A 106,868-nucleotide genomic window follows, 5' to 3' on the forward strand; every position below is an offset into this window, starting at 1 on the left:
CTCAAAAATAGACTTAAAGATCTAGAAAAATGGTACAGGTGATCTTATTTGCAAAGCAGATATACAGACACAGACATGGAGAACAAACATTGATACCAAAGGGGAAAAGGGGCAGGGTGGGAAAAGGGGAAAAGGGGTGGGGTGGGATGAATTGGGACATTGGGACTGACATATATACACTATTGATATTACGTATTAAATAGACAAGGCTTCCCAGGTGGCCCAGTGGTAAAGAATCCACCTACTAAGGCAACAGATGCAGGCTTGATCCCTAGGTTGGGAGGATCCCCTGGAGTAGGAAATGGCAACCTGCCACAGTATTCTTGCCTGGAAAATTCCGTGGACAAGGAGCCTGGTGGGCTATAGTCCATAAAGTTGCCGAAGAGTCGGACACGACCTAACATACACACTCACATAAAATAGATAACTAGTGAGAACCTAATGTATTGCAAAAGAAACTACTCAATGTTCTATGGTGACCTAAATGGGAAGCAAATCTAAAAAAGAGGGGATATATAAACACATAGCTGATTCACTCTCCTGTATAGCAAAAACTAACACAACATTGTGAAGCAACTATACTCCAATAAAATTAATTTAAAATAGATTTAAAGAATTTTCAAGTCTCAAGTTTTGTTTAACACTGTAAGCAACTGCTTTAGACAAAAACTGCTGTTTTTCTTCCTTTCTCCCCCATTTTTGTTAAAATGCTTTAAAGGGGCCTCTGATTATATGAAATGAAAGCCTCAGCCCAGCAAAGATGACTGAGAGAGTATGGAGCTAAATTGCTCTGTGCAGTAATGTGAGGGTTTCATCTTTGTGCAGGTAAGATTTGGGGATAGGGGCTTGTTTGTTTCATTTTAAAGGACTTCTTTTTCCTCCTGGCAGCCATGGGATTGAACTTGTGGCGGAGGGAGTCAGAAAAGAAAGAGGAGATGGCGGCAGGGAGTGGGGGGAGGGGGCCGCGGGTGGGCGGGGGCGGGGTGGAACCCACTCTAATTGAAAAGGTTGGCCTCCAGGAATTTAGAAGCAGAATAGGACCTAAGGAAAGAAAGAGTCAGTAAGGAATTCCCTCTATTCCCTCTGACAGTGTTTGTCCAATGGTCTCTGGCCTCAGTGATGTGTAATATCTGATTTCAAGATATTTCCTGTGTTGTGAGTTTAATTCTCTTCTATTACCACCCTCCCTGCCAAGTCTTTAGAGAAGCTTCCCTAACTTCTACAAACCAGTGCCAACTTTAAGTGAGAAGTACCTCAGTGCTTGAGAGAAGTGATCTGGAGATTGGAGAGTAAACTAAAATGCCCAGGGATGACTGAATAAAGCCAATGCCCAATTAACACATGCAGTGTTTCTCCCAATGCATATAGTGCACTCAGTAAGGAGAACTCTATAAATGAAGTTTTCTAAATTGTATTACATATTTATACTTAATTTTAAGTTTTCTTCTGTTTCCTATATTAACTCTCTTCTGATTGAGTGTCATTGGAAAAGGGTGTTTGCTATAACCAGTGCGTTCGCTTGGCAAAACTGTTAGCCTTTGCCCTGCTTCATTTTGTACTGCAGGCCAGACTTACATGTTACTCTGGGTATCTCTTGACTTCCTACTTTTGCAAACCAGTCAATCCTAAAGGAATTCAACCCTGAATATTCACTGGAAGGACTGATGCTGAAGCTGAAACTCCAATACTTTGGCCACCTGATGAGAAGAGCTGACTCATTGGAAAAAGACCCTGCTGCTGGGAAAGATAGAAGGCAGGAGGAGAAGGGGATGACAGAGGATGAGATGCTTAGATGGCATCACCAACTCAATGAACATGAGTTTGAGCAAGCTCTGGGAGATAGTGAAGGACAGGCAAGCCTGGTGTGCTGCAGTCCATGGGGTCACAGAGTCAGACACAACTGAGCAACTGACAGGAACCCATTGTGTGTCAGTTCTGTCTATTGAATCCATACCTGTCAGGCTGTTGGCTTTCCTTAAGCGTTGGCTATATTCGTGTTGAGGGTATATTGATAGTTGTCACAGGGACAGAGTAAAGGGGAAAAGTAGGTGGTTAAATAGTTAATCCCACTAGGAGATTATAAGTAGAAAAAATATGGGAGACCCCTGTACGTTAATGATTACTCAAAAACGTAGGTTTGCTTAACCACAAAAGGATTGCAGGATTCCTTAGCAACAAAACCATACAACAGAAGCATGAGATGTGCCCCAAAACAATAAAACAAAGGTGGCATGAGACCCAAAAGCTGCCCAGTGAACACAGTAAGTTAATGATCCCCAGGACGTGCGCTCTTCACACATAGACAAAATAATCTGTGAACCTAGTTTGACTATGTAGGGACAAGAAAACTTCCCTGCCCAACTGGGAGGAGGAGCAGATGATAAAACACATCTACTCAAAAAAGACAAAGAAGTTCTTCCTGGCATCCCCACTTTTCCTTTGATTATAAAACTGTAGCCAAGTAAGTTCTCAGGGCTCAGCTTCTCTCGCCCACCCACTTGTAAGGCTCATAAGCGTCCTATTCTAATAAGTCACTTCTCATCTACCACTTTGCTGTCCATGAATTCTTCTCTACACTGATACTTAAAGGACTATGATATAGGAGCTCTTCAGAGCCCCCCAAAATTACACTAAATGGTTTCAGTTGCAATTTTTTTCACACCAGTGAGACTGTTTCCCTGTAGTAGAATTGTTTGGGACAGGGGAGAGTGTGGATTGAATAAGTGGCTATTCCTCAGGAGCAGCCTCCTCAACCCTCCTGGGACATTAATCCCTTTCCCTTGACCACATCTCCATTCTTGTAGCACCGCATTTGAGGAGACTCCCTCGAGGAGTTATATTCCCAGCTCCACCCTAAAGGCCAGCATAAAAGTAGAGGTGATGGTTTAGTTGCTCAGTTGTGACCAACTCTTTGTGACCCCATGGACTGTAGCCCACCAGGCTCCTCTGCTCATGGGATTTCCAGGCAAGAATACAGGAGCAGGTTGCTATTTCCTGCTCCAGAGGATCTTCCCAACCCAGAGATCAAACCCTGGTCTCCTGCACTGCAGGCAGATTCTTTACCAACTGAGCCACCAGGGAAGCCCTTATAAGTAGAAGTAAAAAAAAAAAAAAAAAGTAGAGGTAATGATTCACCTGGTAATTTAATCTCCCAAGGAGGGATCACCATACCAGGTGTCCCCCAAGACAGCTTCATGTTCAGTAATTTGCTAGAAGGATTCTCGGGACTGAGAAGTAGTTATACTCACAGGTACAGTTTATTGAAAGGACACAAAACAAAATCAGTAAAAGGAATAGGGTTCATGGGGCAAAGTCTGGAGGAAACCAGGAAGAAGCTTTCCAGAGTCCTCTCCCGTGGAGTCACATAGGATGTACGTAATTCTTCCAACAATAACACCTGGCAATACGTGCAGAGTGTCTATCAGGGAAGCTCACTGGTCTCACCATCCAAGGTTTTTAGTGGAGGCTGGTGATGTAGGAACTCTCTGCCATTCACATGTCAAAATCCCAGACTCCCAGAAGGTAAGCAGGTCTTCAGCATGAACATGGTATTTGCACAGTCTAGACACAGTGAACCATCCTTATCATTAGGGAATGGTGGGAAAACTCCTGAAAGTCAAGTTCCCAGATGCTAGACAAAAGCCAATATTGTAAGCAGACCTTTCTAACAACAGGTGTCTCAGGGCTGCTATGTCAACAACTTTCTGCACTGTCTCCCAGAGGTCCCTCTCCCTGGCCCTCACCACCTCTGATCTTCCAGACTCTGTTGGGTAAGTTCAAGTCTTGGAAACCCTGTAAGAGATTGCTGGATCTCTGGTTGTATACAGTCTTGCCATCAGCACATAAGAAGCTCTCAAAAACATGTGTTGAATAAATGAGTTATGTGAAAAAATAATCTGGTAATTTAAAACCAGAAAGAAAATATTCTGAAATGTATTAACAAAGGATACTGCTATTACATGAGAGTTTTGCTATATTTTTATATGCTTTCCAAGTTTTCTAGAATAAACACATCCTTTTTTTGTAATTAAAAACCAAGTAGAAATAAATGTTAGTTTCCAGAAAATCTGATAGGTTAGATATAGAATCTACAGAGATGGGCCAAGATCCACTGCATAACTTTGACCCTGGGGATATTTTTGGCCATAGGATTCTGGGTGAGGCCCACATCACAAAGCATTTTTCTCTTGGGATCTAAACTTCGTGTTATTCCCTTCCATTCAGTCTTCATAGATAAATTCAGGAAACACAATGGTCAACGCTTAAATCAAGATTTGTCAACTAATAAACTAAAAATAAAAAATCTGAAAATCCACTGATGTTTCTCAGCTTCCAGTAACAAATGCTACACGCTATAGCGCTGCAATTAACTTTTAGCCATCTCTACTGATGAAACAATTTTTGAAAATTACTTTCGAAGCATATCTTCCTAAGGTTAATATTAAAAAGTAGCTTCCAGGAGGAGGACTCTTAAACAATATTGTAAAGTAATTAGCCTCCAATTAAAGTAAATAAATTTTTTAAAAAACATATTCTAGGTAGCAGTGGAAAACTATCCTAAATGTTTTTCAATTTGACATGAGCAATACAACAGTGTACACTCTTACCACTTATCACAGCTTATGATAACTAATAAGGATTCAACATTAAGTACCCAATTTGTCAGTACCTGGCTGCTCTAAGTAACGCCAACTTTTTCTACTAATATTAATAGCTTCATAGTCAAATTCACTTTCTTCATCACTTCAATCCCTTTACAGCAAGAGAACTGAACATGTATAACTAAACCACATTTTCCACATTGGGAAGAATAAAAGTCATTAAATCTATAGATCAGATTTAGCAATTATATTCCCAACAGAAACAGTGAGGAGGACATGTGTGCAGTAAAACATGTACCGATATCTTTATGGCAGCTTTGTTCATAATAATCAAAACTGGATACAACTCAAATGTCCACCAACAGTGAATAAATTTTAAAATGAGTAAATTTTAAAATGGATAAAATTGTGCTACTTTCATATAATGGAACACGATACAACAAAGAAAACCTACACAGTTTGGTAAGAACATAAATAAGACTTACAGACATAATGTTGAGTAAAAAAAAAAAAAAGGTATGCAAAATAAATGTTTAATTAATTTCATTTATACAAAGTTTAAAACAGGCAAAAGTTATTTGCAATATTGGAAATCAGGGTAGCTTTTAGAAAAGGAGACAAGAAGGGGCACAAGATAGGCTTCAGAGCTGCTTCTCATATTCTGCATCTGTCTTAGCAGAATTTGTACAAGTTATTAAACTGTAAAAATTCACTGTGGTATATACTTAAGATTTATACACCTGTCTGAAAGTCTGTTAAACTGCTATAAAAATATAACCCAAATGGAGGGTTTTACAAAGAGCTTATGCATCAAAAAACAGACATAGTTATCATGGTTGTTTTATTAAATGTTCAGTAACTCTAAGAACCTGGCCAGCAGTATATATGTAATGTTTATTTCTCCAGATCTTATGAGCCTTTGAGTCAGAGGAATCTCATTAACTGCAATACAGATGTCACTGGTTCCTGCTCCCATTTTCAGGACCAAACCTCCACTTCCGCACACCAAGTCCTGTATTTCTGAGAGTCTCCAGAAGGTGTCTCCCTGCGCTGGCAGTCCTGCGGCCAATGCCTCTTCCCTCTGAACAAAGCACTTCCTCCAGACCCTCCTCTACTGGGTCCGGCAAGTTGGGCAAGCTGCTTTGCTCTGCTCAGTTGCTCAGTCCCATCCAACTCTTTGCGACTCCATGGAGTGTAGCTCGCCAGGCTCCTCTCTCCATGGGATTTTCCAGGCAAGAACACTGGAGTGGGCTGTCATTTCCTACTCCAGGGCATCTTCTCAACCCAGGGATCAAACCCACATATCCTGCATCTCCTGCATTGGCAGGCGGATTCTTTACTGCTGAGCAACCTGGGAAGGCAAGCTGTGCAGGAGTGAAGCACAAGAAATTGACTCATCTGTTCAGGTGAGAAGGTAAAATAGTATTTCTTAAATCTGAGAGTTTTTTTAAAAGCTGAGAAAATTATTTCCGTTTTTACCAACAGCCTTCTATGTACTCATGGGAATCATGCTTCTGAACACTCAGACCAGGTTATCAAGAAACTAGTACAATCCCCATTAGACTTACTGCTCCTCTCTGACAACTAGGGCTTTTCTTGCTGGCTCAAGCTAATCAGCAGATTTTTTCTACCCTTAGGGTGAACTCTTGCCCAGGAAGCTTCTCAGCCTCCACCAGACTCCCACAGCTTGCTGGACATGCCCTTGCCCCAGCAACAGGCAGGGCATGACTTCTTCCCCTGATGATTCCAACTCCCCTACGTGTATTGATTTTACTTAGGCCTGTCTCATCAGTTCGCTGATGTGCTCAGACAGGCCTGAAAACCTGCGATAGACCTCAGATAAACCAGTGCAGAGATCCCTCTACTTTGATACCTGCAAACTCAGATGCTTGACTCACGTGGGAGCCCAAGGCAACAGTACACCCAACTCTGAGTGTGCTCTACATCTAGCATAAGAATGTTAAGGTCGTATGTTTGTTTAAAAAGAGTTCTCCAATGTTCTCTATGAGAATAAACTATTTCTTTTTGTGTGTGTGCTGTCAATTCAATCGTGTCCAACTCTTTGCAACCCCATGGACTGTAGCCCACCAGGCTCCTCTGTCCATGGGATTCTCCAGGCAAGAATCCTGGACTGGGTTGCCATGCCCTCCTCCAGGGGATTTTTCTGACCCAAGGATTGAACCTGCATCTCCTGCATTGCAGGCAGATTCTTTACCCACTGAGCCACCTGGGAAGTCGAAATTATTTCTTTAGATGTCAATATATATTTACATCTAAGACTTTGAAAAGGAGAAAGTGCCATCTACTTTATGCTCTGGATAGAGTGATGAAAATAACCAATTTTGATTCATCTTCTTCAGAGTACAATTTGGGTTTGATGTTTTTCCTTTATTTTATTTAAGTATAGTTGATTTACAATGTTGTGTTAATTTCTGCTGTACAGTATAGTAATTTGTTATAAAAAATACATACATTCTCTTTCATTAGAATATAGGTAATTTGTTCAGAGTGTTTTGGTGCATAAATATCTGAAACAAAGAGAAATAAAGCAATAATTTAAATTGCAGTCACATCCTTTGTTGAACCACTTGATGTCCTGAGTTCAAATAGCAAATTCCTCCACCTGCTGGTATAAGCTCATCTCTGCAGTTCTCACATTTAAATCTCAAAAATATAAAAGATGATGTGTCATGAAAATTATGGGTGGAGTGAAGTTTAACGTTTTCATCTTAAACTGGAAATGTACTGTGATTCAATGACTAATATACTATCATTCAAGGGAGTAGAGGAGGAAACAGCACTTTCGAGAAGAAAGAAAAACAGCTGTTGTCATGTAGCTTCAAGACAAATCAAGATGCTCTTTCCTCCCTATAAACTTAGCACTTAAAGTTAGGCTTATTTTTTCCTTTAGCATACTCTGCCTTGTATTTTCATGAGAGTGTGGTGCCTTAACATAGTTTAAAAGTTCTTGGTAAGGCAGAGACCATGGCCTGTATTCTTTAGACCATTAACAGTGAACATAGTATACTGTGGATGTATACAGTAGGTGTTCATTAAATGTTTGATTTGTTGACTTTCCAAGTTGGTCCTTACTTCTGGTTCCTTCTTTCACCAAGAACATGACCAAAGGGGCGTCCTATAACCATGCCCACAATAAGTATATGGACTTCTGCTGCTGCTGCTGCTAAGTTGCTTCAGTCGTGTCCGACTCTGTGTGACCCCATAGATGGCAGCCCACGAGGTTCCCCCGTCCCTGGGATTCTCCAGGCAAGAACACTGGAGTGGGTCGCCATTTCCTTCTCCAATGCATGAAAGTGAAAAGTGAAAGTGAAGTCGCTCAGTCGTGTCCGACTCTTTGCGACCCCATGGACTGCAGCGCACCAGGCTCCTCCATCCATGGGATTTTCCAGGCAAGAGTACTGGAGTGGGGTGCCATTGCCTTCTACTTAAGTATAAATGGGAGAGGGGAGGCAGATGAAGAGGAGTCAGCTCCCAGGTAACCAGGGAATGGGGAAACAATGTGTCTAGCTACTTTGTCATCTGTTTAGTTCACTGATTTTACCAACTGCTCAGCACAAGGCTAGACACATAGTAAATGCTTAAATATTTTTAAAATAAATCAATAAATTAAAATATTGAATTTGAAAAACAGAGATAGGGTATGCTATGCAAAATTGCATCAAATGAACTCAGTACATCTAAGACAACAAGAAATCCAAAAAAGAAAAGCCCAGAACTTGTGCATGGGATCAACTTTTAATACATCATCCAGACTCCTGGGCTCCATCCTTGAAAAAATATGTGTTTTAAGCTGATAAACATCCAAGCATCCTATTGGTTAGAGTTTTAAAGGTGGCTAATTAATAGCTCAGAGAAGTTAAAGTGTTTGCATTTGAGAACTTGGTGTTTGTGATTCCTTCAGTTTACTCCTTAAGGAAACAAAAGTCTTTTAAAAAAAAAAACAGTAATATTTGTATAGCAGCTATACATTTTATAGGTAATCCCTGCAATAAATCTATTATGCATATATAAGTCAAAATGTGGACCCACTCAGGTCAGCATGATGAAGGCCCTGAGACAAGGCGGCAGAGAGGCTGTCTCTAGTGCATGTTGCGTGATTATCTACTGAAACCCTAGGCTTAGCACACTTCTTACTTCCCTTCCTCGGTCAGGATTGGTTCATACTTCTTTGCAAAATTTTCCCAGAACTCATCTTATCATTCATTCCTATAACAAGGTGAAAGCTTTTTCTGAAACACGAGTCTTGTTGCATTAGTAATAATACTAGATGGAAAAGCAAATACAAACAGTGAATAAACTCGGGTGTGTATGAAATGCAGCTTTATTTTTTACATATAATTTAAATGTCTAATTTGAACTATCATTCTCCAGGAAAGGGAAACTGTGACCTCACTTTAACTGGCCCATTCACTCCAAGCACCAGTGGCGGTGGGAGGTAGGAAGCCCAAGCCTTGACAAGTCTTCCCCTGGGTGTTTTCTGAGTCAGCCTTCTCATCCGGTCTTCACCCACAGGCTGCTCCATGCCTCCCTGTGGGTGGGGAGTCTTTGACCATGTCTAAGCCCTGACTACTGAAAGCCTTCAAGCAGCTGCTTCCTCCCCTGGATCTTCTAAAGAAGCAGAGAACATTGCAGGCCGCTCCCTGGCATTTCTGCTTCCCCAAGGAAGCAGGCTCCCTCTCAGCTCCTTGCTCCAAGACTGTGACATCTCTACTCCCCCCCAACCCACTGTGCTATCTTCTCCCTCCTGTGAGTCTTCTCAGACTCTTGGCTCTCATTCAATGTGTCTCGCACATGTTAACCTAAGTGAAAGTGTTAGTCTCTCAGTCATGTCCGATTTTTTGAGACCCCATGGACTGTATCCCGCCAGGGTCCCCTGTCCATGGAATTCTCCCGGCAAGAATACTGGAGTGGGTAGCCATTCCCTTCTCCAGGGGATCTTCCTGACCTGGGAATGGAACCCAGGTCTCCTGCATTGCAGGCAGATTCCTTACCGTCTGAGCCAATCCAAGCAGTAACAAACCAGAGAGGTTACATCCTTCATTGGCAATAATCGCAAGCTAGCGTGGCTCCTCAAGGGAGGTGGGGAAAAGTAAAGCACCAGGAGAAAAGGGAAGTGCTGGCTAAGATTTCAAAATATAATCCCAACCCCAAAGTTGTTATCTTTTGCTTTTAACATTTCCTAACAGTTCTCCACTCAGACCTTTTTTGAGTTTAGCTGCCTTGGGGAGTGAGAACAGAGAGCATTAACCTCACTTTGCAGAAGTTGAAATTGAAGCACTATGCAATTCTCCAGCATATTCCATAACAGGCATACTAAAACCATTCACTGAATGAGGCACAGGGAGAAATGAGTTGTTAAATATTTCCTGCTTTTCAGAAACTCCCACCGGACCACGCCTAACAAACCAAACTACTGTATTAATGAGCAAATCAGATATAACAGGATCTGAAAGTGCCAGGAACACTCACTTGCTTCCAAAACAAGCCAAATATATTCAAGTAACAAGTGAATGGTCTCAGTTACGGCCAATTACAGAGATGCAATGCGCTCAGTGTGCTGTCCCCAGATCCGAAGGGCACTCAGTAGCATAATAAACCCAGGCTCTCAATCGTCTTACTAAATATTTAAAACAGCAGAGCCTAGAAGTAATCTTGGTTGACAGATTTACACATTAAATATACTGAGTGAAATGTACTTAAATTCACTCACTGGGTACAAAACTCAGCTCATCATCTACGCTGAGCATCTCTGTTGTGCCAATGCCCCTTTGTGGGCCACTTGGACCTCTGGCATTTCCCTGGATTTCAGAACTGATTAGAAGTAGGTCAAAGGCCAGAGAACAGCACATAACAACCTAAAGGGACAGGATAACTAGGTCAACTAAGGTGCAGTGAGAATTCAGGTTTACTCAACTGATCCCAAACCCGTTTCGGAAGAAGGAAAACACAACACAAATATGTGAAAACCTCTTCAGCCTCTTACCTGTTAAGTGATCTTGAGCAAACTACCTAACTTCTCTGAGCCACGGTTTCTTCATCTATAAAATGAAAAGAAAAATAAAACTTGCCCACAGAGCTGGTAAGAGGTTTCAATGAAGGAATGCACATTAAGTGCCTAACCAGAGCTTTTGGAAAATGCTAGTTGTATATTTGATGAAAGTGGGATGCCAACACGGTAAGCCCTACTTTGGAATATAGTGTCTGCTAACCTATGTTTGTTATCTGATATCTTGCTGGTAGTCACAAGAATGGGCCTCCCAGACTTCCAACTGCAGAGAGCACAACTGATCAAGGGCTGCAGATGTCCTTGCTGGGCTTGTGCAGGTGCCACACCTCCCTGGGGAACTCGCCTGACAAGAGAGCATGGAGACTCCCGACAGTTGACTTTGGCTCCAGAATTGCCAGTCGCCTTGCTGGATCTTCCTGGAACTGAGGGCAGTTTGGGATACTCCCTCTCATGGATCTCTCCCTCTCTCCTTCACTCGGAGTCAGATTCGCATCACAGCCTGACACTCTTTCTCAGGCTGACTTGGTTCCCTCCCCATTTTCTTCCCCAGGAGCATTTGCCCTAACAAAATCCTTGCATGTTGAATCCTGTCTTCATCTGCTTCTCTGAAGATTCAGACGCACTTGCCCATGTTCTTTTCTGACAGTGGGTATAACTTATACTTGTCTTATGAGGTGTGCATGGATTGTTGAGCTATTCACAAGGGCCATTTCATCAGAGTAGCCGTGGGGAAGCTGCAGCTAAGAAACAGGAATAACAGGGGTCATCGTTGCCAAGAGAAGTATGAACAAACATGAGGACCTTAAGTCTCATACTTTCTCAGGGAACTACAGTTTTGGGTGTTTCTAGTCAGGAGACACTGAAGGAAATGTTTTCAAAGATAGTAATCTTCTTGGTCAAGTAACTTCACCTCTCTGGGCCTTGGTGTTCTAGACCAGTACAAAATGAGCAGATGTTAGATTTCAAAGGGACCCAGGAGACCATAAGCTCTGTGTTTCCCAAACTTCAGTTATATTTGTATACTTTTTGGCCAACCCATGTGCCACCCAACGAATAATTTTTCTTTAAGTAAATTCACTTTAACTTAAAATTTAAAAAGCAAAGTTTCTGTGAGAGTTAAATGATAAAGTATCACTTACCATAAGTGGAAGACAGTATTATTAAATGCCAGTTAGATGCTAAAACCTGAAGAAAGGAGCTGCTTTCTGTTAAAAGCGCAGATTAGCAAATGTTAAAGACACGCTAACACCAAATACTTTCTAGAAAGACTGGAAGAGAAGTGAAAAAGACTGACAATGTGACTCGTTGGTTTTGTTTGTTTGGCTGTGCCACAGGGCACGCAGGATCTTAATTCCCTGGACAGGAATCTAACCCACACCACCTGCAGTGGAAGCAAGGAGTCTCACCCACTAGACTGCCAGGGAAGTCCCAACAGCATGATCCATTGTCACTCAAAACTGGATGTACGGTTCCTCCTAAATCACTAAGTCACTCCTTTCACATAGGCTTGGAGGTTCCCTCCCTCCACACTATAGTTTGGACATCCCACTGGTAACAGTTTTTCCAGTTTGAGAGATGAGCAACTCAGGGGTGCAGGTTTACTGACCAGCTACAGAAGTAACAGTGTGTTTATCAGTTTATCATTATTCTGAGTTTTCAACAAGAATTTAGTCCGTCTAAGTGGATGGGGGCCTAGGATCCACCCATTAGAAATTGTCTTAAACAAAACTAAGAAATAGAAAGTTTGCCTTTAGTGTCTTCCATCTCTTCTTTTGTACACCCTAATTCCTCATTCCTTGCCTAAGTAACCAGACAATTCTTTTCCCTTTTGCTGCTCAGACCTCCCTGGGAGGAAGATCTACTCAGACCTAGCTTTCCCTCATCTCACTGCTCTACTCTACTTTCCATCTCCTGTTGAGCTGTTTCACACCAACCTGTGAATGACCCAAAACTGGCTTAACACTGTGACCATCCTAGAGGTATTCAAAACTAATTTTATTTTTTTTACTTTTTATTTAATTTGGAGAATAGCCAATGAACAAGGTAGTGATAGTTTCAGGTGGACAGCAAGGGGGCTCAGTCACACATATACATGAATGGATACATTCTCCATTCTCCCCCAAACTTTCCTCCCATCCAGGCTGCCACATAACATTGCGCAGAGTTCCCTGTGCTATTCAGTAGGTCCTTGTTGGTTATCCATTTTAAATATAGCAGTCTGAACATGTCAATCCCATACTTCCTAACTACTAACTATCCCTTGTCCCTATTCTTCCCCCTACCCTGCAACCATAAATTCATTCTCTCAGTCTGTGAGTCTGTTCCTGTTTTGTAAAGAAGTTCATTTGTATCATTTCATTTTATATTCAGCCCTAAGGGATGTCATATGATACTTCTCTTTCTCTGACTGACTTCACTCAGTATGACAATCTCTTTATCCATCCATGTTCCTGCAAATGTCAGTATTTCATTCTTATTAATGGCTGAGTAATATTTCACTGTATATATACATATATATATTTGTATATATATATACATATATATACAACATCTTCTTTATCCATTCCTCTGTTGATGGACATTAAGGTTGCTTCCATGTCTTGGCTATTGTAAACGGTGCTGCAATGAACATTGGGATACGTGTATCCTTTTGGATCATTTCAAAACTGATTTTAAAAACTTATTTTTTTATAATCTAATTTGTCAAGAGATCTGCCTTTTCAGCCTCCCCTCAAACTTTACCACAGAGGCCTGGTTATTTTAAGATCAACTCTTTTTTTTTTTTTTTTTTTGCGTTTATTTTATTTATTTTTAAAGTATGATTGACATACAATATTAGTTTCAAGTATACAACATGATTCAATATTTTTGTAGATTATACTCCATTTAAAGTGTGTGAAACTGAAAGCGCTGGTTGCTCAATCATGTCTGACTCTCTGTCACCCCACCGACTGGAGCCCTCCAGGCTCGCCTGTCCATGGGATTTCCCAGGCAAGAATATCAGAGTGAGGAGCCATTCCTTTCTCCAGAGGATCTTCCTGACCCAGGGATTGAACTTGGGTCTTCCACATTGCAGGTAGATTCTTTACCATCTGAGTCACCAGGGAAGCCCTATACTCCATTTAAAGTTATTACAAAATAATGGCTATATTCCCTCTGCTTTACAATATATCCTTGTTGCTTATTAATTTTATGCATAGCATTTGTATATCGTAAGCTCTCCCTCCTTCCTTCTCTCCTCTTGTAACCACTAGTTTATTCTCTCTGTAAGATCAGCTATTTTGATGTTGCTCTCACTTTTAATTTAGGGCATTTCTGGCCTCATCCAGATGGCCAAACCATCATCCTTGTGTATTCTAAAATGCTTTCCTATTCCAGGTCATCAGTATTACAGGTATTGTATACTGTAACTCAGTCTTGGCTCTGCCCCCAAAGGCCTAGCATCTAAAGGGATCCAGGCCTAGGGACCTGGATATTTTGTCAGAGCTGTGAAATCTAAAGTTTTATTTTTATGGTGAGAGCTGCATTTAGCCTCCCACCCCCACCACATCAACTCAAAATAATCAGCTCTGGCCTACTATTAACAGTGAAGTCTATTAATAAATTGTACTAAGATTTTGGGGGGGGGGCGGGGGGCAGGGATAGAACTCAATTCTAGAATGGACTGTCTCTAAAATAAATTAATACCATATCTTATTGAAAAAGATTCTGACATCCTAAAATATCATTTGTTTGCCTTTGCCAAGGTTTATACACACACACACAAATAAATACCTCCAAAGGTGGAAGGTGAATGGTGCAAAGATCAGGCTGTACTGCCAAATAACACAGACTGCTTTGTTTCATGTACACAAGGCAACCAGCCCAGTGAGTTATCCCTTCCTATTACAGGACACACCTTCTCATTTCCCTCCCTCCACCCTGCCTTCATTTGAAACATAGTTCAAACAAGGGGCCAAAGTAAAAACGCCTGCCACCTAATCAGTCTGAAGGTCCAGCTGAGGACTTTCTTTGATTCTCACTAACCTGTCTCTGTAGATGAACAGTTGAATGCTTCGACAAGGCAGTTCAGTTCAGTCGCTTAGTCGTGGGGTCTGACTCTTTGACACCCTGTGGACTGCAGCAAGCCAGGCCTCCCTGTCCATCATCAACTCCCACAGTTTACTCAAACTCATGCCCATTGAGTCAGTGATGCCGTCCAACCATCTCATCCTCTTGACAAGGCAAGCACGAGTCTAAGAGTCAGGAACTCTGAATTCCTGGGTCCTCAAAAACTAAATGACAGCAAAGGGGGTGCCCTAGGATTCTTTTTCTGACTCAAGATGGGAGGGACGCCAAGAACTAACAGGGATGTGTGACAACCGAGGTGAGAGTGCTGACTCTCCCGAAGCTTGTAGTAGAACCCATTCCAGATGAGAAATGATAGCAATAATAGTAACATAACAAATAAACCTCTGTAAAACAAAAGCCTGCCAGCAACATGCTGGTACCTGAAAACTGTGTTCTCTTCTTGGTGGGAGTTGAGCCAAAACACACAACCAAGACAAAAATTGCAGAGAAGGAAGGATTTATTATTTGCAGCAATTAAGGAGAACACAGGATCCTTCCCAAACCAGTGCCTCTCTGAATAGCAAAATTGGGGAAATTTTAAGCTAAAGGCACAGGTATATTCATAAAGGGGCTTGGGCTGAGAAATCAGCAAACGCCTGGCAAAGGTCTAGCTTTAGTTACTTGAAGTCACAAGGGTCCACTCCATCCTTCCATCCTCCACTTGAGTGGGGGCCTTAGCTCCTGCAGAACTCAAAGATGAGCATCAGATTGTTATGTGTGTCGCTTGAGGAGGAGCTAGGACTCTCTTTATCACCGAACTATTTTTTCTTGACTGCTTTCCCTTTGTTCCTCCTTTCCCTTACTTCCTTTAAGATCGTTAACTGCTGTGACCTGTTCAAGGACAAATATTATGGCCAAGCTTAGATCACAAAATGGCTTAGACCAAAAATACCTTCTCTTAGATCAAGAAAGCCCCCCCCCCCCCGCCCCCACCAAACACACAAACCCCTTCTCGATCTCTAGGGACCCACCCACTCCCACTCCATCTGCTTACAACGCTTTCACACCCAGACATTCTTCTTATACCCAACACTCCGGAGCGGGGAAGCAGGTCAGATTCCCTCCTCTCCCCACTCTCCCCCTTCCCCATTTCCACAGACCCTGAAGGGAGCGGCCATGAGTTACCACAGATCCCATTTCAACCGCCAAGAGGATTCACCCGAGGTCCCTCCAGCCGCCAGCGCCCACGGCGCCCTATCCGGGCACAGCGGGTGCGCAGACTCTCGCCCGCAGAGGTCCCCACCGGCCGGCACCGACCGTCGCTCCCGCCCCGCCGGCCCGGAGTCCCGAGGTAGGGAGAGGGGGAGCCGGGCCCTCCCTCCGCTACCCAGGCAGGCGGGCTGGGACCCGGGGCGGCGCCGCCGCGCCCAGGGGCGGACCCCACACTTTCTTCCGACTCAAAAGCGGCGAGCGGCGTAGAGCTGCTCCGCCCCTGTCCCGCCGCCGGTCCGGAGCCGCACGTCCCGCTCGCCGCGCTGCCCGCCGCCGCCATGGCCAAGCCCCTGACCGACCAGGAGAAGCGGCGGCAGATCAGCATCCGCGGCATCGTGGGCGTGGAGAACGTGGCCGAGCTGAAGAAGGGCTTCAATCGGCACCTGCACTTCACTCTGGTCAAGGACCGCAACGTGGCCACCCCCCGCGACTACTTCTTCGCGCTGGCGCACACGGTGCGCGACCACCTAGTAGGGCGCTGGATCCGCACGCAGCAGTATTACTACGAGAAGTGCCCCAAGGTACTGCCCGCGCGCGGCGGGGCCGGCGGGCGCTCCCCGGTGCCCTCCGCGGCGTTCTGCCCTTCTGGGAGGGCGGCAACCGAGCGTCGGGGCGATGGCCCCGGCTGGATGGGTGGAGCCTTGGGGGTGACCTCTCCTAACCCCGATCCTCCCCCTACACATACACACCCCGCGAAGTCCGGGGGAGAGTGTGTGGGCGGCGGGTGTGCAGCCGGGGTCAGATCTGGCATTCCGCCAACACCCCAGTTAAGTCTCGGTTATCCGAGCGCCAGCCCCACCCTAACCACTGCGCTTCCCGTCCCCGGGGATCTCCTGGAGCAGAAGCTCAAGCCTCCCTCGCCTGTCCACTGGTTTCATAAACTTTTGGGGGAGCATCTACTCTCAGCATCTAATCTAGAGATAGCTGGCGGCTCCAGTCTGAATGCCAGGCCCCAAACAGTCGATCCAGAACAAAGGGGGATAAAAACCCTGCCTGGGGGGTGCGGGGGGGGGGGCGGTGGGGAGTGGGGAACTGAAGGTTTAGGGAGCCGAGACCTGCCGAGGTCGGCAAATAGTGATAAGATTTAAGGGGGCAGGTGGGGCAGGAGTCGGAGGAAGGCGCATCACAGCCCACAGAACCTTTTTAGAGGAGGAGATGAGATGGGGGTTGCGTGCAAGACCCGGGCTGGTCGAAAGCACAGCCCGAGTGTGACGAAGGGATGGGGGGAGTAGGAGGGGGCGGGGGTAGAGGTCCTGACACCCACGCTCAGAGCTCTGTATCCGCCACCACCACCACCCCGCGCCCCAGTACCTGGAGTGGGGTGTGGAGCTCCTGGAATGACTTGGTTCCTGCTGGCTGGGGGCCGAGGGCCAGGCCACCCCCGGACTGCTGAGGAACCGCTGTTCACAAACCACTCCTACCCACCGCACGGGGGCTGGAGGAGGACTTGGCTGCGAGGATTGTGTTGTGCCCAGTAAGGGTGAGGGAGTGTATTGGAAAGGGTGAAAAATGGGTAAATCCTGGAGACAGTGGCCCAAACATTTATTACAAATTGTTTTAGCACAGAAAGCATGAAAAAGAATAGTCCATATTCCAAGTGCTCAAAGAGCCGCTCAACAAAAAATTCCTGAGTGAGAAATTGCAGCTCTAATGAAACTTTCAAATGGAAAGTAACTTCCTCAGCCCTGACGCCTAGGCCTCTACCGGAAGGTAGCAACTGGTAAAATATTTTCTTGCTGCTGCACTGCGGTCAGTGGTGTCAGACTCTTTTAGACCCGGCAGACTGCAGCCTTCCAGGCTCCTCTGTTTATGGGATTCTCCCTGCAAGAATACTGGAGTGGGTTGCCATTTCCTTCCTCACGAGATCTCCCTGACCCGGGGATTGAACCCCACGACTCCTGCGGTCTGGTGCACTGGCAGGCAGATTCTATACCGTTAGTGCCACCTTGGAAGCCCCAAAATATATCCTTAGAAAACACTTTATGTATGCGTATATTTAAATTCAATTCAGTCGCTCAGTCGTGTCTGACTCTTTGCAAAGGCATATGTTTACTGAATTGTCAATTTGCATAGAAAAGACTGCACCTTACATTAAAAATTATTCTTTAAGTTTTTAAGCTGGAGTGTGAGATGATGAGCCGTGTTTTAGAACTCCCGCCTCCCCTGACACACACATACATTTCCAAAGCATTTAGTGCCGTAGAACACACGCTCGCCTTGTATGTTTCTTCTCCAGTGACTTAACTGGTACTTCATAGTTTTCTCCTCTTGAAAGTTTCTGCACTGGACAAGCATTTAAGCCAGGTATTCTGATAGTATTACAAGTGAACAAGATCCGTTCCACACTTGTTAATCAAAGGTCCCAGCCCTTAGCACAGAGTGGAGCCAATAGGTGTGTCCAAGCTTCTCTCCCACCTCCCTTTCTGCCTGGCAACTGCAGATGAATCCCACATCTGGATCACGTCTGGATCTCTAGTCTCAATTCCTTTTCAGACTCCATTCCTACATTTATAAGTGCTTGGTGACCATAACTAGATCTCCCCTTATTCCCTCAAACTCAGCGTGTTAAAAACTCAGAATCATCATCCCTCCCAATCCCGCCCACTCTTGTGTTTCTAATGTTAATGGCATTGTCATCCTGACGGGTCATCCAGACACAAAACTCTACTTTCACCTTTGACTTCCTCATGTATTCCCCATTCAGCAATTCACCAAATTCTGTTGATTTCTGCAGTTTGCCTTGAAATCACCCACTCTCCTCCATTCTCTCTTCTCTGCCTAATTGAGGCCCTGATCTCTGCTCTCCCAAGAAGTAGATTTCCAAGTGATTGCTTCCCAGAAGTGGTTAAACTTGGCAGCATGCAGCTGAATAAATGGCTAGCAGACGTATTTTGTTTGGTCTGTTAGACATCTTTAAGCAATTTTATTTTCCATGCCTTTGGGCAGGACATGTCCAACCAGCTCTGCCCACTACTCCTCATTGTTTTTCAGGATAGCCTTTATGCATTTATCTTCTCAACCTGGCTCCTGAAGGCATTTGACTTTACAATCCCATCTCGTTCTATGCATTATAATCTGATTAAACCTCCTAAAGAGACACACCTTGCCCTCTGCTCAGATCTATAGCACTGGCTCTGGTCACCTGGCACAGTCCTCTTAATCTAGCACTGAAGGCCCATCACAGCCCAGGTGAGGTTATTTCCCATAACCCTCTGGGACTTACCATGTTCTCCCACCAACCCGATTTGCCATCCCCATCCATGCCCTGATCTCCCCACTTCCAGGTCTCTGCCAACACTGCGCCTCTCCCTCGGAATGGCATTCCCACCAGGTGTCTCTGCCCAGTTATCACCTACCCTGCAAGGCTCAATTGTGTTGTTGTCTTTTCTCTACACCTTCCCAGAACTACCAGGGCTTCTAATTAATGCTAGAAAATTTTTAAATTATTTTTAAAATATTACATACTGTTTTGTCCTCTTATTTTATCTTTATAAGCCTTTTGAAAATTTCTATTTTTTGTAAAATATACATAAGATATTAATAATAGTAGTGTGTGTATATAATCTATAGCATATATAGGCAATGCTCAAATATTTTACTACCAGAAGCATGTTTTAAGTGTTTAGAGATCACTAACTAAGAGGATGAGGGAGATCAATTTTTTTAAGGTCTTCTGTATCCCCAAAATAAGGTGCAATCCCACCCCCAAAAATTTATTTATAGGAAAATAGGAAATCACCTTTAATTCATGTCTTTGGAAAACCTGTCATGCAACAAGTTTCTCCAATTTATTTTATTTTAAAATACTTTATTTTAAGCAGCAACTTTTTTTTTTTTTTAGGAAGAGCTTGAAATATCTGAAAAACTCTTAAATTGATGCTAATTTAGAATTCTTAAGAGGGAGAGAAAGAAAATTAACACAGATGTAGTCATTATTCCTGGGGCTGCTGCTGCTAAGTCAAGTCAGTCGTGTCTGACTCTGTGCGACCCCATAGAAGGCAGCCCATGAGGCTCCTCTGTCCCTAGGATTCTCCAGGCAAGAACACTGGAGTGGGTTGCCATTTCCTTCTCCAATGCAGGAAAGTGAAAAGTGAAAGTGAAGTCACTCAGTCGTGCCCAACTCTTAGCGACCCCATGGACTGTAGCCCACCAGGCTCCTCCACCCATGGGATTCTCCAGGCAAGAGTACTGGAGTGGGGTGCCATTGCCTTCTCCGATTCCTGGGGCTATGACCTCACAATTGCAAGTGCTTGATATGTATATATACTGTGTTTATAAGCAAGCTTTTTCTAGATCACCAAAAAGTAAAAACGCCATACATAGTGGTTTTATTATAAAGATCATGAAAATGCACACAGAGAAGAATGAAAATAATTGCCCTGATTACATAAATGGGTGTCTGTGGCTTGAGAAACTCTTCCTTTTTCTAAGTGGTACCAGGACACCAGTCATGGGGGTGAGTGGCAACTTGCACCTCTTTGGCCTGCATCTGTCTGCTTTTCCTAACTCACAAAGGTATCTAATAAATGAATAAGAGCCCTAACGATAGCATTATAGATATTCAAGCAACTTGGATAAAAGTAATAATGATGTGCTCTGGAAAATAGTATTAAATGACATATTGACTCTCCATGGGCGACTTCGAATTCAATTGCTTCATAAAATGAAAACAGGAAAACTGAGATTTCTAAATTGACATTTTCTTATAACATTTTAAGTATATATGTGTAACTAATGAGTTTAATATTATAATAAGCATTCCTTATATTGAAATGTATGCATATTTTTTTAGTATTTTCTGCTTGACCAAATCCTTTTTAAGAGGGTGATAAAGTTAATGATCCTTTTTTAAATTAGTAAACTGTACTTATATTTTGGAGAAGGCAATGGCACCCCACTCCAGTACTCTTGCCTGGAAAATCCCATGGATGGAGGAGCCTGGTAGGCTGCAGTCCACGGGGTCGCTAAGAGTCGGACACGACTGAGTGACTTCACTTTCACTTTTCACTTTCATGCATTGGAGAAGGAAATGGCAACCCACTCCAGTGTTCTTGCCTGGAGAATCCCATGGACGGAGAAGCCTGGTGGGCTGCAGTCCATGGGGTCACACAGAGTCAGACACAACTGAAGCGACTTAGCAGCAGCAGCAGCACTTATATTTTAAAGGGTTTTAGTAATGTCTGAGCTTTGCACCTTTCACTTTCAACTCCGATGGTATTTACCTGGCTTTTACCATGTCAAAGGCAAATAGTTTCTAAGCTGATAGAGAAGTGTCCCATTTCACCAAGAATAAACACCAATAAACTTGTTATTCAGAAGAAACTATTGTCAATTCATAGACTTTCTAGAGTAATTTTAATCCTAAAATATTTAATTATAATATTACTTGCACTAACAGTTAAGGACTACTTTGTAGCCAGTGGGTGTGTCTGAAAGGAGTTAATCTTCGTGTTTCTTGGATGACTTGAGGTACTCACAGCCAAACCCACCTGACCATCATCCTAGAAACATTTTACAGATGAATGATGAGCTATGTCATTCTGACCGATGTTTACCCAAAACGTACACTTTTTCATGAGGCTTGTGAATCGGAAGAAAAAACTCACAAAACATTGAATCTGCTTAGTTGGATGAGTTTGCTTTTTTTTTCCACCCCCCTCCCTGGGAGTAAAAAGATATTTCAATTCAGTTCAGTCGCTCAGTTGTGTCTGACTCTTTGTGACCCCATGAATCGCAGCACGCCAGGCCTCCCTGTCTATCACCAATTTGAGTGAGTTCACTCAGACTCACGTCCATCGAGTCGGTGATGCCATCCAGCCATCTCATCCTCTGTCATCCCCTTCTCCTCCTGCCCCCAACCCCTCCCAGCATCAGAGTCTTTTCCAATGAGTCAACTCTTCGCATGAGGTGGCCAAAGTACTGGAGTTTCAGTTTTAGCATCATTCCTTCCAAAGAACACCCAGGGCTGATCTCCTTTAGAATGGACTGGTTGGATCTCCTTGCAGTCCAATGGTCTCTCAAGAGTCTTCTCCAACACCACAGTTCAGAAGCATTGATTCTTCGGCGCTCAGCTTAGGTGTTACCAAAACCAGGATATAAGATGGGTTTTCCATTTTATCAGTAGTGCTTTTCTTTAGCCCTTCATGCATCTATAGGCGTCTCGTTTGAACCTGAGTTAAAGTAGTCCTGCCTATTTGTTTTTCATTGCTTACCTTGTGTTTTTATGTTGACAAGTAAGGTTGGCCTCTTAGCTGTTCACATGACATCATTTTTCTTTGTTTCAGAGGGTTTATTACCTCTCTTTGGAATTTTACATGGGCCGAACATTACAGAACACCATGATCAACCTTGGCCTACAGAATGCCTGTGATGAGGCCATCTACCAGGTACGTTATCTCTGTATTTCTCTCATTCTCTCCCTTTAAATTTCAAGTGCAACTCAGGAACCTTGGGGAGAGAGCATCCCCCCTAAGAAAAAGAAAGAAAAAAGATGAAAAATTGTTTCTGTAGACATGGCTGTTTCAAACTATTAGAAATGTACACTATAGTACTACTGATCTATGGTTTAAGAGGAACACAGTTAGGGAACACAGTTAAAGAACTTGGTTTGCCCCATGAGAATTTTGTTCTGCAATCAGTTTTTGACAGCATTCCACAACAAATTGCATTTTAGAAATTTGCATCTGAACAGCCTTTAAAAAGTACTTGAGTCCCTGTTGTCAGAATCACAAGCTTTTCTTTGGACTCCTATCTACTTTTTAAAAATGATCAAAATTTGACTGTTACTTGTATATCAAGACATTATCTGAAATTAATAAGCTTTTAAAATTCTGTTGTCATACTTTCTCCGTTGCTTCATGAGATGTAAAAATACACTTCCTCTTTAAACAAGAAGCTTGAGGTCTTGAACCTGATGTGCTAATTTGTTTGCATGAACATATTTAACTGGTCCTCTCCTGACCTTCAAGTATATTCATACCAAAAATAGTCATTAACCTTTCTGATGTGGTTGATGGGAGGAATGTGTATTTGCAAAGATGCACTCTAGATGAGAGACTGTTTAAATTACTTTTGTCCTGGCATGGGGTCGTTGTCCCCTGTGTGGACAGTTGCTTGTCACTAGGGCTGGTTTCCTTCATGTGGGTTTAGCAGAGCATTCTGTGTCAAAGAACAATTGCAGCTCCTCTCTGCTTCCGTTTTCTTTGCTTCCCTTGATATCAGCTGAAAAAATATACTTCCTTTAGACCAGAATCGAACCAGGTGGGATGAAGTGACTCCTTGCTCAAGGAGTATAGCCTACTCTAGACTCGAATGTTTAAGAGTGTTACAAATCCTAAGCACTAGTATTAGCAGTTGGCGTCACAGGGACCCCAGTACTCTAGTGAACCGGGAGCAAATTTGAAAGCCCTTTTAACAATGAACAGAGGCAGATCCATTTTTGAACTCTTTAAAAGATGCAGTTATCAAGACTTGTACCAGAAAGCAACTTTTGATATAAAGATAGGAATTCAAATTGGTAACCAGCCCCATGGCAACTGGGACATCCACTTTAAGCATGCATTTTTAAATGTGTATGTTTCCATGTAAAACAATATCTAATTTCATGGATTGTATCACTTTCAGATAAGAATGCAATCATTTCACAAAGGACCATCATTAGCCAGGCATGGGCTAGATTATTATCTAGTCAGCAGAGGACAAGTATTTTAATTTATCTGACCATCAGTTTCCTCATGGTAAGATGAGCAGTCCAAAATGATCTCTAGGACTACACAATTTTGATATGAGTCCATACTGCTGCTAGTGGCCTCTGGCTTGTGTTGGTTCTAACACTTGAGGACAGAGAGCTGACTGTCAACCAGTTCCATCCATCCCGAAGTTTATAGATGCTCCTCTGCCTCTCACAGTCTCTCTCGTTCTTTCTTTTTTTAATTGCATATAGTTAATTTACAATATTGTGTTAGTTTCAAGTGTACAGCATAGTGACAGATATTCAGTTCAGTTGCTCAGTCATGTCCAACTCTTTGCGACCCCATGGACTGCAGCACACCTGGCTTACCTGGCCATCACCAACACCCGGAGCTTGCTCAAACTCACGTCCATTGAGTCAATGATGCCATCTAATCATCTCATCCTCTGTCTCCCCCTTTTTATATTCTTTTCCATTATAGGCTATTACAAGATATTGAGTAGAGTTCCCTGTGCTATACAGCAGGTCCTTGATGTTTACCTATTTTATATATAGTAGAGTGTGCATATGTTAATCCCAAACTCCTAATTTATCTCCCCTGTGACTGTTCCCTTACAGTCTGTTATCTACCCCCAGAGAGAAGTAGAGGATTTTAGGCCCATCCCAGCTGGACCACAGGACTGAGGTTTCCCTGACTGCTGTCTGGCCCCAGATCTTACAGGCAGTGACTCACTAACTGGTTTTGGGTTAACAACCTTTGACCTCAGTGAGTAAATACGTTGTGGTCATGAAAAGATGAACTTTAGTCCATCCCAGAGAATCTGACCTCATATCTTTCCGTAATTTTCAAATTTAGTCCAGTTAGTGTGGACTTGGTACTAGACTATCTCTGAGCTTTTACCCTGACAACAAAAAAATAACTTTAAGAAACAGTAATAGCCAATATTTATTGAGGAGTATCTACCCAGGAATCATTCTGAGTGCTTTGTTTGTATAATCTCATTTAATTCACAGTCCTAAATGAAATAGATGCTATTGTCATTGTTTTATTTTAGTTGCTAAGTCGTGTCCAACTCTTTGAGACCCCGGGGACTGCAGCCTGCCAGGCTCCGTCCATGGAATTTCCCAGGCCAAAATACTAGAGTGGGTTGCTATTTCCTTCTCCAATAGATACTATTATCCTCATTTTAACTTTTTTTTTAGTTTTATTATTTTTCTTTTGGTTGTATGGAACAGTTTGTAGGATCTTGGTTCCCCCACCAGAGACGGAACCGGGGCCCCCAGCAATAGAAGCATGGAGTCTTAACCACTGGACTGCTCCTATGTCCTCGTTTTTAAGCAGGAGATAAAAGTCATAGTGAGATTTAGTACCTTGCCCACGGTCATGTAACTAATAAATAACAGAGTCGTAATGGATATTTAGAGCCCATACTCTTCTGCAGCCTGCTGCTGTGCCCTCACAGACAGTCTGCATCTTCAGTCACCAGCATCTGCAGGGGTTATCTGATGTCAGTTCTAGCATGGAGGGACCTGGAAGGATTGAGTTCACAGATGAACCTGGATGCCCAACCCAGAGCTTTAGGACATGACTGCTCTCTCTGAAGTGGCTTGTTTGTATCCACGTTCAGTGTTGTTTTCCTTTCATCCCCAGCTTGGATTGGATATGGAGGAGTTAGAAGAAATTGAAGAAGATGCTGGGCTGGGCAATGGTGGTCTTGGGAGGCTTGCTGGTAAGCGACATCGTGAATGTGCTGTGTTGTCTGGCTATTGACACCTTCTCAGATGCCAAGCAAGACTATTCCTATAGAACCAGCAGACTGTATAGGAGAAGTGCAAGGTGTGACCTAGTAGTAGATGTATTTGTTTTTGGCTCTGCACTGTGGTTCGACCAGTTCTAGACAGACAGTCAGAGAAGGCGATGGCACCCCACTCCAGTACTCTTGCCTGGAAAATCCCATGGACGGAGGAGCCTGGTGGGCTGCAATCCATGAGGTCGCTAAGAGACACGACTGAGCAACTTCACTTTCACTTTTCACTTTCATGCATTGGAGAAGGAAATGGCAACCCACTCCAGTGTTCTTGCCTGGAGAATCCCAGGGACGGGGGAGCCTGGTGGGCTGCTATCTATGGGGTCGCACAAAGTCAGACACGACTGAAGCAACTTAGCAAGCAAGCAAGCAAGACAGACAGACAGTAGAGAAAGGAACTTGAACAAAAGAGACATTGCTTAAAAAGTTTAGAGACATTGCTTCAAACCCCAAAGCTAACCAGATGCTTCCTGTGCCCTGAAGGGTTTCCACAGTGGGCCCTTCACTTCACTGTTCCCAACTGCTCAATTCACATACTTGTGTGGTAGGACTGAAGTTGTTTAGCCATTGTGTTATCCTTTTGTGCATTGGACATTTTGCTTTTTGATTGACTAGTAGGCAGTGATACACTTGTTATAGTATTGGTTCGATTTAATTAATGAATATCCTTTTTTGTATGGATTCAGTTTGAGTTTTTAATCCAGAAATTATTTTTCAACAAATATAGAGGAAAATATTAAAAATAGAATACCAATACCATTAAATTAAAAATATGCATCCTGGACTTCCCTGGTGGTCCAGTGGTTAGGAATTTGCCTGCCAGTGCAAGGGACACAGGTTTGATTCCTGGTCCGGGAAGATCCTATGCAGCATGAGTCAGCCAAGCCTGTGCACATCCACTGAGCCTGCACTCTAGGACCCTTGTGCCACAAGAGAAGCCACTGCAACGAGAAGCCTTGTGCACTACAGCTAGAGAGTAGCCCCTGCTTACCACAGCTAGAGAAAGCCTGAGTGCAGCAACACAGAACCAAAACGAAAATAAATTAAAAAAAAATTCAGCCAACAAGGCCGTGTATTATCACAGAACAACTCTAAAGTTTGGCCATTCCAAGGTTTATTTATTCAGCAGCACAGTTCAGTCAGGACTCTGCAACTCTGTGGTTCTTTTGACTTTTTATGGAAAAAAGACAGCAGCAGTAAGGAGAATCTTTAATTGTACCCAGCAGACCTCCTAGCAGCTCTCATTGGATAGAATGATTCATCGTATGCTCAGGCCAAAACCAAAACTGGTGAAGGACATAAAATTACTATGATTAGCCTAGAAGTTTAGTCAAGCAATATTCACTTCCAGGTCCAGCCTCCCTGAAGCATAACCTGGTATGTGAACAACACTGGAATTCCATCAGCCAGAAAGAGAGTCTGCCACAGATGTCCCAGTCGGTCAGACAGGTCGCATGTAAATTATACATGTCTTTTCAAGCAAGGGGGCATGGAGACAGGTTTCCCTAGAAAGGGCAGTGCGAGGGACAGGCACAATAAAAGACATGCTAACACAGACCAGTTTCCTTCAGTTCAGTTGAGTTCAGTTGCTCAGTCGTGTCCAACTCTGCTTAGCTTAGCTTTCCTTAGCTATTCTCAAATGGAATGCCAACATGAACGCAGTAGTAGTTTCTAGGTAGTGAGATAATAAATGATGTTTGTTTTCTTCTGTATGCATTTTTGTATTTTCTAACTTTTCTATGGTATTTATTTTATTATAATTGGGGAAAATGTGACTTTAAAAAATTAATACTCACTGTGCAGCAGTCTCTGTGCTTTAAAATATAAATATGGTTTCTCATAGAAAAATGTTTTGTGGCTGCCTTGTTTTTTAGAGAAAGACAAATTTTTACTTACCTTGATAACTCTGTCTTTTGCTTGTGCTCGATTTAATTTAGCCTGCTTCCTGGATTCCATGGCAACTCTGGGGCTTGCAGCCTATGGCTATGGCATCCGATATGAATATGGAATCTTCAATCAGAAGATTCGAGATGGATGGCAGGTATGTGACTCATATTTTTAATTTTGTCAGTAAAATTTTGCCTTGATGTTCTGGCTGATTTATAATTTACAGAATTTAACAGAGGGCGTTACTAATGTCTGTAGCATTTGATTGACATCTGTGAATTCTGTCAGTCTTCCCACTTTGCGATATAAGCTCCATAAGAGCCGAGAGCCTGCCAGTGTCACCAGTATCATTCACCACCAGATCTATAGCATCTTTTACAGTGCCAGACTCATAAGGATGCTAGAGAGTCATGAAGATACTTGTCACCGAGTACCTGAATGCAGACCACCTGTAATGGGCAGTGTCCTATCTCTGCAGCATGCAAAATGGAGGAGCATGTCTTTTGACTCATGATCTTTGCCAGTAGCCCTTGCAGGTAGGAAGCATGTCACCATCTTTGTAGGTGAGAAAACTGAGGCTCTTAAGAGGTGAAGTCGCCTCAGATCACACTTTTGGTAAATCTGCATCCCCAGATTTCCCAGTCACAATAAGTCTTCTTTTCCACATTCAGAGTCTTGCCCGCCTTAGTATGCCTTTGTTGTTCAGTCGCTCAGTTGTGTCCAACTTTTTGTGACACCGTGGACTGCAGCATGCCAGGCTTTCCTGTCTTTCACTATCTCCCGGAGGTTGCTCAAACTCACATTTTAATATGCCTATCTTATAAGATATATAAACTCAGTTTTCTGCTTTTTTTAATATAAGATAACAGTAGGCAGCCTTGTTAACTATTATATCAAATAAATCTGGCACATATTTAATATGTGTAATTATAGTGCCCCATAGAAAATTGCACAAATAGTAATTAATCCATATAAATGACTTTCATTTTATTTTCATATAACCAAACCAGATTCTTAAGTATTTGTTTCTGTTTGTCTTTAGTAATCCTTTGAGCTACAGTCATATAGCTGTCCATGCACGGACAGTTTTCCTTGATGTTAAATGTGATTTAGGCTTTCTCTTTCTCCCTATCCTTGTCTCATACCCATACCCCAAAGATACTGGATTTTCAAAAAAGCCTGACCTCTCTAAGCCCTTGTCAGAGTTCTAAGAGTCAGTCCAAAGGCAGCGCACTCAGGCATTGGGTTGGGGGACCTAGGCTGCAGCTAATCCCCAGAGAGGGGAAGGATGAGAAGCTGAGTGTCGTCACCATCTGCTTTCTCCTCCCTCAGTATTTGGACACTTTCTGGGCCAAGGAAAGTAGGTACTAAAAGATTTGATTTGATGAGAGGTTGCATTGAGGAAAGTCCCAGAAGGAGAATATTGGGAAACTATTGAAAGACAAACTTCCAAATTTTGTTAAGGACCAGTGTATCTTCAGGGGCTTCCCTGGTGGCTCAGTTGGTAAAGAATCTGCTTGCAATTCAAGAGACTGCCTGCAATGCAGAAGACCTGAGTTCAATCCCTGGAGAAGGAAATGGCAAACCACTCCAATATTCCTTTCTTGGAAAATTCCATGGACAGAGGAGCCTGGTGGGCTACAGTCCGTGGGGTTGCAAGAGTCTGACACAACTTAGCAACTAAACCACCACCACCAATGCATCTTCAATTCAGTTCAGTTCAGTCACTTAGTCGTGTTAGACTCTTTGCGACCCCATGAACCGCAGCATGCCAGGCCTCCCTATCCATCACCAACTGCCAGAGTCTACCCAAACCCATGTCCATTGAGTCGGTGATGCCATCCAACCATCTTATCTTCTGTCGTCCCCTTCTCCTCCTGCCCTCAATCTTTCCCAGCATCAGAGTCTTTTCAAATGAGTCAGCTCTTCACATCAGGTGGCCACAGTATTGGAGTTTCAGCTTCAGTATCAGTCCTTCCAATGAACACGCAGGAGTGATCTCCTTTAGGATGGACTGGGTGGATCTCCTTGCAGTCCAAGGGACTCTCAAGAGTCTTCTCCAACACCACAGTTCAAAAGCATCAATTCTTTGGCATTCAGCTTTCTTTATGGTCCAACTCTCACATCCATACATGACTACTGGAAAAACCATAGCCTTGATTAAACAGACCTTTGTTGACAAAGTAATGTCTCTGCTTTTTAATATGCTGTCTAGGTTGGTCATAACTTTCTTTCCAAGGAGTAAGTATCTTTTAATTTCATGGCTGCAATCACCATCTGCAGTGATTTTGGAGCCAAAAAAAATAAAGTCAGCCACTGTTTCCACTGTTTCCCCATCTATTTGCCATGAAGTGATGGGACCGGTATCTTCAGCTACTCCTAAACCAATTAGGAGGCAGTATTGGGTAGGAAAAAACATTTGGGCTCTAACTTGAGATCTCATTTCTAATTTGAGGCCTAATTGCAACTCATTACCCTTATGAGTTATGTTGCCTTTATTAGGTTACTTAACTTCTCTGAACCTGGGTTTTCTTGTCTGCAAAATAGAGATGCCAGCTTCCCAAAATTATGATAAAAATATGTAAAATGTCTGGCACACAAGTAGGTACTCAAGAATGTTAATTTTCCCTAATAAAAGGAGGATACTTTCACAAATTGTGGCATTGTATAATATATTAATATAGCCATTGATACTATGTTTTTGATTAATTATAGTAAAATGGGAAATTGTTTATGTTAGTTGAAAAAAAAGGGATATAGGATCATGTGAATAGTATGACCTATCCAAAGGAAGCAAAAAAGACAAAATGCTAGGGAAAAAAAGTATATATGTATGTGTATATATACACACACACACACACACACACACACATATCTCAAAGGTTCAGTAGTAATTATCTCTGGGAGATAGGATTATGGGTGACTTTGACTATCCTTTTATTCTTCTACATGAGTCAGAGTCTATAAGAAATGTGTATTTTATAATCATAAAAAGTTAGAAAAAATAATTGGCTGCCTTCTACAATGAAGAAATCTAGGGTTACATGGTAAGAAGCCTAGCTTGGCAGGCATTTCCAGCAGGACCAAGATTTTAACACACCGTAACCAAGCAATACATGGTATTCATTCTCAGTCTTTGTATCCTGTGTGATACTCATTATACCCCACAATGTTTAAGGATTTTATTTTTTACTTTTCTGTGAAAGATGTCATTTTAAATTCAGCTGCTCAATCTCAAGAAAATTCTTTCAAGTGCATTTTCCCCAAAGTCTTATGAAAGACCACTCTGTTATTCACACCTTTGACCTTTGCTACCTTTAAATGGCCTTATTCCAGGAAGCCTTCCCTTCTCTCCTGTGAGACCCAAGAAGTATACATCCCCAGCGTTTTAAGGGAAAAAGAGAGACCAAATGGCTTTGGCTAGTCTTCAAAGCTAGCTTCACTATCCTTCATCACTTCTTTTGTTATAACTTGAAATTGAGTCAGAAAGACACCTCATTTTATCTACCATAGCCATTGCTCACTGGGATGGGATTTTAAAGAGCAAAGATAAAATACATCATACCATAAAAAAGAAACTGTTTCCATTTATATATATATATGTATCTCTTTCAGGAAAGCAACCTGCTTTTTCAGCCCATGATCACTCCCCGACTCATATCAGCTACAGGGTTGCTCTTACCATAGAAAAGGCTGATGAAAATTGCACAGGCTAGGAAGATTTTTAAAGGGTGCTAGACTTTCAGTTTTCGAAGGCTCTCTTCAAAGAAGATTTGGAGTAACAAAGTGTTCTTTGTGAACTCCACCCTGTCCTCAAAGAAAATAATTTTATTGCTAAAATGCTTGACCTACCTTGAACTCTACTGGGGATCATAGAAACCTTATCAAGAATAGTTCTCTGAAAATGACTGGACACTGGGAGGGAAAGGGGGAAGGCAATTGCGACAGCCTCACATTAAAGTTTAACAGTCACGTGCTAAAGTTCTGGGTGGAAAAATATGCTGGCAGTAGAAATCTCAGGGTTAAATCGAGCCATCTGCTGGAACCTTCTGTCTCTTAGAGCCCGTTCCCAGCCTGCTCTGACTAGCCATGCACAGTTCACATTACCCAGCAAGCTTCCTGTGACCACTGTTGGGTTCTCAGTATTCCCCAGAAACATTTATCAATGATTGATACCATCAGACAGCAAAGTTTGTTGACACCACCTGATTTTTACTCACTGATTCTTCATGTCCTGTGTAGCCCACAATTGAGAGGAAAAGCATTTCTTAGTATTCAATCACTGACTGAGACCCTGAGCTGACCTCTGCTTCCATGCTGGCAGGAACAGATTACATTGAGTAATTTCTCTAGGAAGATACCAGATCCAGCTGCCACACACTCCTCACCCCTACCCAGAGGGGCACTTTGCTCCTCACTCCAAGTCTTCTGCTTGCTTTATCTCAGCTCCTTTTCATCTGGGATGTTCAGATCCAAACAGCCCACTTGGATATAAATGAAAGCTCTCCTCGCATCTGGCCCCAGCTCTTCATGTGGCTTCGCAAGCTGGGGCATTCAGGGATCACTGGCTACATGGAAATCTAAATTTACAAACTAATTTGCTGGAAGGAAGCAGGATAGAGAGGAGGTTTATCACCACCCCACAGCCTTGGTGGATTGGGTGGGGGGTAGTTCTCTCTTTCTCTTCTGATCTGCTCAGACCAGCTTGTGTTTATGAAGCATTTATGCTTCAATTTACCTTAAAAACAAGCTTTGTATAATTGAGGGAATTATTGACAGATTCCTTGCCAAAATCAAGAAGAGACTCAATAAAGAATAGCAAGCTAGGAGTTCTATTCTCCTACAGAATGTGTTAAGTAACCCAGTGGAATTAAAATCAGCCATTATTTGGTGGGGAAAAATCAGACCAACACTGGATTGCGTTGAAAGTGACTGGCTGACTAGTCAGTCCCTTATCACTTGACAGTGTGTCCTCAAAAGAGCAAATACGAGCTCGGACTTGCACGGGAGGCTGGGAGGGGCTGGTGGTGGGAAGCCCGGAGTTCAGTTTCTCTTCTATGGGCATTTCATTCTGCTTGAGGGGAGAGCAGTCTGAATCTGCTGCATTTATCAGCAGAAAATATGTTGTCCCCTTAACCTGTGCACATTTTTTGAGAGGAAAGCTGTTTCTGGCTCACTGTCCTCCTGGTTCACATACAACCTGAAGATGCATATTAACAACAGTCCTGGGTGCTGAAATGAGGCATCTAGGCCCTAAGGTTCATTCCTGTTATAGAAAGCAGTGTTCACATTGATCAGTATTTGAAACCCAGAACCTGCCCCCTTGCCTAAGTGCAGCACGAAGTGTTTTGTAATTAAGGATGTTTGATGCTTTGTGGACATTCTCATTTATTTTTCATCAAATTTCTAGTTATTAATATGAGCTAGTGGGCTCTAACTTTACCAATCTCTTATCAATTGATAAAAATTCAGTCCTTTCCTTGTTAAATTTTCATTGTCTTTTTTGTTCTCTTTATGACGGGGATAGCGGAAGTCTCAGATCTGAATTATAGTTCCTGACTTTGTATTACCATGTAGCTCCAGGCTGCACCATGTACCCAGTGTCTTCATGTTAAAAGGCAGACTTTCAAATGCAGATTTTGAGACCCCCACCCCATACTGCCTGAGACTCTGCATTTGAACAGGATGCATTTTACTGATTAGCTCACATCTAGGTCCAGCCTTCCCTTCCTGCATCTGCTACATTCTCCTGTCTCCAGCAGCTCTCTAACTCCAGACTTTCTATCTAAAGATGTTGTTTCTGTGAGTCCCCTCTTCATTCATCATGTTGCTGGTAGTTCCTGTTAACAGGCAGCTTACTGGCATTCCCAATATAAAGTCATGATCAGTGTTTGAATAAATGGATATGTGTTAGCTTGTCTGGCTATTGACATTAATGTTTTATCTAATATCTCAAAAGTTAGCTGTGTTTGTTCACCTCTCTCCACACTGCCTGGGGCAGACACTGAACTCGTATATAGGTTATCATGAAGCATCCAGCATTGTGTGATAATTCATAATTAATATCTCTTTAAACTAAAGCTGAGTTTTCTATGAGGGAAGGGTGAGGCAGCAAATAGGTAAAATAACCATATTTGGGGTAATTTCATTGACAAGAGAACTTTGTATTAAAAAACCTTAACCCTCCCTCCTTTCCAGAACACAATTCCATCTTTTAATATATATACAATATTTTAAAGTTTTCACTAATAATATCTTTAAAAATGTAACCCCCTCCCACCATATGTTTTGTCATTGTTATGGTATTTTTATGTTTTTTTATAGAAAACAAAATTTATTTGATGTCCAGGATGCCCTAAATACAAATTCTGATTTTAAAAATTGTATAAGAAATATTTTGTTATAAACTGACATAACTGCGTGGGGATACATTGAAGTTATCAATAAAATAAATTTCTTACCTTGTTAGTATGTTATTTTCAAAATGAACTGTATTAGTTCATTATCAGATCAAAATTACATGAGGATTAAATTAAACAAAGACTACAAAATGTAATGGTATTCTGTTGGTGGGAATATAAATTGGTGCAGCCACTGTGGGACTCAATGGACAATCCTTAAAAAACTAAAAACAGAACTACCATATATTCTAGCAATTCCATTCATGGGCATATATCTGGAAAAAATGAAAACACTAATTCAAAAACATACATGCACCCCAATGTTCATAGCAGCACTATTTATAATTGTCAAGATATGGAAGCAACCCAAGTGCCCATCAACAGATGAACGGATAAAGATATGATATATATATGCCATGAAATATTACTCAGCCATAAACAAGAAATGCTGCCACTCGCAGTATCATGGATGGATGTGGAGAATATTACACTTATTATGCCTAGTGAAATAGGTCACACAGAGAAAGACAGATACAATATGTTATCACTTATATGTGGAATCTAAAAAATAATACAAATGAATGCATATGCAGAATAGATTCACAGATATAGAAAACGAACTTGTGGTTACCAAATGGGAGAAGGAAGAGGAGAGGGACAAATTAGGGGTATGGGATTAGCAAACTATGTGTAAAACAGATAAGCAACAAGGATACACTGTATAGCACAAGAAATTATACCTGTTATCTTATAATACCCTGTAATGGAATATAACCTGCAAAAGCACTGTCGCTATGCTAAACACCTGGAACTAACACAGTATTGTAGATCAACTATACTTCAATTTTTTTTTAATGGAAAAAAAAAGTTATAGTGTTCTGTACCTATGCTGAAATAAGGGAGCTTTCTATGAGTAGCTTTTCTCCACTGATTCTATGCTTTCTAGGCACAAAGCTCTTGACAGAAAATCATGATGTAGGACCCATCAGGTCCTACACCATGTAAATACCACTGGGAGGCCTCTCTTTCCCTCAAGCTAGACAGTTGGCTTCCCAGATGTTAAGGCACAGGCTTTGGAACCCACAGTTTAGTTCAGTTCTGTCACTCAGTTGGGTCCAACTCTGTGACTCCATGGACTGCAGCACAACAGGCTTCCCTGTCCATCACCAACTCCTGGAGCTTGTTCAGGCTCGTGTCCATCGAGTCAGTGATGTCATCCAACCATCTCATCTTCTGTCGTCCCCTTCTCCTCCTGCCTTCAATTATTCCCAGCATCAGGGTCTTTTCCAATGAGTCAGGCCAGCATCCGGTGGCCAAAGTATTGGAGCTTCAGCTTCAGCATCAGTCTTTCCAAGGAATATTCAGGATTAATTTCCTTTAGGACTGACTGGTTTGATCTCCTTGAATTCCAAGGGACTCTCAAGAGTCTTCTCCAACACCACAGTTCAAAGCATCAATTCTTCAATTGATGAACCGACAGACCTACCATCAAATCTTATCTGCATCATTCACTGTCCATGCAACTTTGAGCAATTATAGTTCCCTTTAAAAAGGGAGAAGCTGTTCTATACATCAGTGTCTCTTTTGCTGTCTTGTACACAGGGTTATTGTGGACTCTATGGGGGAGGGAGAGGGTGGGAAGATTTGGGAGAATGGCATTGAAACATGTAAAATATCATGTATGAAACGAGATGCCAGTCCAGGTTTGATGCACGATACTGGATGCTTGGGGCTAGTGCACTGGGACGACCCAGAGGGATGGTATGGGGAGGGAGGAGGGAGGAGGGTTCAGGATGGGGAACACATGTATACCTGTGGCGGATTCATTTTGATATTTGGCAAAACTAATACAATTATGTAAAGTTTAAAAATTAAATAAAATTGAAAAATAAAAAAAAAGGGAGAAGCTGTAAGTTCCCTCCTACAGGATTGCTACGAGAATTAAACACAATAATATATATATAAAACATTTAGAGCAATATTACCGAGTATTGTTGATTTAGGCTGTATGATAATAACAAAGATGAATTGAGGTTGACAGAACCAACATCTTTCTTGCCAAAGCAGTACTGAGTTGATCCAGTCAAAAATATTTTTGATTTGATATAATTGAAGGGTTAGGTCCATATCTCCTGAAAAACAAATTATAAGCCATGTCCTTTTTGCAGATAGAAGAAGCAGATGATTGGCTCAGGCATGGAAACCCCTGGGAGAAGGCCCGCCCTGAGTTCATGCTGCCTGTTCACTTCTATGGAAGAGTAGAGCACACAGAGGCTGGGACCAAATGGACCGACACCCAGGTATTTCAAGAGTCCTCACGCTGAGCGTTGTACAGAGGACAACACAGCATGATGTGTAGATGGTATTCAGTATAGTGTATTGTATGTTGAATAACAATGTATTTTTATAAATAAATGTGTTACTTCTCTTAGTGAAACCCATGCATTTTGGAGACCAGGGTGCTGAGGTCAAGAGAGAAGTGACTTCCCTAAGATCAAGTGACTTACCAGAGTCATTTCGTCATCTACTTTATCAGAGATTAATCAATTCTATAATCCCAGAATGCTTAGCTCTCTAGTTTTATGTACCGTTGTTGAAACCAAGAGTGAATAAAGTTAAATGTCTTTCCTCACACCACTGCCATATGTACATTGACTTGTAAATTCTAAGGGGTAAATATTTTAAAATTGAAGTATTTATTCAATGGATTACCAAAATTTTTCATTACAAAGTCAAGAAAAACAACACAAAATATTGCAAAATACATGCTGTTATTATGTGCCAGATCACTGCTAGAGAAATAATGCTGGTGTCCATCCAAGTGTACTTAATTCCTGGACATGTATTTATCCTGCCCCTAGCCCGAGGGCAGGCAGGGGCAGATTCTGCCCCAGCTCCGGCATTCCCTGCATGCCAATTGCAGGAGACATAAGAGGCTCAGGTTTCCGGTTTGATCCCTGGGTCAAGAAGATCCCCTGGAGGAGGAAATGGCAACCTACTCCAGTATTCTTGCCTGGAGAATCCCATGGACAGAGGAGCCTGGCAGGCTATAGTTCAGAATCACAAAAAGTCAGACACAACTGAAGCAATTTAGCATGCACACACGCAGAATAGAGTATTACCCTGTTGCTGCTGCTGCTGCTAAGTCACTTCAGTCGTATCCGACTCTATGCGACCCCAGAGACAGCAGCCCACCAGTTTACCTCGTCCCTGGGATTCTCCAGGCAAGAACACTGGAGTGGGTTGCCATTTCCTTCTCCAATGCATGAAAGTGAAAAGTGAAAGTGAAGTCACTCAGTCGTGTCCGACTCTTAGGGACCCCGTGGACTGCAGCCTACCAGGCTCCTCCATCCGTGGGATTTTCCAGGCAAGAGTACTGGAGTGGGGTGCCATTGCCTTCTTTACTGAACAATTTATTTTTCAGCCCCTCCAGTGGAGGAGCTGTGCTTTGCTGTCCTCATACTTCCTGATAAAAAACCCCTAAGCACTGTTGGACTGTATTGTCCAGTCAGGAGGCTCCACTTGAGATATTTGTTTAGTAAATACAGTCTTAGGCCAGAAAAGATGTTTCATTGGCCATTCTTTAAAAGCTTAAAGAAAATGGTAAAGACCAGAGAAATGTTCTTTGTTATATAGAAGAATCAGGGGCAAAATTCAGTCTTGTAATGCTACATTCAGTGGACTAATCTTCATAAATAAATGCTTCATTTTATCTTAGAAGAATCAAGACCCATGTTATAGCAGACTTTTAAACTAATGCTTTATTCTGCTAATCCATGCAAAGCTAGTCACAGTTCAGAAAAGTAAAACTTTTTTTAAAAAGTCTTTTTTTTTTTTGCAGCATATGAAGTAATGGATTAGAAGCTAAAATAGGTCATTATATGTAATGATATAAGGAATAAGTTAATATGGTGATTTCAAGACATTCCCTTATATCTCCTCCACTTCTATTTTGGTCAAACAATAGACCACAGTCTGAGTTATAGTTGCTTACAAATAGGATCAGGAAAACTGCAACAAATCAATTGTTAATATGCCCAAAGAATTCTCACATGTTTTGAGTGTTAAACTAGCAAGTATTTGATGTCTAAAACTTCCAGAGGCTTCTGATCTATTTAAATGTATGCACTTTACACATTCAATCCTGGAAGCATTCTGTTTACTCCATAGGTCCCACTGATAACCTTATGATGACCTGATGATGTATTTACAAAGTACCTCTAGACAGTTTCATAATATATCTAGAAATCCAATTGGGGAGAATGTATTTTTCTGTGCCCACAAAGGCAAGGTTATGGGGCAGATGTAATAAAGAGTGAGCTCACCCTCCTCGTGCAGAACTTTATGGATTGATGCTATTGCCTGATCAGCCCCCAGATTTGTAACTAGTGAGGTCAGAGAGCATGAAGTCAGACCTGGTGTGTGCCTGTTTGAGGGCTTCCAGCAAATTGAACTGTCTGTGTTATTATTGTGTCAGTTCAGGTCCTCAAGGAAGCAGATGGCAGGGAGAATTAGAAGTGCAAGTGACCTATTGCAGAAATGCTATGAAAAATTAGGGGGAAGGGGACAGGGGGAAGGGGGAATTCGTTCAGACTGCACAGGTGTGACACCTGTGAAGAGAGAGGGAAAGAAGGAGTTCTCAGGAAGAGCCTCACACTGCACCACAGCTCTGAGCAAGTGCGCAGGCTCCTGAGGGAGTCCCAGCTCTCATGCTCCCACCACCATGAGAGCATCCCAGAGAAGGCACAGCCTCGTGTCAGCACCGAGGTGGCGATTTCTCCCTGAAGTTCTCTAAAGGGACTTCCGAGCCATGCGCTTCCCCAGCTGCCTCAGTTATGCTGCCAGGGTCAGAAAGATGAGTCATGTTTGAATCCGGGCTCAGTCCCACTCTGTAAATGACTTCCTGATTGATCACAACTTGCTTTAAGAATCTCCAGAGACCTTAATTTCCTAGTAAAAGATATTCAAGTCAGTGTGATTTGTTACTTTATGATTATGATGTTCATGAAAGTATGACTGAATATATGTCATTGATATAGACTAGAGTCCTTCATTCGTTTATAATTCAGCAGACCAAATTAAAGAGATTTGTGGTTAGGTTTCAACACTACCACTGTCTGTGACCTTCGGTAGGTCACTTCTCAGCCTCATTCCCTTCATATCTGAAATGAGTAAGTTGCACTAAATGATCTCTAGCATCCACCAATTCAACCATTCTGTCATTCCCCTTCCTTGGAGATTGACTCTGATGAGGCAGGGAATAGAAGTGTCTTTCCTCACAAAAATTTTAAAGTCATGTAAAATGCAGTTCATCTTCCTGTTCTCTATTTCCATGACTATCACAAATATTGAGCTAAATTTTCCAAAGCTGGCCTCTTAGACCCATCTCAGCTAATTATCAGCTGATTTGTTAGATCACTAAAACAACTCTTCTTCATGTAACTGTGAAAAATCTAGCATAGCATTTTAAACATCGTATGTCATGTTTATCTTCGTACATTTCCTACTCCATTGATTTTTCACCATATTTGAAATCAGATCATCGAATAATCAACATGAAACTTATCCTGACTACTATTCTTAATGGGTACAGATTCACATTTGCTACTTTGTACATCATATTTTGTTATTCTTAGAGCAATGGCTTGATCTGAAATGCAAAAGATTTGCATCCAGATCAGGGCAAAAGACACAAAGGGAAGTCAACGTGAAACTGATATAGGGGTTCATCTGTCTGGGTCGTTCCAGCCATTCAGATTGTTCCAGTGGGAGGAGGACACTCCAGCCCTGGGAGCCTCGTCTTGGTTTAGGGATCATACGATCTGAGTTGGTGATGGAGCCAGGAAACAAATTCCCGTTGCTGTCTCCCAGCTCTGTGCACCCTCCACCCTCCTCCATGGGCACCAGTGAGCAGCTGCCTTGGTTTCGCCCCGCAGGTGGTCCTGGCCCTCCCGTATGACACCCCGGTGCCTGGGTACCTGAACAACACGGTCAACACGATGCGCCTCTGGTCCGCTCGGGCGCCCAATGACTTCAACCTCAGAGACTGTGAGTGCAGCGCGGGCTCGTGTGTCTTTAATCTTTTTCTTTACTAATTAGAACCAAAGTGAGCTGAGTTTCTGATATGAACTCTTTAGTGTCTAAGCATTTTATGGAGCAGGTATGGAGAACACGGTTAAAGCAGTCCTCCAGTCTGACCTTCATAGACTCTCCTGTGAATCAGAGCTTGAAGTTTTGCTGAAATCCTTTTGAATTTTTAGGAATTTTAGGAACCCCACATGGCAGAAGGTCCCCAGCCTTTGGGCCAGGGACCAGTACCTTCTGTCAGATTAGTAGTGGCATTAGATTAGAAATAAAATCCACACTAAATGTAGTGTGCTTAAATCATCCCAAACCATCCCCCTCACTCTAAGTCCATGGAGAAATTGTCTTCCACAAAATCAGTCCCTGGCCCCCCAAAAGGGGTATTCAACAAGCAGGGTATTCAGCAAGCATCAGGTGAGATCATGGGGGTTCTGAAGACAGCAGCTGGCCTGTCTGTTTATTGATTTTTCTAACATTTCCTTCAGTTAATGTTGGAGACTACATTCAGGCCGTGCTGGACCGGAATCTGGCCGAGAACATCTCCCGGGTCCTCTATCCCAATGATAATGTGAGTGGTCAAGCTGGCTTTCTCAGTGGAAACAGAAGTGGGTTATTTCACAAGTGCCTATTCAGTAGCCATAAAGCACATACTTAATAATGTTTTTTTTTCCTGTCAATGAGGAATAATCTCCATATCTCATCCTGCATTGTCTAGATTGCCCTTCCCCTCCATCAGATCAGATCAGATTAGATCAGTCGCTCAGTAGTGTCCGACTCTTTGCGACCCCATGAATCGCAGCACACCAGGCCTCCCTGTCCATCACCAACTCCCAGAGTTCACTCAGACTCACGTCCATCGAGTCAGTGATGCCATCCAGCCATCTCATCCTCTGTCGTCCCCTTCTCCTCCTGCCTCCAATCCCTCCCAGCATCAGAGTCTTTTCCAATGAGTCAACTCTTCGCATGAGGTGGCCAAAGTACTGGAGTTTCAGCTTTAGTATCATTCCTTCCAAAGAAATCCCAGGGCTGATCTCCTTCAGAATGGACTGGTTGGATCTCCTTGCAGTCCAAGGGACTCTCAAGAGTCTTCTCCAACACCACAGTTCAAAAGCATCAATTCTTCGGCGCTCAGCCTTCTTCACAGTCCAACTCTCACATCCATACATGACCACAGGAAAAACCATAGCCTTGACTAGACGAACCTTTGTTGGCCAAGTAATGTCTCTGCTTTTGAATATGCTATCTAGGTTGGTCATAACTTTCCTTCCAAGGAGTAAGTGTCTTTTAATTTCATGGCTGCAGTCACCATCTGTAGTGATTTTGGAGCCCCTCAAAATAAAGTCTGACACTGTTTCCACTGTTTCCCCATCTATTTTCCATGAAGTGGTGGGACCAGATGCCATGATCTTCGTTTTCTGAATGTTGAGCTTTAAGCCAACTTTTTTACTCTCCACTTTCTTTCATCAAGAGGCTTTTTAGTTCCTCTTCACTTTCTGCCATAAGGGTGGTGTCATCTGCATATCTGAGGTTATTGATATTTCTCCCGGCAATCTTGATTCTAACTTGTGTTTCTCGCAGTCCATCGTTTCTCATGATGTACTCTGCATATAAGTTAAATAAACAGGGTGACAATATACAGCCTTGACGAACTCCTTTTCCTATTTGGAACCAGTCTGTTGTTCCATGTCCAGTTCTAACTGTTGCTTCCTGACCTGCATACAAATTTCTCAAGAGGCAGATCAGGTGGTCTAGTATTCCCATCTGTTTCAGAATTTTCCACAGTTGATTGTGATCCACACAGTCAAAAGCTTTGGCATAGTCAATAAAGCAGAAGTAGATGTTTTTCTGGAACTCTCTTGCTTTTTCCATGATCCAGTGGATGTTGGCAATTTGATCTCTGGTTCCTCTGCCTTTTCTAAAACCAGCTTGAACATCAATCAGGAAGTTCACAGTTCACATATTGCTGAAGCCTGGCTTGGAGAATTTTGAGCATTACTTTACTAGCGTGTGAGATGAGTGCAATTGTATGATAGTTTAAGCATTCTTTGGCGTTGCCTTTCTTTGGGAGTGGAATGAAAACTGACCTTTTCCAGTCCTGTGGCCACTGCTGAGTTTTCCAAATTTGCTGGCATATTGAGTTCCCCTCCATACAAAACAAATTTGTACGGTTCATGAAATCAGAACTGGTGTTTCACCCATCCCTATTTGGGAGGCTCTGTCCATGTATTTCAAAGCAAAACCTGGATATAAAAGATGAGATGCAGCTGAGATAAAGCACTTCTTCCTTTCCAAACAGGAGTTTCATCCTCAGCATCAGAAGTCCCTGGAGGGGTCCTGCCTGTCCTCTTCCCCTCACTCATGGGTCTCCTCTGCCCCTTTGCCTCCAGGAGAGGTGGGGGTCATGGGCCTCAGAACAGACCCAGGAGCAGACACTTGTTTCTTATGCCACTGATTTATCTTGTTAAACTTTTTCTTAAAGGCGATCATTCCTGTTGCTGTTGTTCAGTCACCCTGTCATGTCTGACTCTGCAACCCCATGGACTGCAGCACACGGACTGCAGATCATTCCTAAATTTACACTAAAAACAACTTAGTTTAAAAAAAAAACACTTGGGACTGAATCTCAAATGACTACTATCAATTCTTAATGGATTTAAATGTATTTAGCTCTAACTTCTCTATGAGTAAAATAATTTTCTGGAAGCTATAATGATTTTTTTTTTAAGTAATAATCTCAGAAGCAACCAAATTAGTAGTCTGCTCCACAAAGATGCCACAAAATAAGGATCTTGGGGACTAGGACATAAATGGTCCTAAGACTAGATATCCACTTGCTGTTAAACCTGTCTCCAAGGAGGAGTAAGTGGATTTGCTGCAGCATTATCAGGAACTTAATGGTATAGGTTATTTTTTCTTTGGGAGAAACAATGTAACTTCAGTACATTTCAGAGGAATCTAAAGGAGGGCATGACAACCCACTCCAGTATTCTTGCCTGGAGAATTCTCATGAACAGAGGAGCCTGGTGGACTCTGGGGTCACAAAGAGTTGGACATGACTGAGCAACTAAGCACAGCACACAATCTCTCAACATAATTACATGGTAATTTTCACTAGCTCTTCAATTAGTCTTTATATTATTATGACCTGTCAACACTAAAGACAGCTGATCTATGCCCATCCATATCATCATGTCATTATTTTTCCTTTCTGTACAAAATTTTTGTTTTTCCTGGAGTTGATGCTTGTTTTGTTGGCTTGGTTTTCCGAGTACTTTGCCCTAATCTATCCTATACTCTACCCCAGTTGTAGAAATTTCCTCTCAGTATATTCAAACACCTTTGGTATTCTGTTGACTCGGTCTTTCTTAAGTCCCTTCTGGATCTCTCCTGGTTGGCTGCTCCACTGGCGTCTTTGGAGCGACTTTCCCACCGTTCTAAGGACCTCTGTGCTCTTACGCTCTCTGAGGTCATTTGTTTGGATCCCACATTTTCTTTTGGCTTGTTTGATCCCTTGTTTGGATAGTACACATGCTTAGGGCTTCCTGGGAAAGGGTGCATGTGAGGCCAATTTTTTTGAGACCTTTCATGTTGAAAGAGGTCTTTATTTTGCCCTCACATTGGTAGTTTGCCTGGATATCAAGGACGCAAAGATTTTTTTTTTTTATCTAGTTTTTGGTGTTGCTGAAAAACACAGTGCAATTTGAATCCTTGATCTGTTGTTTGTATTCTGCTTTTTTCCCCTTTGAAAGCTTCTAGTCTCCCTCTTCCTCTCCTTCTATCCCCCTCTAAACCCCCATCTCCAAGTGTACTAAAACGTACTGAAAGTTTTTTTAGAGGGGGAGGTGCTTGGTGTGAGTCTGTTTTCACTCCTCACGCCTGGGTCCCCTTTCAGTATGGGAACACAGGACTACAGCTCTCTGAGAAATGGTCTGGAATTATTAAACATCCTCAACTGGTTCTTTACCCCTTGTCTTTTATTTATCATCTCTGTCTTCTTACTCACCTTATGGGCGATCGCAACTCTCTCAATCTGTTTCACTTTGGCTATCATGTTTTAATTTTTGAGTAGTCTTTTTTTGCTTTAGATATTTTCTTAAAACATCTTATTCTTATTTCTTGAATACAATATCTAATCTATCTGAGGATATTATTGATAGTATTCTTATAATCGTTCTTTAATCTCTGTTTCTTCTAAGTTAACTTTTATATTTCAACATCTTTTAGAAGTTTTTCTTAGATGGCTAATGGCCCTTAAGTGCCCACTAAAAGAGAGAGGTACTGACAAGCTTTGGGGAGCTCTGTACTTCTGGGTGGGATTTATCTATTTGGCTTCACTATCCTGTGACCTGTTGGGGCCACTTCCTGGTGGAGCTCTGCATGTCCATGTCTTTAGTTTCTCTCTTCTGGGCAGGCCAGATTCCCTGGAGAAGATGCTTACAGCTGTTTTCCTCAGTGGAATTAACACTAACTGCCTGTGTTCTCAAATTTGGTTGGGAGAAGAAGGCTGAAAGTATCAGCGTTCAGTACACACTCTTTCACTGAACCCTCTTCCCCCGTTTTAGTGTGGGATGGTGCCCCTGCCTCCACCTGCACCTGCTTAGCCACCTCCAGGGACTAGATCTGCACCTTCTGCCTGAGTTGGCAAAGGAGACTGTTCATTTGAGGGAACTGGAGATGAGGTGTGAGGCCAACTGCTTCTTAGACTCTCAACTAACTTTTTACCCCCTCTTCATCCCTATGTCTAAAGGCACACAATGCGGACAGTTTCTGGGCCTTTGGGGAGCTTCGATGTATACACTGGGCTGTTCCTTTGGCTTTTCCCCACTAGGTCAAGAGTCAGCTTTCCTACATCTTCTGGGATGCAGGAAACCATTTATCCATCTGTTTTTCAACTTCTAAAAAGTTGTTGCTGTTGTGTTCTCTCCATTCCCTTCATCCTTTATCAGTATGCCTTTCTAAAATCCTTTACTGTTATTTTCATGGAGCTCCAGGAGGCTAATGCTTGGCCTTCGACCTGCCATCTTCCACCAGACATCCCACAGATGTTACAGGCCCCTGGGCAGGCGACGCCAGTCATGTTTTGGCCACTCCTAGTGTGAACCCTCTCACTCAATCTCTCTGGCTTGAAGTTTTTTGAAGGGAAGGAGCTAAGATTGAAGCAGGAGTATTTTGTGGTAGCTGCTACCTTGCAAGATGTCATCCGACGTTTCAAAGCCTCCAAGTTTGACTCCAGCAATAGCACCAAAACTGCGTTCGATGCCTTCCCAGATCAGGCAAGTACTTAGTCTGAATGTAGGTGGGAACCACTGAGAGGATCAGGACTTCCATCACACTTACTCATCAGCTGTCTCAGTGCTAAAAAATCTGAGTATCTGTATGCAAAACAGAACAGACTCACAGACGTAGAAAACAAACTTGTGGTTACCAAAGTGGGTTGGGGGAGACAAACCAGGACTGTGGGGTTAACAGATACACACTACTATACATAAAACAGATAAGCTGCAAGGATTTACTGTATAGCATGGGGAAATTACTTAATAGCTTGTAAGAACCTATAAAACAAATGCGTGTGTGTGTGTTTATATATATATAACTGAATCACTATGCTGTACACTTGAAATTGACACAGTATTTTAAATCGACTTCAATTTTTAAAAAAGTTGCATAGCTACAGTGTACTTAAAGCGTTCCATGAAAGGTAGGTGCTTGTTTGGTGCATGTGTGAGCTATGGACAAGGACAAGGAAGCCAGAGATGGGCCGCTGGCCACCTTCATGATGCTCTCCTTTCCCCATGTAGGTTGCCATCCAGCTGAATGACACCCACCCTTCACTTGCCATCCCTGAGCTGATGAGGATTTTTGTGGATATTGAAAAACTGCCCTGGTCCAAGGTCTGTAGAGTTTGGCTTCTTTTTCTTCTGAGTGACCAGAATATCTGTGATTGAGAGATTTTGCCAAAAGCTCCTTTTTACATTTTTTTAAAATAAGTCACTCTTGATAAATTACAACAAGGAAAGGTGAACTTTGCACTGGTGCTGACATTTCTCAGTTCTTGGAGTAAGACTAAGAAATAAATACCTTGCTAATGGGACACAGCTTGGTAGCTATATCAAGGCTTATATTGTGTTTCCCATTTCTGTGTCTAAAAGGATTCTAAATTAAACTCTCTAGCTTCAGATTAGAGCTAATTGAAAGTGTCCCCATTGAATCTAATCATACTTTGTACTGTCTCAGAACATTACGTAAGCTTTATTCCTCAAATTTTGTTTATTTAATAAACAAAAGACAAGTTAGGATAATAGAGAAGATTTATCAGCATGCTGTCTTAAGTTTCATTGGACAGTTTTGCTGCCTTTTTTTTTCCCACCCCCAAGAAAACATGTTCCCACTACCTATACCATTCAGGAACCTCCTAATAGTATATGTGCAGATAGAATCGTCCTGTGGCAGACAGGCCAGAGTCGAGGAAATGTTTGGCCTGAGGGTTGGGGTGCACCTACAGGCAGCCTCTCTGCAGAGGGAAGCAGCCGACACACACAACCCTACCCCCTTAACCCCAATCCCCTGTCCCCCAGGCATGGGAGATCACCCAGAAGACCTTCGCCTACACCAACCACACGGTGCTCCCAGAAGCCCTGGAGCGCTGGCCTGTAGAGCTGGTGGAGAAGTTGCTTCCTCGACATTTGCAAATCATTTACGAGATAAATCAGAAGCACTTAGATGTAAGTCACTTTGACAGATTCATAACCCTTTGGAGAAGGAGGTCTAGAGATGTTAAGGGTAGCTACAGTCTTCCCTCTTACTTGAGGCCCAAACATCTTTCGGTCATTGATACGTCAAAATCATTCAAGTCTGGGTGGGGCTCTGTTAACAACACCTTTTTGAAAATATTGTGAAGTGGAGGGATGGCATCTCCCCAGGGCTAACATCCCAGCGCCTCTCTGTGGGAGTGAAGTTTTATATTTACTCCATGGAAGGTTTTGGTTGGGAAGTGAATGATGTTATGCCAGGGTTGTCAGAATTCTGAGTGATCAGTAAAGCCTTTCTCTTCCTTTGCCTAGAAAATTGCTGCCTTGTTTCCTAAAGATGTCGACCGTCTGAGAAGGATGTCTCTGATAGAAGAGGAAGGAGGCAAAAGGATCAACATGGCCCATCTCTGCATTGTGGGCTCCCACGCTGTGAACGGCGTGGCTAAAATCCACTCGGACATCGTGAAGACCCAAGTGTGAGCCTCCGTCCCCATCGCAGTGGGTCTAACATTGCTCAGTAACAGAACAGCGCTAGTAAAGGCAGGGCTACCACTGGAGATGAGGAAAGGCTCCATGAAATATTTAAAAGTATTTTTTTTCCCTATACAAAGAACTGTTCTCTAAAAGGAAAAGACCTTCCTCTCTTAACCATCCTAATTCTAGATTTAGGAGCAAAAAAAAAACTATTCTGCTCAAAAGTCTGATATATATGTCAGTGCCAGGAAATCATATGGGGGTGATTTAGATTTTTTTCTTGTCATTATTTTGAATTGCAAATGGATTTCTTTTTAGAATGACAGCCATAGCTGTTGTCAGCCCCTCCCTACACTTTTGTTTAATCTTTCTAAGATTAAATGTAATTTATCTGCTTCTTAAATGTAACTCATCCTGCATGCAGGAACCTGCCATTCCAGCCAAGTTCAGTGATGTGTCTCTTCTGTCTCCAGATTCAAGGACTTTAGTGAGCTAGAACCAGACAAGTTTCAGAATAAAACCAATGGGATCACTCCAAGGCGCTGGCTCTTACTCTGCAACCCGGGGCTGGCAGAGTTAATAGCAGAGGTAAGGGGGAAGTGCTGAGGGGAAGCCGGGCATGACTGGAATGTGGGAGGCAGGGAGCACAGTTACAATTTGCTAATCCAGTCTGTAGCAGGGCTGGCGTCAGGCGCAAGCCAGCAACTTGTGCAGCCCCACGTGCCCTGTGCTTGGTTTCATTTTCCGCTGTAGCCATCTTAAAATTCTTAATTTCAGAAAAGGAAGCCCCACACATTATGTAGCTAGCCCTGGTTAACAGTACTCATATGACACACAGGTGGTACCCCTACTTAATAAGAGGATAACAAAGATCATATAAATGACTAGCAGAACCTGAGTTTTTGTCACCCTTTTTTGTAGATTTTCTGTTTTTAACACTTAGTACCACTGAAACTAATGGGTTTTCCCGGTAGCTCAGTGGCAAAGAATCCACCTGCTAATGCAGGAGACATGGTTTCCGTCCCTGGGTCAGGAAGATCCCCTGAAGGAGGAATAGCAACCCACTCCAGTTTTCTTGCCTGGGAAATCTCATGGACAGAGAAGCCTGGCAGACTACAATCCATGGGGTCCACAAAGAGGCAGACGCAACTGAGTGACTAAACAACAAAACCACTGAAACCACACGTGAGGGACTAGCCAGTGTTCTTCCCACACAGCATCTCTAGCATCTTCTGTGAGTGAAGCCTTTCTCCATGTGTGGGGTGTAGATGTGTTTTAGGAACGTGAGCACCCACCACAGATGGACAGAAACTGCTCGTGTGGGTTTGACAGCCCTCTCTGATTAAAGTCACCTTTTGCTTTAAACTGAAAGAAAATTGGGGAGGACTACGTGAAGGACTTGAGCCAGCTGACGAAGCTGAACAGCTTCCTGGGCGACGACATCTTCCTCCGCGAGATCTCCAACGTGAAGCAGGTGAGGCTTCCCCACACGGATTCTTTCCTGGGCACTGGCTTGGAGGGTTTATGCTCCAGTGTTTAAAAGCAGACCACCACCACCACCACCACCCCCTGCACCGGTTCCTTCTGAGTCTCAAGGGCTCTGACCCCATGCTCTGTCTCAACAGGAGAACAAGCTGAAGTTTTCTCAGTTCCTGGAGAAGGAGTACAAAGTGAAGATCAACCCGTCCTCCATGTTCGACGTGCAGGTGAAGCGGATCCACGAGTACAAGCGACAGCTCCTGAACTGCCTGCACGTGGTCACCATGTACAACCGTGAGTTGCCCTTGCGGCCCCCAGCCAGCCCCCCGGAGGTGCAGGTCTCAGCACCCCTGCTGTCCACCGTCATCGATTCCATCCCCTATCTCCATCTTTTTCAGGCATTAAGAAAGACCCAAAGAAGCTATTCGTGCCCAGAACAGTTATAATCGGTGGCAAAGTAAGTTTGATTCTCTTCCCTGGGGACATGGGGGCTCTCCTCTCTTGCTGTTTCTCCACTTTCTCATGCCTGCCTTCTCATATGTCCACACTCTTCCCCAAGGCTGCCCCTGGATACTACATGGCCAAACTTATCATAAAGCTGATCACATCAGTGGCAGAGGTGGTGAACAATGACCCTGTGGTTGGAAGCAAGTTGAAACTCATCTTCCTGGAAAACTACAGAGTGTCTCTTGCGGAAAAAGGTAGTGCGGTCCTCACAAACCATGGGGGCCGGGCCACGGTCTAGGGATGGATTACATACTACAGGAAAATGGAGCCGCTGGCCTCGGGAGCCAGCAACTTAGAATAGAAGGTGCCATTCTTAGGCAGAATAAGACCCTAGGCTAAGAATGTTTAAGGTGGCCCAGTTGACACTGAGGTGAGTGTTCCCAGAGTCCACATCAGAGGTTACATTTGCAAGCATATTTTATTCCCTGCTGGTCAAAGCTGGATGCTGGAGGAGGTGGACCTGAGGTTTTGATAAAGTAGACTGTGCTCTACAAAAGAAAAAAAGAGATCTTCAGTTCCCAACCCCCGTTTTGCAGTAGAACACCAATTCCCCAGTCCCCAGGTATTGTTCTGGTAACTTCTTGGGCTGTCATTTGTCCAGGTGGCAGCAGGCAATGCAGACACATGTCAGGCTGCCAAAGCCCTAAGTTTAGATGTGCCTCAGATAGGCACTCAGAGCAAGCATGGCATCCCCACCTGGGGACAGCCCGACTGGCAAGAAGCCAGCATCCCTTTCTCTTCCACTGGGACCTTTACTTGTTTGCATCATGAAGCATCATCCACATGCAGGTGCCAACTGTGTGTTTACCCTTTTCCCAAAGTCAAAAGGGACCTTTCTCTTTTTGAGGTGTTTTTGGGTCCTCTGATATTACAATTTAAGAACTGTCTGCATAAAGAACAAAGAGCCATTCTTATGGATGCAAATGAAGATATATCTAATCCACAACTAAGCTCGAAAAGCCCTATGCTTTGTTTTGGGTGGGTGGGGAGGATGCCGCAGGCAGTATTTCTGTGTGCATCAAGCCACAGGTATGCCTCACTTGCCTGTGGTTTATTTCCCTGCAGTCAAAGCGGAAGTAAGATGTAGAACATGACACAATCCAATTTCCTCAGATGCTAAAGGAGAGATTCTGAATTTTAAGGATCAAGAAAGAGAAGTTTCAATATTCATTTCATAAAGTTATCAAATAGAAGAAATAAAACCTTAACAGAAGCTGAATGGAAGAAGGGGGAGAAGTGTAGGGTTGATGAAAAATTAATCAATCAATCCAAGAAAGAAGTGGAAAATTTTATTCAAGCCAAATTGAGGATTATAACCCAGGAACTGCAGATCAGAAAGCTCTGAGAACTGTTCCACCCATTAGAAGTCAAAGCAGTTCTATAAATTTTTTTTGAGACAGAGCTCTACACTAAATGTGTAAACTGACAGTTTACACAATCCAGATCTGCCAAGTACAAAGTAGTAGGTCATCGGGTCCTAACAAGATCAAGAAGGAATGTTATCTTTTAAGGAGCTGTCTTGTTGGTGCTAGGAGCATGTTGCTCTTTATGGGGATATTTCTTTTTATTTTTTAATTTATTTATTTTTTAATTGAAGGGCGTTTGCCTTACAGAATTTTGTGGTTTTCTGCCGTATATCAACAAGAATCAGCCATAGGTACATCCATGTCCCCTCCCTCCCGAACCTCCCTCTCCTCTCCCTCCCCATCCCACCCTTCTAGATTGTCACAGAGCCCGTGTTTGAGTTCCTTGAGATGTACAGCAAATTCCCATTGGCTATCTATTTTACATATGGTAATGTAAGTTTCCATGTTACTCTCTCCATACATCTCACCCTCTCCTCCCCTCTCCCCATGTCCATAAGTCTATTCTCTATGTCTGTTTCTCCATTGCTGCCCTGCAAATAAATTCATCAGAACCATCTTTCTAGATACCATATATATACATTAGTATGTGATATTTATCTTTCTCTTTCTGACTTCACTCTGTATAATAGGTTCTAGGTTCATCCACCTCATTAGAACTGACTCAAATGTGTTCCTTTTTATGGCTGAGTTATACTCCATTGTGTATATGCACCACAACTTTATTATTCATCTTTCAATGGACATCTGGGTTGCTTCCATGTTCTAGCTATTGTAAATAGTGCTGCAATGAACATTGGGGTATGTGTATCTTTTTCAGTTTTGGTTTCCTCAGGGTATATGCCTTGGAGTGGGGTTGCTGGATCATATGGTGGTTTTAGTCCTAGTTTTTTTAAGGAATCTCCATACTGTCTTCCATAGTGGCTGTATCAATTTACATTCTATGGGGATATTTCTGCTGATGGAGAGGGTTGGTCCATGCATAATCCAAGATGCACAATGCACAGTAGAGGGGAGAGAGGAGACCAAAAGGCAGAAAAAATTTTTTCTTGTTTAAATTTTTCTTGTCTTGCCATAAAATAGAATTTTATTTCACAGTAGTGTCAACTTTTGTAGCAGAGAGACAATGTGAAAGTGTGTTAGTCACTCGTGTCTGACTCTGTGACCCCATGGACTGGAAGTACAATATAACCATACACCTTTTTAGCATTGTGGCCATAACCACCAAGATAACACATCAGAAGTGGGCAAGAGTGGCTGCTAGAGTTGACGGGAAGTATGAGATCCATCCTACACCATTTGAATATTTATCTTAATGTGCATGTTCTACTTTAATGATCAAAACAAACCAGCTAGATGAATGCTTAGATACTGTATAAGCAGATCCAGAGAGACAGAACCACTCATTCTATTACTAACGCCTTGCTTGCAGTCATTCCAGCCACAGATCTGTCGGAGCAGATTTCCACTGCAGGCACCGAAGCCTCAGGGACAGGCAACATGAAGTTCATGCTGAATGGGGCCCTGACCATTGGGACCATGGATGGGGCCAACGTGGAAATGGCTGAGGAAGCCGGGGAAGAGAACCTGTTCATCTTTGGCATGAGAATAGAGGACGTGGCTGCTTTGGACAAGAAAGGGTGAGAGAGCAGTCCTGCTTGTTGAGCATGTATCCCCCCAGGAGGCTGCCTCCCCCACCCAGGTGTCCCATCAAGTTGGGTCACATGGGACATGGCGGCAGAACATCTCCTATAAGTCAGGGGACCTTCCTGACTGCAGATTAAGTCTTTGCCCAGCATGTGAAAGCTAAAGGAGCTTGGGCACAGGTATACAGGCTCCTTGCTATTTGCTACCAGCTGTGGCAAGGCTGGCCTTGTGAGCTACTCACTTTGCCCTCATCTGTGATTTTTACTTTGATCAAAAAATTGAACCAGTGTGGAGTTGAAGTTTTGCCTATAATTTAACCATCTAGTGTTCCTTTAAGGTCTCTAAGAGATGGACTAAAAGGCAGTAGAGAATAGGCCTGGTTGTATAGAAGCACCCAGAATACTTGTTCCACTAAGTATCTGGATAAGTTTATTAACCTGGATTCAAATGAGAAGTAAAGAAAGAGTGCTGCACAAAGGAACCACGGGAATCACAAAATTTGGAGGAGGTCAAATGTACTTCCCAGCCCTTGGAAGTAAACTTTTGCCCAGTGGCAACATATCTGGGGATCTGTGGGTCCAAAAAGCACCTGCTTGTTTAGAGTCATAAAGTCTGTTTGAAATGAATCTTACTGTATTTACCAGATTAGACTATTGCTGTGTGATTAGGATTTTTATTATCTATTGTCCTTAGTGTCTTGGTTACAAGGAACTAATCAAATTTAGTGGGGGGAAAAATATCAGGATCTAGTTAAATATTATTTATACTTATACTCCTGTTGAACTCTATGACTTTAAATGCCAGTATTTTTGAATGCCTTTTTCACAACTAATGTACCATCTAGTGTGCTGTTAATCACAAACACTAACAGAATCTTTTCTTACTATTGCCCCACCCGCTACCCCACAGGTATGAGGCAAAAGAATATTATGAGGCACTTCCAGAGCTGAAGTTGGCCATTGATCAAATTGACAAGGGCTTTTTTTCTCCCAAGCAGCCTGACCTCTTCAAAGACTTAGTCAACATGCTGTTTTATCATGACAGGTGAGTTCCCATAAGAAGATGGTGCTACTTGGGCCATGGAAAAAGGTTGAGAACATCTTAAATCAACTATAACATAACCACGTAGATTAGCATAGATTTGCGATCTGATAAGCTAATTTAGGCTTAGAAAGAAAAAGTAGGTATTCTCCACTAACAATGCTAGGAAGACTTAAGAATAAGATCCACAAATCTGGTATTCCTTTTCTCCTTCCTCTGGTGTACCCAGCTTTCAAAGGCATCCATGTGATAACATTCTTACTTGTGGAAAGACCCATAGAAAGGTTGAGGGCTGGTTGAAACCCTTACGAATAGAAATATCAGACTGGTAAGCTAGCCATGCCTATCATTAAGCAAAAGAGAATTTTAAATGGAATCTGAACACACATCTGTTAATGAAGCTTTTTGATGCTTTGTTTTTTCCTTTTAATCACAAAAACAGGTTTAAAGTTTTTGCAGACTATGAAGCCTACGTCAAATGTCAAGAAAAAGTCAGCCAGCTGTACATGGTGAGTTCATGGCTGAGACTTACAAACGATGCCAGTTTCCTACCGTTCATTAAAATTTTAGTTTCTTTTTCTAAATAACAGGGCCCCACTAACCAATCAAAAAAGGGAAGTGAGGCAGCAATGTTGGTTTTTCAGATAAAAACTGGACTGTTCCCAAGTTCAGGCAAAGGTTGGGATTTGACATTTCAGTAGCAGTTGTTAAATTTTTTTAATATCCAAATAAGAAGTCACAAATTATTCAGTATTTATTGAGCACCCACCATGTAGCAAGCATGTCCTAGAAACTAAAGAGTATAAAGCCAAGTTAAATACTCACTTTACCCACTCATTTATTCAGCAGAGAGACACCAGTGCCTCCTCCAAGGCAGGCACCGTGCTGAGCACTGAGACCCAGCAGGGACAAAGCCATGGCCCCTCAAGGAGCCTTCTTGGTGCCAGGGCTCTTAAGCAGAAGCACATCAGAGTCACCAGGCAGTTTTTTCAAAGTACAGATGCCCACTGCCCTCTGAGGGATTCTGACCCAGTAGTGGGTAGAATCACCATCAGCATTTGAAAAATCTGCTAAAGGGATTCTTAGACTGAGCCTTAGAATACTAGAGGGTATCTGAAAGTTGCAAAATAAGTACCTCTCCTGGACTATCCATGGAGTGGTGCTATATGAACAGAATATAAATGGACAGAAAGCCGGGGGGGGTTCATATTTGAATTTTTTTTTTTAAAAAGGAATGAAACAAGAAAGACTATACTAAGGAAGAGAGAGATGGAGGGAGGGAGGGAAAGAAAAGAGAAAAAGGCTAGAACCATGTGAGGAACCCTCCATATGCAAAATCATGCATCTTTACCAAGTAGCCCAACCCTCTAGGTACATTTGGTAAATATATGGAACCAGGATCATCTCTGATAGGAAAGACTTTCAGTGAACTGCAGAAACCACAGAAGAATAGATACAGGAGCAAGCTGGCCCTGTGCCAAGACTCCAGCGCTGGCTTCTTGCCCACACAGTCCCCATTTCTGCTCCCCAGCTAGAAAGCCATTATATAGCAGAACCATGGAAATTCATACAATCTCCACCTCCTGCCCTTTGGACATATCAGTAACTACTTACAACAGAAACCTACTTCACTGACATTTCTATTTCTTTTCCAAAGCCAGGTGACAAGGAGGTTCCTACAGTCATCCCAGATATCCCACTGGGGTGTTAAAATAGGATCATTCAAGGCCCATACTGCTTTACAGCATATCCCAGTCCCCCTAAAGTGTATAGAAGCCAATTTTACACGCTGCCCAAGCAGAGGCAGTGCTGGAGTTAAGCGGAGGAGCTCACTTCTGGCTCCTGGAACACTGGCAAAAGCAGCCACACACGGCCTCTGGGAACGCAGACAGAGAAGGAGAATGGCCACCTCCAGCTTATTCCTCTTGCCCTCAACCCATGCTCATGTGTAGAAAGAATGTTGAGGGAAAGAAGTAGAAGTGAAACAGAGCAGGAGAGGAAACTATACATGAGCGCAAGCACAAATGTGAATGTGGGTTTTACACAGTAGTCCCTTCTGTTAAAATGATGGCCCTGATCCAAGGGATGCCCACCTAGAGGCCCAGCATTCCACTCCACCTTTCTTCTTCATTAGTGCAAATTGCAGCGTTTACTCTTAACAATAATTGCATTGTTGAGGTATAGAAAACATGGCCTATGTGGTTGGGAAGTCTAGTCATTATCCCCTTAGATAAAGAACATGAAAAAAGGAAGCATTTATTCTCTTCTTATTTTAGTAAGTTTCCAAAGTGTGAATAATTTCAGACTCACAGTTTTAGTTTTTGTTTTAAATGCTTTTAATGCATTGCTGTCTTTTTCAAATAATATTCTAGTCATTGCCATTGAACTCCTTCTTAGAGTCCTTTACAAAATCACGAGGCTATAAAATAAATAGCTTATATTTTTTTACATAAAATTATGAAAGATGTATTTTATTTAGATATATAGTCATATATTTTTTATTTAAGATAAAACCTTAATTGGTCCTGTTTTAAAACCCCAGTGGAGTATCTGGGATTCAATGTAAACCTATTAGAGAATCTACCTTCAGAAAAAAATGAGGAGAGAGAAGTCAGTGAATAAAGTCTCCTATGGGATTGTTTGTCTGTGTGACAGCTAACATTCCAAAGTAGTGTTTCTTGAGCTCTGACCATGAGCCACAGGGTAAATTTCTTATATGGCATCTAGCAGACAATGGAAGTTAGTCCCTTCCTTTCCCGTGTAGTTTAAAGGAAGCTGAGATATCTTCATTCAAAATGAAGATGGGAAATACAGCTTACATGCCAGAACATTGTAACTATGGCAGAAATTACCAATTAAGGCTTCTCTGAGAGTGAAAAATACTTTCTTTTTCATTTTAGAGAAATATGATCTTAAATACCCTAGAGGGCATGGCAACCCACTCCAGTATTCTTGCCCGGAGAGCCCCATGGACAAAGGAGCCTGGCAGGCTATGGTCCATAGGGTTGCAAAGAGTTGGACACGACTGAAGCAACTTAGCACAGCACAACACTCTTAAATAGGAGAATAGCACAGGCTGCCTATCCAGCTCCCAACTGAGAAACAAATGTACTTGTGATTCATTACAGTTTGCTCCTGTCATTTCCCCTGAATTATACTTGGATGTACTTGGCCTGGCATCTGTCACACAGCTTGGTGTGATGTGCTGGCCTGGCGTCTGTCACACAGCTTGGTGTGCACTCAGGCCCTGGGCCTTAGATGCATGTGTCATTTACAGAATCCAAAGGCCTGGAACATCATGGTCCTCAAAAATATAGCCGCCTCGGGGAAATTCTCCAGTGACCGAACGATTAAGGAGTATGCCCGGGACATCTGGAACATGGAGCCTTCTGACATAAAGATTTCCTTGTCCAGTGACCCCAGCGGTGGGGCAAACAAAGCCAATGGAAAGTAAGTCGTAAAATGTCCTGAGGAAAAAATAGCTTTTTACTGGACTTGAACATTTTTATAACATTCTTTAATTTTGTTTCATTTTGTTAAATAATAATCTAGTAAAGTATCTCTGGTAATTGAGAGGGAAAGTGTATGAGTCTACTAGGGCTAATAAAGTGTCACTTTCCAAAGGCTATATGAGTGCCATATCTCTCTATTTTGAAGCAGATTGGGAAGCAGACTAGGACTTTTCCCAGTGCTATTCGGAAGGCTAGAAAACAGCTTGGAGCTTTTTAATGCCTTTTAAATTAAGTAAACTGAAATACAAATTAACTATTGGAGCATCTTTCTTATACTGCTGTCTAGGTCCAAATCAAAGACCACCTTATCCACAAATATCCTCAGAATGTGGGTAACTGTACATTTTTAGATGGAATCAAATTTTTACCAAATTCTCACTCTCCACGGTGATGTTTCTGTTGTTCCCCAAAATAGACTATGATAAGATAAACGAGAACATTCCATAATGCCCAACATCCATGCTTTCTTTCCCTTACTAAAATGGCAGGTGACTTGTAAAAATGTCAGTAAGTTCAGCTCACTCAAGCAGCCCAATACAGTTTTACATAAAAAGTTCACATCACAGCTGGTGTCCAGACCAAGTCTTCGCTCTCTGCTGTTCTCAGACTTCACGCCCACTGCTGGCTCAGGAAATCTCTGCAGGAAAAAGACCTTGATGATCTTACATGCCTTCCCCACCACATGGTCTAAGTAAGCCAGAGCAGCCCTCACTGCATTTAGCAAAACAACTCTTACCTCACAGTATGTAACAGTGCAGGGCTTTTACAAAGCGAGTTGTGTCGGAAGCCAGGAGGAAAGATCACCATCTTCACCCTCTCTTTGTTCCTGTAGGCATTGTGGGCAATTTCATAGAGCTGCAAGGGGCAGAAAGACAAGGACTCAAAGGCTGATCCTTGAAGCTGTTGTTTTGTTTTTCTAGTCTAATCTTCCTGAAAGGGTACAGAAACAACTGTCTTAGGGAGTGAGTTCCATTCAATTGGCGATGTGGCACCCTCCATATCTCTGAGTGGCTGCCTCTACAACCAAGGAAGGAAAGCTGCACAGCACAGAGAACAGTGACAAGACCTCATCGTACCCCTCCCAGTGCCTCCCTGCAGGGGGAAAAGGGATTGCAGGGGACCCCCACTATTTGTTTAAAAGAAAAGGAACAGCATCCCTATTTTTAGAGCCACTGCCGGAAAGACTGCCTGGAAGTTCCCAGAGCCTTCTGGGATCTTCTCTATATTTGTTGATCCAGACCCCAGATGAGGAAGCAGGATCCCCCACAAACACTCCTTTGAGCTGAACAGCATGATACTTATTGTATCACGCTGATACTTATTGTATACACCAGGCAGCACAGCAACTCAGGGTGCACAGAATCCCTTATAATGTCAGAGACCTTTCTTTCGGCACTAATCAAAGTTTGGCTGGCTGAGAAAATGGTGACATTAGTGTTTCCATCAGCCACTGAGCTTAGTATACCTTTTTTCCAAATTCCAAAGGTACCGTTTTGTCATCCTCACCATGTATGATGAGAAGGGGAGAAGACAGGAATTTGACACTAGGAACAAATGGAAGAAAAGCATTCAGTTCAAGAAATACATTGAGATTTCTCCTCTTCTAAGTTCAGGCTTTAGTAAAACATGAGGTTCACCCAAAATAAAAGACACGCTTTCTGTCCCTCCCAGGAATAGCAACTTTATATATAATAAGCTTCATATAATGACATTTTTCTTCCAGCCAAGATTCTATTTACTCATATAATTTAATTAGTTGTTTAATTTATTCTTATGTGATTTTTGAAAATAACAAAAAATGAATTTGTACAGAATTAAAAGAACTTCACTTTTTTCTTATTCTACCTTATTTCACAACATGTTGAATGTTTTAATTAAAATTTAAAAAATTAACAAAACCAAAAAATAATAAGAACTACCACAAGGCCAAAGAGAACTCTTTGTAGCAATTTATTTACATTTCCCCATAAACGTACAGGATGGACATGAGATGTTAACAGGTTCGACTAGCTTCCTGATCAACTTCCTATGTGGTAATTCAAAAAGGCCATGACATGAAAAATGGCAAAAGCCCTTCCTTGGCCCCTCCCAAATTCTGATACCAGCCAACCCTGCCACAGTGACTCACTGCTACTCCTCAGGATGTCAGATTCCTCAAGTGTGTTGAAATGGGAAAACATACTGATAACGACTACCTGTTTGCAAGCACTCTAGATTCTCCTTCTCCAACTGGGAGACGCTAGCTTGCCACATTCTAGTCGCTGGACTTGCTGTTGGGTAGTTGGCTGGGTGGTGTATGGATTTTGGTTACATGGGGAATAAGGCCTAGAAGTCAGAGATTCCTCCAAGGAATGCTAAGTTAAACCCTACAGGACCTTTGAAAGGTCCTAAAACACCATAAACTACAAATCCCTTCATAACTTCAGAGAAAAGTACTGAATTGGTAAAGTTATTAAATTAGACATAAACATAATACCAAATACTAAAAATTTGTAGACACTTTACCCTAAATCCTACTGCCCATCTAAGAATTCTCCTCTACCTATTCAGTAAGTCACATGATAATTACCCCCCAGAATCTAATAAAGGACATCTTTACATGATTAACTTACTTTTCATCACTGGGGAAGACTAGTTTGTCTTTCCTCAGGGCATCCATAATTGACCTTAAAAATCCTGGAAGTTTCCGGTAAATCTATTTTTCAAAAAGGAAAAAAATTAAAATATGGCCTAAAGCTATGTCATTTGTTAGAGGTTCTCACTATGAACTGTAGTAGTACAGAGTGTAGTGACTTTCTAAATATACTAAACGTTTTTGGAAAATGTAACTTTTATGATTTTAAAAACAATTCATGTTACTTTCACTTTCACACTTTGGAAAATACAAGAAGGAAGAAAAAAGAAATCACACATGATAAAGCAGACGGTGCATGGGGCTTCCCAGGTGGCTCAGTGGTAAAGAATCTGCCTGCCAAAGCAGGAGACTCAGGTTCGATCCTTGGGTTGGGAAGATCCCCTGGAGAAGGAAATGGGCAACCCCACTCCAGTATTCTTGCCTGGAGAATCCCATGGACAGAGGAGCTTGGCGGGCTATAGTCCATGGCGTCACAAAGATTCAGACACAACTGAGAAACTACTACTTTCACATTTTCACACTTGGTAGGGAAATGGGTACAAAATATGCAGGTTGAGGCCAGTAAAGACAAACGTCTGCTTCACAGTTTGGACGTGGGCCTGCTGCTTGCGGGAGCCTGCGTGGTTCCCCAGGGTTTGTCTGGCCTGTGTTTCTGGCATGGTCATGAAGCACAGGACCCACATTCAGGTGCGGTCTGGAGATCCTAACAACACCGCTTCTCCTTCCCTCCCTTACTTTGCCCTTATCAGTGCTAAGGGCAAGATTTCTTGTCTTCTCTTTCCTTTGTCTTTGGTTCTTCTATCCCTGGAATCAGGACCCCTCTGATGAGAGCTCGGTAAGAGAAGTCCTTCGGCAGTTCACCTCAGGTTCCAGAGGAGGGAGAAGAAAGTGGGCCTCAGTCCATCCACTCCCCTCCAGCCAGGGGTGCCCCTTGGGACTTACAGGTCCAACTCCCCTCCAGGGGCTCCTAGTTGGTCTCCCTGCCTCCTCTCGGTTCTGGAATTGCACCAGATAAATATCCTTTAAATCTGCTGTTACAGATTGTGGGGAGTGGAACTCTTATCTATTTAGAAAAACAAACAGCTCCTATCTTGGCTGAAAGGCCATCCACATCTGGCCACAGTCTTTCATCCCCAAAGTTGTCTGCCAGGAGTTAGAAAAGGTAGGACTGAGTCCTGTCTCCTCTTTACAGGGTGAGTGGCAACGGGGCAAGCCGCTGAGCCTCCAGCTCCCTCAGCTCTCCATGGAGGCAGTGGTGCCAGACTCAGGTGCTGTGAGGATTAAAAAGGAGGATGAGTGCAAAAGCTCTTACACAGAGGTCCTCCGTGCCTCTCGAGTATCTTATAAGACAGAATCGCCCCACTCTGGCCACGTGCCTTGGCTCACCTTCTCCCCTCCTGTCTGTGTTTCCTAACTGCTCTCCCTCTCCCTCACCTCACCTCACTAAGAAATGAGCTTAGATCCTATCTCTTTGTAAGTCTTCACTGATCACACCTTTGCAAAAGACCCTTCTCTTTGCTGAATTCTCCTGTCCCTGAAATTATTGTTCTGGGCCCTCCCCCAACACAAGCTTAGTCTACTGTGTACCTGAGTGGGACAAAGGAACAGGTGTTTGTTAAGTGCCCATATTTTGCATGATTATTTTACTTAATTCAAAAATACAAATACACAAAATCCCTATGCAGTATCAACCTCATTATAAAAATAGGAAAAATACAACAAAGGGAAGTAGTTTACCAAAGTCATAATTGGTTAGTGGCAGAGACAAAATCTGAACCCAAACCCAAACCTGTCTAGCTTTATGAAGCCCAGAGTCTTTTTCCACTATGCCATGCTGCCTTCCTATTCCAACTAATTGATTCCAAAGTGATACATGGAAATCCATGTCATACTTTATATCCCTATCTCCCCAATTGCAGAAAACTTCTTCAGGGTTAGGACCTATGCCTTTTACTGTATCCATGTCTCATACCACCTAAACTTTCTTATTCAACAGTGCCTTATCAACATCATTTCACTGCTAATAAAAATAACTAATGGCCACTGAGTGTCAGCACTCTTATACATGCTTTTCATATGTGAATTTATTTATCACAATAATCTTGAATAGATTTAATGAAGCATTAAAAGCAATTAGCCGAAGGTTACATAGCTATTAAGTGACACCCTGGGGAAAAAAAACCAGAAAGTCTGACACCAGAGCGATGGTTCTTAAATAAAATATATTAAAACCTTTCTGTGGAGGTTTTAGAGGTCTACCAAGGCAGTGAGGTCTTGAGTGGTCCAGACCCCAGAAAGAAGGGATGCCCAGAGAGGTGAGCCTCACACTCAACACCACTTTGCTCCTTGAGACAACTGCCAAGTCAGAAGAAAGCCAGAAAGTAGAGGCAAAAGAACACAGACAAGATGACACAAATAGAAAACACAGTAAGAGAGCAGAATATAATTACCATAAGCTTCAGACTAAGGATTACATCTGAAGTGAGGCTCACTGCATTGAGAAGTAACATTACAGGAGACTTCCAGAGTGCCAGTGCTGCTAATTTCTTGATTTGAATGGTGGTTACATGGAGGTTCGGTTTATAACTATTAAATCATAGATGTCTGTCTCATGTTCAATTTCAGAATTAACAAAATTTCAAAAAAAAAGTAAATGGTAAACTTGTTTCTAAACTGTAACATGTCTACAAGCTAGTGAATTTATTAATAATTATTCAGAGTAATAGTAACAGATGTTCAATTATCTATCTTTAAATTAATATTTAATTGTCTGGAGCCAATTAAAATGGTTTATTTATTGAATCTTAAATTACTCAGCATTCAATATTTTGGATTGTAGAGGGGATTCCTGTAATGAGTTGAGCTTAGAGTGTACAGGCATTTTAAGATTATGTGGTTCTGTGAACTAGCTGTCCCAGGATGTAATAAGCTGAAATAGTTAAGCAAATTCCAGAAACTTCTATGATGATTTACTGTATGAAAAATTCCAAGGGTAGACAGTTGGATTTAAGTACCCTTAAGATGCCTTCCAACAGTAATCAACAATTTGCAAATTTGGGCTACATGTCCCCTCTAAGAATCACACCTTTCTCCCTCTCTCATTTACTAACATTTATATAGAGGTATAACTGTAAGCAATTGAGCATAAGACATGGAATGAAATTATGAAATTAGCTAATAGTAACAGATACAACAGATTAAAAACCACATCTTGTCAGTCAATCTTTTCTAATTTATCTTCTTGGAAAGATTGTCTTCTCCACCTGGGATGCCATGTAAACCCATTTGGCAGCTTCTTGAATTCTTTAGAGACTTTCGTATCATAAAATAATGAAAGATATGTGGTTGACATTCATAGGGCTAAAAATGACGTATGAAAGGTTTATTTTCACTTTGAAAAGGGACAATAAATAAGTGAACCTAAGTCAAGTCTATCTATGAAAAAATTATAAAAGAGAAGAGGTGTAATTTAGTTAATTGGGGGAGGGAGGGCGGTGAAAAAAAGCTTTGGCTCTTAATAAGCCACTGAAGGGCTTCCCAGGTGGTGGTAAAGAACCTGCCTGCCAATGCAGGAGACATAAGAGATGCGGGTTCAATTCCAAGGTTGGGAAAATCCCCTGGAGTAGGGCATGGAGAAACCCATGGACAGAGGAGCCTGGTGGCCTATAGTCCATAGTGTATCAAAGAGTTGGACACGACTGAAGCGCCTTAGCACAGCACATACACAAGCCACTCAATCTATTGGAAGGAAATAAAAGAACTACAAATACAAAAGCCATTGTGCCCTCCTTTAATAGTAACTGGCTACTAACCTATCACAAGTTAGAATAACTTAGAAATACATAAGATTAATTAAGAAAGGGAAAATGGTTAATAAACAGCCTGCACGTTGACATCTTGTAAAGATGTATGAGACTCACCTTTAACAAGGGATAATTGATACTTGCAACCCATATGTTGGTAAATGGAGCTTCCAGGATAATTGCATCAGCTGGGAATCCTTGAAAAATAATAAGAAAGAACTCCCCCATCATATTTAAATACTGTCTTTCCTAAATAATGGATCCTTATCTTGTACATGAACTACCTGCATCAAAATCATTTGTGAATCATAATAAATTGTTACATTTGTGAATGCAAAGTAATGACCCCACACCAGACTTCAGTGAGAAGTCGGGATCTTGAGGGTGGGAAATGTGAGAATGTGCATTTTTAACCAGCACCACTAGAGATTCCATTTCTGTGCGCATGTAAAGAAAATCACTACCTTTTAAAACAAGCAGATTTTCATGATTTGGATAATTTAAGAAAGCAAAGAATTATAGGAAGGGAGAGTGTTCTGCAGACGCTGACTAGGTTGTTTTGGCCAACACTCTGAGAACAAAAGATCAAATACTGAAGTTACCATAGACTTTACCAAGACTTTAAAATAACTTATTGAAAATAACAAATGGTAAAATAGTTAAATATTTATTTTACTGCCACTCTAGAACTCTATGCCCAGTAAAATTACCCTTTAAAAGTGAAGATGAAATAAAAACATTTCAGACCAAAATTGAAAGAATTCCTCACCAACAGACAGGTAGAAGAAAAATCCCAGATGGAAGCATAGACATGTTAGAAATAATAAAGAGCAAAAAAAAAGGAAGGTAAATCTAAATATTGACTTTATAACATAAGAATAATGATGTTTTATGGAGTACTGATATAGAGAAAATTAAAATACATGGTAGCAAAAGTTCATAAGTTGGGCACTTAATGGATTTAAAATGTTCTAAGATAATTACATTATCCAGGAAGTGAAGTATTCATTTATGTGGGAATTTAGTTCTGGTAATTCAGCATTGTCAACACTAAAGGAGTCATAAGAGCTTAAAGGAGCAATGAAATGATGTTTGCTTTATTTACGTAAGTAATTAAGATTGTGTATAGCAGGTGACACGCTTTAAAATGTTTACATAACTCACCCTGACCTGTACTGCCAGTAAAGTTTAAGATATAATGCAAGTGATTACAAGCTTTCAATGCATATCAGAATCAAATCACCTGGTCCTATTCATAGAGTATCTAGTTCATGAAGACAGCCAGGATCCAAGATACCTGTGTTTATAACAAACACCCCCAGCAGATTCTGATAAAGGCAGTTCTCAGAACACTTTGAGAAACAATGACATAAATATTACATAAGGAGGGCTGCAGAAAGCAAGTCTTGCCTACTATTGCATAAAGTATAATTTGCCCCTCCTATAGCAGATTACTCCATAACAATACTTATTTATCACTTCACAGGATGGCTCTTTTAAGGTAATTTTTAACTCTTTCCTTAGTATTTACTTTTAATTTCATGCCTCTGAAAATCAGCTACTGTTTTGTATTAAACACAAAAAAAGAAAATTAATTACAGTATCCAGAACTGCCTAAAGTTGGGGTGCTTGTAGGTATCTCTGTGTTCAGATTGTACACAATAGTCTCTTCATTGTTTTTATTTTCCCATCTCAAGCCAAGAAATTATACCATGTAAGCATTTTATCATACCCTTCTCTTCTAGAACTTTTGCAGCATTTGTTGCAACTCTGTAAAGAAATGAAAATTAGTACACATGTGAAGCAGTGACTTAACAGTCAAGTAAGCAGAATAAAATGCAACCTCCAATATGAGCATCTGATGAAAGCTCCTGACTCTCAAATGCGCATAAACACAAAATCTTGCACAGGATTTCAAGGGATTCCACTGGCCCTAAACAACAATCCTTTCATTTAAAACTCTCAAGGAGAGCTCTGGAATGGGCTTCAGTGTCCCAGATAGCCATAGACAGCCAGTACACGGTCCCTTGAATTACAAATAAGCACGCTGAGGTGTAAGGACACTCGCCACTTGTGGAACCTGAGAGAAACTGTCTCCCAGCTCAGGGGTCCTCCTGCTGCTCACGGCTGCCTATGATATGACACTAACGCCCCAAGGATCCCCCTAAAGACCCATCTTCAGACCCCACTTACCCTGTCCCCAGAGAGTGGCCCCAGAGACACACAGGGGTGGTACCACTTCTCGCCTTGGTCCACTCGTAGACACAAACTGCATCAGCAGTCAGTCCATCCTCCGTGGGTGTACCCGTTGAGTCCCCGAACCCTGCCCGCGAGGAAAGGCAGACATACTATCACTACCTCCAAAATGAGGGCCATCAAAAGCCCCCTGCTTACTGAAAACTTTTTGTACCAAAAAACAGTTTTTTTAAAAAACAGTTTTTTTAAAACAGTGTACACTGTTCTTAACACATACCTCTGTAGTCAACAGACAAGACATGAAAGCCACCATTACTCAGCACCTGGATGACAAAGGAGCTGTTATCACTTTAATTAGGAGATGCAAACAAAAAGCTGGTCTCACCTCCTCAGCACTTCCATAATCCTGGAGGTAATGGTTAATAGGTAGAGAAAAGATCCATTTCTGAAATCTGGTGTTTGACATGAAACTTAAGATCAGACTTAACAGGAAAGAACAGCAGAGCAGGATCACACAGCCTGGGTCACACCCTAGCTCTGTCACTTACCAGCCTTGGTCAAGCCACTTAACATCTATGGAATCTATTCTGAGAAATGAAAAACAATACTTTCAGGATGGTTGGAAGATTGCGTGAGATGATGTATTAAAGTACCTTGGGGACTTCCACAGTGGCCCAGTGGTTAAGAATCTGCCTGCCAATGCAGGGGACACTAGTTCAATTCCTGGTCCGGGAAGATTTCACATGCCACAGAGCAACTAAGCCTGTGCACCACAACCACTGAAACCCATGCGACTAGGAGCTCGCGCTCTGCAACAAAAGAAGCCAGGAATATGAGAAGCTGGTGCGCTGCAATGAAGAGTAGCACCCCTGCTTGTTGCAACTAGAGAAAGCCCACACACACAGCCAGGAAGACTCAACAAAGCCAAAAATATACATTAATACATTTAAAGTACCTTGAAAGTGTTAAGTCACTCAGTCATCTCCAACTCTTTGCAACCCCATGGACTATAGCCTGCCAAGTTCCTCTGTCCATGGAATTCTCCAGACAAGAATACTGGAGTGGGTTGCCATTTTCTTCTCAAAGGGATCTTCTGACCCAAGGATTGAACCCAGGTCTCCTGCATTACAGGCAGGTTCTTTACTGTCTGAGCCACATAGTGAATATCTTTTGTAGGAACTTCCTGAAGGTAAGAATGCTACATAGAGCTGTAGTAGAAGCAGTCAATAATGGGAAGATATTCATATTAAGTATGAACAGATAAAGAGTTAATATTGATCAAAAGTAAATCACTTGATTACATGTAACCACTTTCAAGTCCTGAATAGAGAAATGAGAAAAGAATATAAAAACATAATTTTAAATGAAAAAAATACAAATGACAGATGATGAGAAGGGAGATAAAGGGGGACAAAACTTTACTATGCAGGCACTTTTAAAATTTTATTTAGTTCTCACAAAGTCTTACAAGACAGGTATTATCTGCATTTTACAGATAAACTGAGCCTTGGAGAACTTAAGTAACTTGTTCACACACATCCAAATGGCCAGAACTCGAACCACAGCAACAGAACCAAGATCACACTTGGGCCTGCCTGGGTTCAAACACTGTGCTTCCCCTACCAGGCATAGATGTGGGAGAAGAAAGAGAAAAGTGAAAGTGTTAGTCTCATCCGACTCTTTGCAATGCCATGAACTGTAGCCCGCCAGGCTCCTCTGTCCATGGAATTCTCCAGGCAAGAATAGAGTGGGTTACCATTTTCTTCTCCAGGGGATCTTCCCGAGCCAGGGATCGACCTCAGGTCTCCTACACTGCAGGCAGATTCTGTACTGTATGAGCCACCAAGGGAGCCTTCAGATGTGAGACACTGAACTTTAAATACAACTGAACTAATAATGAAGAAGTAAATGAAACTTTTTAACATTTAAACTACATTCTTTCCAAACAAGTTATCCAAGACACAGGGCAGTTCAGCATCCAGGGAAACTGGAACACCCATGTGTTGCTTGTGGTTCCATAAGCTTCACTTGACAATCAACTTAAACAACAGATCCTACTCCCAAGAATTTATCTCCAGGAAAAAAATTCCAAAAGAAGCATAAACTACCTGCTTAAAGTTTTCTGTAGCAATACTATTCTAAAAGAATTTAGAAAAAAAATTGTATCAAAGAGGAGTAGAATATTTAAGTAAATAAATATTGTCTATAAATAATGGAGAATGAGCACCCTTTAAGTTGGTAACTACGACGACTGTGAAAAACATCGAAGAATATTCTTAAAATAGTTAAAGTATGACATAAAATTATATATAGAAACAATCAGTAACATAAAAACTTTATAGAGATTAAAAACTAGGTGGGAACGATGTGCTGTATGATTGAAGTGATAAATGAACGATTGAATGAGAAAGGGGGAGAGAGAAGAAGACAATTTAATAAGAACTTAATTATTAAAAGAAATTGCCTATCCAAAGGAGACAATGAAGAGCTAAGGAAGTTCGGTCAGGCTGGAAAATGATGACTATGGTGTGTGGAATCCAGAATCTGCCCAGAGGAAGAAGTCTTATCACAGCATCCCTACACATCCCACCCACCACCAGGAGGATCTGGCTACTCTTCACATCTACACCTATGACATAGGAGACATACAATTGAGCTTTGCCAAGAGTAGAAGGGGAAAAATATATATATTCTCACAGTCATCAGCATCACACCCTCCCACTTGGAAAGGACAAAGAGTGGGGTTCAGAGTAGAAAGCAAAACTAAAAATTAATAGGCATCATCACCCCAGGCAAAATGGTAATCCAGCCCACCCACCACAGGGGATGATGGAGAGGGGAATGGACAGGAGAGGGTGCCCCTGTCTGAAGAGGGGAAGGGGGATGAAGGTGGTGCTGCAGTGTTGAGCCTGACAGGATTCTGGACCCCATTCATGCTGTTAAATCAGGAAAGGACTCTGGGGTGGGAGCTGGCTTGTGGGAGGAGAGATCAGGTCCTGGGATCAGTAACAAGACAAGCAGCCAAATCACCTGAGGAAGGGATTCCTAACCACCTCACAGGAGCGTGGGAAGGCTAAACAGCTCACCAGCCAGCTCTGAGTCAGACATGATGAGGGGAAGAGCCTGCCATCGTCCTTGTGCTGGGAAGTGCCGGGGCCACTCCAACAAACCAGAGCTTGTAGCAGGCTGGTGAGGACCCCAAGTTGTGGCCGGCCACCCTCCCTCTGCTGAACTTTTTGTGGGGCTGAAGAAGGGCCTGAATGATGTAAGAGCAGACATTCTGTCTTTACCCCATACCACAGAAAGGTTGCTCCTGGTGGAAGGGGTGGCTTTAGCACTTAATATATTTTCTCAACCCAACCCTCAGAAAAAGCAAAGAAATGTGTCTTCAACTCCGTCTGGTGATGAAAGGAACAAATCTGTGAAAGTGTTTGAGACTCAGAGACATTCACATCTGTTTCAATCCCCCAAGGTCAATTTAGGAAAAGAAGTGCATTCAAGGGACTTTAGGTCCCAGACACCACCACCCACCCCTTTGCCCCCACACCAGGGAGCTCTCAGGAAATAACCAGGCTGTGGGCTAAGGAAGATCTTAGGGCTGTAGCCCAGAAGAGAATAAATGAAGATGTAAAATTGGTACCTTGAGGCCCCTTCAGACATACCTTTACTAGCTCCAGTCTATGAGAAGCTGCCCTGTAGAGAAGGTTTAAAAGAAAAAGCAGGAATTAGGAATTATGATGACACATTCAACAAAAATCACTGTCATGCTGCTGGCATCTGATCTCACTGCTTTCTTTTTCAGATAAGACAAATAACCAGGGGAGAGGGCACTACTTCTTGGTGTTGGAGCCCCCGTGCCTGCATCAGGGTGAACTCCCCACGGCTCCCCACTCCCTGCCTTCCCCACAGTGAGCACCGCCTGCCCAGACCACTAGCACTTCACAACATAAGCATCTGATGAACTGCTGACGATCCATCTTCTTGCACTGCTGCACAGCAAATCCTATTTCTCAGAATACTTCTAGAAGCCAAAGGAACATAAGTCCCAGAAAGTGGCTTTTCAGGAAAAGGGATGACACAGTCAAGTTCACTAAAGTAAGAACTCGCTACATCCTGTCTGCTCCGCCATGAAGGACATGATGAAGTGAGGAGAGAAACTCACAACCCTGGAGGTTCAAGAAACACTTTCTTCCAAATAACCATAGTCTGCTCTCTATGAACCACACAAAAGGGAGAGAAAGATGACTCAGAAGACAGAGGAGTCTTTAAAAACCATTTGAATTTTTAGAGCCACATTTCTTAAAACATTAGTGAGTCATGAAACCCTTGGAAGCTGTGATTAAAGCTATGGACCTACTCCCCTGAAAAATGTATCCACTCTTCAAATTTCATGTACAATTCGAGGTTGGGAGTTCACGGACCCTCTGGGGCTTCTGTGGATCCTAAGTCTAGAACCAGTGTTTTCATCTAGGTTCCCTGTGACCTGTCATTTGGCCTCCTGCCAGCTCAGTACCGCTGGAAGCAAGCTGAGACTTCAGGAAAGAGGAAGGTAGCTAGCCCCAAGCCAGAAAATCCAGGAAAACTGGGGGCAAGAGCCGATTCACTCAGAGGGCAGACGTGATAGTGTGATCCACAGGACACATTAAAGAAAAGTGCATTGTAACACTGTACCCAAGTTTGCACAATTGGAATAATGTTAAACAATGTTGAAAAACATTGATTTCACAAGAAATCTCTGTAAAGGTGACTCTAAGGCATAAACCTCAAGAAAGCACCTTGAGCAAAGGCAAGGCTTGAGAAAGCCATTGTCTGACACAAAAGACAGTGAGTAAAAGAGACAGAGGCGAGGGAGCTGAGGGGCAGAGTCTGAGCTTGTCACTGAGTTTGAAGTGTCCCCCGCCCAGAGACTGGGGCAGGTCTGTGGGTCTCTGAGGCATGTCACCCCTCCCCCACACTGAGAGCGGCAGTCAGAGCCAATATTCATCACCCACTGTAATGACACAGGCCCACAGAGGGGCTGGCAGTGCATCAAAGAAGAGTCAGGCTTCCAGGAGGCACTCTGTTACAAAGCAAGGCTGGGATGACAGGAGTGGGCTGAGGCATCAGCACTCCAGGCTAGAATTAGTCAGGTGGCCCCAGAGCGGGATCAGAATTCTAGGGGATCTCTCCTGGAGATCATACACTTGATTTTTAGACTTCATTGCTACATGAAGGAATCTCCATGTGGTTCTGTGAGAAGACCATTGATGTGGAAACTCTTCCTTATTCTCCATACCTCATGCATATTTCCTATCAAGTCATCCATGGCTTCAGTTCATCATTTCCAACACTCTTACAGAATAAAGCAACACTGCCTTCTTTGAAATCAGTGTCCACATTTTGAAGTTTGTCTCCCTTCCAGTTAAGGATCCACATTATTCTACATGTGGAATATATAGTGTTATATTTTTTTTTAAGAGAAGCCTATTGCCAGAACACCCTCGAATTCCAACAAATGGAAACAAATGTGTGGAAGGATGCTTACAGAGTTAAAAACAGCTCTGCCTTTCATTCCCCCACAGGAATGAAATGCTCTTTTGCTCTGTCTGAGGGGAAAAAAAAATCCAAGCAAAGGCACTGACCTGTGTTGAGCACTGCCATGAAGATAAACAACAATTGGGTTGCCATCACAGAGGGCTGCTTCATACCAGCTCCGGCCCTTCCCCTTAGCATCCTCCGCCCGGCAGCTGGGAACCGTGTGCCTGAAAAGTAAGGCAAGGTTTTAGCCAACATGGACCCAGAGAAGAATTCTCTATCCTCGCCAACAGTCTAAAACCTCATGTCAATCAGATACATCTTTATGTATATAAAACATATTATATACAAAACCACCTGGGAAAGCCCATAGTAATTATCAGAATATATAATAAGTTATAGTTTTATATGTAAATATTTAATCTATTTATATACAAAAATGTATCTGAGTCATATATGCATGGGCTTCCCAGGCGGCCCTACTGGTAAACAGCCTACCTGCCACTGCAGGAGACATAGGAGATGCAGGTTTGGTCCCTGGGTCAGGAAGATCCCCTGCAGGGGGGGCATGGTAACCCACTCCAGTATTCTTGTCTGGAAAATCCCATGGACAGAGGAGCCTGGCGGCCTACAGTCCATAGGGTCACCAAGAGTCAAACACGACTGAAGCAACTTAGCACGCACACAGGCATATATGCACATGGTACCAATTAAAATATAATACCATGAACATCTTATAATGAAAATTATTACTGCCCTAGCCCACCTCCCTCATGCCCAGGGATAACCCCTTTTAACCATTTATGGTTTAGTTCTTCTGATTCCTACACCAATTATGCTTCCAAAACTGCAGTTCTTAGGTGTGGCTTACTGAAATGCAATCTTTTGGGTGGAAACCAGTAAAAGATAATAGATATTTGCCACCTGCTATTGGTTTGGCTGAAGAAACAAGCTGGAAAAAAGTTAAAGGGAAACCACTTTGGGTAGGAGAAAAGAACTTAAACATGAAATTAAGTTATTCACAAGAAACTGAGTGACCTTGTGATTTTAAACACCTGAGTGAGCTCTAGTTCCCCGCCCCACCCACCGCCTTGTCAAATTAATGAATGAACTCTGATAACACAAATACTACCATATGACACATCGCCAAGGGACTTGGAGAACTGACCACATGATGACGAATCTTCAATCCTCCAATCACTTAGAGGCAAAAGTTCTGACATCAAACCCCCAAGGCCTCCGTACCAAAAAGATAGGCATCGTTGCCAGCTAGATAAGTGGTCATGATGACAGTTGACTCACTCAGCCAAGGGCAGATGGGGCAAGAGCAAAGAATAAAAATATTTTCAAATTCCAGCACTATCAGTGGAACTGCATCCTACGGATTAGAAAAAAGTTATGTGAACCCATATTGGTTCCTAAATATTTCATGATCACATGTTCAAACTCAGGGAGGTGAAATATAGAAGAAGACAATGGAAAACTGGCAGCCAAGAACAAGCAGGTAGACCCAAACAGAAGAAAGTGTTGAGATTAGCACAGCAAGACAGACAGTAGGACGCTCATGACCTTGTTGGACAAATATTTATGGAGTGCCTTTGCCAAGCACCATGCTGAGCAATGAAAACCCACTAACAAAGTCCCCACCTATGAAGTTATTGTCTCGTAAAAAAGACACGCATTAATCAGATAATCACACAAGGAATAAGGCAAGGAAGAGAACGACGCTAGGCACCTGAAAAGTAAGATTCTCGAAAAGCAAATTCAAGCAGGTCAAATGTCAATACAAAGGGAAGGTGTGTGGAACAGCTTCCTCCAAGGAACACTGACCTCTCCACAGGCAAGTAACACAGCACCGCTCACCTGTGTCCTGTAACATGAAAGCCCCGCCCACTAAGCACCCCAGTGTCCAATCAGCGCACTCACCAGATTCCCAGAATTACCCCAGGCTCAACTTTGATGTAGAAGTTCACGGTGTGAGGAATCTTCAACTCTGGTTTCTTTAAATCCACAAGAAATGGTGCTTTGACTAGAAAGTAGAATTCATTACCAACTCCCAGAATCAAAAGTCCATGTCTTTCAATCACAATCCAAAAAAGTAATTAGCCTCATGTTTGACATGTTTCTAAGTTACAAGCACTACACTCAATTCCAAGCAAAGCATTTTATTTTATAAACTAGGACTAGCCCGCAGAAGAATTGACCCCCACAAATACTCTAAAGCTAGACTTAAAAATAGCACCAGTGTGGTAGCCCCTAATAGAGTTTATTCCATTTTATCCCTGTTTCAAGTGAAAAGCAAAGGAGACCATTCACCTAAAAAATAAGAGGGTATAGAAGAAGGTAATGAGTTTTGGGGCAGAGAGGTTTGTTTTATTTGGTTGGATGTTTTTTCTTTGGCTGCGCCAGGTCTTGGATGTGGCTCTCAGGATCTTCAGTCTTCCTTGCAGAATATGGGATCTATAGTTGCAGCATCTGAACTCTTAGTTGTGGCCTGTGGGATCTGGTTCCCTGATAAGGCATCGAACCCAGGCCCCCTGCATTGGGAGCATGGAGTCTTAGCCACTAGTCGACCAGGGAAGTCCCAGTAATGAGTGTTCTGCTACTGAAGTCATGCATTACTTTTGCACTAAGTAAAGCATAGTCACTAACCATAAACCATGAAATGTCCAAGATCAACGTAACAGAGACACACAGGGGACAGCACTACCTGTGACCAGAAGAACCATGTGCCACACTAACACAGCCTTCAGTAGAAACACAGGAAAATAGATTTATCACATCAACCTGTCTCTCTCTAGGGATACAAGCAAAAAGAGGAAGTGAAAAGGCACAGAATACAGAAAGCACTAAGGTATCCAGATTAACAGCTAATTTTAAGACTGAGCTCCAGGATTGAAATCTCACCCACAAGGCCATGGTTTTCTATCTATCCCAACAGTTCACCAGGATTCGTTTTAGACCCCAAAGGCAATATAATTAGGTTTCAGACAATTTAAGTCTAGCCACAAAGATGCTGACATATCTTTCTCACTATGTCGTAACTGTAAGGGCAGTGAGTTCTTTAATTGGGAAAAAAATATAAAGGCAGATTCACAAAAGGTACATACTTACAAAAGTTTACAAAAATCAGCATGTGCATCAGAGGAGGGCAAATGTGTTCTTTTAATGATTTACTTGTAAAGCTGTCACACAGAGAGGCAATTTTCCTTCCGAGTGTGGAACAGGAGTGTGGGAAAGATCTGTAAGATATTGTGAAACAAATAAGGTATTCAAAATCAGTCTAAATTTTGTCTTGGTTTGTTTTTCCTTCTAACGTCCAAATCAAATTCCACAGACTGACACTGGGAATTACAGGCAAGCTGGCATTTAAGCAAAATCCTTTACAGAACTGTATGTAATTAGGGCAGATCCAGACCAGGCCCTATGGGAGAGCCAGGAGAGGAAAGGACAATCAAGCCCCCAATCAGCTGCTCAGAAAGCCCCGGTATGATGGGATAGGAGAGGTGGGGACACGGATGCACCCAAGTCAGACTTGCTTTCTCAGTGTACCCCACAGAAAGCCAAGGCTGGACCCCAAAGTCATCAGACTGTTTAACAGCTGCTGCAGTTTTTAATCACAATTCAGTGCTGTATGTGCTAGCTATCTATTATTAGTATTAGCCTAAAGCAGTGAATGAATAATCGTCAGATTCCCCCCTCCTTATGGCTGAGTCTCAGGAAAAAATGAGCCAATGCAAGAAAAAAAACCCACTTCTGAGGTGAGTGGGATTGTGAGGAGCAGGGTGGGGTGCAGGGCAGGATCTAGGCAGGTGATGGGACATGGGGTGGGTGGTGCAGGGGGAGCCACACACATCTTGTTTATTCTACTGTCCCAGTGGCATGAACCATCCAAACTGGGAGCCACCAGCAGACAACTTAGGATTTTTCCATGAAGGCTCACTCAGGCCACCTCTGTCTCTGGCCACAACTCCCATGAGAGCTGAGCGTCTCCCGAACCTTTTAGAAATGAGGGATACAGGAAGTCAGTGTCATCACCTCCCACTCCCAGTTTCTGTTCACATCGTTCCTTAAATGAATCCCTTTTCCTATTGTGAAAGGTTAATGGGAAGACCATCGATGTAATCAAATTATGAGGTTGTGGGGGCTGGAAACCATGTGTGGTGCACTGTTTCCATGTCCTGATTTCTCTGCTAACTAGAGGCATCTTAGAAGACGTTACATGTACAGGTTAATACCTGTACTTTGCAAATGAAGAGAATGAAAAGTTAAGTACCCTTCCCAAGGTCACACAGCCAATGAATGGCAGAACCACGTGAATCCAGAGTTCCATGATGATCTCCAGTGAGCTGTCACAGTCCTGGTGAGTTCTCCTTGTCATCCTTGAAGCAAAAATGAGCCCCAAGAATGAGGCTGGGCTCTAGCCAAGTCCAGTTCTTACAAAAAGTTGTATCAGGATCCTTTTCTCTTCTGCATCCTTCCCTCTCTCAGGGTCCCTCCTTCCTCCCACTCTCTTCTTCCATCCTGTTCCCATATTCTCAGAAGATACCAAAAGCATCAAAGAAAGACCTCTAAAAAACTCTCCCTCTAGTGTAATCACTTAAAAATCAGGGCACTTATACATATTTGGAAAAGGCATGGAGGCAGAAGATAATGAATCTCTAATGAATTTCCAGCAATTCTGTGGGGAGCAGAAAAGATAAGCAGGCTAAGGGTGATGGACAGCTCTTCAAATACATCAGCCGTGGGCAACTGCATACCCATAAAATCAGCAAAAAAGAAATGAAAATGATTGTTTCATACTTTAAAATAGCCTCTGTGAAGGTGGCTGGAAGGAGAGGACACTGTTGTTCCAATTTTAGAGATAAGAAACTAAAACCCAAAGAAGCCACTTTGAGCCACAGATCAAGCCCAGACAGACAGGCAGAAGTGAATTCTTAGGCTTCCTTCCAGTTGGCTGGATCCGGTTTTCTTTCTCCTGACTCTCTGAACTCCCGCTACCCTGCGTGTTAGTCTCCCACTAAGTTGCCTTTTGAAGGTAGCAGGGTGCTTGAAAAGCAGAGGCAATAGAGGGAAATATGCTTCTGTTTTTAAAGAATAATTCATACAGGACCCTTCTCTCAAATAGCTCAAGGCACTTCTGTGAGAAGCACTGTGGGAAGAGAACACAGTGACCAGACCCCTCTGAGCATCAATAATGCACAGCATCTCCTTTTAACTAGGGGGCTGTCAGTTTGACTTCCCCTAGATCAATAGGGGATCAAAAGTCACCAGCGGCTAATAGACCTTATTTGAGCAGAGGATGCGGTTTCAGTCCAATCCTCGCTCACGGCCAGCACATCAAACAGCCACCTTGATGCTTTGGTGTTCTTTTGCCTACCCTTTGATCAGCTGTGGCTGTAACTGCACAGCATCCCACAGGGGCCACAGAACCTAACTGGATGATTCTGACTGGCGCTGGAACCTGAGCTGCTACAGGGCCAATCATTCTTGCTTAATGCTCAGAAGTACCAGCTTTGGGAAGCCCAACTCTGACCACAGTTGGCAAGACAACAATTCCAAATGTTAAGACATGCTGCACAGGCATCCTGTGCCCATTCATCCCACCAACACATACTGATTACCAAACACCAAGTTACCTCTTTTCTCCTCCCTCCTTTCCTCCCAACCAGACCCCCTCTTTCCTTCACGTCCACTCAAGTGTCCCTTGTTTTTCAAATCTTCTCTAGACAGATCTTCCCATGGTGACTTATCCTCTCTTTTCACCCCTCCCACTAATTATAGTCAGGCCCAGAGGCTGACCCTTAATTCTTTGCTGATTTTTTTCTCACTATTAGCCCTGTATCCCCAGTGATAAGAACCACGTCCCAGCTAATGCTGCTTTTACTTTCCACTCTGCCTAGCACAGGGCTGTTGCTGTTTGTTGTTTAGCCATTCAGTCATGTCTGACTCTTTTGCGACCACATGGACTGTAGTCCACCAGGCTCCTCTGTCCATGGGATTTTCCAGGCAAGAATACTGGAGTGGGTTGCCATTTCCTTCTTCAGGGGATCTTCCCAACCCAAGGATCGAAACTGTGCCTCCTGCATTCCAGGCAGATTCTTTACCACTGAACCATCAGGCCAGCCCTGGGCTGAGTGTCATAAATATCCATAAAATGACAGGTTGAGAACAGAAAAGAGTATATTTCTAGAAGGAGTCAAGGCTTATTGGTAGCTTTGGGGGACAGGGAAGGGCTTCCTTCTCTTTTGAGTAGGAATGTGAGCTACCCAAGAGCAGGGGTTTTGCCTGTTTTATTTATGGCGGTGTGCCCAGAGCCTAGGCAAGTATCTGGTAGGGAGTAGATGACCAATATACTGGGGAGGATGGAAAAGTTTATCAGCCTTCTCATAGGGATTTTCTAAGTACCAGCAGCAAGAGATTTACTCTGCTGGGCCCATCCATGTTAAGAAGTGACTACATCTGATGAGACTTTTGTAAGATAAATAAATCCATCCCCAAGGCATTAAAAAATAATCACTGTAAATATCATGATTAAATGTTCTCCTTGAATCTCATGACACATCACAATAGATCCATGGCTACAGGCCATCCCAGACACACAAGGAGCCCTCCAGGAATGTTTGCTGATCTAACCAGGCTCCATGAAACAAAAAGGACTTAAGATGCTGGATTTCAGTCTGTGCCTCAGCCTGATCTAAATTAGATCAGTAATTTTCTGCTCAGATAAAGAAATGCTCAAGTATTTTATTCTTTCAGAAAACACCTCAAGACTTATTTTTAGTAATCAGTATTTAGAAGTAATAGGGACTTCCCAAGTGGCACAGTGATAAAGAATGCAGGAGAAACAAGAGAGGAGAGTTTGATCTCTGGGTTGGGAAGATCCCCTAGAGGAGGAAATGGCAACTGCTCCAATATTCTTGCCTGGAAAATCGCATGGACAGAGGAGCCTGGCACACTAAAGCCCACAGGGTCCAAAGAGTCAGACATGAATGAGCAACTGAGTGTGCACACATGTAGAAGTAACAGGATCCCCAACTCCCCATCTCCACTCCTCTATCAACAAAGTGGGCTGTTCTCTAAAAACACAACGCAGCTTTGATTCTCTGTCGAATAAGTGTTAAATAACCAGTCACGCATTCTATAAAGAACTCAAAAGTAAAAGGTGGTAAATGCCAGCTTTCCCAAAACAGCTGCTTCAGGCATGTAAGGCCCACGATTGTGAAGTTTGAAAAGTGTAGCCAGTCAGGATATTGGACCTGGTGTTCGGATCCAATACAAAAGGGGGCTCTAGCCTGTGCTGCGGAGCCAGGGAGAGCTGCACTCTGCCCCCTGCCCTCAGCCACAGCAGGAAGAGAAGACAGGGAATCAGGGTTGTCTTAGCCACTCAGATGTTCCAAATTGAGGTCTCCTATGCCCGGATGTGATTCTTGGATACTTTGTAGTCAACAAAAGTTAGGCAAAACAAAGCAAAGGAATACAAAGAAGAAAAGTAAACGAAACAGCCAATACCTTCCCACACCAACAAAACAAAATAAGATACCCAGTCTCTTGGGTCTGGGTTCTCCAACCAATCAATACCTGGATTCAGCGCAAGAAGACTGACAGTGTATTGCTTGCTGGTCGATTCAGGCAGTCTAAGACTACTGCTCAAGCCAAGAATTCATGGAAGGAAGAAAACTTAAAACCTGCTGACCTAGACATTTCAGATTTAAAGGATGTAAGAACTTGGCATGGGCAATGCCAAGTTATGGTTTCCATGTACTGTGCATCTCTAGCATCGTGGAGAGGTCTTCCTTAACTCCATGGCAGAGTTCACACTCAGGCAGGTGGTTTTCTGACCCTTCCCATCTCTACAGATAGGCCCTTGATCCAACAGAATGCCATCCAAGACAACAACCCAGATTATTATTGTCACTAATATTATCCCGCTGTTAGTAAAATGTCAAGGCAATTAATAGATTTATAGAAACCTGAACCAGCTCTCTGGAATCTCTATTTCAGAAGCACCAAAGGGATACACGTTCCTGAAAAATCTTAGGCTTGAGTCTCACTGGCCCTGGTAGGGGCTGAGGAAACAGCCGTCCAAGAGCCCTGGGGGCTTCCGAAGCACCGAGAGTCAGTGCCGGGCCTCCAGCCCCCCGGTCCGCGCTGGGTGGTACCTTCCCTGCCCATCCCGGGCAGCGGGGCATACAGGGCGCCACGCGCACTCACCGCAGGTTCCGCACGACCATGTGCCACCATGCGGCCACGGAGTCCCGCTCGTCCGGCTCCATCCCGCGTCGCGTCCTGATCCGCCACCACAGGAGCTCTCGCAGATAACCGGGAGCCGGGAACCGTGCCCCGGCTTCCCTCCTCCCCCGCGAGGGCGGCGACTACCCGGGGCCCTGCGGCGGGTGCTGCGGGGCGTCCTACTCAGCGCGGGGCCGGGCGCGGCCGAGCCGGGCTGTCTTCGCGCACCCTCGGCCACACGCAGTGATTTGTGATAGGAACAAGTGCCTTACTCTTCCAGCAGGCCATGCGCGAATTCATTTCTATTTTATCCTATACGTTTCTGTGTGTGCGCGCCCTGCGTGGAGTAAAATACATTTCTTACTCTGATAGTAATAAAAGTCTGAGAGTCACAGCTTTAGGAGACCCTCCCGGAGAATATACGCTTTCCTCCACTTTAACCCCCCTTTTTTCTTTCTCCCTGTTGTTCCGCTTTTCCGGAATCTTCCCTTCCCAACCCCCATCTCCTCCCTCTCTCTCCCTCCTTCTCTCTCTCTCTCTCTCTCCCTCTCACACACACACACACACACACGTACACACACACACACACCTGTCATCCTTACTATAGTAGGAATTCCTTTGGCTCCCTTCCATTGACTACTACTTTTATCTGTCTGCAGTGTTATGAACTACACAATTCCTCCATGTGTCCAAATTCACCACCTTCTGGGTGTTTTGTTTACCTAGCTGCAGGTAGCAGAAACCGCCCCAACTCACCCCTCTTGCATCAGAAGTTGAGGCTTTGAAAGATTTGGTGGGGATGTGCTTATGCTTACATAGTGCACTGTCTCTTGGGAGCAGAAACTGTCCTCCCCTAAAACTGTTCCAAGGAAGCCCCTGGCAAAGTGTGAGGATAAGGGGTAAAAAGGGAATGAGTTTCCATTTGAAAGCAATTTGATGTCAGCACCAAGACTACATCTGGGAGGCAAGGTGCAGCCTCCTCAGGGAAAATGTGGTCTCTAGTGTGTCTGAGCTTTGGGGGCTTTGCCAGTTGAGCAGAAGGCACAAGCAGGGACTGCTCACCCACAGAAAGTGCAACTGGCCAGATTGGAGGAAAGCCCCAAAAGCCCTTGCAGGGCTGGGCAATTTCAGATAAGTGGTCAGAGGAGGAGGAGCTTTCTTCACTGCTTCTTGGAATTGCGCTAGGAATATCAACTTTGGGCTGCATATCGAGATAGAAGCCGAATCAGATCAGGAAGAACTAAAGGAATCTAAGCCTGATTGATGAGCCAGCTGCAGGTAGGTCACACCCTGCGTGGTGAGAAAGGTTATGCCAGCATCAGATTCCATACCTGGAGTCATTCATCAGTGGGTCTGGAATCTCCTAGGTCTTATTCTGGGGAGCTCCGGAGGATCCCCTGGGGCATGCCTTGTGGTGGTGGAGGGATCAGAGATGGGGGGCAGAAGGGGAGGGAGAGAGAGCAGATATTTTTGGTCCCAGATTCAATGTCCATCTGTTTATTCAGGTTGAAAGTTCAGAGGCCTATGTGCTGATTGAGCAAAGTTGTAAGCCCCAAGTCTATGGAAATGTTTGAAATGCCTGGAGTTAGAAATCACTATGGCCCTTTTTTTCTTTTAAAGACTGTATAAATTAAAACCTAAGAGAAAACAGCCTGGCACTCTGTGATGACCTAAAGAGGTGGGATGGTGGGGAGGGGAGGAGATATATATATATACAAGAGGGAGGAGATATATATATATACACACATATATATGTATATATAGTAAAATTACGGCTGATTTGCCTGTTTCTACAACAGAAACCAAAACAACACTGTATAGCAATTTACCTCCAATTAAAAAAAATTTTTTTTAAGTCCTGGTATAAAACTTCATTAATAGTCCCTTTTCAAAAGACATATCCTGTAAGTCAGAGAGCAGAGTTTCTGCAACGATTTGGCAAAATATAAAAAGCAAGTGATTCATTTATTCATTAAGCACCTATTTCCTGCTTACAGGTTAGGTGCCAGGCACCACATTTGGTGTTACAGGGACACAAAGCAGGATCCTGTCTGGCAGAGAGACTTACCTACAGATAAAATGATAGCACAAAATAGGGATTTGAGAGTGCCCTCAGGACAGAAATCAATAAAGTTGTAAGAAGGGGCATGCCAGGGCCTGGACATGGAGAAAGGGGTTGACGACAAAGGGACACGAGGGAGCATTTTAGGCTGCTGGTAATTGCCTACCTCTCAAGTGTGATTGGAGAAGGAAATGGCACCCCACTCCAGTATTCTTGCCTGGAGAATCCCATGGATGGAGGAGCCTGGTAGGCTGCAGTCCACGGGGTCGCAAAGAGTTGGAACTTCACTTCACTTCAAGTGTGAGAGTGACTGCATGACTGCACACGTTCCCCAAAATTCACTGAATTGGAAACCTTCCAAGGTGGAATTTGACTAAATATAAATTATACCTTAAAAAGCCTGACTTGTAGAAAAGTGACCTAAGAAATGCACAGATAAACTGCATAAGTGAACACATCCTTTCTGATGTCATAGAAATGGCAAGACAAAGCCATGGGTATGAAACCGATAGTTGGACCTTATTTGTGCTTCTAGTAGGAAAGAAGATCCCACTTAGAGATAGATTAATTTTACCACCTCAGATTATTCTAGAGGAAAAGAATGTCCCAAACAGCTGTCCTATACAGCTGTGGCAGTAAACCACTGATGAGAAAGCGTTCGAGGAACAAAGACTAGCAAGCAACAAATCACTGATTTTTCCATTACTTAGAGAATGTTTTTTATTGGAAGGAAAGTATTTATTCACTTTGAATTTTCTTCTTTTTTGTGCCTTATGCTTAGTCGCTCAGTTATGTCCAACTCTTTGCGACCCCATGGATTGTAACCCACCAGTCTCCTCTGTCCATGGGGATTCTCCAGACAAGAATACGAGTGGGTTGCCACGCCCTCCTCCAGGGAATCTTCCCAACCCAGAGATCAAGCCCACATCTTTCTCATCTTCTTCTTTTATTGAGATATAATTAACATATAACATTAAATCAGTTTCAGGTATACAATATAATGATTCCATATTTTTATATATTTTGAAATGATCACCACATTAAATCTCATTAACATCCATTGCCACAGTTATAATTTTTTTCCTGTGATGAGAACCCTTTCAAGATCTACTCTCTTAACAATTTTAAAATATACAATACAGTATGATTAACTGTAGCCACTAAGCTGTATATTACATCCACAGGATTTATTTATTTTATAACTGGAAGATTGTTTTGTATCTTTTGACCCCTTCACCCATTCACCCATCCTCATTCCCACCTCTGGCAGAAGCAACCAGTCTGTTCTCTGTATGTATGAATTTAGCTTTTGTTTATTTTTAGATTCCACATGTCAGTGAGACCTTTGTCTTTTGTCTTTCTCTGACTTATTTCACTTAGCATAATACTCTCAATGTCCATCAACGTTGTCACATACATGGCAAGGCTTCCTTCTTTTAATGACTAAATAATATTCTACTGTGTATATATACATATATGTATATCACATTTTCTTTATCCATTCATCCATTGATGGTCACAGTTTGTTTCTATGTCTTAACTACTGTAAAGATACAATGGACACTGGACACATATCTTTTTGAGTTAATATTTTTATTTTCTTCAGATAAATACCTATAAATGAAATCGTTGGATCGTATGGTAGTTTCATTTTCAACACCAATTTACATTCCCAACAGGGCATAAGGGTTCCGTTTTCTCCACATTTTCACTAACACTTCGTATTTCTTGTTTTTTTGGTAACAGCCATTCTAACAGCTATGAGGTGATATCTCACTGTAGTTTTGATTTGCTTTTTTCTGATGATTAGTGATGTTGAGTACCTTTTTATGTATCTGTTAGCCATATGCATGTCTTCTTTGGAAAAATGTCTGTTCAGATCCTCCGCCCATTCTTTTTTTAAAATAACAGCTTAATTGAGATATAATTCACATACCATAAAGTTCACCCTTTTAAAGTGTACAATTCAGTGCTTTTAGTATATTCACAGAGTTGTACGTTTATCACCACTAATTTTAAAATATTTTAATTCACTCCAAGAAGAACCCCCATACTCCTTGCTGGCTCATATAGTAATTTTATGTTTAATTTTTTAAGGAACTACTAAATTATTTTCCAAAGTGATTACATTGTACGATCCCACTAGCAAGGGCCCTATATAAAGAACTGCCTTGCGTTTTCCCATTCTCGTCCTTTCCACCCTTTCTCAATTCCATATATAAATAGCAGGGTATTAAAAAAAAAAAAAAAACTCATACTGTTGAGATCAAAATGAAACATTAAAGGGAAGTTTGAGGATAGTCCCAGAAGACAGGAAGTGAGTCAGGTAACTAACCAATTGAGATCATTTATTTTTCTAAGTTGTTTAGGTTTTGCATTGTCTTTACCTGTGGTGATGGTAGTGGGTTAGCCACTAAGTTGTGTCCAACTCTTTTGACCCCACGGACTGTAGCGCACCAGGCTCCTCTGTCCATGGGATTCTCCAGGCAAGAATACTGGGGCGGGGTGGGCGGGGAGTTGCCATTTCCTTCTGAACCTGTGTCTCCTCTTTGGCAGTCAGAATCTTTACCACAGAGCTACCAGGGAAGCCCTGTCTTTGCCTATATCAGATCTAATTTAAGATGATTCATTACAGCTACAAGAGTGGGTGTTGGGCTCTTCTCATGGGTTTGGATTTGAGTGTGTTAGTATAGGCTTCCTTTTAACAAAGGGGGTAAGTTCTTTGAATAGAGAGAGTTATGAGAGTTGGACTGGGAGGACTTGAGTGCCTACTTTCTCCCAGAGAACTCTGCACCTTCCAAGACAAAGCCTAAGGGCTCTCCTGTTCCTTGGCAAGAGATGGGACTCAGCTTTTCCTTGTATGTGTAAAAGGACTGAGCCAGGATTAAAAGCCAGGGGTGGAAAGCCCCTCCTATTTCTCTGGATGCTCCTTTTCAAATTCCTCCTGAGTTTCCTTAAAAGTTAGTTGTTCTGCAGGCTTCTTTCCTAGCCCTGCTTCTCTTCTTATGTTATATCAGTGTGTCCAAAGTCATGTCCAGTTATTTGGGGAACTCTAGGCTACACACAGTAAAATACATTCTTTTGGCCAGGATCTCATCTCAAATAATGATTTGGATAATGTTTTTTGAAAATCTCCAAGAAGGAGGTATAGAAGGCAGCTTGTCACTAAACTTACCTCCTCCACACCCTCCTCCAAACCTGTTCCTCTTGTGAGATTCTCTCTCTTGAAGAACAGCATCATCACACATGTTTCCCAGACTACAAGCTTGGAATTCACCCTTGATTATTCTGCTTCCCTTAAGCCCAGAATTTCCTCTGGATAAAATTAAGATGATTTCTTGGTGTGGTATCTATTTATTTGACAAACATTTACAGAGCATATTTTATAAAATGTCTGGCTTCGGAAGCTTATACTCTAATGTAAGGCAAGGACAGGATCTACACAGAAGAAAAGCTCAATACCAATCTGAGATGTGTCACCAGATAAAAAATATGTATTACAGATAATGTAGTGCTGCAAGCTCAGTGATAAACATCTCTGTCGGCTGAAGAGGTCAAACAAGGAGTTCAGGGAAGTACTATTCTGTTGCTTAGAAACAGCTTTGGAGATGGGAGATAATTCTATATGGCTGTCCAAAAGGACCCTTAGAACGTTCAGACTGGAAGATATATAAGTAATCATTTGCTGATATTCTCATTTTACATGGAGGAAATGAGACTCAGCGACACCAAATGATGGGTGATAAGCTGCATTCGTTCGGTGTGTGTTGAGCACCCACTGCAAACACATAGCCTGTGCTACACTTCCTCAGAAGAGTAGGGCAAGGGGAGGCTGATTGTCCAAGGGCACTGGACCTAGTAGGGCACTAAAGCTGTGTCAGAGCATCCCCAGGGGCAGGGCTGTGACGGCCAAGCTGTAAGCTGGGTTACTGGTCCTCCCACTAACCCTTGAAAAGAAAAGAATTAAAATAGTTAATCACGGACTAGTCATTACTGCTTTGTGAGCAGTCAGAGTGAAGGAATTTACCACCACCTACAGGGTCCTGTTGTCTCATTAGATATCCAGGTAGGAGATTTGGAAGCTATCTTTACCCTATGACGCAGCTGGATTCTTGGGAAGTGGAAACACTGCAGCTGATTTCAGGACAAGACACACTGGAAGGGGAGGAGAGAGTCATCATCGAGGATTTTTTTTTCCTTCTACTTGAGTTATTCTTTAAATGCCCCTCAAACAAGTTCAGAGTTAAACCACTTTCCTGGTCCACATTCCAGTCATAGGGAAAACAGAGACATGGGGCTTTGACTCCAGAGGAAGTCTTACAGGAAAAGCTAACTGTAAGAGCAAGAATATGTAAAAACATCTTCTTGAAAATGAAGGCACATGCATAGAGAAATTATTGAAGACAGGAAATAAGTCACAGCTGTAGAAAAAATAAACAGGAACTGACTTTTCAGTCCCAAGAGACTAAAGGTTTCCAATGCTGAGCTTTCTGGATGCCTAATATTAGTTTGACATCATCTGTGCCTGTTTGTGTGTGTCTCCATTTGTCTCCAAAGACAATCCTGAAAGTAGCCTCATTTCCTTAGCTCCCCTGTTCATGCCCCAAGTGTGTGCTCTCAGCACATCTTGATATTAGTATATATTTTCATCTTTGCCTTTAGTTTTTTAACAAGCAGGGAGAGACCCAAGGGGACCTGGACGGGAGTGCTCGCTGACTTGTGCAGAGTCCAGTCGGGTAGCCTGAGGCAGGTCTTCATTATCCTCACCGGGGCTGTGTGTGTGTGGAACAACCCGTCCCTAGAGAGGAGTTTTAAAATAATCATATGTAGTGTGAAATGAGATCATAGATACAAGAACTCTTCTTTTGAAGGTAAAATTTTTAACCCACAAATGCACAATATTGATCTTATTTATTAATGAATGTATTTGATAGTATCTTTGTCTGGTTCCTAGTCATATCCAAATTAATTAATTTAAAAAGATGATTATCAGCATTATGGCTTACAGACTAACATTGAAATTTAATTACTAATAAATGCTAGTATATAAACAAGTATACACACAGAGGAGGCTGTGCCGAAACTCTCTTCTACGTCCTTCTACTGAAAGGAATTAAAAATTGATGTCATCAGGGGATTCCCTCCCCTCCTTACTGTGTGTGAGACAAAGGAACATAAGAAGGTGGGGGTGGGGGTACTCTTCCCTCTCCAACCTGCTGAGAATCAAAGAGGGTAGGAACTCACAAAGGAGCCCACCCAACCCAGCAATCACAAATGACTTAGCAAACATCTGTTCATTAATCCAGTCATGAGTGCCAGTAGTACTGGGAGGTGACCCACTGAACAATTTTTAAGCAGAAAGGCTATAGTGTTTAACATGCAACCTTATAGTCTTGCGCCATAGGAATTAGGAATCCTCGGGTTTGACATTGCTTTGTCCAGTGTGGAACCAAATGGCACGCACACAGGCTGTATGTATCCCCAACACCTACCATAACACCTGGCACAAAGCAGGTGCTCATAAGTACATGAATGAGTAATTACATAATTGCAAAACTTGAATCTATATGTATTGCAATCAGTCCAGTACCACACAATTACAATCTTTTCATCTCATGCATTCTCTGTAACCCCCTCTGGCATCCTCTGATTCACATGTATAAAATTCTGAACTGCATGATGATAGAAAGGAAGAATCCAGGGCTGGAAGCGCTCTACTGTGAAAGCCATTCCAGGGTCCACTGCTTGTTCTCACCTTCCCCACCCAGAGCCAAAATCCTGGCTCTGTGTAGTCATCATGCCCTACTCTACCTTTGACCCATCTGAGGAATTGACAGGTATTCCTTCTCTTGTGAGACCCCACTTAACATTCATCAAATACCAACTGTACATATTACACTCTGCTAGGTACTGTGGGGGAGAGTGTAAATATAAGATAAGGCCTATGATCTCAAAACTAACATTATAGTTAGGGAGACTCTGCATCATTCTTCATTTATTCCACAGATATTTGAGCACATGTTCTTTTTTTTTTAATTGGAGTATAATCGCTTTACAATGTTGTATTAGTTTCTGCTGTACAACAAAGTGGATCAACCATATGTATATATGTATATCCCCTCCCTTTTGGACCTCATTCTTACCACCCCACCCCCAATCCCATATATCTAGGTCATTATAGAGCACTGAGCTGAGCTCCCTGTGCTACACCGCAGGTCCCCATTAGGTATCTGTTTTATACATGGTAGTGTATTTATGTCAAATCTAGTCTCTCAATTCATCCCACCCTCCCCTTCCCCCACCTGTGTCTATGCATCCATTCTCCACATCTGTGTCTCTATTCTTGCCCTGGAACTAGGTTCATCTGTACTATTTCTCTAGATATGTTCTTAGTGCTGTTGAAAGTACCTGGGATTCAGTGTTGAGAAGACAAATATCTTCCCTTCTCCCATGATGCTGACATTCTAGAGGGGGAAGACAAAAAAATCCCAAACATACAAACAGATAAATACATGATAAAAATTCAGATTAAGTGCTATCAAATTGAAATTGGGTCACAGAGAAACTATTTTAACTGAGATCTTAATGACAAGACTTGTGAGCAGACTGCCAACCAGAAGGAAGCACGGGGATGATGGGGAGAGAAAGGAGGCAAGGTAGGGTCGGCAGGGGCCGGCTCATGCAGTTCTGTGTCCCTTGCTACTCAAAATGCAGTCCGTGTGGACCAGTAGCATCAGCATCACTGGGGAGTCTGCTTAAAATGACCCCCAATCTCAATTTCCCGTCTTATACAATCAAGGACTATCAAATTTCAGATGGTACACATCTGCCTCCAATAAAGATCACTTCTCCAAATCTCCCTTGCAGATAGTTGTGGCTATGTGACATAAAGGGAGTGATCAATGTGACTTCTGGAAGTGTCCCTAAAGGACTTGCTTCTCCTGCCGTCTGTAATACAAATTCAAAGGCTCCTTCTCCAGCAGCTATTTTGGACCATGAGATGCCTTTGAGGATGGAAGCTACTCAAGGCCAAATAGCAACAGAGAGCCCGCATCCCTGCCCTGCAGAAGGTCTTACCAGCTCTGAGCTGACTACCTATCAAACTTCTGAATGTAAGAAAAAAAGAAACATCCATTTTCTCTAAGCAACTGACACTTTGGATTTTTCTGCTACTTCCAGCTGAATTCAGTCCTAACTAATTCAGACTCTGTATCATTATTTCTCTTATAGAACTATAACATTTCCCGAACCTCTAAATAAAAATCAATAATCCAAGGAGATACTACTGTATTCATCCTGTGGCTTAAAAAAACTTGTGCTAAGCCTGACCCACCCCTGCTGCTCTATGGTCACACATACAGCAATACAAGCAGCATGCTCCCAGCTGGCAGGGAGGGAGGACACAGCAGAGGTCAGTGACAAAGGCAAGGGCACAGGGCTAAAGGTCAGTTTGAGCTCCAGATCCTCCTCTGCTTCCCTCCTGAGGGCACTTAGGGAAATGGACCCCTCCAGGCTGAGCTGCTAAGTCTCAAGTCTTGGTGGCATTGCCCTCCCCCCACCCTGAAATGTCTAAAATTGTCAAACAATCAACAGATCGCTTGCTCTGTTGAAGACTTCAACCTAGAATGATTAAACACTTCACACCAGGTCTCTATACGTAGAAAGAACCTTTTCTTTGAAAAATTGGAGGACTGACCAACTGGTTCTTTTCAATGCAGTTCAGTAGGCAGGGCCATCAACAGCCCCCGGAGCCACCTCTGATAAAGACACAGTTGAAACAGTGTGCTTAAGTGCACATGCAACCTCCGGACATTCCCTCCGGCACCCACATTCAGTCAGATAATGACCTCAGAGCTCCTTCCTTGTAGAGATTCTGGAGCCCCTGCTGCCTGGTTCTTAGCTGCCTTTGCAGACATTGCTTGGCACCGTGGCTCTTAGAGTTCAATATCTCCATATGTGCCATACAGGGTAGACTTGGTCAGAGTAATTTAACAGGCTCAGAAACACCAAACTTGTATCTCAGTTTGTATCCCATAGTTTCAGCCTTCCCCTCTGGGGTGGTAAAGCTGATCTTGACCTTAGTTCACAGGATCATTGACTGGCAGAATTACAAAACATGATGAACATTCCATCAAGAGCTCCTTTTTTCAGTAATCCTGGCTGCCCATTCAGACCACACCCCTCACAACTTTCCTTTGGGAGTAGACATGGGGTTGGGTCTAAGAGAATCTGCCCCAGTGGGTCCTATGTGGGCACTGAATTTGACCAAACTTGTTTGATTGTTTTGAAGGAAGTAAAACCTGAGCGCTTTCCCTCAGAGTTATTTCTGGACTGAACAGTGAACAATCAATACAATCCAAAAATAAGCACTCAGGAACCACAGGAGGCTGCTTCAGCAGATGACTTTGAGAAGTGACAACAAGGCTACCACTGCAGTATAGGAAGGCTCTGGAAGGAGTATTGGGAGCAAATAGCCATCCCCTCCATGCACGCTGAGGAGGAGACTATTGCAACCTTTCTGCATAAGGGAGCAGCCTCTTAATCTATTCAGGATGGAAGGCATTTTCCAAATTCCACCCATGACAACGTGATATTCTTTGTGACCCTAGTTTCTATGGAGCAAGAAGCCATTCAGATAAACAACATAGATAAGCCAGAAACAGGAAGAATTGGTGCTTAATACCCACCCACAAAAGCAGCCTAGTCCACATCAAAATGGGGATCCAATCTCCCCACTGAAGATAAAGGTACCAGGTAAGCCCAGGGAGGTTACACTTTGTTGTGTGTTTTGTTTGAGCCTTGTATCAGAAGTTATCTCACATAAGAGACTTGATGCAAACCTTCAATCGTGCTGAATATAAGATTTCTGTTGAAGGCTGTAAAATAAATCTAATGCACATCAATGAATAAGTCATGTGGTTTTTCTGGAAGGGGTATCATTAGTAGGACTAACATCATTCATAGAATCATAACCATTCCCCCTAAGGATTAAATTTATCACTTTATCAAAGGCACAATGAATTGAAAGAGAGAGAGAGAAACACTCTGTAATGAAGTCTTCCAAAACTAAAGACTTGTTGAAAATTCACCTGGGTTGCACAGCTCTCACTCACAAGTGTTAATTCTGTACTGTTTATTTCATGGGAGCAAAACAGACTGGTGGAGGGTTTCCATGATTTATTTGCAGAGTAAAAAAATTGTGTTGTGATGTTTAGATAAGACACGTGGGGGCAGCAGTGAGCTTCTGAGGAGGCTTAACAATGGTGACACTTCTGAACCAGAAAGTTTTGACTCTAGACATTGATGCTGGCCAAGCTCTGTTTTAAATCATTTAAACCAAAGAGAAACACTTTTTTTTTTAACTTTAAAATTAAATATTAGAAAAATTTACTCTTCCTGGTGTATATTCTCTGCTCCCCATGAGTGCTTAATGTCCTTCTCGAACATTTTAGTGTCCATTTAGGAGTTTGATGATCTTTTAAAGCTGAGAAACTTCCTCCTGACCAGTCCAAGTTGAAGGGTGCTGAACATGATATCCCAGTGCCAGGGCGAGGAAAGAAAGCTCTGGGTGGTGTGGAAGGTCAGGAGGCCCGCCTGTGTAGAGGGCCCACCATGCCCGGTGCTGACAGCATCACAGAGCAAGCCGGTGACGAGGGCTCCTTTTTAAATAGGGGGATACGGTGGCACACCCTCTTCCTCGCCAAAGGCGGCTCATCTCATCCCCACCTGTCTGAAAACTGAAGACCACAGACCAGTACCGGTACCTGGTTCGCTTTCGTTGCTGGAAGATGTTGTAAATAAAGGTACTACAGCCAGTCCATCTTCACATCCCAGAACGGGGTGGCAGTGAGACAGGCCTGGAAGCAAAGTTGCAGATTGCAGGGGTGTTTACTGAGGGCAGGCTGGTCCTCCAAAGCGGGTGCTGGGGAGGCGGAGAGGGAGGAGAGGGTGGGAGTCTGGGCTCTGTCCCACGGTGGCCCCAGAACAACCTGGCAAGGAGCCACCAGGTCAGCCCCTCTAGCTGTACCCGACAGGAGGCCTTTGTCAGGCTGTCAGGCCGGGTTTTAATTTTAGGCTCAGCCGGGCTGCCCTCCCACTCCCGGCTTCCCCCTTGCACAGCTGTTGCTTCAGCTTTCCAAAGCCCAAGCCAACAGCTGTTGTGTTTCCCGTTGCCTTTGTTTGGCTAGGCCAAGTTGGAAGCGTGATGGTGGCTTTAAAGAGAGGGGGTGGGGAAGGTTGCAGGGACTGAGATTCCTGCTCCCAGCAGGCCCTGCACTGGCCAGCCTTCCATCCTCCCCTCTTGGACCTCCAATCCACGTGTTTCTCAACCAAGTGATCTCAGGCCCAGGTGAGACGGCCTCTTTTTTGAGCATCCTGAGATACCAGGCCCTCCTCACCACTCTGAATGTGGGGCGTTCCACCTACTTCTCACCTGCTGAGAAGCCAATAGGAAGAACAAAACCTGGACTCGACCTCCGAAGCCTGCTTTCCCCTCGGGTCCCACACCACAGGCCCTCTTAGATAAAAAGGGTTCCTTGTATGTGTTCTATTTCAAATAGTTTCTTTCTTCCACTATTAGCAGGGAAAGGTATGTGTTTATTGCTCTATTTCCATCCAGTGTCTCTCTCTGAACAAATCTAGACCTGCGATTCTTCTTCTTTGAACATGATTTCAGCCATAAAGACATGTGACTGCCTGTGTCCCTGTGTATATTTCAAAATCTGCTCAGAAGCAGAGGTTACCTATGGAGAGTAGGACTGGGAGTAGGTGGGTAAGGCTGTTTTGCTTTATACCCTTCTGTATTGTCTAATCTTTTCCCAAGAAATGAATTCTCTTGTACAGCTTGAAAAGAAAGGAATGAGAACAGCTCTAACTACAGTCAGGGCCATTGCCATGCTGGCCATGCCCTCAGGCAGGACTCAACACAGCACGGTTTTCTCTTCTGTTCTTAAAAATATACTTTAGTTCTTGCTCCTTCTGCTGAAGTCCTCTTTGTTAAGCCTCTGGTGTCCCTAGATACCCATTTCCTGAGAGCAGGCTGAGGGCCTCCTTCCTGCCCCCTCCTGCACACCCACACACACACACTGTTTTTCCCTTTCTTTTTCAGAAACTCAATGCTATCCGGCCCAAGAATTGGCCAGGAAAGGGCTGGACGCAGACAGGACCACTCAGAAAAGTAGTAAGATAAACCTGTGTATTGTGCGATACTTTGAAAAGCAAATTGTCAGGAGAATGGAAGAGAGCTGGCTCTTCTTGAACACTTTGTTCTTTGATTTGTATTCGCTCTTTAATCCATTCAGCCTCCAAATCCTGGCTGAACAGCCACCCTATGCCTGTTTCTGACAAGTTCCTGGGCTAGAAGGGAAGAAGCCACAGTCCTTTCCGGGAGGTCTAGGCATTCTCCAGCAGGACGCTGCCAAGTGGTGAGTTTTGGTGAAATGAGCAGGCGGGGGCGCCCTAGAGCCCACGGCCCAGACCCACCCAGCCCGGCGGGGTGGAGGGTTCCTGGACACGGAGATGCCCAAGGTGAGTGTTAAAGGACCAGTTGGCAGAGCAGAGAACAGGAGAAAGGCCATTCCTCACGAAGGAAATATGAAATAAGAAAGAGGCTGTTGAACTTTTCAGTACACCGTGGCCCTTCTCTGAACATTCCACGTGTATATCACCTCATTCGCACACCCCTGTGGGCAAGTGCTCTTGCGGCTAAACTTTAAAGCTGGGGTCCCTGAGACACAGAGGGCAGAGGGGTTTTTCAAAGACCTGAAAGTGTGGCTCAGGGAGAGCAAGGATTTGAGCTGAGGCGCTAGAGGCCCCTCTCTAAACCTCAGTAACCTTGGTAGCTCAATAATTGAGGGGGCGGGACTTCCCTGGCAGTCCAGTGGTTAAGACTCTGCACTTCCAATGCAAGGGGTGAGGGCTGGACCACCGGGAAATAAGATCCCACATGCTGCCCAGTGGGGCAGCCAAAGGAAAAAATAAATGAAGAGGCATCGGAACACAGGGTTGCAGGAGCTTGCTAGCAAGATGAGCAGAAGTTTCACAATGCGGAGGACTAGACTTAGGTTCTAGATGGATCTGTCTGCGCCCCTGGAAGAAGGGTGGGTGAGGCCAGTCTAGGTTAGCAATGAGGTGGCGGTTGTAGTCATATGAAGGAGAAAGCAGAAGGTGGAGATGGGCGGAGAGGGCGGCCAAGCTGAGTTCTACTGCAGAGTTGGGCCAGGTCCACGACGGAGGGTGGAAGGGGCAGGTGTGACGTGGGGCATCCAGCTTAGGTGACTGAGTGGAGGCTGGCTCTTCTTGAGTAGGCAGGCACGCCAGAGGAAGAGCAGGCTTAGAAGGGGAGGAGTTAGTTAAGATGTGGGTGGGGATTCCTTGTGGACACAATTAGGTCAGTGGCAGGAGGACGGGAAAAGAGGACAGTGGTGCCAGACGTCATTTTAAAGCGGAAGTGCCCAACTGGGGTGGAATTCAAAGGGTCTGTAAACTCTTATGGGAGAAGCATTTCATCATTTTTTCTGTTATTTCACCTTTTTACATTACGTTTTGTTTCACTATTTCACTTTTATGTTATACTAAAATCATAGCCTTCGATTATTAATGTGAGAAAATTGCCATAGTAATATTAGCATTATCCATGGCTTTGTCCCCAGTAGAAATTACTGGTTTTCTGCATCACATTTCAGTTATTGCAAGTTTCTCCAAGTATCATTAAACCTATAAGTACTTTAAAATCATGGTAGTTAGACCTGAGTAGTTAGGCATGGAGTCTGAGTAGTTAATGCTTTATCAGTGCATTATTGCTGCTGCTGCTAAATCGCTTCAGTCGTGTCTGACTCTGTGTGACCCCATAGAAGGCAGGCCACCAGGCTCCCCCGATTACATGCATTATTATATCAAAATTTTTTATATGTTTGGAATTTATGCTTCCAAAAATGTCCTTTGCATGAAAACATTTTTTCAGATTATTTTCTTTTGTATATTATTACAATATATTGAATATAATTCCCTGCGTTGTACAGTAAATCCTTGTTGTTTATCTATTTTATGTATGGTAGTTTAAATCTGTAATCCCATACTCTTATTAATTTATCCCTCCCCCCAACCTTTCCCCTTTGGTAACCATAAGTTTGTTTTCTTAATCTGCAAGTATATTTTGGCTTTGTATTTAGATTCATTTTAAATGTTTTTTAGATTCCACAAATAAGTGATATCATATAATATTTGTCTTTGTCTGATTTATTTCACTAGGTTTAATATTCTCTAGGTCTGTCCATGTTACTGCAAATGTAAAATTTCAATCTTCTATGGCTGAATAATATTCCATATATTCTTAAACCAATTGTCTTGATGAGCATTTGGTGTTTCTATGTCTTGGCTATTGTAAATAGTGGTGCTGTGAACATCAGGGTGCAACTGTCTTCTTGAACTAGAGTTTTCATCTTTTCTGGATATATCCCCCAGGAGTGGGATTGCTGGATCATATGGTGGTTATAGTTTTCATTTTTTTTTTTTAAGAACCTCCATACTGTTGTCCACAGTAGCTGCACCAATTTTCTTTCCCACCTTAGTGAAAGAGGGTTCCATTTTCTCCACACCGTCTCCAGCATTTATTATTTGTAGACTTTTTGTTGATAGCCATTCTGAACGGTGTGAAGTGATACCTCGTTATGGTTTTGATTTGCATTTCTCTAATATTTAATACTGTTAAGCACCTTTTCATATCCCTGTTGGCCATCTGTATGTCTTCAGGGAAATGTCTATTTAGGTTTTCTGCCCATTTTTTGATTGGGTTGTTTGTTTTTCAATGTTAAGTTGTATGTGCTGTTTGTATATTTTGGATATATATATCAGTCACATCATTTAAATTTAAAATAAGATCATTAGGGCATACCTGGTGGTCCAGTGATTAAGACCTCATGGTTAATGCAGGTGGTGTGGGTTGAATTCCTGCTCAAGGAACTAAGATCCCACATGCCAGGCGGCCAAAAAAAGGAAAAAACAAAACCTCAGTAAAATCATTGACAGTTATGTAGTACTTGCCAGGGGAAATATTATGTGTGTATTAAGTCCTTCAATCCTCATAAAAACTCCATGATGTTTGCATTATGAAATTCTTCATTTTACAGGCAGGGAAACTGAGTCATGGAGAGGTTAGGTAACTTGCCCAGGGTCACCTATGTAGTAAGTACCAGCCGTGGGATTTGAACCCAGGCAGTCTGCACAGAGCAGCCTCTCCACAGTGTGCCTCCCAGCAGGCACCACCAATCCAGGACTCTGTAGTTCCACCTGCTGCTTTATGACATGGTATAACTTTACTGATTTCCTATTTTCTGTCCCTTGCTACTAAAATATAGACTATATGAAGACAGAGTTGTTTATTTTGCTCACTGCTGTATCGCCAGTGCCTAAAATAGAGATGGGCACCTAGTAGGTCTATAGTAAATATCCTGTGATCATCTTAAACTCTTTAATATTCCCCTAAACTCTTTAATCACTCCAAGAAGTGATCTATTTGTAAAACTGTGAAAGAAAATGAAAATAAGAGGAAACACAAAAGTGGGGAAAATTTGGCTCACATAAAATCCAGGAGGAGAAAATAAACTTTATATATTTTGAATAAGAAGTTAGTATTATTTTAAGTGTTTGTAATTCATGTTATCCAGTCCTACATGTCTCAGATCTGGTAGATTATACTGGGAACCATCTAGGAATGATCAAAGGACTCCAGATGGTGTTGTATACCCAGTTGAGATTTGAAATAAAATTTGTGTTAGCACCTGACTACATAATTATGTGTTATGTGATCTTCTCCTGTAATGCTCAGGGGCCAAAGAAAACAGATAGAGGGGTGGGTGCAAGACTGAGGATTTGTTGATTGGCTGTGCCAGCATGTCAAAGGAATAAGGGGGTTGTGTCTAATGAGAAGAGTGTCTTAAATCCATGAAGACTGGGGGCTACTATACAGGAAGATTGAAGACCAATGCTTTGGTAGGACTGAAGATGGGTGGGATGAAGGTGAAGAGGGAGGAAATGTATAGAGCTGAGGTCACAGTGGAATTTCCAAGTTCAGGATTTCAGAGGTGAAGCAGTTCTAAGTGAAGACAAGGTCTTGTAACAGGATAGGAGATATTGATAGCAAGTGAGTAGAGCTCCCAGATGAGTCACAGGACATGAGAAAACTTGATATTATGTGGGTTAGGCACTGATAGATACATTTATCATCTTGGGCAATGATTTGGAGACTGCAAAGCCAGCTTTAAATATCACATGATGTTTAAGTATCACCTTCTCCAACAGTCACCTTTTGCTCAAAAATACTTTACTTACAATAATTCTAAAATAACAATCCTCCCCAAATTAACAAGCTAATTCTAGCATCATTTCAATTTAGTAGGTTCGTAATGAGTTTGTGAATTTTGCTTGCTGAAGATTTGATTCTGTTCAAAAAGTTATTTGCAGATAAATGCACACCAAAGGAGGATCCCTTTATAGCTTCAGATTAAAGTCCCTTTTGAGAAGATACTGAAGAATCCATATTTTATTTGATGCTACACACATCATAAAAGATCCTTAGTCTCCAGAAGTCCACGTTCTAAGCCTACAAGACTCTCAGTAAACATGTGAATATCATGCTAAACAATAGCCGGATGGAAAAAAGCACTTAGATCTCCTAGACACCCAATCCATGAAGTGCTCCAGTTACAAATATAATAGGCCAATTTTCAGAGAAACAAAATCTTCGCTAAGTATTCTCTAATGGCTTTTGATAAAGATAATAGAAGCTTGAAATTTGATGTAACGTCCAGTGAAGAGTGAGATTTCAGCTTCTTTCACTGTCAGGCGCAGCTGGGGATAGGCTAAGAAATGCTTTGTTTTTCAAGTTTTTCATCCAGTACTAAGCCTGAAACAGTACAGAAAGATATCAGAAATCCTAGATCAACTGTAGCCAGCAAGTAAATAGATTATATTCTTGTTTAGGGAATATTCATAATAAGAGAAGCAATCCATGTGTTTCATTAAAGTCACCTAAAATGATAAGAAATTTTACTGAAGTTGTGCAAAATAGAGATTGTGCAAAAGGTATTCAACCTTGCAAACTTTCTAACCAGGGAATAACTAAACAATTCCTCCTTTCCCCACTTAAGAAGGCAGAGGGCCGGGCACCTGGGTAGTGTGGGGAAGTTTGAAGTGGAGGAATCCATACTCTAGCTTTTACATGTGAAGTCATTTTTAGACATTTTGTAAAGCTAAGGAAGCAATTTTGCCCTTCCATCTTTCTCCTACTGAATTTTCCATATCTCCAAGACAGATGGAGCACACGCAACAAAACTAACTCAGTGCAGAGGATGCAATCTGGGATATTAAAAATAAAATCTTTTCCAAATCTTCACAAGCTCCTTTAAAAACACTTCCATCCAAGTGTTAAAGAAGCTAACAGAGGTGTCTAAAAATGGAAAAAAGAAGAGGTGCTCCAAAGGGTTCTTTTTTCAAAACCAGTCAGCATTAATATTTACTTCTCAGAAAGAGCTCTTTGCACAATCAGCAGATATGACCAAATTTAGTCATATGTGTATTGAAAATGATTATATCCCAGAGGGCTCTCCATTAACAATCTTTAAAAATGTTGTAACAAATCCAGAAATAAGACAAATAGTCAAATGTGATTATAAAGTATAATGTTAATATTTTAACAGACCTCAAATAAGCATTCATTTCCATTGCATTACTCAAAAAAATCAGTAAAGAAAATATGGTTAGGTAGATTTTGACATTGTATTCTTTACCCTTACTAACTTTAAACCCTTTATTATAGAAACATTGTAGCTTATATTTTACATTTTCATAATATTTAAGTTTTATATTTTCATAATATTTAAAAATAGGAACCTATCAGTCGTGGCTCCTGGGTTTTTAATTTTCTATGTAAAACTAATTTATTCTGAGCCATATGTAATTTCAAATTTTCTAGTAGTAGATTATCCCCACAAAATTGTGTTCAAATATGGCTATCCCTTTGCCATCATCTGAAGAATGCATCAATATTCAATTAAATGTAAATAAAATAAATTTTTCTTCTTTTCCCCACTGGGACATATAAGTAAATTGTTTGAAATGTATTACTAATGGAAATTAAATGTAAATTACTTATTTCTTAATTTATGGAGTCTCAGTGCACTGGGAACTGATCTAGTTGCTGGGGATACTGCCACGATCGAGGCAGACAAAGCCCATTCAGACTAATAGGGGAGACTGCTAACAGCCCCAGCAGCCCTATAAACAAGGAAATGAACAAACAAGACCGTTTCAGATAGTGATGAGTGCTATGAGTAAGAGGGATCCTGCCAATGGGATGGGGGGTGACTGAGAGAGTGCGAGGGCCAGGGGACAGTGTGGTCAGGAAATCAGAGAAGATGATGTATGGATCAAGAACAGGGTAACCAAAGGAGCCAGCTATGCAAAGAACAGAGGGGAAAGCATTGCAGGTGAAGAGAGCAGCTAATGCAGGAAGGAGCTTGGTGTGTTTGTATGTCAAAAATGTGGCCCCGGGGTGGGGCACATGCGGAGCATGCCGGTGGTGGTGAGAGATGAGATCCAGGTGTTAGGCAGGTTGATTATGGAGTCAAGATTTGGAGTTTATTCTAAGAATAGAAAGAAACCACAGGAATTTACTGCATTTTTTAAAAAGATAACTTTGTTTTCTGTGAGGCACATGGAAGGAACCAGAATGGAGGCAGGGAGATCAGGTAGACTGCCAGGAGTCTTGCAGAGACACCCCTAAGTGGCCCTTAGTAGGTGCTAGCAGTGACCACAGTGGGGATGGTAAGAAGTGTTCAAATTTTGAAGTAAAATTTAGAAATACAGCCTAAGGGGCTTTCTGACAATTCATTGCAGCTCCCCAAACTAAGTTATCTCTCCTGAGCTACATTTCCCAAGTTTTTCTGAAACAGTTTTAGATCCCAGCACCTTGTTCTCCCCTCCGTAGCCCTCTGCACATTTGTGTGCCCCTCTCAGTGCTCAGGAAAATGCCCCCTCAACTCTCTCAAATCACAGCTGATCCCAGTGGCTTATCCTGTTATCCGTCCCAGGGCGCTGGATGCACCTCAGCTGCTATTGTGCCTGCAGGCCTCAGAAGTGACTCTCCAGACAGCCTTCCCCTGGTCCCATCACCTTACAACGCATACCCTCCAATGGACTCCTACAGAATCCCCAGATGTCATTTCACACCTTTACATAACTCTCCACATACCCAAGACTTCTGCACCCTCTGGGGATCTGTCCTTAGAATGCGACGGCAGCCCCAACCACACTCAGCTGGTGGTTTTGCAGGCAAGCTCAATACCAGGATCTCTGCATGTCTCAGTTACCTTGCAGAGGACAGAGCTACCAGCAGCACGATCATGTAGCTGAGGAAACCAGGATGTAGATGTGTTTTTGCAAATTGCAAAACAACACCCTGGAATTCTCTGGCAGTCCAGTGGTTAGGACTCCATGTTTCACTGATGAGGGCATGGGTGGGATCAATCCCTGGTCAGAGAAGTCAGGCAAAACTCAACTGGTCTCTTAACCTTGTGCTTCTCCAAGAACTGCTACCCCTAAAAGAGTACTCCTCCCCACCCACTCTTGGTAAAGCATTATTTTTAGAACAGGACTCTGGAGCCAGATTGCCTACAATAGGACTCAAGTATCATTGCATTTTAGTTTACATGACCTTGAACAAAACATTTAACTTCTCTGTGCCTCTGTTTCCTCCTCTATAGAGGAGAGATAATAATACGTGCTTCATAAGGTGAGGATTATGTGAGTTACTCTGTATAAAGTGCTTTGAATGACATCTGATGTAGAACAAGTGCTACATAAATATGAACTACTAATATCATGGTCATCATTTTCCTGTCTCCCACTGACACATCACCTTCTTATTTGTGCTGCATAACTCCAGCTATATGATCATTGACCTATTACCAAAAGCCCCTGGGCAGATGTCTAGGTAGGGGAAGATGTTAGGGGAGTGCATAGTGAGGTCATTATTTTAAAAAAAGTTGATGGGCAGACTGATGAGGCAAGTGTCAGGGATGCTAAAGAGACACTTAATACGTTGTGATTAATTTACTCTGAATAATGCATTGAAGTGAAGACATTTTTAAAGAGGTATTTAGATTAAATTACTTACCATTCTGAGGCTCATCTCACTAACCAGGAAGTGTGTGGAGCAGGCAGAGGGGAGCCCGTTCTTTCTGGTTACTGTTGATTTACCTGGGGTTAAAGGTCTGTATCTCAAGCTCTTGCTTTAACCTCATTGTTTTTAGTCACTGCAGTATTTAGGATGTTTACCAGTTTAAGTAGGCTGGCTTTATCTGTGGTAACAACAGTAACATTACATTTCAGCAGCTCAGTGACAAGGTTTATTTCATATATATACATACTCTTTTAGTTGCTTTAAAAAATATTTATTTTCATTTATTTGGCTGCACTGGGTCTTGGTTGCAGCACATGGAGTCTTTGATCTTTAGTTGCTGCCTGCAGGATCTTTAGTTGAAACATGCAAACTCTTAGTTACAGCAAGTGGGATCTAGTTCTCGACCAGGACTTGAACCTGGACCCACTGCACTGGGAACCCAGCGTCTTAGCCTCTGCACAACCAGGGAAGTCTGATAAGGTTTATTTCTTCATCATGCCACAACTTGTCACAGAAGACTTACTTATTGTATTCATTGAGGAACCAGGCTGGCGGAGGCTCCATCTCAGCCTGCTTCCCTGATTATGGGGGCAGGAGTGAGGAAGCAAGGTAAGCCACACACAGGCTTTAAGAAATGCCCAGAAATACCCACATCATGCTGTTCATATTATATTGGTCAAAGCAAGGCATATAGCCATGCCTGGGCTTGAAAGGGAGAGAGTGTATAATCTTCCTGCAGGGAGGTACCCCCAAGTACTCAGGGACAAGCTTCCATAAGGAGTTAACTGAACGTGAACGGAAAACCCAACTGAAATTAGCTGAAACGGTAAAAGGAAGGGGGGATATTTCCTCACCCAACAAGAAGTCTGGAGGTGGATCAAGGCCCAAGTCTGTAAATCCAGCTGTATAAGGAGGTCTTTAGGGGCTCGTGTTGTTTCCATCTTTCTACTTTGCTATCCCCCATCATTATCACAAAATGGCTGGAGCAATATCAGCCATCACATGCCATTCCAGTGACATCTGGAGAAGAATAATGATGCTTCCTTCCACTAGCCTCACATTATTGAGAAAATGTTTTCCAGAACCCCCCTCAGCTTCCCTTGGGTCCCATTGGTCAGAATTAAATCTTATGGCCATGTCTTAGTCAGTCACTGACAAAAAGAATTAGACCACCTCCTGGCATGAGGAAAGGCTTATTTTCCCTTCGCACAAACAAGTCTGATTTATATAAGAAACATGCCACTGAACTTAAGAAATCAGAAAAATGTAGTCTAGTTTCACCAACTATGGCAAGCTCCTTTATTCAGAGTGTAAATAAAGAGGGATCACAGTGTCCCCCCGTGAAAAGTTTTCATTTGTGCTTACATAATTATCACAGTGGAATAACTAGGGGCAAATAAAGCAAGCAAAACAGGCATTTAATAGGAAAGGATCATTTACCTAAGGGTCAGGGAAATAAGACACTACTTTGGATTGATATTACATCCGTCTCAAAAGAGTTGACCAAAAGAATTCACCACTCCCTTCTTTGTGACCCCCCACCATAGTCTAAACATACTTTCTTCCTCATTTCACTCACCACACATTATTTGCCTTTATCTGTATACCTGCCTGTCTCCACCTGTAAGACTGTAAGCTCTTTGAAAGATACAGTCTGTTTCAACTATTTACTTTCCTGTGTGTGCTAAAAATAACAATGGATAACATCAGTTAATTGTTCACCAAGTACCAGAGCCCGTTCAGATTCTAAATGAATTAATTCTTAAAATGCTCACAACTGTCTTATGAGGTCTGTGCTGTTATTATCGATATTTTATAGATGAAGCAGCGGAGGTTCAAAAGGTCAAGTCACTTGACCAAATGTACACAACTATTAAGTGAGAGAGTTGGATTTCAAATGGAGGCAGCCTAGCTAGGTCATGCCTCACACACGAGCTTGACAAATGGGCCAACCTAACATACATTAATAAGCAATTTGAAGGTGAGAGAGCATAGGAGGGAAAAACAAGTGCTATTATCTTTTATTGACATGTAGAATCTGAAATCAAGCGTGACAGATGTAAATTCCCTGAGGGTAGAGATCATGTGTGTTTCCCTCATTCAGTATGGTTTCTCTGGCTCTTAGTACAGTCCTGGCACACAGTAGGTCCTCAAATATTCCTGAAAGTGGGGGAGAGAGGAAGGGGGGACTGAGCCAGGGAGGAAGGAAGAGAGATTGAATGAATAAATACAACGAATCCCCTCCTTCCTCTATATTTTCTACTGACTCTTTCTCTTTCATATTTCCAGGGGTAACTTGGCTTCTGAAATTTACAGCCTCCTATGAAGGAGAGGAGGAAGTCTTGCTCCTAAGTATTAAATGCTCTCAAAGAGAGGAGTTTAAATGGAACATTGTTGCAGGGTACCCAGGCCTATCTGCTGCCCTAAAATTCACTTGGCTTTTGAAACAATGTATCTTATATACAGTAGAATTTTCCTCAACTGAAACATTTTTTTGGAAACATTTTTAAAGAGTTTGGACTTGTGTTTTTTCTTCTAATTGTGTGCTGCTTGAAATGTCAGTGCAACACAGGAATGGCAGTTCCCACGTGGACAAACTGATTAATTTTTAAAAAACCAATGCAAGGCCATAAGCAAATGAGCAGCAATAATTAAGGGCCAGTAAATGGCCACTGTCAGTTAGTGGAATTCTTACTCCAGTAGCCCCTCCACCAGCAATGTGTCCCACTGGGTAATGGGCTGTGAATGCTCAAAGCACTATTTTTCTTCTTTCAGCACCATTATCATAAGACTGTTTTCATCATTCATAGAATTTCATAGTCCATAGAAACAGCCCTACAAATTTGATACATCAGATCTAATTTTTAGATTGTATAGACTCCCCACCCTAGTTTTAATCAGCAAAGTAAAATCATACTGAAACCGAAGTATTGCACTTCTGTCACAAGTGAATTTCAAGTGTTCTTATTCCTAAAAGGTGTCCAAGTTTCTGTCATTGATTTTCTTGTTTTGATTCCTATCCAGAAAGCTAATTTTTAAAAGTGACTCTTTGGTCTAACCTTAAACTAGAACTTCATGAGTCTCTGAATATGTGTTTGTTTGTTCTTTATTCTCAGATTACTTTCTGATTTCATTCAAATGTCTGAGTTATTAGGGTTCTCTAGTGTCTCCTTCAATTTCAGCATATCTAAAAATGAACTCATTGATTTCTTTTCCATCTGGATTTTTCTTCTTGATTCTTTTACTTTGCTAATGGTACCATACCATTCTTCACCCTCTGATCCAGTGCAACACTTTGACCACTTCTGATTGCTCTCATTTTCCCACCTACATCCAGTTAGTTTACAAGTCCATTTGCTTTGATCTCTGGATCCATCCTTTCCTTTCTATTACCACACCCACTGCTCTAAGTTAGTCGCTTATCATCCCCTTGTGGAATATTGCAGTGACCCCCAAACTTACTTCTATTGTTTGTCTCTTATCCCTCCAACCCATCCTTTACATTTCTGCTCAATTGTTTTCTAAAAGAGAAGTGTATCATTTCTCCCCTGCTCAGACATCTAAGATAAACAATTTTTTAAAAGCCCAAACTCTTTAATGACATTCAAGACTCTTCTTCATTTACTCCCAGCCTACTTGGTGGTCTCATCACCTTTCACACCCCACCATTACCCTCATTATCCCTGCACATGTATGCATTTTCCCCAGATTTATTGTGACCTCCCTCAATTCCATCTGTCTGGTAAAATCCAAATAACCCTTCAAGGCCTAGTTCAAATACCCCTCCTTTTATGGAAAGGTGCTCGAACACCAGGCAAAATCAATCACTCCTTCCTGCTCTCGTAACATTTTGTTTATATCATTATATCGTTGTCCTCAGTCAGGTTCCCAGAAGAAGATTCTGAGAGGAAGGTTTGTAGAGTCGGGTTTTACTTAGGGGGTGTTCCAGAAGAGAGAGACTGGCAAGTGAATGAGGGGAGTGGGACAGGGAAAGAGAAGAGACAGAGCATGTGCGAGACTGTGTGAGACCAGGCAAGAGTCCAGGAGCAGCTGCTCAGCCTGATCTGGTGGGATATTAACTGAAGTCCTTCTCCAAGGCAAAGGAAACTGGGCTTTTGTATTCCCACATCGAGCACTCACTGCTAGGAATTAGGCTCCCCAGCGCTTGCTGCTCTCTCAATATGTACCTTGTACCCAGGGGCAGCCACTAAAGAAGAGTCATAGGTGCAGACCAGTGGCAGCAAAACCTGTCAGCTGATGGAGGGGCACAGAAATGGAGAAAGGGATCCCTGAACGCGCGGGAGGAGGGCAGACGGCGCCAGCTCCTCTTGGTATAGGCTGCCTTGTTTCCACCTAAGTGCTTCCCAGCCCCTGGATGGTGGACCCTAAGGAGTGGAGACCCCTTCTTAGTCATCCTTTTGTCCCCACAGCACAGAGAATATGACTTTGCACCTAGAAGGTGCTTAAATAGCATTTGTTGTTTCAAATTAAATATTCCTTTCCTAGGTCTTATGGAACATTTTGCTACTACTAATCATATAGCTGAGATTTTTTTTCCCCTCCTAGCTGGTTTTAGCTCAATAATAGAAGATATGACTTCTGGGGTTTCAAAACCTAAGGTTCAACTTTTCACCTTGTGCTTTTCTTCCTGGAGCAACAACTTGCTCAGCATATCTCTCCCTAAATTCCAAGACAGGCTGCTTGCTCTGCTCAGTCAAGACTGCCAACCCAAGAAACATTTTTGAAAGATCACAGTCAACATCACTGCCAAGAGAAGAGGTTCTTGGCACACAAAGAACCTGGTTCAATATGAGATGCCAGATGGTGATTTCAACTTCAGCTAAATTCCTGCTGAAAAAAAGTGTTCGAACTGCAGATGAGAAAAGCTTCTATGACAAATTTCTAAGTGCTAGAAGCTTCAGAGGGAAATGGCAAGTGTTGATACAGCCCCCTCCCAACCACATGCACACACACCATAGAACTACTACCTGCATCTGGTAACTAAGATTCCTACAAAGATGACTTTGCTTAAGAAGACTATCAGCCCTGATATGATTTTTATTTACTAATATTAAAGTATATTATCCAAATCCATTAAAAGAATATACTGTCTGTCTATATGCAGTGTTTTTTCAAAGGAGGTGTCCCTTTAGCATCTGCTGTGAGCTTTTTTGGTATCTGGAGACAATTCTTTCCTCTCCACCAGTAACTCCATTATTAAGCCAATTAATAAACAGTATGTCTCCCCTCTCTGAATGCTTTCACATTAGGAAGGATGTGTGTGAAGTATAAATTGGTGGTGCTCTGCCTGGATGCCCTTGGGTCTCTGACTGACTGCTGCAGGAGGTGGAAAACCCAGCACCTCTGACTCAAGTCAGGGCTAACTCTGAGGTGCAATTTATGCTCCAGAACTTCACTCAGGATTAGGCTGAGGCTGGGACTTTGCCTGCAATTGTACCCTTGGCTGACTTCTCTTCTACTCTCCCTGTCTTGTTCTTCTTTTCCTCCTAACCCTCCCCTACAGGCTTCTCCTAGAACATTTCTTTAATAAGACTCATGCACACAAATCCTTATCTCAGGGTCTGCTTTTGGGGAACTGACCTAAAATTCTGGGCAGTAGAGAAGTACAAGGCATTTGTGCAAATAGAGGGAAGACAGTTTTTGTTTTTGTCTGGAACAAGGAATGTATGTATGCATTCCTTTATTAATCAAAGTCTCAGAAGGAAATAGTGGATAAACTACAATTAGGTATTTGGAGAACAGTTAATAAAGGGACTACTTACAAAGGGGTGAGCTGAGTGCACAGAAGCAAGGGTAGTACCTGCCTGGAAGCTGATACCAGAGGGCACCATTACCAACCCTTGGCTTCACTGGCAGAACTGATGACAGAGCATTGTGTAGAGTTGGCTGTGCCACAGAGGCTGTGATCTTAAGGGATGCAGCCAGCCTGTAGAGACCCTAGAGGTGGTAGCAGGTGGAGTAAATACCCCAACCTCATATTCTTTCCTCCATCCAATCATTTGCCATTGACCCCGTCAGCCAAACCTAATGGGATGCTAAGTGCAAAGGAGACCCTTAATACAGCACATCTCAATACAGCACATCTCGGTTGGCTTCTTAGGGAATAGAGCAAGTAGAGGAGGCAAAGGGGGCATTTGGAAGGACAAACAGGCACATCTACCTACCCATTCTCTCTTTCTCTCTCTCTCTCTCTCTCTCTCACACACACACACACACACACACACACACACACACACTTTGCTGTGTGACCAGATACATATAAACAGGCACTCATTTTTTTCTCCCTGTTGACTTCTAGTCCCCCAATCCCCTTTTATTTGTACTTTGGGGGATCCAGAAATAGGTTGCATGATGTGGAGGGGAGGCAGTAGAAAACTTCTCAATAATACAGAAATCAGACAAAGTGCTTTTTTGTTAAAGCTTTGAGCATGGCATCTGGACATCTCATCATAATCCCAAAACCTCATCTCCAAGATGGCTTTTTTTTTTTTTTTTTGCAGATTGAAATATGACTCCTAGAACTCACTGCCATAAGATTTATCATCACATTGACCTCAGTATTCTGGTGTGAAGAGGTCTAAATTATATCTTTAGAGAACCATGCATATTTGGTCCAAATTGAAAACAAAATGCA

The 106,868-nt window shown here is 42.6% G+C and overlaps 2 protein-coding genes and 2 long non-coding RNA genes across 6 annotated transcripts; 2 read left to right on the plus strand and 2 right to left on the minus strand.

Moving 5' to 3' along the window:
• Positions 1-3,235: 3,235 nt before the first annotated feature.
• Positions 3,236-11,757, minus strand: LOC147364623 (uncharacterized). Its single transcript, XR_015134769.1, has 3 exons — positions 10,832-11,757; positions 10,606-10,660; positions 3,236-5,965 (listed from the first exon to the last, which is right to left on the minus strand). It is a non-coding gene; the product is annotated as an uncharacterized LOC147364623 (long non-coding RNA).
• A 4,410-nt stretch (positions 11,758-16,167) lies between these two features.
• Positions 16,168-70,593, plus strand: PYGL (glycogen phosphorylase L). 3 transcript variants are annotated; one of them, XM_086321557.1, is made up of 22 exons: positions 16,168-16,472; positions 22,236-22,337; positions 25,293-25,371; positions 27,387-27,490; positions 35,906-36,037; positions 39,674-39,785; positions 40,307-40,389; positions 44,951-45,094; positions 45,620-45,712; positions 46,397-46,543; positions 46,883-47,046; positions 47,518-47,632; positions 48,417-48,518; positions 48,670-48,817; positions 48,922-48,980; positions 49,083-49,224; positions 51,827-52,034; positions 52,951-53,085; positions 53,525-53,591; positions 56,360-56,532; positions 60,422-60,497; positions 69,031-70,593. In XM_086321557.1, exons 1-21 carry the CDS (start codon positions 16,230-16,232, stop codon positions 60,447-60,449), a joined length of 2,580 nt encoding a protein of 859 aa, XP_086177683.1. In that variant the 5' UTR covers positions 16,168-16,229; the 3' UTR covers positions 60,450-60,497; positions 69,031-70,593. The 3 variants fall into 3 exon arrangements, with proteins under 3 accessions (XP_086177683.1, XP_086177685.1, XP_086177686.1); XM_086321559.1 differs by lacking the exon at positions 60,422-60,497; XM_086321560.1 differs by lacking the exons at positions 56,360-56,532; positions 60,422-60,497.
• LOC147364625 (uncharacterized) lies at positions 27,706-29,519 on the plus strand. Its single transcript, XR_015134770.1, has 2 exons — positions 27,706-27,872; positions 29,234-29,519. It is a non-coding gene; the product is annotated as an uncharacterized LOC147364625 (long non-coding RNA).
• ABHD12B (abhydrolase domain containing 12B) lies at positions 56,596-79,134 on the minus strand. The gene is made up of 13 exons (XM_086321561.1): positions 78,957-79,134; positions 73,857-73,984; positions 72,669-72,771; positions 70,850-70,969; positions 68,891-68,921; positions 65,506-65,551; positions 65,226-65,355; positions 64,765-64,802; positions 63,150-63,229; positions 59,207-59,289; positions 58,060-58,138; positions 57,331-57,449; positions 56,596-57,231 (listed from the first exon to the last, which is right to left on the minus strand). The coding sequence occupies exons 1-13, from the start codon at positions 79,016-79,018 to the stop codon at positions 57,204-57,206; spliced, it is 1,047 nt and encodes a 348-aa protein (XP_086177687.1). The 5' UTR covers positions 79,019-79,134; the 3' UTR covers positions 56,596-57,203.
• Positions 79,135-106,868: the final 27,734 nt, after the last annotated feature.

The sequence above is a fragment of the Bos grunniens genome, chromosome 10, assembly GCF_055505025.1.
Source record: "Bos grunniens cultivar Pamir isolate PY7600 chromosome 10, Bosgru_T2T1.0, whole genome shotgun sequence".
Classification (NCBI taxonomy): Eukaryota; Metazoa; Chordata; class Mammalia; order Artiodactyla; family Bovidae; genus Bos; species Bos grunniens.

Coding starts and splice junctions, on each gene's coding strand:
- ABHD12B (XM_086321561.1), bottom strand. CDS start 79,018: ATGGAGCCGGACGAGCGGGACTCCGTGGCCGCATGGTGGCACATGGTC. Junction 72,772..73,856: donor GCTGATTTTTGTAAACTTTT/GTAAGTATGTAC, acceptor TCTACTTTCTAG/TCAAAGCACCATTTCTTGTG. Junction 70,970..72,668: donor GGGGTAATTCTGGGAATCTG/GTGAGTGCGCTG, acceptor CTTACTTTTCAG/GCACACGGTTCCCAGCTGCC.
- PYGL (XM_086321557.1), top strand. CDS start 16,230: ATGGCCAAGCCCCTGACCGACCAGGAGAAGCGGCGGCAGATCAGCATC. Junction 45,713..46,396: donor AAAAACTGCCCTGGTCCAAG/GTCTGTAGAGTT, acceptor CCTGTCCCCCAG/GCATGGGAGATCACCCAGAA. Junction 49,225..51,826: donor AGTGTCTCTTGCGGAAAAAG/GTAGTGCGGTCC, acceptor CCTTGCTTGCAG/TCATTCCAGCCACAGATCTG.